The 121,896-nt window shown below is 55.6% G+C and overlaps 2 protein-coding genes across 5 annotated transcripts; one reads left to right on the forward strand and one right to left on the reverse strand.

The window, feature by feature from the left end:
* The first annotated feature begins 405 nt into the window (after positions 1-405).
* Positions 406-10,112, forward strand: CEBPG (CCAAT enhancer binding protein gamma). 2 transcript variants are annotated; one of them, XM_045987356.1, is made up of 2 exons: positions 406-560; positions 6,594-10,112. In XM_045987356.1, exon 2 carries the CDS (start codon positions 6,690-6,692, stop codon positions 7,128-7,130), a length of 441 nt encoding a protein of 146 aa, XP_045843312.1. In that variant the 5' UTR covers positions 406-560; positions 6,594-6,689; the 3' UTR covers positions 7,131-10,112. The 2 variants fall into 2 exon arrangements, with proteins under 2 accessions (XP_045843312.1, XP_045843313.1); XM_045987357.1 differs by lacking the exon at positions 406-560 and adding an exon at positions 589-2,472.
* A 2,896-nt stretch (positions 10,113-13,008) lies between these two features.
* PEPD (peptidase D) lies at positions 13,009-121,619 on the reverse strand. 3 transcript variants are annotated; one of them, XM_045987359.1, is made up of 16 exons: positions 121,502-121,533; positions 119,648-119,689; positions 114,949-115,132; positions 112,331-112,458; positions 103,542-103,605; positions 97,345-97,392; positions 95,620-95,681; positions 86,826-86,870; positions 78,034-78,109; positions 77,075-77,121; positions 36,133-36,201; positions 34,946-35,023; positions 24,900-25,048; positions 17,162-17,346; positions 14,131-14,322; positions 13,009-13,525 (listed from the first exon to the last, which is right to left on the reverse strand). In XM_045987359.1, the coding sequence occupies exons 1-16, from the start codon at positions 121,516-121,518 to the stop codon at positions 13,388-13,390; spliced, it is 1,524 nt and encodes a 507-aa protein (XP_045843315.1). In that variant the 5' UTR covers positions 121,519-121,533; the 3' UTR covers positions 13,009-13,387. The 3 variants fall into 3 exon arrangements, with proteins under 3 accessions (XP_045843315.1, XP_045843314.1, XP_045843317.1); XM_045987358.1 differs by lacking the exon at positions 121,502-121,533 and adding an exon at positions 120,761-120,870; XM_045987361.1 differs by lacking the exon at positions 119,648-119,689 and having other exon boundaries at positions 121,502-121,619.
* Between the last annotated feature and the right edge of the window lie 277 nt (positions 121,620-121,896).

A 121,896-nucleotide genomic window follows, 5' to 3' on the forward strand; every position in this document is an offset into this window, starting at 1 on the left:
TTCGGTGATTCAAAAAACCACCGCAGGAAGTTGGGCCTCCCAAAGACAAGTGCTGCCTTCGCAAGGCCTCAGCTCCCCAACGCCTCCAGCTCTCACCCGGCCCTTCTCGCTTTACGTCGCCCACGGTCCGTGGCCGCCGCCCCGCACGAACCGTGGAGGATGTGGGCGGCGCCAGGAGCCGCAGCCAACTCCCGCCACACCCGTCCGCCCCGGCGCGCGGAGCCGCGCCGCGGCCACCGCCTCCGCCACGTGCCCGCCTCCAGCAGCCAGGCCGCTCGCGATTGGCTGGCGGAGCCGCCCGTCGCGGGGGGCGGGAGCGTCGCCCGCAGGCCGGCGCTCCAATTGGTCGTGGCGGCAGCGGCGGCGGCGCGCGCGGCCCCGGCCAGGAGGGGAAGCCGGTGGCGGCGGCTACGGCGGCGGAACGGGCGGAGGCTGCCGGTTTCGTAACCGTCGCTCCTCCTCGGTGACTCGCGGGCTGCCAGGCCTGGGTCCGTCGGGCCGCGCCGTGCGGGGCCGCTCGGAGTGGAGGCCGCCTGGGGGCGGGCGGGCTGGAGACGCAGGTAAGGAGGCCGCGGGCGGGCGGGCTGAGGGAAGAGGAGGAGGCCGCGGCAGAGCCGGCCGCTCGCCTAGGTGCCGGCCGGGCTGGAGGAGACCCGGCCCGGCCTGAGGCGGCCGGCTGGCCGGGAAGGTCCCGCGCGGCCCGCGGCGCTGGCGGCGGCCCCGCGCGGCGTCTGATGCAACCTGCCGGCAACACCCGGCGAGGCCGCTGAGCTCATCCCTGGCCGCGGCCCAGCGCCGCGGCACCACCCGCCGACCCCCGCGCTCCCCCCGGGAGCCCCTCGCCGCCGGCCCGCGACGGGACGTGGTGGGGCGGGGCGGGGGACGAGGTGTGCCCCCTCCGGAACTCGGCGTCTGTTGGAGAAACGGGCAGTGGTGACAGGCCAGGCGCGTTATTGGCCCCCGGGGATACGGGGTGTTCCCCAGAGCAGCGGGAGGTGGACCGTCCCTCACTGTAGTGCCACATCGGGTCTTGCCCGCCCCTCCAAGACCGCTCGGTGCGGGGAGGAGACCCTTCGGTTCCGAAGTTCGTAGAGCGTTCAAGTGGGCAGGGAGAGCAGTGCATGGTGAAGTCCGTGACTTTCCAGAACTAATCTCGCCCTCGCTTGCGGAGCTGTAATGCGAATGTTCTGCACTTCACTGCCCAACGAGGTTAGACGAACGTGCGGCCAGTGGGCTAGGAAAGAGACGGGCCAGAAGCGGAGCGCTTCGTTAGCCGGTCGCAGCGAACACAGGCAAGAAAACAGCTAGCAGAGGTGTCCAGGTGAAGAGGATGGAAATGCATGTTTGAGGGGGAACGGTCCTCCGTCCTCCCGCGGGAGCTTGTATGTTTTTATCCTTCAGAAGGTTTGCTCGCTCCGTTGGCCTTGTGTTTGAGACTTGTGTTGTAATCTGGCACCTTAAAACGTGTCGGTTTCACAAGGGTTTTCAGGTGAGTGGGTTACACAAAAATCGGTAGTTTTCTCCCCGAGCCTACACTCAGCGAATCCTTATGTGAAGAGTTTGCCCTTAAATTCAGATAGGATAACGCAACTCCCAGATAAATTTTGGAAAGAAAATACTGTAAGGGCTCGCTCTACTAAGAAATTCTGCATCTTAAAGTTCCTGATACTGAAGAGTTTAAAAATCTGGTCAGCGATTACCACTTGATCAGTATTTGGGAAGAGCTGTTCTTAAAGCAGATTCTCTATTTCTGAAAAAACTTACTATAAATAAGGCTGAGTAATTACAGGATGCCAGTGAGCTGAAGAATTTTTCGATTTCTTGATTCCTGCTTCTGGTGGGTGCACTTGTCTGATTCAGTCGTTTTTAATACCTGCCTGAAAAACAGCAGGAAACACAATTTCATTTTTTCAAAATACCCGTTAAATTCTCCAGAGCACATCATGACCGGCAGCAGCTGTCTAATTTTGGAGAGGTGGTTTCACCTATAGGGATTTAAACAGCACCTGGTGAGTCCCTGGTAAAGACAAATAGGACCTCAGGGGATTGAATTTGGTCTTTTGGTCTAGGATTGCCTCACCTGATCACAGTAATGGTAAATGTGGGTAGCTGCAGTTCCGGGTCTGTTGTCTATTCTTGGGAGCGAGTGTTTCCACAGGGTTCTTGTAGGTTCATTGGTCTCCTACCTTTCTGGCTTTTTAGCCCTATGGGTTAAAAAATTTTTTTATTTGAGTAAGATTTCCTGTTAGAGGTGTATTTATAAACAATGTGTGTACCGTTTTTTTGTATGTTGTAAATCCTACCAAAAGTAGATTAAAAAGATGATGTTAAAAAAAAAAATGAACGTACATTTTCTCCATACTCCAGTGGACCATTCATGTACTCCCCGAAGGGATGTACCCTCCTTCATGGAGCCCCGTGTTGGGTCATAAAGCAAGCAGCGGCAGCTAAATAGAAATCCTGCTCATTTGGGTATGTATTGACTTTGCTTACCTTGACACCACATAAAGTACAGAGTTGTCAGACCTTGGCAACCTGTACCTAAGAACTTGAGATTATTCATTGGAACACATAACTGGCTAAATAGAAAATAAAGGTTCTTAACTGAGATGAAACAAAGACCAGATAAGAAATGTTCATTGTGTAGACTGGGCACTCGAAGTAGCAAGTGGACTTGTATTCTTATTTTCCTGTCCACCTTTAAGAAAGACCAAGAACTTAGGGTAGGAAGACTACTATCTTACTAACACTCTTGATTTAATTGTGGTGGTTTTAAGAGATTTCAGTGCTAGAGAATCTCATTTTTATATAGGACATTTATAAAAATAAATGTTTTCTCTTCACCTCTGAGCCAGTATTGGACGAATATTTCTCTAGCACCACCACTCTGTGGCTAGCCCTGCACCAGGTGCTGGGCATATGGATATGAGGACAGAGTCCTGCCTCTAGCTTGGTCTGCAGGGAGACACTATAGAGCTGGCACTGACAGAGGAACCAGGGGAACAGATTGGACAGCCACACAAAGAGAAGAGAAAGCGTGACCATTTAGGGGATCGGTAGTGGTTCAGTATTAGCGCGGTGTGAAACATAAGGAGCAAGGGCTGGGTCGAGAGTGAACACCTTCAATTTGATGCTGGACCCTGGAGCAGGTTTGAGTGCTCATTTGCTCTGGAGACCATGGTTGGAGGGTGCACTGCTAAACCAGAGGGGACGAGTGCCCCTGGGAGATGATGTCAGCCTGAGGTAATTCTGTGGTGTTAGGACAGAGAGGGATGGTACTTGGAAGTTCTTTTGGGAGGTGGATGGGTAGAATTGTCAGATACCGATGATTGTACAGATTGGGAGTAAGGGAGAAACATCTGTGAATATTTTGGAGTATAGGTGCTCATGAGGAAATTTGAGTTGAGAATTTATTTGGGGGAGCATGGGGAGGAATATCTGGTTGTCCATAACGTTGAAAAAGGAATGACAGGAGGATTAGGAAAAGTCTTGACAAGTTTACTTTCCCAAATGAAACTTGAGAGAAATTTGTTTTACTCATTCTAACCTTTCTGAGTTTTCAGTGTGTTACTGATTTGAATGAATACCACTTGAATTAAGAAATCTGAATTTTAAAAAAATTTGCACAGTCAGACCGTCTTTCTAAAGATCCATTGTTAATCTGCAGCATTGGCTCTCAAACCTCAGTGTAATGGAATCATTTGGAGGGCCCTTTGAAACAAGATTGCTCAGTCCTATTCCTAGAGCTCTGGATTCTTATGTGACGGTAGGGGGGCAGCCTGAGAATCTGCATTTCTGACAAGTTCCCAAATGCTGCTGCTGCTGGTCCAGGGACCACACTTTGAGAACTACTGCTCTTCAGTTTGTCTCCTGCTCCCTGCTTGAATGATTCACATGCTAGGAAACGAGGCACCACCCTACTTCCTGTAGAATGAACTTTGGAATAGTGTTTGTCCACATAGGAGCCAGACTTTGTTTATGATTGAATATCCAGATTTGAAATAAACTCATTTTTTCCCCCATTGTAGGTGCTCAGTAAATGTTTGTGGAAGGAACAAAAGCATAAGTGATAGTGGGAACTGAAATGTGTAACTTTGAAGGCAGCTATTTGGCTTATGTAAAAACAGAATCGATAATCTGGAGTTCACTTTCTTGGACCACTTGGCCCTTTGATCCCCTTTACTTGGTTTATTTTCCTTAATGGATATTTTTTCACTTAAAACTTACTTTGTTGGCTTTGGTTGAGGAACTTAAAAAAATCATTTTTGCGTTCTTTTTATTGTTTCCAAGCTTCCTTGTATTATTACCAATTTGATAGTTACTCTTTGTTTTTCAAGCAAAGGGCACATTTTCAAAGCCTCCCTCTCTGCCTTAGGCCTGCTGTGTTCAGCCTAGTACTAGTACCCTAGCTAGAGGAGTCAGGCTGAGGTAATAATAATAATAGCTCTTCCCCATTCCTGTATCTTTGGGTACAAAAACGGTCATGAATATCCCTGAATTTGGAGCCTGTATTAAAAGCTTTCAGTGACTTGGGAATAAAAAGCAGGGCATAAGGGCTCTTTTATAGTGACTGAAGTTCGTGGTATATTTTCAGAGTCAGAAGACATTCTTTGCCCCTGATTTGCAGTTGGGGAAATTGAGGCCCAAAGAGGGGAATGATAGGTCCAGAGCAAAACTGGGGGAGCCAGAGCCAAGACAAAAATTGACCTGGTTCCTGCTCTGTGTTTTTTGGATCATTGTTATCTTTGAGCTGTCTGTAGAGATTTGCTTTAAAGATTAAAAACATAATTGGTGTATGAAAAATAACAAAGTTAAATAAGACGACCATGATCATGATAGTTGAGACCATCCCAGGAGAAGTATTAAAAAAGTTTTAAAAGCCCCCTAAAATTCTTATGTTCACCTTACACCAAATAAATAAGCAATAATGTAGATGGCCACTAACAGTTAGAGGTAAGGTGGCCAGTTCAATACTGAACTGCCACTGTTCAACTGGAAGGAAAAATAGGCAACATCATAAATTATCCAGGAAAATTGTGAAATGTCCATTATTGAAGATAGACTTGGAGTAGATATCCATCTCTGGTTTGGAAAGAAGCTTTCTCTTTTGTCTTAGTTTGGAGTGAGAACAGGTGACCCACTAACTCAGGACTGCATGCATGGCTTATGAAAACAATTGGAAATAATGATAATATGGACTTTAAAAGGAAAGATTTTTAAAAGCAGACCAGTGAAGAGTGTTTATACAAGAAACGCCTGGCTAAAGGTTTGGGTGAAGCTACTGATGTTTACTAACTGAGCTTTTCCCAAGAACTGTGAGATGTACTCATTTGAGGCATTTCATAATTCCAGCTCCAGGTTTTTTCCATTGATGTAGGTTTAGCAGTTTTGTGAAAAGAGAACAGGATAGTTGTATGGTTCGTACCACTGCTGTCTGAATTTCCAAGAGTCCTGATTTCTGGTGGACAGGGCTCATCTGCTGAGTCAATTTGTCTTGAAGTGGCCTCTTGATCGTATATGGGCTCATGATAGGTCTGCTTTTGACACATCTTGAGGCAGTTGTAGTGACCTGGTTGGATTGATGGTGATCCAAGTATGACTAGTCTCTGAAAGTGTGGCTTCATTCCTAGGAGCAGCAGCGCAGGAGCACTGGAGAGTTGGTATTCCCTCCGCTCTGTCTGCCGTGTTCAGTGGGTGCCAGCTCAGGCTCTCTGCCGGGCTTCAGCCCCATGCTTGCTCTTTTGGGGTACATTATTAGGGCTTTTGTTTCTTTCCCTGTGGTTGCAGGTTACCCGTGTTGAGATGTGTTTATAAATTATGTCAAGAAGGGGAGGAAAAAACCCCATGGTTAGAAGCAGCATGATGGGATGGGGCTGCACACTGGAGGTCCCAGAACTCCTGGATCTCTGAACCAAGAAGCTAACTTCGGAAATCAGTGTAAACTACGATCTGTGAAGTCATTAAAAACGAAAAAACCCCCCAACCAACCCCCCCCTGCTCCCCCAGCAAAAAAAGTCTTTTCGTAATACTCCATAAAGATGTACTCCAGGAGAAAAGTCAAGTCCTTGGTGACTCAGTCTCTGCATATTGGTGTCAGGAACATGCAGTCATCCTGACAAGTTGTGGAGATCGGGCACAGTGCCGTAGGATTCTGTTTTGACGTGAGCCAACAATTGAAACTTTGTCCCCCTTTCTTTGCAGGTGTCTCTTCTATCCTAATTGAACTCAGGTTTTCCGTGTTTTACCTAAACATCTCAAATTTCTCTCTGGCAGATTGCCAAGTGCTATTAGTTCATCTGTGCTCCTAATTAGTGGTATTCTTTTGTTTTTCCTTCCATTTTTGATAATAATCACAGATGGGCAGTACCCTCAGGGATTCAGGTGGGCTGGATTTAGCTTTATGGTGCTCCTGTACTAACTTACCTTTCTAAATTAAATGATTTAGACTTCTGAAACATTGGAACAGTTGGCAGTTTCTGTATACTTTTCTCAGCATAATCAGTTAATGTTGGCCTGCTGTTAGGTACATGCAAGTTTAATCTCATTTGATCTTGTCATTTCAAACATTTTAATGCAATTTATTTTTTAACTAGGTACATGTGAAGATTTCTTGGCAGCTTAGTGTGGAAACCATTTATCACTTTATTCTCATTTCTGCCTGTTCTGTGTCCGCAAGAGAGAGAGCCCAAATGAGCAAGATAGCCCAGCAGAACAGTACTCCGGGAATAAGTGTTATTCATACTCAGGCTCATGCTAGCGGCTTACAGCAGGTTCCTCAGCTGGTGCCTGCTGGCCCGGGGGGAGGAGGCAAAGCCGTGCCTCCAAGCAAGCAAAGCAAGAAGAGTTCGCCCATGGATCGCAACAGCGATGAGTATCGTCAGCGCAGAGAGAGGAACAACATGGCTGTGAAAAAGAGCCGGTTGAAAAGCAAGCAGAAAGCCCAGGATACACTGCAGAGAGTGAATCAGCTCAAAGAAGAGAATGAACGGTTGGAAGCAAAAATTAAATTGCTGACTAAGGAATTAAGCGTACTGAAAGATTTGTTTCTTGAGCACGCACACAACCTTGCAGATAACGTGCAACCCACTAGCACTGAAAATACAACAGCTTCCGATAATGCAGGCCAGTAGACCTCACCTCTTCCAAACTTCACGACTCGTGGCGTGAACGTTAAAGCCGTGACTGCCTACACCATTCATATCAATGGCCGAACACTGTCTTGTTCCATTATTCAAAGATCCACTGAAGGTTGTTTTCCAGGATCAGCACTGAAGGGTTGATTAGCTTAAAAATGTTAGCCATGTAATTTGAATATCTAGTTTTAAATGATACGGATTTTTTTGTGTGGATAAAACACATTTTTAAGGTATATGGTTAAAAAAAAACAAAAAACGCACCCCTGGACCTTGATGTTCTTAATAAATCCTCACTTCCCAAGAAATGCTTCTTTTTGTAGGTTGATAAAAGGAATGGGGAACTGGCAGGTCCTGCAGAAAGGTCTTGGTTTTATTGGAGTTGATTGATTAGACTAAGGAAAGTTGAATGCCACCTATGTTACTTGTTTCTTGATTTGTTTTTCTAAATTATGTATTAAAAATCCTTAGGGCTATAGAAATCAATCACTTTGTAATTTGGAGTGATTTTATGTATAACATAAACCTTGTTTTAGCCTAATTAGTACTCTTTTCCCCCAACAAGTATAAGTTTTTGAGTATTGGTCCCAGGTTAAGTAAATTCCGTTGCGTTTTAAAGGCAGCATTCATCCAGTTGGCTTAAAAATACAAATAATTAGGCGAATAGGTTTCTTAAAAATAACAGTAAAGTATATTAGAATTATCCTTTTGGGATACCTTTGGGTTATTGGATTGGCATTATTTTGTTTTCTAACAAGAAAAAGCCCCCAAGAGTTGTATACCACAATTTTTGTTTCTGTAGATGCTAGTCAAGTAAGTAAATATTTTTTAAATACCATTTTGACAGTCAAGTTAGTAAACAAATGCCTTAACAGTTTACAGATTGGGATTTAGGTAGTTTCTCCTGTGTCTAAATATCTGAAATGGGGCCGTGATTTTTAAAGGCATCAATTTCTTGTGAAGGATCATTTGGCATTTGATCTTAACCAAGTGATTATTAGAAAAGTATGTCATCAACTCTATGCCATCTCCCAAAATAGTAGTCTAAGAAAACTTGAAAGTGTAAGGTTTAACCTTTAATTTATTTCACGTAAATACATCTTTTTGTATTGTTTTTGTGATGTTTCTTTTTCTAGTTAGTGGGCTCTTCTAGACTTTTTGTACCACTGCTTCTGTTTGTTCATTCATATGCTTTTGTGTCCCATAAATTATTTTAGAAAATACTGATAAAACTCAGGATATTGACATTTTTGTTGAAACTAAAAAATGGCCGTCGCTAAAGTCGGGGATTGTGCGGGTCTGGTTTATGTCAGTGTCGGTGGTTTTGATTGTCCTTGTCGATTTCTTTCTTTTCTTTTCCTTTTTTTTTTTAAAGCACAATCCTAGCTCAGATTTGTTGACTTTTCTGTATTACTGTGTGTATGTGTCTGAGCTGGTGACAACAGACAAAAGAGTCACATCTGATTAAAAAGTTTGTGTTACCAGGTATCTTATTTGGACATGGTCACTTCATTTTTGGCCATATTGTTTCTTACTAGGACCTGGAAGTTGTACCCTTGGGTTGGTGCAAGACTGATGTCTTTGCTCTTCTGGGCCGACGAAAATACCATCGTGACCTGCAACTCAGTAAAGCCATTATTAAGGCCATGAGCCTCTTCCACATATGACTGGAACCCAGTGTTGTTCATGAGAGCCACTGTCCCAGGAGGGTTAGCTCCCCAGAGGGCCAGAAGACAGGATTGAGGTTTCTGTTAGGGTCCAACACCAGTTTACTCTGGCTGGAGTATCAGTCTGGTTCTCAGTGACAGATGTTTTGACTAGGAGGTAACCCACAGAATCCTACTGAATCTTTAATGGCCGACCGATGTTATATAATTAACCTAAGTAGAGGTGCAGTTAGATCACTTCAATCTTTCAGTACTTGTGAAGGTATTAACAGACATTGTTACCTCTTGTTTACTAAAAAAAAAAAAAAGTCTTCCAGAAATTGATGTCCCTGTGGAATTTATGGTGACCAATTATATGAATTGACTTAACTATCTTGGAAAAGGAGCTTTAGGGAAATCATCAGTGGTGTGCATTCGATATTTCAAATCCAAACAGATTGAAACTTTAGGAAAAATTGATTCAGGCTTTCCTGTTACCTATGCAAACCAGAACTTTAGCACAAGCCGTCATGTGTGCATAGAACAAAAATGTTAACCATTGTCTTACTGAAGTGTTTGGGAATGAAAGTTTGCAGTTTGGTAGATTTCTCAGTATCAAATTGAGGGAAACCAAGTATGGGGAAGAAGTATATTTAGAGCTTTGGGAATTATAAGATGACTTGTAACTTCTATAGATTATATGTGAATCTTTAGGATTTGATCTGCCTTTGCTGGCAGGTCCAGTGATTTAGGAATTAGGCTTTAGTGTAAATGTCTAACTGCATCTGCGTCATCCGAGATGGGTGCTCTCTGGGTGGTATTGGCAGCAGGTGGTGAGATCAGAGCAGCTCTTCCGCTGTCTGGCCCCTTGCGGTGACTGGAATGTGAGCTCGGATACTTTGGACATTCTTACCAAGACGTAGTAAGATAGCAATTTTTTATGACCAGGTGTTTGAAATTTAGGTCACGAGTGTGAAATCCTGAAATTTACATTAAGAAAAAGTAGTATGTGCAGTTTAATATTTGGTATTAAAAGAAATCAGCTTTTGATGTTTCTCAGTCCCCATTAGAGGGCTTGAAACTTTGCACCTGAACAGCCCAGTTAGCACTCAGAGTGCTTTTTGATGCCTTAGAAATAGGAAGCAATTTTTTGTTTGACAGAAGATAGGGAGGAGAAAGTCCATTCTATAGCTGTTAGAGTTGCCTCTCAGGTAAAAGTCCTTTACCTTGTTCTTTGTGTTCCTGGCCTTCCTCAGTTTGTGAGATACTCTATTTTTTTAAATATAATTTTATTTCTTTCAATGAATTTGAAATAAAAAAAACTTTGGAATAATGACTGTATTTTCTTGTGGGTTTCTTTCTGTTCGTATACACCGAGGAAGTAGTCCAGATGTCCGGGAGCTCTGAAGAGCAGGCGGACTCAGCCGTCTTTCCTGCTCCCAGCCCAGGGCAGGGGTGAAGGTCACAGACAGGTGGAGGGGGGTGTGGGGGGGGAGCAGGGAGTAAGAGGTTCTTTTGTCCAAGCCTAGATTTCCCTGATTGGATAGGAACAGCATTTCCTCCGAATATAGAGTGCCTCTTCAGGGCTGTTCTTTGTCCAGTGGTCTCTAACCCGGAAGCCTGGACTAGGGTAGAGAAGGCAGTGGCTGGCACGCCTGCTCGGATGCCTCGTGTCTCGGTGTGTGGTCTGCGTTCACACAGTGGCAGGAGAAATGAGTTCTTGAGGCTTTGAAGTAGATGGCAATGTCGAAGTAAGGCCTTTCTCCTAGCAGCACAATTTATAGCGTGTACCTCATCTTCATTTACGTGGTGCTGTAGAGTGTCTCTACAAATGAACGAGTCAATACTGAATCCATACTGATTTGAGTGTTTCAAGGGAAGATGTCATTTAGAGACTCTTCTGTGATCCTTCAGCCATTTTCGTGTCTTGGGAAATAGGTTTCTACTACTGCATCTAAATGGCAATTGTAGTGCAGTAATTATTTCTGCGGGTAGTACGTCCTATTTTGTTTTTACAAAGTAGGTGTAATTTGGAAGCCCATACACAGTTTGTCTTGGGAAATTTTCTGTAGAGATGGTTTGTGAAGGTGACAGCTCTTTTTCAGCAAAAGCACTTTCGGACCTGCTAGGTCACTGCCCGGGAGTATCTAGAGCCCGTGGGTACCGTGCGTGTACTCAGAGGAGACCGCCAGCCCCGGGTCGTCGCCTACTGCCCCACACACTCCTCCCGCAGCTCTAGGCCTGGAGGCTCTGCAGCAGTGCCTGGAGGGCCCGGGGTGCAGAACTGGGCTTGGAAGCCAAGGGGCACCTGGCCAGGCCTTCCCACTCCGCCACCTTTCCCTTCTACTCCCGAAAGGTGCTCCCCTCCCTCCCCCACCGCACAGAACCATCATCTGTTCTTGCCCGGACTTGGTCTCCTTGGACCACTGCCTGCTCTCTGGAACCTTCTGTCATTCCCCACTGCACCCAGAGGGAAACCCAGTCTCCTTGTGACGTGGCTCCATTGATCTGTGGACTTGCTTTCCCTCTGTCCTCCGTCCCCTATTACTTTGCGTTGGCCGCAGGGCTCTTCCAGGCTCGTTTTACTCCAGGCCACCTTGGAACAGTTCACGTTGGGATGCCTCATCTAGTCTCGCTTTTCCTGTCGCAGCCCAGCCCCCTGACTTTCAAGACAAGGCCAGCCCTGTTACTTTCCTTCACGGCACTTTTCCGTGAAGAGATTTGTGCTTGTTCAGGGTGAAGCCTCTCGGGAACCCACAAGCTCAGAGAGCAGGGACGCGGTGGGTTTAAACTACGCTGGCCCAGAGGAGATGCTTAGTTATTGAGTGAATGAATATGCAGATCCAGGGTTTCAGAAAGGCTTTTTGAGTGCTGTTCAGCTTTCTGGAAGGGTCTCTGAGGTGTTTCTGAAGCTGTATGCATTTCTGCAGAGGTTTGGAGGTGTGAGGAGTTGGGTGCAGAACAGGGGATAGAGTGGGCTCTGCTGGCCACCTGCGCCCCACACCACCAGAGGGGTTCCTGACTCCCTGACCCCGGCAAGACCAGTCAGACCTGTGCTCCCAGCATCCTTCTGCAACAAAGAACATGTAGTTACTGGGAATTGCCCCTTACTCGTTTGACCTTCTTGCTTGGCAGTCACAGAAAACGTATGTGAAACAGGCAGTTTTGGTCTGAGGTGTCTGAAGGAAAGGAAGGGAGAGATGTGACGCAGCTGGCTCTGTTTCTCCCCACAAACGAAACTGCCCATTTAGCGTGCTGGCCTCGCTTTAACCGGGTTTCTCTGGGGTGCGGCAGCTGAAACCCCGGATGGCAGAACGTGTCCCCCGCAGGTGCAGCTGGGGCAGAGAAGCCTTGGTGAATGGAGAGTCCTGATACTCAAGACCGTCACTGCCAACCACTCAAGGTCACAGATAACTTAGGGACTGCCTGTGCACCGCAGGAAACCTAAAAACGTGGCTGTGATCAATGGTGATTTGGAACCGAGGTGGTCTCATTTTAATGTGGTCACTTTGCAAGCACTTTTGTGTTAGAGCCACAGGAAGAAATTTGTTTGTACTCAACGCTTCTGTGACATCTCAAAAGGCCTGGCTTGGGCTACAGAGTTTACCACCTGTCGGGGTTTCATCTCTGGTGTCCCTTCACCTTGGCTCGGAAACTCCTGGATGAGAGCGCTGTGGAGAGACAGGCCCGGAACGGTTTGGCAACAGAGCTTCCCGGCTTCCGGCCTGGGCAGGGCTGTGAGACGGGGGACTGGGCCAGCAGAGGTGAGGATAGGCATTGTGCCATCGGCGGGGACTGGGCTTAGCTGGCCCCAGAACGCTCCCTGCCTGAGTGGAGTTTGGTCCATGGGGTTGTACTTAGGCAGACAAAAGGTCTCAGCAATCATGGAAGACACGAGAAGGCTCACCTCTGCCGCGGAGCTGCCGTAGGTGGCCGTATCGTTCGGGTGGATGCCGGCTTTGCTAGCACGTCCCCATGGAAAGGGCACCAAGGACAAGGCATCCCTGCTAGTCTCAGGTTTTACAGAACTGTGCCTTAAGTGCCACTAAAATTCTGCCCCCTTCCGAAATCGAGCTTTGAGGCAGTAGCCACGTGGAAAAGGCTTCTTCCTCCACAGGTTCGCCGTGTAGGGTGGCGCCAGCCCTGGGCCCCAGCAGCTTCTAGGTCCGCGCATGCCAGGCTCTGCTACCGGGCGAGAAAGAACAGAGAGGAAGTCGTGTACAAAGGACCATTTTTGGAAAGTTTTTATTGCAGATTCTACTCTGTGCACTGATTTTTGAGAGAAAACACTGGAAATGGATCTTCCCTGAGCAGAATACAAATGACAGCAAGACACATCTTAGCTGCTGCTGAAGAGCAGAATTATTTTCCATTAGCACTTTAAAAGCCACCGTCATTCAAGCAAAGTAGTAGCAGGTTCAGGTGCGATCTTGCAGAGGATTAAGAAAGAGTCCCCCTCCCAGGAAGCAGCACGCTCAAACACGGACGCAGCCATGGGATTTCTGAGCACCCCTCTCTCGCCGCTCGAAGCGCCAGGCAGGAAGCTGCCCGTTGTGAAGACAGGTGGCAGGCTGGGTCCCTGGTCCCACTGGGCACTCCCAGCTGGCTCTACTTGGGGCCAGAGAAGGGAGTGAAGGCCTTGTCACTGCCTGCCATGCACGCTTCAATCTCCTCCACCGTGCGGGGCACACAGGTCAGCAGTTCCATGCCGCTGGCGGTCACCACGACATCCTCCTCGATCCGGACCTGCGTCACAATGACAGAAACTCACGGGGGTGCCTGGGGGGCTCAGTGGGTTGAGCGCCTGACTCTTGGGTGTCGGCTCAGGTCATGATCTCATGGGTCCTGGGACAGAGCCCTGTGTGGGGCTCCGTGCTCAACAGGAAGTCTGCTTGAGAGTCTCTCACCCCCTCTGACCCTGCCCCTACTCAGACGCATCTAAAAAGAAAAACTCAAAAAAAAAAAAAAAAAAGAACAGACACTCTCATTCCTTCTGAGCTCTGGCCTCAGCTGCTGGTTAGAGGCACCCTTCTGAGGAGCGGTCTGTCCTGCCCGGGATGAAAGGGGCTGGCCCCTAGGCCTCTGCGGGAGGCCGTTGAGAAGCAGGCTCCTCCCCCGGGGCCATCTGTTTGCCCCGTGGGCTGGTTCCCGGCCTGGGCAGGGGTTTTGTAGAATCTGCATCTGTCTTGTTGACAGACCGCGGGAAGGCACAGGCCGGATCCTTTTCAAGAGGGGAAGTGAAGTGTCTGCCCTCCCACCAGGGCTCTTGTCTCGAAACGATGGGGTGACGCACCGCAGTGTGCGTGTGTGGGTGTCCTGGGAGCCGGGACTCGGGGCCTGTGGGCACTCACCCCGCCGAATCCCCGGAAGCGCTGCAGGACCTCGCGGTTGAAGAAGCAGGCGCGGGCTGGGTCGGCCAGGGCCTCGTCCAGGAGGTGGTCGATGAAGTAAATGCCCGGCTCCACGGTGAGCACCATACCCGGCTCCAGGTGCCGTGTGGTTCGCAGGCTCCGCAGGCCAGGCTCATCGATGCGGTCCACACCCTGTGGGGAGAGGAAGGACTCAGAGCACCGAAGCGTGGATGGAGGGCTGCGTGCTGCAGCGGCAGCCGGATGGTCACAGGCCCCCCCGGGCGAGCCCTCCCTGCATCCAGGAGTGCTGGCGCTGGCTCCGGGGGCTGCGGAGACCCTCCCCTCTCACAGATAACCCTGGGCTTGGCCGATTCCTGCCCCTTGTTACCCCCAGCATGACTGCGGAGCCCCGTGGACCCCCATGTGCACAGACCCGGGGCGAGATGCCCGAGCCGGCCGGCCTCCCGGCTCCGTCCCCACTAGACGGACGGCAGAACCAAAAAGCTCTTAAGGAAGCTTCGAGGCTTCCCACGCCGCATCATTTCTGCCAGGCAGCTTGAGTGGAAACCAGCCCTAGGAGTGCTGGGCCCTGCTCGCCCAGGCTGAGACCCGGGTTTTCCATGGGGCCTTCCAGGAGGAGGGACAGGTGCTGTCCCCAGGGCGGGCCTGCCAGTGCCAGCGGTTGTGGACATGCATGGATGCGTGCGGAGCCCGTGTGCTTGGCCCCGGGGCTGAGGCTCCGACGAGGCTCCGACCCGGCCCTCCACCCAGGCCCCTGAGCTAGTGGGCAGCGAGCAGACTTCCTGGTCGGGCTGGGAGCCTGCCCTGCCCCACTCGCAGCTCTCCCCTGGAAGCCCAGCTGCTGGAGACAGAGCTGTCATTTCTGACTGTTTGGGGGCCAAGAACATCAGACTTCAATTAGCGGTTCATGTAAGGTAACCAGAAACAGGCTGGCTCGGCCTCCGCAGCTGGGTACAGCAGGGAAGCCTGTGACCGGGATTCCGTGAGGGTGGGGATGGCGGGACACGCAGGGGAACTCGTGTACAACCACCCTGACCTGGTGTGAGCTGGGCTGGGGCGGAGGAGAGGAGGGGACACCAAGGCACCGTGACCCCTGATGCCTCGTGCTTCAGGCACAGATGCCCGTGTGGAGTAGCACCCGACCCCCTGACATTTTCTGCCCACAGGGGCGAGGCCGGAGGGCGGGGGACGCATCCCTGGGCTCAGAGGGGAGATGCTGTGGGGCCGGCCAGCGGTCTTCGGCCATCTCAAGTCTGTGCCTGTCCCCTTCCCTCCGTCCCAAGGTCGTCGGAGCCGGGGGCCCGGCAGAAGCAGCAAACTGGTAGGCTCAGGTCTCCCCGCTCCCCCTTAGCCACTGTGGGCCCAGGCCGGGCCACTCTGTGGGCGTGCCCGTGGGAGGGCGGTCTGCTCAGGCTTGGACAGAAACGAGTCCTCCGGAAATTTCAGGACCAGCCCTCCAATTGTGGGTGAGCGGAGAGAAGGAGGGGCTTCTGCCACAGCCCACCAACCCTTATCCCTTCAGAGCATTAGCTCCCAGGAGCCTCCTGCCACGGAGGCCACCCGAGCAGGCCCTAGCAAAGTGTCGGGGGCTGCACAGTGGAGAGCAGCACCCCCCCAAGGGGGAGGGGCCGAGCTCTCTTCCCTTCAGCTCCAGGCCCTAAGCCCTGGTGGTAGTGGGGGGTGCCTGCCTGTGCCGCGTCCACACCAGCTTCCGCCAGGGCAGCGGGCTGGACGAGGCCTCTGCCTTTACAGGGCGGAGGAGACCCAGATGTGTCTGAAGGCCTGAAATAAAACAAATGACTTTTATAGGAAAAGCCATATTTTTTCTACAATGTTTATCTGTCAAAAGAATAGACTCTGTGAGCACAAAGGGCTGCTTACTGGAAAAGATAAAACAGTTTGCTGCCAATTTTCTCTGGTGGAAAAAAAGCGCTCTGGCGACTAATGAATAACGAATCTCAGTTAACAATGTCTGGAAGGCCCTGCTCTTGGCTCCCTGTACACAATGTGATGGATAGAAATTAGGAAATTAAAACTGATTTTGTTTCTCCAAATTTAACTGTTTACACTTGAGGAAAAAAATAATTGAATAATAATGCTTTTCTTGAGCAATCCCCCCCCTCCCCCCCCCCCCCCCCCCCGCCCCAAAATCATCCTTCGTGCTTTCAAAATACCCTGTAGCCAACAGGCCCGGCCTAGTCTTGGCTAACTGGCTGGTGGGCCCCAGGGCGTGCACCGATTGCATAATCAGCCCCCTGTACCTTGGGCTCCAGGCCAGGAGGCAGGGCCGGGCTCACCCCCACCCACCCGGGGCCCGGAAAGGCTGCAGCCACCTGCCGGGCAGGGCCTCCCCAAGGCTGGCTGAAAGCACCCTCTGGGTGGTCCTTTCAAGAATCAGCGGGTAGGAAGGGGAGGGGAAAGCCTTGTCTGGAAATGCCTACAGAAGCCTCCTTCCCCTGCTAAGGGGGCCTGGAGGGCCCGCAGACCAGGAGGCCACGGAACCGTGCTGGGCCGGGGCTGCTGCCAAGCCCGTGAGGGGCGCTGGGCTCTGCTTGTCCCAGGAGGGACCTGAGTCAGCTGCCTCATGGCAGTGCCTCACCGCCCTGGCCTGTGTGAAGCCAGAGGCAGGACATGATGGCTGCGGTGTCACGAAGACCCAGCTCTGGGGTTCCCACTGCTCTGTGGGAACCAGAGATCTACCACCCCGTAGGGCAGGGGCTCCCCACCCTGTGCATAGCCCGGGGCTCACCAGGCAGAGCACACGTATCTGCTACCAGGCCCCGAGGCGGGGGCCACCAGAGGCAGCATGCTGGCACACTCTTGGGAACGCCCCCCACCCCCGCTGGTGCCCACAGCAGCCCAGGGCCAGCACAAAGCAATGGGTGCAGGGAGAGGAGGGGCAGGGGGTGCTCTGGGACGCCATTTCTCTTTCTCTGACCTGTCTTACTCCACCGCAGCTGGCTCCCAGAGCCCTGGGGAGGGCCACTCGGACTCACGTGTCCACACTTACCTCAGGGTAGCCTCCCACATCGTGCACATCAATGCCCAGGAAGTGGCCGAGCCCGTGAGGCATGAACACGGCTCCCAGGTGGGCCTGGACCATGGCGTCAATGCTGCCGCTCAGGAGGCCGATGCGCGCCAGCTCCTCCAGGTGGATGCGGTCGGCCAGGCGGTGCATGTCAGGCCACCAGACCCCTGTGGCTCCAAAGGAGGCTGTGATGAGCTGTGGAGACTGGCCACCTGGCCGAGGCTCCCCAAGGGAAGGTTTGTGGGACCCACGAAGCCCCTGGGCGAGCTGAGGCGGGAGGGCTGGAAGTAGGTGGCGCAGGTGCCGCTCCCGGGCCAGCTCTAAGGCCAGGCTTTCCCTGCAGCAACTGGGGATCTCAAGACCTTCCTCTTTCTCCATCGCACCCTCAGGGGTAGGCTCCTGTTGCCCACGGCCAGGTGCCCAGCTTAGGTCTAATCCCTAGCCCACGCCACGTCTGCCCTCGGCCAGTGCGGGCTTCCAGGACCAGGGGAGCCCAAGAAGATCCCTGAGCAGCAGCAGGACAAAAGCATCTGTCCCCAGCAAATGGGGGGCAGCCTCACGGAGCCCCACACCAAGCTCAGACCGTCAGGCTGTCAGGGGGCATCCCTGCACACCCCAAGGTGGGGCTGATTCACCCCTGGAGCCACTGTGGGGAAAACGGTTTCCGGGGTGAAGGTGCAGCAGGCACGGCCTGGCTGGCGGGGGTCTGCGGCCCTGCCCGCTACGAGGAGGGTTGGACCATCTCCGTGGCAGCCCAGACACCCAGTCCCCAGACTCCTGATCAAACTCATCTTTGTCCCATGTTTCTGAGGCAAAGCACCGTGGAGAGCACGTCCCCAGGCACTGAGTTTCGGGGTGAGCAACCTCCAGGGGCCCTGCCCAGGGCTCTCAGACAGCCGCCCGCAAAGAGCCTCAGCTGTTGCCAGGGCACGATGGCCCTGCCCATGGGGCTGGGGAGTCCCCACCTTCGGCCTCACTCCGAGGCACTGGGCACTCGCCCTAAGCACCCCACAAGGATGGAGGCCAGCGAAGCTCCCTGCCTCACCCCGCCGGGCTGAGTTTGGGGCAGCCACGTGCCGGCTGAGGCCAATGCGCCAGGCAGACAAGGCGGGGGCAACACCCCTGTGCAGTACTCCAGCCAGAAGGGTGGCCAGGGCTGGCCCTCGTGGCCCCCTCCATGAGGGGGGGCGAGCCTGGCTCCCAGGAGTCATCCCCACGATGCCCTGCCCTCCACACGCCTCATGACAGATGAAGGCTGCTGCCAAGGAGCACCCTGGCATTCCACACCACCGGGGGCCTGGCCGGGCCCTGTGCTGGCAAGGGCTGGGCCTGCAGGGCTGGGCTCAGGACTCTGAAACTGTGGCTGGCAGGGGGTAGCCCAAGGGCTCTATCCAGGAGGAGAGAGAGATGACAGCCCACTTCGGGACATGGGGCATGGCCCCTCAGACACGCACTGCGTTCCAGGCCTCCAGGTGGGCCCCGTCCACACAGAGCAAAAGCCCCACAGTCGGGGTCTTGGGCTGGACAGAGGCACAGAGCTGACCCAGTCTCCCCAGGGTCTGCGCGGGAGGCCCACTTCTAGGGCAGTGGCCAGCTCCTGACCACACAGGGAGGCTGAGAGGAGAAGACCCATCTCTAGAGAGAGCTTCCTTGGAGACCAGCTCCTGAGTCCTGTTCTGTTCTACCTGCCAAGGGCCACAGGGAGCCATGGAGGAGGTGGCATCCGGGCTCTGGCGCTACCCGCATGCACAGTGGGGGGCTCGGTTCCGAGCCCTAGAGGCAGAGCCAGGTGTGTGGCTCTGGGATGGCCGGGCATCCTCAGATGGAAAGCTGGGCACTGGATCCCAGCTCAGCAGCTCGCCCGCCTCCGTGAGCCTCGGATGCCTCTCTTTGTCACAAAGAGCTGCGACGCTGGCCCTAGAAAGCCAGCTGCAGAGGCTCTGGCCTGTACCAGGGGTCAGTAGCCCTCCGAGACTGTCACCAGCCCACCCAGATGCCAGTTCAACCCTTGATGTTGGCCGTGCTCCTGGGGCACCAGCCCGAGCCTCATGTCCTCGCTCCTCCCTGAGGCTGACCGGGTCTACCTCGCCGTTGCCAGGCCAGGCCACCTGTCACAGAAGTGCACGGAGGCCTGAGTCAGCCCCCCTGCCTGCGACTCAACCCCTGGGGCTCGGCCAGCACTCCCTCCCCACAGTCCTGGTTACGCCCCTCCTTGCACCCTGTCCCCCAGCCAGGCCTGCCGGCTTGCTTCTCTTGTCTCTGGACCAGAGGGCCGCTGCCTTCCCTGGGCACCCCAGGCCCGGCCTAGCAAACGCTAGTTCAAGGGAGAATACAGCAGGCTCATCCCGAAGTTCTGCTCCTGCCCTGGGGGCTCTAGGCGGAAAAGCGCCCCGGGCAGTTCTGCAGACTCTCGCTCCTGGCTGGCCTGGCCCCTGGGGCAGAGGAAGGGCATCCTGGGCGGCGGCTGACACCCCGGCTCCACAGCAACTCCGCTTCTCTTGGGCGGGGGCCTTTTCGGGTGGCTAGAGGGGAGCCCCAGGAAGTGGCCTGATGTTGAGCCCGGCCGACTTCCAAGTGGGCTGCGGCCTTGGCAGAGCGGGGAGTCAGGTATAAATCACACTCCGTGCCGGCAGCTCGGCTCCTCTCCTGTCCTCCTGGGGCTGGACGCGAGGGCCCCAGGCGGTCCCCACGGCGCCTCCTGTCTTCCTGGCCTGCGCTCCTTGGGGCTGGTCTTGCACACGCGCTCGTGGCTGGCAGGGGGCTGCTGCCTGTGTGTGGTTAGGGTTGTGACAGTGATTCAACCTCCAGCAACTTGGCCCCAGCGTCTGGCCCGGATGCTGGTTACGACACCCTGGGCCAGGGCAGGGGCCCCGAAGTGTGTGAAGGTTGCTGTCCTTGGGCTACGCTGGAGGAGTGGATGCGCCCCCTCCCTGGAGCCCTCCGTCAGCAGCCAGCAGGCACCTCGGGGCCCACGTGGCCAGCCAGCCAGAAGGCCCAGTGGTCCCCTCAGGCCGCTCGTACTGGGGATGGACGCCACACTGGGAAGCACACTGCAGACTGGGTGTCACCAGCCCTGCCCGCCCTCCTGCCTCCAGCAAGCACCGAAGCTTGTTGCCTTTGCCCTGGACATCTCCTGAATCTGACTCCTGACATCCGTGGGCCTCCTGCTGCTTTCCTGCGATTCCTCGTTCCCCCTGCGCATTCTGCACGAAGCTGGGCCCTGCCCTGAGGACAGAACCCCAAGTTCCTCAGCCTGGCCTCCCTCTCACCTGCCCCTGCGCCCCCAGCCCCGGTGGTGCTGGCATTGCCCTGTGCCTTCCACCTAATGGCCCCTTAGCTGGGACCACCTCGCCAAAGCCCCTACCTGCCATGCTCACTCCCATTCTTCTTGGGGGCCTCTGTTAAGGCTTTCTCCAGGAAGCCCTCCCTGACTGCCCCTTCCTGTGCTGTCAGAGCTCTTCCCGCCAGAGGACAGCATATAGGCCCCGCTGTGGCCTGGTCAAAGCCTGCGCACTCAGAGAGGAGTGACCCTGTCCATGAGGTAGAGGTCCTGCTCCGTGCCTGACCAATGGAGGCCTGAGGAGGAGCCCTGGCTGCAGCAGCCGGTGCTGTGACCTCACGGGCCCAGGATCTGTGTATGCCCACCCCTCTGCACACTCAGACCCCAGGGTGCCACCCTAGCAGCTGGGTTTGTGCCCCTCCCCCCCAATCTGGCTGTGGGCTCCGAAGGACCAGAGCCTGGTGCCCAGGCCTCAGTGTGCGTCCAGAACAGCCCTGGGTCATAACTGGTCTTCTGTGCCCCCAATGCCCCTCAGGCGACACCTTCACCCGACAGGGCCCAGGCCCGGGCCCAGGCTGGCTCCTTGGAGCCTTGGCAGCTGAGGCCTCCTGCCCAGAGTACGGCAGCCTCAGGGGCTCAGGCCCGAGCTCGGCCAGGAAAGCCCGCAGAGCTGAAGCCTCACAATCCAGACAAAGAGCTCACTTCATCCAAAGACAACGGCCCTCAGGAGACCCTGTGTGCGCCAGGCTCTGGGGCTGCCGCAAGCAAGGCGCGGGGCCGGGTCCCAGGGCAGGCCTGTGGGCTGCAGGGAGCTGTCTGGTAGGCCAAGCTGGCGTGAGGCTGAGGGCCTCCAGCCACCAACCCCCCCAGACCCATCTGCTGCCAGGACCTCCGGGGACCCGTTCACACTGCAGGAAGGGCAGGGGGCAGTGTGTGCCCCGTACTGCAGGCGCCTCGGTGCTAAGCGGAGGGTGGCCGGCTCCTGAAGCCTCTGTGTGCGCCACCCCCACCCCTCTCGCCTGCAAAGAGCCCGAGGGAGTAAAGGCGGCCAGGGAGGGTGAGAACTTGCCCACCACCCTACAGCCAGCAGGGGGCTCTCAGGGTAGCAGGGCCACACGGGGGCCCTCACCAGTCAGCCCTCCCTGCCCTGACTCCTGCCACAGAGGAAGCCCGTGGTCCACGTGGCGCTGTCCCTGCACCTCCGTTTGCCGCACCCCTGCATGCTTCGCCATCTCTAAGGAGAGGCCCCAGGAGAGTGTGGCCACTCCAGCCCGTCGGGAGGCAAAGCGGGCAAAGGCACCCCGACCACAGGCCATGGCAGACATGTGCTGGGCCACAGGGGCACCTCCTTCTCTCCTCACATTGGCTGCACCTCCCCACCATGCAGGTGACAGGGACCCTAACCGCTGCAGAGCAGGGAGTGGGGGAGCTGTGCACACCTGCTCACTGGAGTGATGGGGGGGTTGTTTGCATAGACAGAGACTCCCCCACCACTTTCACAGCTCAGGAGCGGTGGGGCCCTAGGCCCAAGGGTGCACTCCACACCCCCTCTGCAGGGCCCTGGTGGGCGTGTGGGGTCAGGAGTGGGGTTTGGGGGGGCCTGCAGCCTAAGCACGGGAGGCCAGGGTGGGCAGGTGAGCCCAGAGAGAGAGGAGTGTCTGGCAAGTGGGAGGCAAAGCTGGGGGGAGGGCCTGGGGACTTCAGTCGTCCCCACTGCTCTGCGGGGGCTGGAGGCACAGAGGCTACAGAATGGCCCCGGCGGCCCACGGGCACCCCTCTCTGAGGTGCTCCTGCTGGGATCACCCAGGCCTCCCTCTCAGGGGCTGAGGGGTCCCCGTGGCATACCCACTGGTCTGTCCCGGGTGGGCCACTGGGCCTGACACGGAACCCAGGGAGAGCTCGATTCCAGAAAGCAGCACAAGGCCCCTCCTGCGGGGCGGGCAGGCATCGCCGTGGCGTTCTCCCGGGTGCCGCACCCTCAAACCCTGTGCGGCCCCTCTCTGTGAGCTCGGCCGCCCTTCCCTGGCTGTCTGGGGGACAGGGAGGAGCACCCCCTGCCCCCGATCACGGGTTCCGTGTGTGCTGCAGTCGTGCCGTGCGGCTCCTCTGGGCACTAGCTGCGCCCGGCTGTCCCCTCACCATTCCCTGCGAGGCCGCAAGAAGCAGTCGTGCAGTCTCGTGTGTGTGTGTCTTGGCCCAGCAGCTGAACCCACAAACCAGGGGCATTTCCGCTAGCACAGGACATGGGGCTGACCTAGCCACGGCCTCCTTGCAGCTCTGGGGAGGTGACCTGTCCCCACTGGAGCAGCCCTGCTTGACCGGTGCCACATGGGACCCGACAGGGTCAGCCTTGGGGAACTGCCAGTGGGGTGGTCGGCGCGTCTCGATCCCCAGCCCTGGTAGGAGAGGAAGCTAAGGCCCCAGCACAGGCCCGGCCTGCGCCCCACTGTGTGCTGGGGGAGGCCCTCCTCACGCGGTGTGTGGAGATGGGCTCAGCTGAGCCCAGCCTGGTCCGGCCTGAGGCCTTCTGCCTGCCCCGAGAGTGACATGGCCAGGCAGCTTCATGGGACAGAGGTGCCCGCGGGAGTGTGGGGTCAGAGCACCAAGCCCTTCCCAGGCAACCGGGGCCCTGTGGACTAGCCTGTGGGCTGGCCACTCTCTGGGCAGGATCGGGGCTGCCCTGTCAGTTGGCCAGGACAGCAGCTGGGGAAGTGCCACCCATGTCCCAGCAGACTTTCCTGCGGATGGGTAGGCAGGTGGGGGTAGGCCAGCCTGGGCCCTCACCCCCCATCTCAACCTCCGGCAGAAGCTAAGCACGGCCAGGGGCCTGAACCCTGGAGCTCCGAGCTGAACAAAGAGACCGCCTTTCCGAAGCTCCGCCTGCCGACCCTCCAACCCTTGCCCTCCCTCCCCAGCACCAGGCTCGGGTTGGCCTGACTTTGCCTGCCTGGCTCTCTGGTGTGGACCTGGTCACCCGCCAGCCTCCCTCGCTGAGCTGCAGCCCACCCCCACCACCTCCTCGAGGGACCCAGCATGGGGGGTCGGGCCACAGGGCCCCCCACGGACTCACAGACAGCAGATCCTGGCTCCGACCTCAGAGGGCGGGGGCGCCAGGCCTTCCAGCCCTTGGCCTGGACTCCAGAACATCTATCTAAACTCACAACTGCTCCTGCTGCCGGCCACGGGGTGGAGGGAGACACTAGGGAGCGCCCCACGGCACTGCGCTGGTGGCGTAGAGAGAGGGAGTGAGGACAGCAGGGAGGGTCATGGCCCCCAGTGACTGCAGATGGTATCCCCAGGCAGAACAGAGGATGCCTCCCAGGTTTAAAGGTCAGACCCTCTCTCCCCCTGCCCATGGGGGGGCCCCCAGCCCACTCCTTCCAGCGCCCTTCCTGCACCTCCCCCACAGGGGAACCGGCCACCCCATCCCATGCTCTTTTGCCTCCATGCAGCAAGCGTCCAGAAGGTTCCCTGTATTTGTGCTCCCAGGCTGACTAGGCTTCTTAAACAAGTGATGAACACAAGATCTCCTTTCCTTCTGCAGTCACCAAACCCCACAAGTCCTGTCACCTTGTCACCCCAGCAGAGACTTAACTTGCAGGTTTTCCATTCTTGTCTTCCCTTGGGGGCCGAGTTCCCCAGCTTGGGACTCCCCTGACTGCCAAGCTCTGCCTGGACCAGTGAGGGTGCCAGGAGGGGCCTGGGTCCACCAGTATCTCTCCATGGCTCCCCAGCCTCGGCTGGGGGCCCGGTGGCCAGACGGGGGCCATCTGGAAAGGCTGCTCAGGGTGCCTCTCAAACTGACACCTTCTCAAACCCGGCCTCCTGACTGAGGCTGTGACTCCTCCCAACACCTGGCCTGGGGGCCCCGGGGTTCTTTAGCCAACACACAACCCCCAGGCTCGAGAGGCCACAGTCTGGGGACCTTCCTTTCCTAAGGAAGGGCTCTACGAAGGGATACCAGGCCGACTGCACAGTCCCTCTGATTTCAGAACGAGCTCGGATCCCAGCCTTCGAGGATATCATGGCCAGGCCCCCGGAGGGCCCTGCGGCAGCCACCCACCATTTCCTGAGCACCGCGAGGCCAGAGGCAGCCCGAACCAACAGGCGCCCCAACACCCAGCCAAATGCTGGTGTTGGCATCTGCCGGTCAAGCTCTCTCTGGAGGGGGCCCTGCTCTGGGACAGGAGGGGGGACGCGCTGACACCCCAGGGGCCCCTGCTCGCAGGGGTTCTTGCTGGTGGAGGGCGTCCGATGGGGTGCAGGGTGACTTCAGGCCAAGCTCCCCAATTCCCAGCCTTGTCCCTCCTTGGTGGTCAACCCCTTTCCCAGTGCTGCTCCTGGGGCTCCGACACCATAGGCGTCTCAGCCAGTTTAGCCCGTGAAGGGGGATGGATTCAGGCTGTGGAGGGCCCCCCCAACGGCCACAAGCGTCCTCACCTGGCTTCATGGCGCTCATGACGGCTCGGCAGCTCCGCAGCACCGCCTCATAGATGGCCTTCTGGTCTGCAGTGAACTTGCCATTGGCCGGGAAGGAGCACGTGATGTCAGAGGAGAAGCAGTAATACTCTCCACCCATGTCGAACAGGCTGCAGGGAGAGGCGGCTGTGAGGCTGGGAAGCCCCCTGCCCCAGACCCTTGCCCACAGGGCTCAGGGGCAGCCTGCTGGGCCCCACGGGTGTCAGGGTGCTGAGCTCCAGCCACCTTGCCACATCGCTGGGGCACCAGCAGTACAGGGCCTCCCCTGCTGCTGTGTCCTCACGATGCTTGCTCAGGAGACCTCTGACCGCAGAGCAGGGAAGCCCGAAGGGACCCGCACACACTCCCCTGTCCTCCTGGGCTTGTGCTGGCCAGCATCTAGACGCCCAGCGGGGGGCCTGACCTGGAGAATGGGGGAGGGGCAGAGATGTCCCCAGGCCCTGACTCACCACCTGGCCTCTACCTGAGCATCCCCACAGACCCTCCTGGGACTTCTCGGCCCCAGCGCTGCTCACGGGAGCCGGGCAGGGGCCTTGGGATGGAGGCACCCACCCGGGGGGCAAGGTGGGCCAAGCCACACCACCCAGCTCTCCTGGGCCCCAGGGTGTGAGTGAAAACTCCGCCACTGACTCTGTTCCAGCACCATGGGACCCCTGAGCAGAGGGCGGTGTCCTTCTCCCTGCTGGGATGGGCCAGATGTGCTCTACCACGGCCGGAGGTCAGGCCCGGGACAACAGAGCAGATGGCAGTCCCCATGTCCTACAGGGCACCCCCCGCAACCCCCGGGGTGGAGAGGAGGAAGGCTAGGAGGCCCCAAGCTGGGGTCTGAGAGCCAGCAGAGGTAGGCTGCCAAGTCACGAGGGTGGCACAGAGCACCTGGCCGCCAGACCGCCTGTGCCAGCGCCCAGTGTGGTGGCGCTAGAAGGGAGAGGGGCGGGTCTCTCCGCCGCCTTTGCTGCCTGCCCGTGTACAGAGGCCCAGGAGCCAGGGCCTCAGCATCCTCAGTGGTCAAGGGCAGGAAAGAATCCCCACCCCCGCACTCTGCGTGCTGGAATGCGACAGGATCCATGAATGGCTGCTGGGTCACCATGCTGACAGGACCCCAAATGAGAGCAGAAGAGTGTACAGACGGAGAAGCCCCCCATCCTGTCCCCCGTCCCCCCGAGCATCTCGGCAGGCCGCTCGCCAGCGGGCATACGGAGGGGGCCCTCCAGCACCCTCGGCCCCTTCATCAGCCAAGCACAACGCCGATGGAGACAAAGCCAACTGAGGGACAGCGGTCCAGCCCTGGCCCGGGATTCTGCTGCGTCCCCAGTGCCAGGTGACCAGAGCTGGGTGGAGCCGAAGGGTGGGGCTGCCCTCTGCCACTGTGCCCGGCTCTGTCCTCCGTCTGCAGCTGCACAGATCCTGGCAAACCTGAGCCCGGGGCAGGGCTGTGCTCTCCCCCAAACGCAAATCCTTGTGGTGAGCTCAGCGGCTCGACCAACATCCCAGGGGCTGCCTGAGCACCTGCCTTTGGGGCTCTGACCCTGGACGACAGAAGAGGGGGTCCCGGTCCCCACCTGTGGAGGAGTCGGGCCTGAGAGGCAGCACGCGCTACTCCAAAGAGACAAGAATCTTAAAGGAAAAACTTGAAGAATGCTCAGGACCCCCAGACACTTCGCTGGAATCCAAAGTCCCCTGCCAAGCGAGCGCTTTTTAATCTCCTGTCTTTTTCCGGTTGCAAAACACCATAAACAGTGTCAACAGAGCAAAAAGCACTAGATAACACCTCAGGTGATTCTCAGGGGGTGGGGGGAGGGCCCCAACCAGTATGGCACGAGAACTCCAGGCCGGGTCAAAGTCACAGACTCTAGGGGACCCCGCCTGGGGCAGGCTCGTGGAGTGACCCGAAGACAAGACAGAGAGGCCTTGAACAGACACGCCTGGGAGGCTCCACACACAACAGGGAGTTCGGGCCAATAGCCTGCAGACTGACGGCTGTGGGGAGCACTCTCGCCCCCCAGAGCGGCCAGGAGGGTGGCGCACGTCTCAGAGAGCGCCACCTGCAGAGAGCGTGAGGCTCTGAACACGGGCCCGCAAAGCCCCGTGTCAGGGGGGTCAGCAGCTCAGAGCCCAGCGACGGGCCCTCCTGTCCTGACTCCAGCACCGGGCCCCCTGGGCCTTAGCACTTTTCCCTTCAAGCAAGGGACGCTACTGCCGCCGTGTCCTCTCGGGGCTGGCGTGTAGGCAGGCGTGAGGAGTGGATCTGTATGGGGCCACCGCCCAGTTCCACACTGGGAGTAGAGCATTCCCATTCGCAAGGCAACAAAGGAACCTGGCTTGTGGTTTGTTGATTCAGAACGTCCGAGAATGGCCTGAGCACACAGGACGCAGCTGGGGGCTTGGGCGACACAGACTTGTGGGGGCCACCCCACCGGGGGGCAACCTGCAGCAGCACCCCTGCGGCAGACGGCCGGACGGTGCTGATCTCAGAGAAAAACAGAACTGCAACTATTTAAGAAACGAGGAAGCCCACGAACACACTGAAGGCTGGTCACGGAGAGCAGCGGAGACGGGATGCTTCTCTGGGGCAGACGAGACTCAGGCCCGAGTGCTCCACACACGCTTCTCAAAAACACAGCAAGAATGTGGAACGGGGTGCCGGGGGCCCCTCAGCCAGCCCGGCCAGACTCAAGAAGACCTCGCTTGGCTCTGTTGGGTGAGGCCCGCCCGCTCGTAGCAGAGGGAAGTGAGCGCCCAGGCGGCCAGTTCCATCCTGCCCAGCGCCGCTCGGGCACGGGGCTGGAGTCTATTTTCGTGATCTCAGTTCCCTATCTTTTTCTGCTTAAAAAAAAAAAAAAAAAAAAGTTCCCCTCAGAGTTCCTACACGCATAGGTTACTCAGATTCAAGGCACTCCGGAAGCCAGGGACGAAAGCCGCGTCTTCCATAAATCATCTCCCTCCAGCTCTCCTGTGCCCGCTTCACCCGTCCTCCAGCACAAAGCGACAGTGGGGAACTGGGTCATCCTTTGGCCCCCCTGAGCACTCAGGATCCCCCTCCCCCGCTGCCTGGGGACACCCACCGGGCTGCTACCATCTTTGGCAGAGCGACACTATGTGATAATCTAAGACATCTGGGAGCCGTTACGCATCTCCAAGCAATACGCTGGCGTGCCTCTGCGCACATGTGTTTATCTGGTTCTATTTCTGGCCGGGATGAGAAGTTCTGTCTGCCCTTGGCTCCTCCTGGGCAGCTTCATGCCCGGGCTGCCCGCCACACTTGGCTCAGCCTGGCCCTCTCCAAACCCCACTCAGCTCCCCGGGCCCCACCGTGGGGACCGGCCTGCCCCGGGGCAGAAGGCCTCTGAGATGGTCAGGCCAGTGATGCAGGCTTGGGCAGTATCCCGGGGAAACGCTGCTGTGCACGTACAAGGCTCTCAGTGCTCAGTGTCTAGTCTGACTCTTTACTGTTCTGAGCTGCAGCCTCGCCCCCGTCCGCCTGTCACCCAAACCTGGCGCTGGGCCTGTCCGCCATGGCAGGAGCATTTCAGACCTCCACTCGCCGCCGCCCCAGCCTGCGTTCCAGGGGATTTCTGAGAAGCAGGAAACTCCTGCTTCCCTTCAGACCTCAGCATGAGAGAGGAAGACGTGCTGCTCGCTTTCCTGATCATGTCCTACAGCGGGTAGCCCCTCCGGACGAGGCATGTGGCCCACCTACCCGCCCCCCAACCTGCCCTTCCGTGGGATGCCCAGGCCCCATGGTGACCGGTGGGGCTGAGGCCATCACTTGGAGGCCATGGGCTGACTCATCAAGCAGACCTCTCCCCAGTACCTTCTAGGCATCCCTGTCCCCCCCCCCCCCGCAGCCCCGGGGACAGCTGTTCCTCTGGGGCTCAGGCGAACAGGAAAGTTGCCCAAGTGACCAGCCCCCAGAGCCCCAGAGCCCGCGAGGCCCAGGGTATAGGCTCGGGCTGGGGGCATCCTGTGTGTCTGGAGAGAACTGTGTTTCCCATTCTACAGATGGTGTGGGGAGAAGTGGAGAGCCTGTGTGGGGCCATGTCCCCAGGAAGGCCGTATATGACACAGTGACTATCCACTCAAGCGCTCGTGCCCCTGTGGCACAGCAGACGAGGGCTGGGCATCAGGGCAGTGGCCTCTGCCAGGGAGGGCCGGAGTCGTGTCACGAGCCCGGCACATGCTTCGTTTCACTTTTTTGGTCAGCAGTGTCCCGTGATGTCTGTGAGCACCCAGGCTGGACCAGCGCTTTTCAAGCCGGGGGCGGTGAAGTCAGAGCGGGGACAGGTTCTAGTCTGGTAGGTCATCCCCTACACGCGTGGGATGGGGCCCGAATGTGAGGGCGCTTTTCACTGGGACGGAAAGTGAGGGCTACGGCCACGGGTCTGGCTGTCCAGGCTAGCAGGGTCTGGCCCCCCCCACCGATGTCCAGGCTAGCAGGGTCTGCCCCCCCCGATGTCCAGGCTAGCAGGGTCTGGCCCCCCCCCGATGTCCAGGCTAGCAGGGTCTGGCACCCCCCCCCGATGTCCAGCCTAGCAGGGTCTGCCCCCCTCCTCCCCCCGGAGCGTGTTCTCTTACCCTGAGGCCTGGGCATGTGTTTAAGATCACTGAATCCTTGGTATGGGGCTGCTGAGTGGAAGTCAAGTGTTCCTTCGAGAACAAGGGAATAGGGGTCTGGGCTGGGCCTGGCACCAAGGCTCAGGCTCTGGAAGGGACACTGGTTCTCTGAAGTCAACCAGGACATCAGGCTCCAGGACAAGGGAGGCCTGGAGGCTCCCTCACCTTGGCCCCGCCACCAGCTGGGGGGAGCCCCCCTCAGTCCAGCCCTGCCACCCAGACTCGCCCCTCCCTGGGGCAGCAGGGGACAGAAAGACAGAGCAAGAGGCTCCTGGGAACAGGCAGGACCGTCCCATCACAGCCTGCGGGATACCAAGGAAGCTGCTGGGGCCCTGGGGTGAGCGGTGCCCGCCCCTCACAGCCTGCAGGCCTGGTGCATGGTGGCCCGGGATGGAGTGGGTGAGGTAGGGTGGCACCCCCCAGGCAGTTAAATATCTAGTCCGTGTCAAACCTGTGGAACTAACTGAGAATGAGACAAGGGCAGGAAGGAGCCGGGGATAATGGCACCGGTGGCAGGAAGGGTGGCCAGCTAGGGAAAGAGCCTGCGTTGGCCACGACCCCTCATAGGCCTGTCCCCTCCTCTGTGGAAGGAAAGGATGGGTCAGCTTGGGGGGTGTGACGTGGCCAGCAGGGGCCACTGACGCCAGCAACAGGTCAGGTGTCTCCAGGGGCTTCCCTGGGAGGAAAGCCCATTTTTCTCCGGGCAGAGAGAAGCAGGGCTGCGGTCACTGTGCGCTGCGTCCCCACTTCTGCCAGTCAGCGGGGCAAGGCAAGCGAGACAGGGCATCAGGCTGTTAACAGGGCAAGGAGAAATAGAGGCCCCCGAGCCCTGACAGGAGAGGAGAGGAGATGGGGAGAGGACATAGCATGGGGCTGGGACAGGCGTCTCCGCTAACTGAGCGGGCTGCCCCCTCCACGCCCCAGGGGCAGCAGGACAGAGCCTCCAGCAGGGAGGAGGCCCTCCCACACATCCTGGGACAACGCTGCCCTCTTCTGGCCAGTGCTGGGATGGCCGGCTCCCACCCACCGGCCGCATCCTGCCTGCAGCTGGGCAACCCAGGCCTGGGCATCCTTAAACAGGTGCTCCAGAAGGTTCTGAGGATGACCACAGGGCATTCTACCTCAGGAACCCCACTCCCTGATCAGATGGCGGGAGTGGGAGGCAGCAGTGGTGCGGGAGGGGTGTCCCTGCTGTCCTCCAAATCAGAACCCACAGGAGGCACACCCTGGACCCCTTCTGACTCTGCCCCTGGGGTGATGCTGCTGAGGGTCCCTGGGGACACAGGAGCGCTGCAAAGGCCAGCCTCAGACCAAGTGGAGCACAAGGGAGGATCCGATTCTGGGTACCCCGCTTCCCAGTGGATTTGAACATGGACAGTGGCGCTCCCTGGTGGCCACAGGTGGCATACCAGCCCCCTGGCACTTCCATCTGCCTTGGGCACTCTGGTTTTCAAAACCCTGGCTGGCAGTGCGAAGCCAGGGCAGCCCAAGGGCGCCACATCTGTTTTCACAACATCCGTGCTCACAGCCACCTGGCTGGAGCTGATATGGTCGGGAGGGGTCTTCCCGGGCTCCCACCCAGAAAGGGAGTCCAGGGCCAGAGCCCCACCATCCTTTGGGCGAGCATGTGAAGAGCATGTGTGAGCAGGAGTTCCAGGCTCCTGCGGCCCTGTCCGACGAGGTCTACCACTGCCTCAAACGCCAGAACAAAAAGCAGCTAATGGCTTCTCTAGGACTGTGGCTGGGAGACAGTTCCTGGAGAAGCTGTGAAAGGGCTCTGAGAGTCAGGGGAAAAGGTCCAAGGGGCCCCCCAAGAGGCCTCATGGCTCTGAGGGAGCTGAGTGCGAGACCCCCAGGGATCTGAAGCCACATCAAAGTCCGGGTCCCTACCTGTCCTTCATGCGGAGCAAGTGGGGCTGATCCGACAGAGAGACATGGGAAGGGGGCCCTGGAGCGGGCGTGGTGGACCAAGTGGTCCTCGCTGCCCAGCCCCGGGTGACAAGGCGGATGTGGAGGGCAAACCAGCCTGCCTAACCCACGAGGCCTGTTCCCAGGCCATGACTGGGGCCGACAGCAGCCTCGGCCCAGCTCCTGGGAAGGGGCTGGTCCCAGAGGAACAGGGCATGGCAGGGTGGGCTGGCCTCATGCCCCACCAGGCACTCACCCAGAGGACAGCGCGGCGCTGGAAACACAGAACAGGCTCGAGAGCTACCTGCCTCAGGCTCTGCGGAGCCTCTCCCCACCAGTCTGTCATGGAACCCGCTGCTGGAAGGTGGGCCTCGTGGTCCCGGAGCACTGGCAGAAGGCCAGCCTGCTGGCGCCGAGGACGGTCACCACTGCCACTCTCACCCGCCAAGGCCACGCTGCGCCGGGCTCCCCACTCAAAACCGCTTATTCTTGCCGACTCCTCCCAGGGCTGGGTGTGGATGGAGAAGCTGAGCCTCGGGGCACGGGCCACTCGGCCAGGGAGGGGGAGGGCAGGGGCAGGAACTAGGGACCTTCTGCGCTCATCATCACACGTCACACGACCTGGGTTCTCTGAGGCTCCGTGTGGGGGGCTGGGACACGTCTGGGACTGGAGACAGAGGGACAGGAATGCTGGCTGCCTCTCAGCCCCCACCCCCACCTTCTCCAGCAGACCCTGACTGTCCCGGACCCTCTCCGGCCCCAAGCAGCCCCTTCCTCAACATTCAAATGTCTCTGGGGCATTTTCACCTGACTTCAAGAGACTGCGACCCAGGGCCTACCAGCAGGCGGGCGCCTGGAACAGTGGTGCTCTGGGAGACACTCAGCTCCAGGAAAAACTCCACACTATGCTCCGTTTTGGTTTCATACCTGATGATGAAGTATCGTGGCTTTTATGTTAGGATAACAGAGTGATCTATTATTTACTGAACACCGTAGGCGCGGCAGATCAATTTCAATAAAACAATGGATTATAAACGCTGCCAGCAATCTGGCAATGGCAGTAATCAACAAAACATGTTGTTCTAAATGCTGCATAATAAATTGACTATAATAAACTCATAATTATTCTACTGGCTACATTTCAAAGTTAGCACTAGAAAAATAAAATCACCCATTTGGACTTGGCATTCACACCCACGGGATTCCTGGATCACTCCTGTCTTAGCTGCAAGCAGGAGACGTAGGTGCCGTGCCCCCAGGAGGGCCGGGGCCACATCTGGGCCCGGTGAAAAGCTGATGTACCCCGCGCCTTGGTCAGGCCAGCCCCAGCCCAGCAGCGGGCAGCCTCGGGACATAGCTGTGACCAGCCTCTCAGGGAGTGAGGACCGTAGTGGGGGCAGATAAAGAGGAGCGTGGAGAAGCAGCCACGTCCTCTGGGGTGTGCCAAGCTCAGAGAGGAGAAAAATCATGGCCACATGGCAATGCCACAGGGCCCTCCAGGAGGCCAGAGCTGGCCCTAGGACAGCTGAACCTCTCTGGTACGGCCAGGTTGCTGTTTCTGCCCAGGGACTAGAGTTCCACATCCTGGACTCCTGGCCCAGCCAGAATGAGCAGCACAAAGGGCACTGGAAAGGCTCCAGGACACAAAAGTCTGTGGAGACGCCAGGTGGTCTCTCTTTGGGGCCACCTGTGGCTCAGCCATGGTCCAGAGGGCACAGCCCTCCCCTCTCTGGCCTTGGCCTCCAGCTGAGCCAAGTTTAAGGTAGCCACCTCCCTCCCTAAATTCCTCTGGCTCTGTACCTGGGCCCTCCCTGTGTCTCAGTGACCTCACCTACACGTTGGGGGTGGGGGGTCCATGGGTGAGGACAGGGTAGATATCCCTGGGGCCAGGTACTGGGGAAGGTCCTGTCAGGGTTTCCACACACCCCTTGGCCCCTGTACCAAGAAGGACCTGCGCCACTCTGGGAGGGGTTCAGTCGCTTCAGGTGTCCACCTGTGTATGTTCCCACCCCTGCTCTGCTGGTCCAGGCCCGGGAAAGGGCACATGAGCTCGTCCCTGCCTTTCTGACACATTACTTCTGCCCCTTCCTGCTGTTCTGAGAGTCATGTGCTGGCTCCACTGATAGAAAAGTAAACTGAGGCTCCGAGAGGGAACTCCGTGGCTTTGTGTCCTCCCAGGAAGCTGAGCAGGCTCTGGCAGACAGCAGTCCCAGCCAGAACAGCCCGTCCCGCTACTGACCCGGGGTGAGTGCAGAGCCCGCAGCCAGCCACGGAGGCCGGTGTGCCCTGTGGCAGGGACAGAACCCCTGGGATTGGGTAGATGTCTGAAAACACTTCGTAGGGATAGCCCAGAACACGGCTCACACCCCCCAGTGGATGTGGGCCAGGGCCTCCTGTGTGCAGGCTCCCCCAAACCACCACAAGGCTGGGCTGCAGGTGCGGGAGGAGGTCAGGATCTGGCCGCCGTAGCTCCAGCCAGGGACAGAGCCTAGCGGGGCGACACCCACAACGTGACGCGAGGCACGATGCTGCCAGGGAGCAGGCCAGTGGGACTCTTGCTCAGGTGCCCCTGCAACCAGGAGCCTCGAGTCCCAAAGAACTGGGTGGGACCGACCGTGAGTGTCTCCCTCCCCGTGTGTTGATGACCATGGCAAGATGCCTGATGACCAAGACAGGGGGGCCTGTGGGTGGCTCTCAGTGGTCCTGTGGCCGCCTGGGCTCCCCCTGCCCGACATCTGGGTGGTGGAGAGGAGAAGTGGGGAGTGCCCAGTGCCTGTTAGTCCAAGAGAGAGCTGGTCCCGGTCAGCAAAACACCCACAGATCCCTGCCAAGGCCCGGGGCAGCTGCCCAGACAGGTGCGGACCATGAGTGGGACTGCAATCCTGCCAACGGGAGAGTCCGTCGGGGGTGCTGGGGGCCACAGACCCTGCCCATGTCTGCTTGGTCAGGGCTCAAGCAGATGCTCCGAGCACCTAAGTTGTGCTCAGGAAAGCCCTGCAAATAGTCTTGAAGGTCAAGTGCCCCTGTGACCTTGTGAACTCATGGCCATTTATGGATGGCTGAGGCTGGCAGGACTCCCAGGGCAGCAGGCTCCTCAGGGGTCCTCCCTGCTCCAGACTAGGGCCCGCCCTCCTGGTACCGAGATGGAGGTGTGAGTGTGGGGCAAGTGCCAGTGGCTGGCTCAGTCCCCCTCTGAGGCTGGGTGTCAACCCCTCTGTGCTCCCCCTGCCATGCACAGAGTCCCCTGCACCCACTCGTGGGGCTTCTCTGGCCTTGCAGAGAAGGCGCCGTGCAGGCAGGCAGCCCTGGCAAAGAAGTCTGGGCCAGAACAGACAGGGCCTCCCAGGGCTCAGCCCTCTCAGGGTGGGACCAAGAGGACCCCCCAAGTCGGTCCTCCGGGTGGCGGAGACCCCCCCACCCCATCGCGGCCCCGTGGGTCAGAGGCAGAGCCAGGGCAGGGGCGGCTCGGGGCTGGCCTCACTCACCACATGTCTCCATCCTGGATGGTCCGGTCGTTGGGGGCCCCGGCATGTCCGTAGTGCAGCACTGCCGAATTCTCACCACTGCAGAGCACCGGGGGAGGTCAACACCCGTCCTCCCCCAGCAGGTCCTGGGCCATGAGCAGGACCACCCCCACTCCGGCAGAGGCCCGGGGGCGCGGGTGGGGCAGGTGGGGCCCTGCGGCCGGCGGCCAGCCTCATGGCTTGTGGCTCCCGTGCTGACACTTGCAGGGCTCCCCCAGACGAGCGCCATGCGGGCAGGTGCCCTTGGGGCTGGGGATGTTGGAATGGTGGGGGAACAGGGTCTGAAGCCTGGGGAAGGGACCCCGGGGAACCCCTCCCTTCCTGGTGGAGGCAGGGGGGAGGCCCAGGGGGAAGGGCCCGGACCCCGCAAGGGGCCGCCGTGCTGCCAGCCTCGCTCCTCTACTCAAGCTTGCTTCCCTAATGAGCGACGCCTTTAAGAAAAAAAGGACTTCTAAGTCTGTCCAAAGGAAAAAAAAAAAACCCACCTGGGTGTAATATTTATGGCCCTGTTCGGGAGTCTCAGGAATCATAAAAGTAGAAATAATGATTTTTCTCTCTATCCACCAGAGAAGAACATTTCCAAAGACTGAGATGCTCGTATGTATTATTCATGCGCTGAGGACGTGCACGTCGGCAGAGCTGCGGCCCCATCCTGGCTGGGCGGAGGCCAGACCCTCTGACCCGGGGCCGGGGCTGGGCCAGGAGAGCCCAGTGTGCCAGGGAGTGGAGGGGGCCACCCCCAGCCAGGATGTGCCCCTCGAAGACACCCACAGTTGACACACGCGACACGCACACAGCCGTGCACACCCACAGCCACGGGCTGCCCCGTTCTCCGGGTCGTTTGAACCCCGTGGCCTCCAAGCACACTCAGCCTCGTGCAGCTGACACACACAGACACACGTGGAGCCCCCCGCCCCAGCCACAAAGGGCCACATGTGGGGGGACATGGTGGCTGTGTGCCCCCGCGGGGCGGTGAGGGAGAGCACGGCAGCAACCGCCCCACACAGGCCGGGAGCCTTAGGAGGGGAGAAGGACTTGGCTTCCGTGGTGCTGCAGTGGGCATGGCAGCGAGCAGGTGTGTCTAAGCTCGGGAGGTGGGTGGGGGGGTCACCTTCCCACAGCCCTCTCCCTCCGTCACCCCCACTTACCTGCCGCAGATGCAGGTGTAGGAGCTGTGGCGCATGCCGCCCCGGGAGTAGCAGTAGTGCTCGAAGAGGCTACGAGGGAAGGAGGGACATCAGGACAGAGCACGCGCGCCCCCCGCCCCCTGCAAGCCTTGGCCCAGGCCTTCCTCGGCCAGGACTTCTCCTGGCTCCAAGCTAGCCTCAGATGGCCCTGGGCCTGACCCTGGGGAAGGGCACGGGGAAAGGAGAGCAGAGCCGCTGGGCATTGGCCTGGAGGACAGGGTCAAGGCACAGGCCCTCACGGAGACAAAGCAGGGCAGAGCAGTCTCTGATTGGGGGCAGACAGGGAGAGAGAGGCAGAGTCTGAGGACAGGCCCTTCTTCTCCTTCCTCACGCCAAGCAGCAAATGGCCCCCTGGACAAGCTCCCCCTCTCTGGGCAGGGAAGGCCAAGATGAGATCCTGGAGGGGGTCACCAACTCCCAGGCTGAGCCCAGAGCCAGAGCCTGGGGAGGCCTCCAGCTGTACAGGGTATCAGCAGAGCCGGGACAGAGCCAAGGTCAGAGGGTGAGCCACCCTTGGCAAAGGCCTGGGTCCTGCCCCGTGCCCTCCCGGGGCAGATTCTGCAGATGACTACCAGGGCTGATGGACCAGACCGGCCTCACGAACACCACCTCAGTAGTGCTGAACCCTTGGGGGGCCATGCTACCAAGAGCTCTGGGGAGGTTGTGGCCCAGCCCATCCTCCTGCCCCCCATAAGCTCCAGCACCTGGGGGCTCTGTACTCAAAGAGCTCAGCCTCTCCAGCCCTCACCCCCTCCCTGATGTCTAGGCAACAGCTCAGGCCCAGCACCCCAGGAGCCCTGGCTGAGAAGCAGGTCCAGTGGACCCCGGTCCACCCACAGACACCAGGGCAGGGGCCCATGCACAGGGCTGTGCCGCTGCTCCCGTCCTCAGAACACCAAGGCTGCCTGTGGGCATGCTGAGTGGCCATCCTCCCCTGCACGCTCGAGGCTGGTTTCGGGGAACGTCTGTATGGAGGAGTCTAATCATTCAGGCGCTGTAAACACCAATTACGTGTAATTGTTATGATTGGGTATTAAGTAGTTGTCATGCAGGAACGGATCTGCTACGTTCAGTCGGCTTCCAGACTTGCTTCCCAAGCCTCCCAGGATAATTGTGTATCTGTGAGTGAATGACTTCCTCAACAGAAAGGATTTCAGGAACTGCCACAGAGGCAAGGAAGGGCACACACTGGCCCCTTATCAGTGCCCTGTATTCACAGCAAGGGCACACCGGGGGCGGCCACCAACTTCCACCTCTGTCCCGGAGACCGTGGACCAAGCCACAGCCCTGTGTGCGGCTACAGCCAAGCCCGTGCTTTCCCGGGGCCAGCCTTCCCTGCGCCCCGACCCATAGGCAGCCTCTGCTGCCAGACTAGACACAGGGGCCTCGGACATGGGGACCCTTGCACAGCGAGCCCACAGTGAGGGGAGGACGCCGGACGTGCCACGGAGCTGCGGTGCTCCCTTATAAGGAAGACCCAAGCCTGTGGGGATAGGAGCAGATCTCGGGGACTGCATGGTTCTCTGGGGGCTGGGGACAGTGGGCCTCTCCTGGGGTGGGGACAGGCAGACAACGGCAGGCTGTGGGAACAGCCAGGAAGGCCAGGCCCAGGGACAGCTGGGCTGCCTGTGCGGGCAGATGAATAAGCGGGCACATTCTGCAGCGGCCTGACCACGCGGGGCGCGTGGGAGGCTTCCCTCCCCCGCACCCAGTCTCAGTGGCCTGCGTTTCCCTGCCGCGTCCTCTGCTCAGGAGAAACAGCCTTCACGACACGCTCTGGCTTCCACTTAAGAGAAAAGCACTTTCGGGTAACAGGCATAGCTTGCAGAAGCGCTCGGCGGAGCGGGGGCTGGCCCAGTTTTCACCTGCGGACTGCAGCCCGGCGCTGGGGCAGCTTCTAGCCACAGGAAGACGAGAAACACCAGAAGCTGAAAAAAGTCACTCGAGCTGAAAATGACTTGAGGTTCTTCAAAATTGGACTTTGGCACCTAATGTTGGTTTAAATGAACTTTTCTGCCGCGACGTGAGGACCAGCTGGGGCTTTGATGGCAGTGACAGGTAAATGCAACAGGCCCCCTGTTTTCTGCTCACACGCCTTCGAGGGCCCTTCTCTGGGCTCTCGGGCCTGGCTGCAGACACAGGCAACGGTCAAGGGGGCTGTGGAAAGATGCGAGTCCCACAAGGGACAGGGGTGCTTCCACGCTGCAAACTGGGGGCACGGAGGTGACGTGGAGCTCCTGTGGGGCCTGGCTGGGGCTGGCTGGGGCTGCACCTGTTCCCGCTACACAGCTCACAGACCAAGGCGGCGACAGGAGGGCAGTTCGTAAAGATCCCTCTGGAACTTTATGGAAAATACGTCAACCTGTGGACCCGATGAGAATCAGGTGGCCCGCGATCAGAGGGGACTAACTCCTGACAGACACAAGTCTACAGCCCAATTCAGCTGGAAGCCACCCATCTGTCCCTGGGGAACCACAGGGAGACCACGGCAGAGCCAACTGAAAACCGGAACTGGAACTGCCCTGCCTCCCACACTTGGAAGGACTCCGTGAAAGACAGTACACACAGAACCACGCTCGTGGGACGGGAAGGAAGACGGAGCTGCCAGGCTTGGGAAACTGGAGGCCTTGGCTTTTGCTGCCATGTGGGGACAGGGACGAGGCCTCAGGGGCATGAGAAGTAGCAGAAGAGGACAGAGACCCCACCCCCACATGCCTGGGCTGGGATGTACCCTCAGCAGAAGAGCAAGAGGAAATTCACCAGCATCGAAACAGGCCATTGGAAAGCCTGCCTGGGCTCTAGGGAAAAAATAAAATACCGGCCCTCCCTCAGAGCTCCTAGCGTGGGTCTGCCCTCCGGGGGGTTCAGCATCCAGCGTGAACCACCTGCGTGGTTTGGAAACTTGTACACCAAGAAAGTAGCAGAAGCTATGTTGCTGAATGGAGCCCCCAGCAGGAGTGACACAAAGCCAACTGGGCAGCCACAGCCTCAGCCCAGTCTAGGGTCTATGTGCACGCTTATGTATACAGACACACACACAGGTGTATATACACACCGCCACACCCTGAAGATGAACGTTAGTCTACAAGAGTTGTCAGACACAGCCAGCAGCAGGCTGAGACCCCCAAGGACTTCTGAAAACAGAACTGTTGGGCACTATACGTACCTACGAACTAACTGACACCTAACCACAGAGCATGAAAACACAACACAGCAAAACTTCTGGAGGTGACCATGTATCCACCAGCAGATGGGGGCGGAAGCCAGGCAGCAGGGCCCGCAGCCCAGAGATCACTTCCACCTGCTCTTTCCATCTGCGACTCCCTCCCATGTGCCCGTGTCCTGCGGGGCCCACCCGCCCCACTCCCTCCTGCTCGCCTGCGTGGGGCATGGGGTGGGGAGCACATGACCGGGCACCAGGCACACGGCCTGGCAGCAGGGCTTGGTGTCCTGACGTGCAAAGGCAAGCAGGGGTCTCACGCACACCTGCCACAGTGTGGTCCCTGAAGGTCCCCCGGGGCATGGCCGTGCCTCTATCAATTTACCCTCCTTGCCCATAAATTTCTCCCAAGCAAGACACGAGTGGAAAATGCTTTGTCTCCAGGCATCAACGAGAACCTTTCAGTAACCTGGGCGCGTCTGTGCTGTGAATAACGAGGTGGAGGGAACGACCCCAGCGACAGAGGGGCAGGCCCATTTGTCAGTGCCTGGAGATGACGAATGGGGCAGGGAGAGCAGATGCCGTGGCCTCGATCTGCTGGAGTAGGGTCTCCAGGGACAGCACTGCGGGCCTCCCCCAGGGCCCGCACATCCAGCCCATGGAGCCTTCCTGGGCTCAGAGCCCAGCTCCTGCCCTCTGAGGTTTATCGCCTGATGAGCAGATAGCCATGGTCCTATAAAAATGCATTAGCTGCCTAAGATGATGGCAGAAGGGCTGCCCCGCCGGTGTCAGCGAGCCATCAGCATAAGCATGAGGGCCGGCAGCCGGGCCAGCGGGGGAGGGGAGCCGGGGCTGCATCACCCCCCCACCCCAACCCGGGCGGATCCCGGGAGGCCGAGCCGGGAACAGGAGCGTGGAAGGGCAGATGGGCAGGCTGCGCCCCACACGCTCAGGCCTGTGGCTTCTCCACCTGGTGCGTGTCCCATCGTCCCTGCTCTGGGCCACATGCCGAGCCTCGTGGGGCCCCGCTCAGTACCGATGCTGAAGCCAGATCCTAGCTCTGCCACGTACCAACTGTAAGGCCCATCTATGCCTCAGTTTCCTCATCTGTAAGACGGAATAACAGCAGCTCCCACAGAGCTGCTGTATCACTTACATGATAAGACACACGGAGGGTATAACGGTCTTCCAGGACACAGTGGCTGTCACCGCTGTCCACGTTCAGGGCCTTCAAAGGAACTGCACACAGCAAGGACCCCTCGAAGGAGGCCGGGCTTACCCATAGAGTCTCTTGTCCTTTAAAGCCAAACAGAATCCCCCCGTGGCCCAGACCCCTGTGCCCACATGATGCATCCCCAGGACAGACACGCACATGGGCGTCCTCTGACACGGGGCATCCAGCTGCCTCTGTCCCGCTCACGCCTCCGGAAGTCTCGCCTCCTCAGGGAAGTGCCAGGGTCTCAAGGGGTGAGAAAGGAGGGAGTGGGCGTGTCTCGGGCTGTTCTGGGGCTGACGACTATGACGTTACCACGGCACTGGGTGACTCTGGACTCACATTTGCTCTGTTTAATCAACTACCCTCACGTCGGGGGTATAAATGACAGCTACGTAATGGATGTGATAGGCCTTTTGGAGACCTGAGTACTTACTAAAAGAAAATTCTTGATAGTGAGAAAACCACAGTCCCAAAGACAAGAGCCCTGGGGTTCACAGTGAGGCGAGTGGAGTGTGTTCCTGTTTTCCTGCTTTCCCCGACGGGGAGGCAGCCGCAAGACAGGACTCGGATCTAGACCCCCCAGGAGGGGTCCCTGCTACGGGACAGCAGGAGAACAGCTTTTCCAGGGAACCAGAAGCATAGACCACAGTATTTTTTGAATTTCCAGGGAAGAAGGGTGGATACTGTTTCACTGGCTTCTTCTGGGCTCATCAGAAAGCACCCACGGGGCAGAACAGCCCCCATCCCACTCTGGTCATCACTGGCCACCCATCCTGGCCAGGCTCTGCCCAAATTCCAGGAAGAGCCACAGCTCTTGTAACCAAGTTCTCCGTGGGCCTCCTGAACGGCAGGTTGAGGACTGGGTGGGGGTGAACTGGGAGGCTGCCTGTCCCTCTCCTTCCCCGGGCCCTCCCTTGAGGAAAGACACAGAGCACGCTAGGGAGCCAAGACTGAGGCTCAAGGGTGTTTGAACAGAGCAAGTAACATTCACAGAATTTGTCACCAAGAAGGGACTGAGCTGGACTAAACCCAGACATGCAGTACTAATAAAACCACAGCTCACAGCACAGCCTACAAGACTTGGCACCCACAGGGACACAGACCATATGCAGTGGCTCTGTGGCTGTCTCCACCAGCAGGAGCTCCTTCTGCCTGAGCCGCCCCCCCCAAGTCCCCTCCCACTGCCCCACCTGAGTCCCGGACTAGGGAAAATGACACCTTCTCACCCAGGACCTCCCACAAGACCCCACCATTAAGAGAAACCGAATGCCCCCCCCCCGCCCCCCGCAGCCTCTGGTGTTAACAACAGTCCTTTAGGGGAAGGAGTGATTTTCCTACTTTGTGGGAAAAAGGCCCGGCAAGGGCAGCAGCAGAGACAGGGTCACGGCAGGAAGGTGAGGAGCGCTGGAGAGAAGTCACTCCCTCGCTCCCCACGAGCAGCAGCAAGCCGCACTACCACAGTATGAGATAATTAGCATTTTAATTGGATAATTGGGAATTCTAAATCGCCTATCTTGTATTAAGCATAACTGAGGACATAACATGACATTCAATTAACAAATATTCCTCTTTATTCTTGACATGCTTGATTAGGCTGGATTTCCGAGTTCTTTGGTATCAGCGACAGGAGAAAGCCCCGGCCGCATCAGACTGCTAATAATTGCAAATCACAAATATATAGAGATTTTAGAAACTCTCTACACAAAGGGGGAAAGAAAAAACTCACCCATCATCTTATCCCCCAGAGAGAACCTCTAGTCAAGTATGTCGTTGAACATCCTTCCAGGCATTTTTTTTTTAGAGGCATAAACACAGATTTCTAAAAATAATAATGAGCTGTATATTAAAATAATGAAATCTTTCTTGAAGCCACTTTTTGACTGAAGTCTGCCGTGCACACATAAGAGGACTACGATCGCAAGGACCCAGCACAGTGACCCAGCACGTGGTGCCCTGCCCAGCCCGGCCTCCCTCCCTCCCGCCGGCACCTGACTTCCAACACTGCTCCTGACTCCTGCCTCCCCAGGACCTTTACGTCAAGTCCTCTCTGTGCAGCTTCTCCTGCCACTGCCCTTGATGCCGGCAAGACTCGCCCAGGTGGCAGGTGGCTGTCACTGCTCCTGCTCCTTGTTGGTAGCATTCTACCTGCTCCATTCATGCTGCTGCTGAACATTCTGGAGGTTTCCAGACTGCGGCTCTCATGAATGGGGCTGCCGTGGACACTCATCCTGCTTCACACCTATGCGTGGGGCCCAACTGAGCTCAAAAGGTGCCCTGCCGCCAGCCCTGGGACATGTCAGGGAAGGGTCTTGCTAAAGCAACACCATGTTCCCTTGCCCATAGATACGTATCTGTACTATATTTATTTTTCAGGGTCACTCTGTCCAGAATCTGACCACTGCTCCCCGCTGACGCTGGTGCAGGCCACCTTCTTCTCTCGCAGGTTGATGGTGACAGTGATGGAACCGATCTCCTGCTTCTGACCCGCTTCTGACTCATCCCCTATGGGGGGCTCCTTTGATGACGATCTAAGTAGGACCACAGAGTCCTGACTTCCTGGGAGCAGCCCGCACCCCTCTCATTTCCCCGTCTCCTCTCATCTTCTCCGTTTGCCTCCCCACTGCTGCTCTTGGGACCGCCAGGCAAGCTGTTCCCACCACAGGGCCACCAGAGGAGCCCCATTCTCTCTGCCTGGAATGTGTGTCTCAGAGATCCGTGGCTTGCTCTCCCCTTGAGGATTGTCCCAATGTCCCCTTCTCAGGGACGCCTGTCCCCAGTTCCCTGGATAAAGGACTCCCTCGCCCTTTGCCCTCACCGTACGACTTCCATCCATCCAGGCATCCATCCATCCACCCAACCTTTCTCAGTTCCACTAGGCTGGAGTCTTGTCCCTTTTGCTCACTCAAGTGTCCCCAGAGCCCAGAATTGTGCCTGGCACACCGACGCCTCCCCATACATTTATGTCGAGTGACTGAAGAGTACACAGTTGTGTAGGCGGCACCACACCCTGTAATTTACGTCCCCAATTTCACGCTGCTGGGTATCTAGGTTGTCTCCACCTCCGTGTTACGATGGACACCCGTGGCCATATGCCTTTCTCTGCCTCTGGACTAAATTCCTAGAAGGAGAATTACCCGGGCACATTTTGAGTCTCAGGGCCTGTTCTGCCCAACAGACCCCAAACAAGTTCACAAGGATTTTCAGGGTCCTGAGCAGTGCACCACGGGGACTGGCTGCCCACTGAGCTGCGAATCTGGCAGGCAAAACAAAAAAGTATTTTGTTGTTTCATTGATTAACTGGCCTGTTTACATGCTTATGTCCTCGTATTTCTTCCTTTCTGAGTGGCCTGTATTTTTTTTTTTTTTTTAGAAAAATGAATGTTCTTATCTTTACCCTATTCATCCCTAAGGGAAAATTATACACGAAGGACACTAGCCAGTGATGTTGACCATGGTCTCGGTGGCAAGCAGCTGGCCCGTTCTGACCCTCTGGAGGACCATCTTTGCCGATTCCCTGAAAGAGGGGCGGGGCGGTGGGGGCAGGAGCTGCAGTCAGGAAGCGCAGGACTGACTGGTACCCGGAAGGGTGACGATATACAGGGAGACAAAACCTGGAGCCTGCAGCACGCAGCTCCGGGGAACATTCTAGATCTGTGAATCCAGACCCCTTTGGGGCTGACGCTCTTGAACGAGTGGGAGGGCCCCAGCTTTGGGAGGCCCGGGGAAAGCTGTGCCCAATGTGCCTTCATCCGGGATCAACACCTGCTCGCATCTGACCCGATCACACCAACCCTGGCCGACATCAGCAATCACAGCCTTCTTGGTCCCAAAGCAAAACCATCGCCCCCCACCCCCACTTTAAAAAATGCTCCGGGCCACCCAAAGTATCACCCGCGGAGGAGCAATGTATAACGAGGAAGGGACAGAGGGAGCTAGTTCTTGCTTGACACAGTCCAGAAGCTACTTCCCTCCCAAGGATGACTGCACCCCTGCCTGCCCTCCCCAGGAAGGTGCAGGGGAAGGAAACCCGTACATGGGGAGCCTTCTGGAAGAGCAATAGCTAGAATTTCCCCAAGCACGACAGAAGTCCATGCAATGGCATCACACGTTCTGCGCGTCAGGTGTTTAAAGTGTTCCACTCCACTTATGGCAGATCATACTGAGTTTCACTCATGACAGGGATATAAAGCTTTCTTTTAAAGGACATGTAAAGAAAAAAAAAATAAAGAAAACATTAAGCAAACAATACTGCAAGCGGGACAGGGACTCGGCAGACGGTGTGAGGGTGTCACGTGACTGATGCTGGGGGATCCTGCTCTAACAAGGCTTTTCTGCAGAAAAAAAAAGCTCCAGGCGGGAGTACCTTGGTCCAGAAGCTCCCTGCTCCCAGAGAGGGGAACCTGCCTGTCCTCAGAACACAGCTGGTGGGAGAGACTCTAACAGAACCCAGATTCTCTCCTGTACTCCCCTCCCTTGCTCCTGTCCCCAACTCAGGGGCCTCAGATACCCAGCCAGTGTGGACCCTCAGGGCAAATGCCAAATGGGCCCCTCTGTCCTTAGCACCTGGAATGCTGGGGGGTCTTGGGGGACGATGCCACCTCTGGCAAATCCGGCTGCTAAGGACCTCGGACAAGCAGATGCCAAGTTCTTACCATGGCCCTCGGCTCTGCCACCGAGTGAAGACACGGAAGCCTTCCCTTCAGCCTGAATCCTGGCTGGAGCCTTACTTGGCAATGTTTCCGTCATCCTTTGTTTCATGGCCCGCCATAAAGCTAGGTCATTAGACAGATCCTGCTCAGGGCAAGGATCCTCACAAATGCCCACATGGGTCCACAGTTAGACAGCACCATGGGTGTCTGGTGGCCACCACGCCCCGCATGCACCATCCTTGGAGCCATCACTGGCCACGAGGCCCCACTCCACAAATTCCTGCCACCGCTCGTGGAAGAAGCAACACCTGGAATCCTTCTCCACAAAGGTGCTTCCTACACACCAATCCTGCAGCGCCTGAGGTCCTGGCTTCCACTCGGTGTGGCCGGGACAGGATCCCTTCATCATCCCTCTATAGGAAGAGAGGGCTGTGCTTTCTGAACCCCTCCAGGGTGTCTGGCTTATTTCTACAGAGCCCACTACTACCTTATTTCCAAACATCAAATTTCCTTGTCAGCCTCATCATCTTAAAGTATGTCACAAATCTGCCCTCTCAGATAGAATGTTCTCTGGAAAGCACTGTTTTATGTCAATGCCTCTCTAAAGCAGCGGGCCCAAAGCGTCTGCTGGCTCATCGCAGCCCAGCTCCAGCTCCGTCCAGGCCACAGGGGCTCTCCTCTTCGGACTGAGTCACCTCCTGGGTCCCATTTTTCCTCCCAACAGCCCTCCGCTCAAGGCTGTTGACACCAGCCAGGCCCAGAGCACACATGCAAACCATTCTAGGTGTTCTAGGCCCGGGACATGAAATACACGGAACTCGTCCCCTGTGGTGTCAGGGTGCTAGGGCCACCTCTAGGCTGGAGGACCCAGGAGAGCTGTGTCGCTGCAGCCTGGGATCCCGGCCACCTGCAAGAAGGGGGAACCATGGCCGCCTCACCAGGTGAGTGGTACCCCAAGAACCTAAGACACAGTGTGTCCTCTTTGAGAACATTCTCCTGAGCTCTGGGGAGACACAAAGCCCAAGTTGAAGGCAAACTGTCAATGGAAGGAGGCCCAGAGACTGTCTGGCAGGCCTGGGCGGGCTCTTGGTGGCAGTGGCCCTCTCTGCCCTGCACGCACCTGCATTTCCCAGCAGCATCCTGGCTATTCAGTGCACACTGCCTGGGACCCTCTCCTAACGAGCCTTCGCGTCCGGCTCACAACTCCAAACGTTAGTTGAGACACACTTGGCTGGATGAGCGACATCAGTGCTATTTATCACTTTCAAAGTCTTTATCCACTTAAGATGATGAATGGGGAGAGCACCCAGGCTGCCCCTGTGGAAAGATCAGCCCTGAAGAGAGGAGGCACCACCAGTGGGGGGCGCTCTCCAAGCACGGGGCGGGGCGGGGTGACAACGGGGCAGTGGGCTCCCCTCGCCAGGCCCCCAGGGTCTCAGCACCAGCTCGCGCCACATGGGTAGCTCCCCACCTGTCCCCAGCGTGCTGCAGGATGTCCGTGCTGGGTCAGCAGGGAACAGGTGAGGTGATTTAAGAAACTCGCTCTCGTACTCAGAGCCTTTCCCCTGCTGCCTTTCCCCTGCTAGCTTCCTGCAGACAGAGGGCAGGTCCCTAAAAGTATTCCTCCAACCTCCATGAGTTAAAGAATTTTGGTAACTTAAACGTATTTATCAATAGCAAATTAATAAGGTCTAAGTCCTATGATGACAGGGTGATTAAACGGTTTTTTAAATAATCCATTTTTAATTAAAATGCTACCCTCTCTTGGTTTCTGGATAGATTCAAAAGAAAGTCTTAACAGATGTCTTGTTTTTAAATACACATTATATAAAGCCAATAATTAGAAGAATTCATGCTTTTAATTATACTTTAATTATTCTTTGCCTATTGATGCGAAGTTAAATATTCTCTCTTTCTGGTACTACCGCTGCTAACCGAAGCCAGCAGACGGCCAGCAGGAACTGTTCCGTGTGTGAAGCCCTGTTTCAGAGAGCTGTATAGAGAAGGTTCTCTGGAACTCTTTGTCCTCCTCCTGGCAGATGGCATCTATTTCTAGTGAACTGCCTGGTCTGGAGGTGCTCTCCTGGCTCCTGGCCAGGAAGAGTCATGCTCCAAAGCCAAAGCTACATGATGAGGGTCTGCGTGTCCCCTCCTCTCGTCTGGCCACAAGGCCAGGAAGGTCCTGTGGCTGCTCCATCCCCTCCCTGCACACACTGCGAACCGTCTTCACCAGCATGACCCACACAAGCAATCAAATCGCCCACCCAACTTCAGCAAGCTTACAGAACGCCACGCGACCTTGAGGAGGGGGCAGCGGGAGTCAGGCTGTGAAGTGGAGCTTCCTGTCTCCTCTCCAGGGAGCGTCCATACTGCCCGGTGGGCCTGGAGCACTGTTTCACCCTCCGTCCCCAGCCCCAGCCCCAGCCCCGCCCCCGCTGCCAGCACATGGGGGCTACCCTCGCACCAGGACTGCTCTCGCCCCTCTGCCCTGCTCCCTTGAGCCCACCTCGTTGCCCGGCTAGCCTTTAACCAGGCCCCCCCCATGGCCCACCTGCCGGCCCCACAGGTGGTAACTGGAGAAGGCCATCAGGGGCCTCTCCCCTCTCCTACCATCTGAAGCCCTTCCTAGGTGAGCCCTCTCCTCTCTCCTACCCCCTACCCCACCCCACAGACACACACGCCTTTCATGGCTTTCACCTCTTGCACGTGGCTGTGCCCCTTTTTCCTACCGGTCTCGAAGGGAAGTCATAGATACAGGCCCAAGGCACCCTACGCCCAAGGCTGGGTACAATGACGAGCACACAGTAGGTCCTCAGTAAACAACTGAGGAAAGGGTAACGGATGGCAGGGATGGTGGGCAGAACATGCCCGATGGTCCAAACAGAACACGAACACATGTGCACACCCCCAAACAGGGGGTCTTAAACCCTGGCTGCTCCAGAGGCGCCTGGGTGGAGACCTGGCCATGTGCTCACCTGTCTCCCTTTAGTCTGTGGGACCGGTTCTCGCCAAAAGGAGCATGAGTGGAAGTAATGTGGGCCACTTGGAGGCAAGGGTTTTAGTATATGTGTTGCCGAAGCGAGCACAGGCAAGGCTTTTAAGAGCGGGTATAAGCTTGCCATGCTTTCTCTCTCCCCTCTCAACAGGGGGCAGAGGAGTCGGGGAACAGAAGCAACTTCGACCCTGGGGGAGGACAGTCCTGGGGTCTGCCTCAGACTGCAATGTGAGCCAGGAATAAACACTCACTGTGCCCGGCCACTGAGATCTGTGTTTTTGTTGTTAATGCAGCAAAGGCCATGCTATGCCAACGAACACACATAGGAATTCAGAATATGGTAAGGTGGAATTTTTAGGTCACGGAGGTAAAGACATTATTCCAAGACGGCGGACTGACGGGCCATTTCACGGGGGGCAAAAATGCCCCACATCCTTGCTTACTTATCACTCTCTTTTTTTTTTTAAAGATTTTACTTATTTATTTGACAGAGAGAGATCACAAGCAGACAGAGAGGCAGGCAGAGAGAGAGAGAGGGAAGCAGGCTCCCTGCCGAGCAGAGAGCCCAATGCGGGACTCGATCTCAGGACCCCGAGATCATGACCTGAGCCGAAGGCAGTGGCTTAACCCACTGAGCCACCCAGGTGCCCCTACTTATCACTCTTAAATGCATTTTAGGTAGACCAAAGAGTTACACATAAAATAAACATGGGGATGCATGGACTTGTCACACCATCCATACCAGCATGGAAATATGTTGTAACTGCACAGAAAGTTTTTTAAAGAAAATCGTAAAACCATAAAGCTAGAAGACAGATGTGAGCAGCTGAATTGTATTGAGGCAGAAGAGGAGGCTGATGTGGGGACGTAAAAGGCATCAACTACGCAGGAAAGGAGGAATTTGACAATCTATGTTTAAATGGTGCGTCACACTGGGAAAAAATATTTTGACAAGTAGAAGGTAACATGAAAGGCCCTAATGTGACGTGCTCTCACCAGTAAGTAGTACCCTGAATGCCCCAACAGCAGCTTGTGCCAAGGACAGACAAGCCACAAAGACAAATGGGAGAGAAGCACCTGCAAGAGAAGATTCACCTCCCAGTAATCAAAGAAGTGCAACAAAGGTCAGTATTACTTTTCCCTTATTAGTTGGTAGAGATGAAAAGTGATAAAAGGAACACAGTTGACTCAGGGGCCCGATGGGTACAGGCATTCATGGGTGGGTGTGTGTGTGTACATATGTGTGTACACTCAGCTCAGTGGGAGACAGTATGGGTTCTAGAGGCTGCCTGGCTCTGCCAAGACCCATCTGTCTGCTGTGGGCCAGTTTCTTAAAGCTTCTATGTGTCCTATAAAGTGCAAGACGGTGCCACTTGTCACAGATCATGGTATTAAATGAGAAAATTTCTAGGAAGCACATAGTATGTGCTCACCAGACATTAATGTCACGGGCAGGTATGAGGGACCGTAAGTTCTGGAGGACAGATTGGCTTTTTGTGCATCAAAATTTCCCCTAGCAATTCCATTCGCGGGAATCTACCCCAAAGAGATGGACCAGTTAAACACTTGAGAGAGAGAGATGAGGTTGGTCGCTGCAATGTTGTTCACACTGGAAAGTCCAAAGCCACTGAGCCATTCCCAGGGGAGGACTGGTGTGAGCGGATCATGGCAGGGCCCCACATGTGCCGTATGCCTGAGCTCAGAGACGGAAGAGCTATCCCCTCCACACAGGAGGAGGAACAGTGTGGCCCCAGCGGATCAAAGTCTGTCCGTCTGTGCCCCTGGAGAGACCCAGAAGCACGTCTGCTAAAGCCACAGGGTTGACCAACCTCTCTATCACGGGGTTTTTTCATACCTTATTTATAAGGTTCTGTACTGCCTGAATTTCCTACTGGGACATGCGATATCTTTTTACCAGAGAAAAAGCTGTTTCATTTTGAAAATATTTTTTGGAAGAAATGAAATCATCTTGTTGAAGACCAGCTGCCCTGTACCAGTCTTGCCCCACTCACTGCCCATTGCCCTCCCCAGGCCTCTCAAGATGTGCTGGGCCCAGGGGGCCCGACCCACAGCCAGGATCCGGGACCACTCCCCGAAGCTGCCACAAGGGGTCGCAAATGCACACCGCCTGCCAGCCGCACCCGGCAACTTGAGAAAGCTTTGGCTTGCTTGGCTTTGGGGACCGCAGTTCAGAAACTCAGCAGGCAAGGCTCTCTGGTTTGGGGTATGGAGAATCCAAACCACGAGAATGTCTGCTCAGCCCTGCTTCCAAAGCCCACTTAATTTCCTTCTCTGGACTCAGATTCTGTGGCAAACCCCCTGTCTGCACAAAGAGATAGGCCTCCTGCAGCGGGAGTGGGGGTTGTCAGAGTCGGGTTGGAGAAGAGCCCTTCCTGCTTCCTCTGTCTGCCCACACCATGGTCAGGGCTGCCCTCCGTGGGCCGCCCGCCCCTCGGGGAAACACGGATGGCTTGGGCTCCCACTGGAGTGGAGGGAGCAAGAGACAGGATGGAGCCCAACAGGCAGCTTGCGAGGACGGAATTAAGGATCAGATCCCCTTCCGGGGATCTCTCTGTCTCCCTTGGGAACAGAAGGAAGGGAACAGAAGGAAGTGTCTGCCCAGGGTGACCATGCTGCTCCGCAGAAGTAAGCCTGCCGCTATAAACAGATTCAGCACATCCATACAGGGTAAGTCACCTAGAATGTATCTGATATGACATTCACCAAATGCCCGGGAAAGAACTCGAATTCAGCATAACAGCTCCGATTGGAGGGGCCTACCAATCGCTGCTTCCACATCCCCCAGGGAAAATGCCCCCCCCCCCCCCCCCGCCCCGCCGTGCATGGCAGCGGTGGGAAGCCGGGGCTCCCTGCACTGGCCTCCTGGAGACACTGGTCTGGGCACACATCTTCCAATACCACCCCCCCCACCCCCATACTGGCCTGCAGAGCTGTGCCCCATGCGTGGTGTCAGCCCCGCAGCCCCTGCAGTCTGATGTGCTGGGGGCCAACACTTGAAGGGAGTTGTTTCTACCCACCTCATTCTGGGACTACTAGGGGGGGTCCCCGGGAGCCACACAAACAATTCTAACCCGTGGGAACCGGCTGCCTTTCCTGGCCTTCCTCGCCTCGGGCAGAAACAATCTCAGTGATGCCCCAAAGCGCCAGGCAGCCCAGAAACTTCAGTAACTAGGGAAGGAGAGTGCTTTGTGAGATTTTCGTAGTCTGGTTGCCAGTTCTCACCTCTTTCAGTGCGAGCAGGTGTTTTGTCCTTGAACTGCAGAGCCAGAGCTCTCTGCTCCCTGCTTGGGGGGCATTCCCGCTGAACAAACACAGGGCACACCAAGGCCCCGAGACTGTCTTAGAATAATGACGCCCCTTCGGTACCTCTGGGGGACTTGACTCATTTATGAGGCAATTTTAATAATAACTACATATTAATTCTACATTCCCTTTTTACCTATTTCACGGACTCCGAACCGTTAAGGATTAGGTAATATATTACAATAGGCTTCTAGGGACTTTTTATTAACTAATGCCCCATATTTAAAAACCTTCCCGTCAAATGAGAAACATTAAGAAATGTGGTCCCTTTTATAATTGCTTCTAATCGACTTGATATGCAGGTCCCGGCCTTAACAGACAGCCCGGGCAGTGCTTCCCTAAATTGCATTTAACTTTTCATTTTCTTTCTGTCACTGGCCAACGGAAGAATTCTGAAAGCACACAAATGGTCATTTGACCATGTCAGCCTGTCGCTCTCCAGAGGCCTATACATTTGGAAAGCGCAAGGAACGCTCCTGTTCAGGGACAGACAGCAGCTTCCTGCCCAGGCTGTCACTGTGAGAGCTCTGATTTCCATGTCCGCTCTTTGCTTTTCGTTTTTTGGGTGAGCCCATTACAGTAAAGGACACACATCTTCGGTGTCCAGACTGATGACGTTTCATGACAAGATCCCTGCGATCCCGATCTGGAACGTTTCCCATCCGGCAGATGCCATGCCCGTCTCTCCTGCGGCCCTCTGCTCCCCCATCACTATGGTTTTGCCTGTTGCAGGGCTTCCAGGGAACAGGATGAGACCACACAGGCCTGAGTCCGACATCTTTTGCCTGACGCTGCCCGCCTGGCAAAAAGTGGTCTGTCCGCGTTCTCGTGCACAGCAACAGCTCGTTCGCCCTCCCCCTCAACGGTAACCGTCCGATTATCCATCTCTACAGTAGGCTTTGGGTTCCCGCAGTTTCAGAGTACTCCCGGTCCACGCACAGAATGTTCTGGCACGTCTCCTGCAGTGTCTGCTGTGCGGCCAGGGACAGAGCGCTCAGCCAGTCGTCCTGCAGGGATCGCTCAGTGTCTGCTTTTTTTTTTTTTTTTTTTTTTTGCAGTATCAAACATTTTTATTCAGAATTTTTATCTTGGTGGCATTTTTTAAAGATTTTATTTATTTGTCAGAGAGAGCGAGTGCACAAGCAGACAGAGGCGGAGAGAGAAGCAGGCTCCCTGCCAAGTGAGCCAGATGTGGGACTCAATCCCAGGACCCTGGGATCATGACCTGAGCCAAAGGCAGTGGCTTAACCAACTGAGTCACCCAGGCGTCCCTCAGTGTCTGCTTTTAATGTTTGTTATTTTTTTGCCTAACAGGGAAGAGAGTTTCAAGCCCATGCCTTTAGGAAGCAGAGGCATGAACTGGGCGGGAGACATCACAGTGCCTGGCCGGGCCTGGGAGCTGCCCAGGGCCGCAACAGTCTTCTCCGCAAGTCCCTGTGGGACCACGGCGCATGTGGCCCTGGCTTGGCCCCAGGGCAGGATCACACATCTTGAGGACACAGAGCGAGGACACAGAGAGCTGCAGACGGCCTCTGATGCCCCCTCAGATGTAGCTGTCTTTCTGCAAGTAGACTCCTCAGCAGAAATGAAAAGGTGGTCAGAAATGCGGAAGGAGTGACAAACACAAACCGGCTCAACTAGGAAGAAAGCTGCCGGCTGGGGGCGCCCGGAAGTAGCTGGGAAAGGTCCTGCCCTTCAGGGCTGCCTGAGCTGGGCCTCGGGAATGGGGTCAGGAAGGCGCCAGGAAGTCCAGCCAGTGACAAGTGAGACCCAGGCCCCCTCCCTGAGCTTCCAGCGATGTCCTGAGATGGGGCTGGGGTCGGGGGTTGCACAAACACGGGGCAGTTACAAACATCTGAGGACAGTGGAGAGAAGGGGCCAAGACGAACACCGGGTCCCACGGGGCAGGAGCCCCAGGGCACAGAGGCCTGGCACTCGGGGCAGCCAAGTGCGGGCAGTTGAGGTGACAGCCGTCTTGTCCATCCGGCACGTCCAGGCACAGAGAAAAGGCCCTGCCTCCCAGGACTGTCCCAGTAAAGCCACGAAGCTGAGGATCCTTTGTTTTCATTTCCAAATTCAAAGGGCCCTTGGCTAAGCCAGCGTCTGATCCCAACTCAAAGCCATACGGCACCCCTGGGGAGCCCGACACAGAGGAGCCTCAGCTGTGACAGCCCAGGGGGCTTGGAAAATTGAGGGCCTAGAAGCCAGTTTTAGAAGTGTATGAATAATAAATGCAATTAATGTGATGGAAAACAGAATCTGGAAGCTAAGCTGAGGCCCCAGGGCGGGTGACTCACTGGGTCATCCTCCCTTGTCATTTCCTTCTGCCCGAGCCCCTCAGAACAGACAGGTGGTCCGGAGGCGGGGGCGCCGATCCCCCATCTGGCCACAGCCCGGAACAAAGAACAACTGGTGTGTGGGTTTGGCAGAAGGACAAAGGCCTCCAGAATCCACTCCCTTTCTTTAGCTCTGGTCACAGCGTGCCCTGGTGGTAGGGTTCCTGGCCCCTGAGCGTGGGCCCCCACGAAATGGGAATGCCAACCACACTATGCCTGGATGGCATCCTGTAAGTGCGGACCCCAGCACCCTGGGGGTCAGCATCTCCAAGGGCTGCAAGCAGTGGACTGCCTTAGGCTCCTCATACCACACTGCCTTGGTGGCTCCCACTTGGGCTCTGACACCAGCCCCACGTGAAGGTGCTCGTGGTCCTCTCCCGGCTCTGCCTGCCCAGTGCCCGGCACTGACTATCCCTTCAGCAAACATGAGGCAGGTGTGGACACAGGGGCTGGCCTCCCGGACACAGTGAGGAAGAGGAAAGGCAGATGGACCAGGGGGAGGAGAGGAAGAGCCTGAGCTTAAACCGGCCCAGAGCTCCCCCTGGCTTCCCGGCCCCGGCTTGGTTTCAGGGTGCTGCTCTGGCCTAAGGGAGGTGGGGGAGAAGGCGCAGGGCAGAATGAAGGGTCCCTGCGGGGGGTGGGGGGAATGGGCTCTCAGCACCTCGCTTGGAGGTTGACACAAGCCTTTTTCTGTCTCCCACTGGCCCAGGGTGGGATGTTCCTGTTTGACGAGCTGGACACAACCACGGGCTCCAATGGGCCCAAGGCTGAGGAGACCCCTGCCCCTCCTGTGGGCCCAGGAGGCGCTGGGGGCTGCTGGAGACCCTCCTCATTGTCCTCTCCCCGCCCGCCCCTCCCCCCGCCCCACTGCAGGGCCATCCGTGAAGATGGCTGAGGTGTTACCAGGAAGGCTCTCACTTACTACAAATTGTGCCTTTATGGGAAAATCAATGACACTGCCTCCTCGGTCTCCCACACTTGTTGCTGCTCTGAAGTAATTACTCCGCAGGGCGACAGGCTGGAACTGGGCCAGTGCTCCCGGGAGTGCCTGCCTACCCCCAGTCCAGCATCTCGGGGAGACCCAGAAAGGTGAGCTGTCTGGAGAGACCCGTCCATCACACCCGGATCTCCGTGCTTGTCCCTTGGGTCTGCCTGGCAACGCCATCACGCGCCTCCTATGCGCCAGCCATGACGTGCTATCATCGCGGGGTGAGCAAGGCAGACCCAGGCCCTCAGTCCACAGGGACATTTCCTGAGTGAAGTTGGACACGGCAGAAGCCATGTGCCCCAAGAGCACAGCCACGGGGACGGGACTCACTGGAAGCCTCCCCGGAGGAAGGGGTATGCAGCGGAGGACAGAGCAAGTGGGAAATCCCGAGGCAGAGAGAAGCAGGGCATGTGAGAGGAAAGGCAACCAGGCCTGAGGAGGCAGCCAGAGCGTGGGGAGCAGCAGCGCAAGCTCAGTAAGCCAAGCGGGGTGGGGGTGGGGGGCCGGATCCCAAGGATGTGGCCCCGGGAGGCTGGGGAAGAAAAACGCCCTCCCACCTCTGACCCTCAGGACGGCTGCATCGCCTGCTCCTGGCGCAGCCACTCTGAACGCTAACTTCTCAATGCAGTCTAGTTCTTTCTTTCGAGATTCCTTTAAATGATAGCTTGTTTAAGTACCAACATCAATTGGCCAGCAATTCCACGAACAAATGCTTCTCTGCTTGTCTCCAAGTTCAGCCACTTTTATTTGTCCCCAAGTATTTGGCAGGAACCAGTTACATCAATAAAGAAACGTCAATTTTTAACAGCCACATGAGATGCAAAAGCTTCAGATGGATTTTTTTTTTTTTTTTTTGTCAGCAAACAGGATGCCTGGAGGAGCGTCATTAAGAGCCATTGGAGACACATGGGCAGGCCTGGGAGATGGGGCTCCAGATTTAGCCTGGATTGAGAAGGCACCGCAGGCGCCGGGCCTCTCTGCATCATAAATAACACTGAAATTTTACACCGTGGTTGAACTCTTTGTTGTCACAACCGTTTAGGTCACAGAGCGTGTGAGGCTGTAGAGCAAAATGACAAATCTCTTTCCCAATCGCTAAGTGCATGGAGCCCATCAGAATAAATCCAACCACACTGGCTGCTACCGGGCAGCGGGCAGTGACACGAGGGGGAGACCATGAAGGGGGCGCTGGCATCGGAAACACCCTGGACGGTGATTTCTGGAGGTGTGTGGACTATGAGGAGAGGGGCCTGTCTTCTGGGTCCCCCTTGTCACTTCCTGCCACGTCACCTCATGGTTGGAAGAGGTGGGGCTCCAAACCCTTGGTAACGTGAGGAGTCCGATACCCAGACTCTCCCCCCAAATGGCCAAGTCACAGCTGAGCTGACCAAAGGGCCAGAGAAAAGAGAGGCAGGAAGGATGGTCTCTCGCCATGAAATACAGGGATGGAAGTGTATTAATGCCGTGGGTGATTCTCCTGGAGAGCCAGAAGTAACCCTCCAAGGCCTACTAGCTGGACCCCTGCCCAGATGTAAGCCCCAAGGACATCACCGGCCAACAAGACTTTAGGAAGCATCAGGGAACTGGGCCAGGATCGAAGAGGGTGGCCGCTGGGCACTAGGTTTCTGGCACAGACACTCAGCTGAGCATGGGGAAAACAGACCCATCTGCTCCCTAGCCTTGGGGAGTCATCCCAGAGGCAGGGATGCTGCACCCCAACAACCCCCAGGCCCACGCTGTGCATGTTCAGCAAGAGAAACAGTGCCCGTCTTATGATCCTGCCCCAGCCCAGAGCCCCAACCCACACAGGGGCTGCCTCCTCTCCTGGGCCAGACTGGCCTGACTCTGCGGTTATCAGAAGATGGAACCTGCGGGGCCCTTCAGCCTCTAACGTGCAAGGGCAAGGCCACTCCGAGAGCTCGGCCCCAGTGGTCTTCCTGCACTGGTTGCTGTCCTAGGAGCAGAACCGTGGAGCCTCAGGTAATGGCAACTCTTTGGGACGGAGGGGAGGTCTCTCCCTGTCCTTTAACAGGAACACAGCAACAAGCAGAATGCTTCCTAGCAAAAAGGGATCTGTTCTCCAGGACAAGCCAGGGGCATGGTTCTCCTCCCTGAAGTGCAAAAATGTCGGCTCTTGTAGGGGACCTCGAGGGGTGGTTTGTAGGGCTGCTCCAGTCTGGCCATGGCCCGAGGACGAAAAAGCATGGATGGACGGGGCCCGCATAACCTGGCATGTCTCACATGCATCCATGGCCCCTAGAGGATCCGGGCCATGCCCGGGTCCTGTACTTCAGGCCCACAACCTCCCCTGGGCTGGGCTCCTAAGCTGCCGGGGCCACGACCTCTGCCAGGATTGGCGCAGCACTAGACCCTCCAAATCCCCTCCCGGAAGGGCCAAACCTCAGGCAAAACTGGGTCAGCACAAAGGCCCTGGGGTCGGACATGGGCAGGCTGGCCCCTATGTGGCTGGCTGGGATGCCCACTGAACCTCCCTGAGCAGCGGGGTCTGCTGGAGGTCCCAAGCCGTTGGCTTCCTCTTCCTGAGAGCTCTCTGCAAAGGAGAGGCCCAGGGTAAAAGGGACCTGGCCAGACGTGACCCCAGAGCTGGTTCCCCAGCTGTCCGCAGTCATGGAGCCCAGCAGCGTCCTCGGGAAGGGTGGCTGGCACCCCCAACTGTCGGCCTGCCTGGGACTAAACCAGATCCCGTCCTCTGAGGGGCTGCCACCCTCGGGCCTTGATAAACGCCTTCCATACACTCCCCAGAGCAGATGCCAAACTCTGACCCGGGGCCGGTGCCCTGTCACCTGGTGCCCCCACCTTACCTCCTCATTGGCACCCCTGCAGCCAGCTCCCACTACCCCGGGATCAGGTCCCTCCTCTGCTCGACCCCCAGCCCCAGCCCCTCTTCTCTGCCACTCAGGCCTCTCCGAGGTTCTTCTCCTGACAGCCGAGGGCCCCCCAGCACCCAGGTCTCATTTAACCTCTGTGCCAGACCATCAAAGCCACTGTCTTCAAAACAGCAAATCACTCCCAGGACTTTCTCTGTTATCTTTCCCTGGTTTTATTTTTTCCCGAGTATTTGCTACCACCCAAAATGCTGCACCTTTTACTTATTTTTGTTTATCTCCCCTCGAGCTTCACAGACAGGTTTTCCTCTGTCCTGTCTATCTGTTCCTAGGACAGTGCCTGGCACCTGTTGTCACCCCATAAATGTTTATAATCCAACAAACTGGCAGAAATGATCTGGGAGCAAGCCAACACTCGCTGGCCCACGGGTGGCCTGCTTGCCAAGGCCAGGCCGTGCGTGGGGGGCAGGTCGGCCTGCTCGGCCAAGAGCTGGGAGGGGGTCAAGAGAGCTTCTGCTGCACTCTGGGCAAGCGCTCCGAATGGTCAAATCAGAGCTCCCTGAAACAGACAATCCCAAGTATAATTCCTAGCAAGTTCTGGCCCTACCTACTACAGCCAGAAATGATTTCAGAAACTCCCGGTCTTTTACGGACAGTGAACCTGGTTCACACAGATTCCCTCAAGCCCAGAGAGATCAGCTCTGGCTCTCTTGGGCCTCCTGAGATGGCCTCGAAGTCTGCCTGCAGGAACGCCCTGCCATTTAACAGCTTTCTGGTAAGGCTGGGCCTGGTCTGGCCCTGCGACCACCTGCGGATGATTGCCACACACACCACATTGCAACACCAAGCACGCCCCTTATCTGCCAGTGCAGGGACTCGAATCTGACTCCTTGATAACCACTGGGCTGTCGGGTTCCCCAGGGCCAGTGACCACATCCACAGGAAGGGAGGCCGCCTCAAGGACGAACCACCCAGGGGGAGGTGGGGGGTGGGTCGTGACCTTGCTCTGACACGCACGACTTCGGCCCCAGTCAGGTGGATGCTCCTCGGACCCTGAACCTCCGAGGGTTGAGTGAGGAGCCGTCCCTCCCCACAGCCTGAGGAACCAGCCCTGTTCCTTCTCTTCCTCAGGAATACCTGCTCTGTGCCAGGCGGCCCTCGGCCCTGGGACAGGGCTGGTTCTCCCTGGGTCCTGCCTACAGCCTTGAACCTGCTGGGGCTGGGCCCCGGGGATACCTGGGACACCGTCCATCCCTGCTGGTGACCTCTGCCCACCCCTCCACACTCTCTCCCATCTCTACCCCACCTCTGCCCTGTGCCCAGCCTGTCCCTTTGCTCCAGACCTGTTATCTCTGAAGGGCCCCAGGGGAACAGTTCTAGATGCTGCAGGAACCTCTGAAGACCACAGCCTGCTCTCAGGTGCCGACTGCTGGGCTCTCCGGCTGGGGCTGACCCTGACCGGGGGTGGGCAAGGTGGGGACTGAGCCTCCAGCCCCTTCTTAGGCAGTCTCTTTTCACTTCAGGTGACCAAAGCTTCTTCTTCACATAGAGTCGGCCAGATTCTGCCCTGATTCTGGCATTGGCTTATAAATCATCATAATTCATGACATCAACATATTTGTCCTTTTCAATTTTTATAGGGACTTTAAAAACCAGAACTCCCCACAGGACCATCAGGCCTTTCTGGTACCCCACACTGTACAATGGTAACTGCTAGGGTTCGAACGCCCGTTCCTCCACCTGCCAAAAGTACGACCTTGTCAAGTTACTCAGTCTCCTGGTTCCTCACTTTCCTGCCTACAGAGGGAACCAAAGAGTAGTCCCTACACTCAGAAGGTGGCCATGAGGATAAAATGGGCCATACCCTCATTTGGTCACAGAAGGGCAAAGGGCCCACACTGCGCTGGCGTGCGGTCAACCTTCAGGGAATGCCCACGGTGCTGCTGCCGCCGCCACGGCCACTCTCCCCTAGAACCCTGCTCCATGGGAGCATGGCCATCCTGGCACGTTGCATCCCAGGGCTCAGGACAGTGTCTGGCAAAATGCTTGCTGCAGGGGCTCCTGGGTGGCTCAGTGGGTGAAGCCTCTGCCTTTGGCTCAGGTCATGATCTCAGGGTCCTGGGATCGAGCCCTGCATGGGGCTCTCTGCTTGGCGGGGAGCCTGCTTCCCTCCCCCCGCCCCCCCGCCTGCCTCTCTGCCTACTTGTGATCTCTCTCTGTGTCAAACAAACAAATAAAATCTTAAAAAAAAAAAAAAAGTGCTTGCTGCAAGAGGAGTGGTCTGACTCAGGGAGCTTGCCCTGGCCTCATGGGCTTTAAGTCTTACCTCCTGGCCAAGGCACTTCTCACCCCCCACTTGACCCTCCTGGAAACCATCACCTTCCTGTCCCCACATGTCACTAAGCTCTCATTTCTAAGACCCCAGAACTACTGCCTCTGGGTCCTCCCCACTCCTCCATGGTGGACCATGTGACCACCAGGTTTGTACCCTGTTCCTGGGAGACCTGTCCCAGTGTTGACATAAGACCCACCCACCTCCTGCCCAGGGCATAAGGGGACCTACGAGGGCCAGGCCTGCATGTACATGTTCACACACACACACATGCACACCTAGGCACACACACACTGGAGGCTAGGGCTTGAAATACAGCCAGGCTCTGGCTCCAAATACAGCACCACGGCCCTGGGGATCTCTCTTCCATCCAAATTCATGGGCCTCATAAAAGCACAGTCCGAGCGCACAGCCTCTACCATTTTCAGCAGGAAATACACTGACTGGGAGGCAGGAGGCAGCACAGAAATCAGACAACGGACAGACCTCAGCGGGAACAAAGCTCGGTCAGTGCAGCACGGCCTGCCACTACCAAGGCAGCCAAGTGAGATGTGGGGGACTCACTGCCGTCCTTCCCTTCCCCTCACCGCGATGTCTGACCCACCACTGGATCAGTGTCAATGTCAAGGACACTATCAGCGTCAGCTCCAGCTCCAAACTCATCCTCCCCCCACCCCTGCCGCCCAGCCTGGCCCACAGCGGCCTCCCTGCTGCCCTCCTGCTGCCACCTCGGTCTGCTCACCACCCAAAGCCACGGCCTCATCTCCCAGCTCCCTCCCCAGCCACAGAAACCTCGAGGTTTCTCACTGAGACCCAGCCCTGCCACCAACTCTTCTCTTACGTGCCGGGTCCCACTGACTGTGCCCTCTCACCATGTGGCAAGTACCAGTTGGCTCCTCGCTGCCCTTAGCCTCAGCTCAAGGGCCACGACAGGGCCTGTTCTTTCCTGGACTCCAACGTATCACCATGTGTCATTCTCCTGCTTGTCTGGCTTCCCCTCTGAAGTATCATCTGTGACTCCGGCCAGCTCCCTCAGGCCCAAGCCCTTCTGAACGTGGAGTCACCTAGGGAGCCAGCAGAATGGAAACCAGGCCTGATCTCTCCCGGGAGCAAAGGCAGTTACCAGCTGAGTTGTGTCCCTGCCCCCCGAATTCATACGTTCAAGTCCTCACCCCGGTATGGTAGAATGTGACTGTATTGGGGGATGGGGTCTTTGAAGAGGTGATTAAGTTAAACCTAGGTCTTTCATGGGGACCTCATCCCATCTGACTGGCGTCCCTACAGGAAGAGAGAATTAAGACACACAGAGGCATAAGGATGGATGCCGGTAGCGGGGAAGGCCACGTGAAGATATAAGAAGGCAGCCAAGGAAAGAGGCCTCCGAAGAAATCAAACCTGCTGACACCTTAATCTTGGACTTCCAGCCTCTGGGACTGTGTTGTTTGAGCTCCTCCATCTATGGGACTTGGTTAGGGCAGTCCCAGCAAACTAGACACCTCCGGGCCGGAGGGATGAGAGAGGTCCCCAGAGGGAGGGAGGCAGTAGCCACAAACCACCGGGGTTTGAATCACCTACAACCTGAAAGCTGAACTAAGAGTCCCACCAGGGTCAAAGCCAAGACCTCAGAAGAGGAGCCAGGCAGAGGACGGATGTCAGGAGCCTCTCCCTCGAGCCTGCTCCAGCCGCAGCGTCACGGCCGGCCAGGAGGGGCCAGGATCTCTGCGGCAGAGAAGTGAAGGAGACCCCCAAGCAGCCCACCCCTGGCTGGGGTTCTGGCTCCCTATCTCCACAAGGAAGGGCTGCCAGTCTGAACCATAATAGACGGCAGCCTCTTAGAGATTCATTTCTTGCCTCTTCAAAGCATTATGGATTGATTGCCAAGTCTCGCCATAAATCAAAAGAAAGTCACTACTCATTACCTACTTAGAATTCCCTGAGTTCTTCCTGGGAAACCATTTCTCAGCTGTTTGATCTCTGAGCCACCAGCACTATCTCTAGGCATGCCACCCATCACGGCAGCCACAAGACACTTTTTTCTTCCAGGCTCCTTTCTCAGCACCTAGATGAATTTCCACCTTTCTCTAGTTTCAAGAAGAGCTGCCAAGATAAATGATTCAAAGACTCCAGCTCACGCTGAAAATATATGGACTGTGTACAGCTGGTTCTGAATAACCCCATGCTGGAGGGGCCACTCTGGCAGCCAAGCCCCAGACTCACAGGACACGAGGACGCTCTCCTGTGTCTTTTCACCCCTGGGATAGTGACACTTGTCCAGCTTCAGGCAGCGCCAGCTGCCCATTCCTCAGTTAAGCCCCTCCCACCCGAGTAGAATGTCACCCAGCACCCCAGGGCTTTGCCAGCTGGCTGTGGCTAGTAGGAGCAAGGAGGTGCCCCACTTCCAAACTGGACATCCAGGAGGAACCTCTTTCCCAGTTCCACTGCTAGCACCACTTGCCTAAGGAACGCCTGCCCCCAAAAGGGCTCCTTTACCCCCGCAAGGCAGCAGGGCCCGACCCATATCTGCTTCCCCCACCCAGGGTGCCCATCTCCATCGACACCAGCCTGGCTCCAGGAAGAGCAGTGAAACCCCACTTCTCCTGCTGGGGTGAACAGTAAGACAAAGTAAAACAGCAAAAACAAAGTCCAGCTATCTGCTGGGGGTGGCGCAGGGGGTGGGACGGACAGGGCCCTCCACCAGGGAGCCCCGGTCACCCCTGGCTGGAAGGCTGGGTACCATGCACCTGGCCCCTGCCCTTGCCAGGACCCCTGGAAGACCCGGCTCGGTGGTCCACGGCACTGTTCCTGCAGGTCACGAAGTGGGAACAGCCCCAGCCCAGGCCCAGACACAGAAGGTCGGCAACTGCCACTCGAAAACAAGGGCATCCAAAGTGCTGTCACAAGTGCACCTGTGCAGCTGGCGGGCATGTGTGGCGTCCTCACAGAGGGCAGCCCCAGAGAAAGGCAGCAGCACGCAGGAGCGGAGGGGGCAGGGAGGGGCCACTCCACCCCAGCGCTGGCTTTTCTAACAGCACAGCAGAATAAACCGAACGCGGCTGGCCAAGTGGGCGAGCAGTGGCGCCGGAGCTGGGAGAAGCCAGCCTGTGTGGCCAGGGTCTTACTCCAGGGCCATGGCGGTCATCTCATTGCACTCAGAGAAGCAGGGCACAGGAGGAAACCTCGGAGCATGGCACCACCAGAGGCCCAGGAGGAACGGGGGATGCTCCGCAGGGACGCCGTGCTAGCCCAGACCCCTGGCCTGAGGCCTGTTGCTGCCCCCTGGCCCTGGGCAGCCTGGCTCACAGACAGCCTCCCCACTCCTGCACCGCCAGCGCCAGGTGCGGAGAGTCCCGCATTGGTGAGAGCTGCAGGTGAGCAGCAGCAAAGCAGGGCAGAGCTGCCCCAGCCCATCTGCCCAGCCACCCTGACCCCACGCTCGTCCTCGCTCTGTGCTGGGGCAGCCGCGGGGGCAGGTGGCCTGCCCTCTGACAGCTGCTGCAGGAAGCTCAAACGCTCACACTGACTGCCCACACCCAGGCTGCGTGCAAGACAGCAAGGGTGGTCAGGCGCAGGGCTGAGGGGCTCGGGGGGACTTGTGCGGGACACAGACTCCGCAGAGGCCCCAGCACCCAGAGCCTGTGGTTGCACCCTCTAAGCGGAAAACCCCTTTCTGTGGTTTCATCAAAAAACTACCACCATGTTTCAAGAGCAGACATGCCTGCTGGCAGATCTGGAAACGGGCTTTCTGAGTTCCTGGATTAAACCCTTCATGACATCTACAGAATTCTGAGTTAGGAGGGGAAAACCCCCAGCCCAAAATAATTGCTCCCACAGGGAGCATCTTTCTGCACCAGCAAGTAATAGGTCTGGATGAGAATTTTCTAAAGACCGGTACCAAATCTCGCCATAAAATTACAACTATCTGCCTGCTCCAGGCACCAAACCCGGACCACGGCTCCAACGGGACAGTCGTGCGCTGGGTGCTCCTGGGACTCGGATCGGTGCTCTTGGTCGGAACCCAGCCAGACTGCCTGCCCTCCCAGATGGACACTGGCCCCCAGGCTGCACCCCCACCCCTTCTGTCAGCCCTGCAGCTCCTTCATAGGGTGCAGGAAAGGGAAAGGCTCTCCCACAGCGGGGGTGCGGCCCGGGGGCCCCCAGAAGGTAAACTGCAAACTGGCGAGGCCGACCAGAAATCTACACACGAACCCTAGCAGCCTTTCTCCTTCCCCACAGCTCTCCCATTTTTCTTACAATACACGACCCTTTGACTATCTTATTTTTCTTTCATTTGATAGAGACGTTGGTATGAGAAATCCTTCTCGACTCGGAAAGCAGCTGCAGCCTGAGAACAAACAATGACTGCACAGGGTGACAGAGGAAAGGGGATGCCGGGTACTGGGGGCGGTGACAGGGAGTGGTGGGGGGGGCCTGTGGTGTGGGTCCTTAGCCGCTAAGCCCCCCTGGGTTGCTGTTCCCTGGGAATTCCAGGCCAAGCTAACCAATTATTTCAATTTCTAGGAAAAGCCAGAGAGGTCTCCTGATTTTGCATTATTAACTCAAAACAACCAAAACAAACCAAAAATACCCGATTGTGTGAGCCAAAGGAAAGCTGCCTGTGTGCTGGGGATCCAGCCCAGAGCCTACCAGTCTACAAACTCTGGCCTTTGTCTTGCTAGAAAATTCCTCCTGGGGAGTGAGAAGTGGGAGACACTTGGAGGTCCACTCACCAAGACCCTAATCTGAGAGAAGCTTCTGGAAGCCCACAGGAGAGTCAGGCAAGTCTCAAAGGGGCCCCAGCAGGAAGGCAGGCCAGCTAACAGGGTGCAGCAAAAGCCGACTCAGGCCATGGCCCACCACAAGGAAGATGTCTCCTACTGCCACCAGGAGAAGGCTTGGCACCGCCACACCCCCCAATTTGGCTCACACCCTTGCTTAGCAACTCTGGTGGCTCACCCTGCAAACCAACCTTTCCTGCCCCTTTTGTCTGGGCCTGAGCGATTTCAACAGCACCTCATGTCTGGGGCCAGACAGCTCTCCGTCAGCCGTGTGGAAGGAGCCAGAACAAGCCTCCCTGTGGGAAACGGGAGGACGGAGTCTGCAGCCCGTGTTTTTACGGGATCCACGAGACAGCACATCCGATGAGCAAGAGCAGACAGTCACGGATGGAGAACGGGTCAGAACGGGAAGGGGCTCCCCAGATGAAACCACAGCATCCAGGTCATAAAAGTGTAATGAGTGTGCGGCACAGCCGGTGTGCAAGGGTTACCGTAAGTGAGTGGGAAGAGAGATCCGAGAACTTTCCACTGGTGCAGAAATGGGAATTATGACAGAAAAGAGAAAGGCCAGAGGAGGCATCCAGGGGACCTGATACATGCAGAACAGGAATTTAAAAGCAAGATCCTAAAGGTTTCATTGTTCAGATTAAAGGACCGGATCCTAGTCCATCATGGGAGCTCATAGGGACGCCTCCAGGCCTGTCTGCCCAGCTTCTGGCCCCCTGTAGGTCACCCCATTAGCTTCTGTAACTGAGAAGGAAGCCACAGAGAGACTGGGGAGTGACATGATAAATAAAAATATCCCAGGTCTTGGATAACATGACCCAGGAGGATACATGCTTGCCTCTGGGGAGCAACCAGTGAGGTAACAGCAGACACAGGGGTGTGGCACTCCCACTTGGGTGTGCAAGCCACTGCTGCCGGCCTGTCCTCCACACACAGACCAGCCCCGCTCGGGGCCAAGCCGCTCCTGACCCCACAGACTGTTGCTGACATCACTGGACCTGTCCCCTGGATCAAAGTCGACAGGCTATGTCCTCCTCCACCTCCTGTGATCTGTGTGGGAAGTATGACAGCTTCTTTGCTCTACGCTTCATTGGCCTAAGTCAGAAGACTCCCGATCAAAGTCTCACCACTTGAACCGTGCGGTCCTCTGTACCCCCAACCCCTACACTGACTACCGACTGAAGAACTATATATACATGGCCACGGAGAGCTCACACCTCTTCTCGAGGGGCCCCCTTCACCCGGGCCCCCAACCCAGCTGCCAAGGCTGGTGTGATTCGCACTCCCTCGGTACGGCTAAAGCCCGGGTCAGCACCAAGGAATGCCACCAGTCCTCGGGAAATACTGTCACTCTCGAGAATAAAGACAGACCCCTATATGCATCAAAGTAAGATAATTCAAAAGTTCCTTAGGAAGGAGAAAGAAGATGATTTGCCTAAGATCTCTGGCAGCCACGGAGGGAACAGTTTCATGGAACCAAGATCTAACACTGGTTAAACCACCCCTTGCAGAAGAGGCAACAGAAACACTCTCCAGTGTGCAAGGTTGAAGTACAAGCGTTCGAGGAAAGGAAACACAGGCCACAACACAGGGGTCCACACTAGATTCAGTAGGACAGTGCTTGTTTGGAAAAAGTGTGATGAAAACAACTACCAAATAACACAAATATTGAAAGTAACAGATGGAAGGAGAAGTGAGACAGTAAGAAACTGGAAGGATGGGGGCAGGGGGAAGATGAAGAGTAACACCATGCTGAACTTCTCATTTTTCCAAGTGAGGAATTGATATTATTTGACTTGTTCACAGAGGTAGAGACCATAGAGAAATGCAGATCCTTCCTTCTTGAAAGTAATTCTAAACCAGAAGTGGGATGCATAGAACAAAGGAAACTTCACCAACTTTCCAGAATGACAGAAAACCATTTAAAAGCCAGCAAGATGGTACAGACACCAGGAAGCACCAAATGAGGCAGCACACCAGAGAGCAAACATTCTGATCATCGTGACAGATGCAAATGGCTTTCCTAACATGCAGGAGCCCTGTGTTCGGAACTGCAGCCAATGAACGGAATTAAAAGCAAGGAGTAAGCAGAGATACGCTGGGAAAATGCAAAGTAAGAAAACATTTAACAGCAAAACCAGGAGCAGATAAAGTCAGATTCAAGACAGAAAGGATTAGTTGGGTCAAAAGGGGTTCCTGCAAGCTGTGAACAGGTAATTTAATTACAATTAAAAAACGTAACAATCCTCAACCTGTAAGCCTCAAACAACGTGGTACGGAAATGAGGAAAACAAAAATCTACTAAGAACCACAAGGAGGACTTCATAAAACGACCTCTCTTCATCCTAGAGAAAATGTCCAAAAATGAGGGACGAGGCAGAAGACTGGAGTAAGAAGAGAAACCTGATTTAAGGTATGTCCAAGTATGTATTCTAAAAATAAAAAATTAAAATTTTCCAATAAAAGTTTAATGTTTTACTTTATTCCATAAAATACTGACAAAAATATTTCTGAAGAGGCCACAAACAAAAATCTCAAAACTACGAAAAATAAAATTTACACATTCTTTAACTACAGTGGAAACTAATAACCAAAAGTTAACCAAGACAATTAACCAACCACATCTGTCTGGAAATTAGAAGAATTTCCAGAAATTAGTTCATTTCTTAGGTCAAATATCAAATCAACCAGAACTTCTTAGGACATGGTAAAGGCAGCATATATATATGAGCCGCTTGACGATTCACAGACCTGTACCCCTGGGGCAAATATTATACGTTTATAAAAATAACTAACAAGGGGCACCTGGGTGGCTCAGTGGGTTAAGCCTCTGCCTTCAGCTCAGGTCATGATCTCAGGGTCCTGAGATCGAGCCCCGCATCGGGGTTTCTGCTCCGCGGGGAGCCTGCTTCCTCCTCTCTCTCTGCCTCCCTCTCTGCCTGCTTGTGATTTCTCTGTCAAATAAATAAATAAAATCTTTAAATAATAATAATAATAATTAATAAAAAATAAAAAGAATATATGAGCCAAAATTCATTTATGACTTCACAAGAAAGGATGAAAAAAAAAGCTAAGTTTCAACAGAACAAGTTAAAAGATGGCTGTTCAAAACAAGATCAGGAAGGAAGGAGAAAGGAATGAGTAATAAAACTGGGGATCTAGGAGTTAGATCAGCATGAAGCAGGTGATTACATTTGGAAGCTGACCATATGAAAAGACCAACAAAATAGCTATGATTCTGGCAAAGCTCCTCCATATAGAAAGAGCAGGAATGAGAAAGGAAGCACAACTACAGACACAGAGGAAATGGTTCAAATTTAAAAGAAAACGACACAGTTCTACTAAGTCCAAAATTCTTGATGAAAAGAAAAGCCTTCCGAGAACCAAATTTATATTCTATGTCAACTATGCTTCAATTTTTAAAAATAAAGAAAAGAAAATGATTAAAAAAGGAAAAAAAGAAAAAAAAAACCTTCAGGAAAACATACTATATTGACTCTAAGAGGGATAAAGGAGAAAGTCAGGCTGAAACAATCCCTTAGGAAAACCTGAAAAGTTCTCTGAGAAATTCTCCCCCCAAGAAACAGTGAGTTCTGACAGTATCATAGGACTTCTTTCAACATTCATGGAACAGACAAGGGCCTCTGCATTCCTTTTTTTAATTGAGTTTTTTATTTTAGTTCCAGCATAGCTAACATCTGATGTTATATTAGTTTCAGTTTTCATTCAACAATCCCATGATGACAGTGCTCATCACAAGCGCCCTCCTTAATCCTCATCCCCTAGCTCTCCTGTCACCCCCCCCCACCCTGTCCCCTCTGGTAACCATCCACTTCTTCTCTGTAGTTAAGAGTCTGTCTCTCTCTCTCTTTTTTCCCTTTGCTTGTTTGTTTTGTGTCTTAAATTCCACTCGGGATTGAGATCATATGGTGTTTATATTTCTCTGGCTGACTTATTTTGCTTAGCATTATACTCTCTAGACCCACCATGTTGTTGCAAAGTCCCTCTGCTTTCTAAACTGTTCTAGAAAACAGAAATGTGGAGAACTTCTCAAATCGCAGTCTCAAAAACGCTGATCTCAAAATATGGCAGAGAGTTAAAAAAAATGCATAGCTCAAGCCCCTGTTTTGAATCTTTATAAAATCCTAGTAAAAGCGTAATCACAAAACCATCGTGATGCTGCTGCCTGGTCCAGACGCTGTCCTCCTAACCACGCTACGAAGGGCTCTTATCATCCTTCTCCCAGATGGGGAAACGGAGGCACAGGAAGTGGCAGGACTGGAACTCAGACGCAGGACACACCAGTCTCTAGAGCCCACATGCTAATCGCCGCTGTACACTGCCTCCCCTTTCCAGTCCTGCGGCACGTCGTGGCAGAGATCCATCACAATGGAGTACCATATGTGCCAGGGATGCCACACCAGCTCCACAACAGGAAGTCTCTGCGTCAAATTCACCTAAGATGCTCCTAGGGCCCAATCTTGGTATCTGATGTCACACTCTGGTGAAAGGAAACAGGGCTCCCTGCAGGAACAGCTCATTCTGGGGCTGCCGTGGGGAACACACAAACTGAGCCAGGAATGACTTGCTGTGCCATAAAGCAGGACGGCGCTCAAGAAGCAAAATGATCAGGTGTGTGTGTGTGTGTGTGTGTGTGTGTGTGTGTGTGTGACCAAGGGACACAGGAGCCAAATGATGGAGCCTCCGATGCCCAAAGTAAGAATGACATGAGCAAGAAAATAAATTATACTGGACTATAACTCAAAGTATAAAGTAAGCATCTACAGGTCCGTGCAAGTGTAAGTAAATAAGTGATTGAAGAAATACATGAATGGGGAAGAAGAGATAAATCCCCAAAACAGCAGAATTATAGTGTATAAAAATACTCCCCCACCAAGGAGACAGAACGTAACTCCCTGCTCCTTAGGCGTGGGCTGGTCCTTGACCTCCTTCAGAGAGTACAGCTTGGGAAGTTGGGAAAGAGCAACTTTCCAGTGGAGAAACTTGACAAACTGCTTCAGGGAGGTGGATCAAGGTCAACACCAGTGGTGAGGTTCACAGCACGTAGCCCTGATATGATGGGGTGCGAGCGACGTGCTCCCTCTGTGGTCTTCCTCCTATTGACCCATGACCCCCATCTAAACTCTGAGAAAAAGATCAGAAAAACTAAAACAGAAGGACCTTGTACAAAATATCTGACCAGTCTGCCTCCAAACTGTTAAGGTCATCAAAAGTAAGGAAGTCTGAGAAACTGTCACAGCCCAGAGCAGCCTAAGGACACAGGACAGTTAAACACAGTGGGGGGTCCTGGGTGGGATCCTGGAACAGAAGGAGCTTATCAGGTAAAAGGTAAGGAAACTGGAATAAAGCGTGGACTTCGGATAATAATAATAATAATAATGTGTCAATATTGCTCCTGAGCTGTGACAAACGTGCCACAGGCATGTTAACGATGGGAGTCCGGGCTGGGGTAAGTGTCAAGTGTAAGTGTAAGATTCCTGGAACTTTTCTGTGATCCAGAATGGTTACAAAATTAGAAGTTGATCAATTGCCTAAAATACATCCGCACAAAAGGCCAAGGGAGATGCCAAAAAAGTACCTGACAGTATTCAACATCCTTTCCTGATAAAATCTCCCGGTAAGCCAAGGAGAAAACACTACTTCCTGAAATTGATGATACATATTTATCAGAAGTCAACAGTCAGAATCGGGTTCAATGGTCAAATACTGCAGGAAAATCCATAAAGATGCCCGCTGTCATCCCTGGTTCTTAATGGGATTCTCAAGGGGCAATTCCCCAGCATTTGAAAAGGAACTGCCTATGTCCCTTGGCTTTGTCCCCAAACGCCTTGATTAGGACTGCATCGACCAGACTGTATATTTCCAGGAAGCCTTTGCCTCTGGTTCTTTGTCCACCCTTCTGGCTGGATACCAGGCTGCTCTGTGCCTTAAATGTACCCATTTTCCAGTTATTCTTATAGGCAAAATGAGCCACCCTGGCTTTAAACCTCAGAGCCCTACACCCCTTTCAGACATGGACTCTGCTGAACCGCACAGAGAGAGCTACTCCCCTCTGTCATGTCAGGTCGTGTGCACAGAGCAGGCTGGGGGGGTGCACGGGATCTGCCCTGCCGAGTAAGGGGTAGTCCAGGAGGAGGTACAGCCGGCTCTTGAACACTGAGGAATCATCTTTCCCAGGTGGCCCTGGCTCTCGGAAAGGGCTCGGCTCACTGAGGTGCGGCCGGCTGGATGTGGTGTTTGTGGGCTGCCCTCCTGAGGGGGAGCCAACAGAAGGGGGTTTCCTGACCCCTCTCGTGGTAGGCCGTGTGTGGCCGGCCTCTGACAGCCGAGGAAGCGCTGGCAGGAAACCCGCATCAGTCTCACAACGCAAGGCAAAGAGCAGGTTCCGCCACACCCGGACCTGGGGTCGCAGTGGGCCCTTTTCGAACAAGCCACGTTGTGGCTTCATCTCTCAAGGTGGCCAACAGACAGAGGATGTCTGCAGAGGGGAAAGGACACTGCCCATGACAGTGACCAGGCCCAAGGAGAAGGCCCATCACGTCCATTCTTACCCGTGGAGCTCAGGGTCAGAGGCTGTCTGGACCCACCTCTGCCCCAAAGCCCCCAAGCAAAATTCCAGTGCCTTCATTGGGTAAGGTAAACTGAGGGTGGCCTCACTGATGCCCAGGCTTGCCTAGGCTGAAGGCACACTAGGTCAGACCACTCCCAGGTGACTGAAAGCCACACATCTTCAGAACCTCCTGGAAGGACGAAAATATGGGCCTTTTGATGACATTCATCACCATCCTCTGCATGCCCCATGAGGGGCACGGCCAGAGCCATACAGGGTCATGTCTCACCACAACGCCCAGCATGCCAGGCAGGGAGAGCCCTGGGCAAGACCCAGAGCCAGAGAGGGGCAAGCCAGCCCAGGCTCCTGAGGGATGGGCCATCGGTGATTACAGCGCACCAGGGGGGATGGACAAAGGGAGTGAATCTAAGGTCTTGGGTGGTCTCCCAAGACCTGGCAATGCAGCCCCCGTAGATGTGTGGGGAAGTCAGTCCCATCATCTGGGGGCGGGGGGCCTGGGGGCACTGTGGGGGAGCTGGGAGCAAGGGATGAGCTCAGGGGTCAACTGTGTCAGGTGAGGCTGAGGGCTTGGGTTGGGGACAGGACAGGAAAAAGCAGCTCGTCTGTGTCAGTGGCCTGTGCTTTCTAAAGCCATAATCTCCACAAATTAGTAGGCTTGTGTTGTGGGGTTTCCTATAAACTCTCCCATCTTCCAGTTCTCCTCACTGGACTGAAATGTTTTAATCCTCAAAAAAGATTTTAAAATGGTTTTAACAACACAGCAAGGGTTTTGCAACTTCCTCCCTGGAGTGGAAAGATCATCTACCTGACCCCATAGCCCACAGCTTACATGGTGTGTGGGGGGGGGTGTGAGTGTGTATATGGTATGTGAGTGCTGTGTGTGTAGGTGTGGTGTGTACGGGAGTGGCATATAGCTCTATGGTATGTGAGTGTGGTACGTGGTGAGTGTGTCTCCGAGTGTGTGATGTGTGTGTACAGTACCTGTGGGGTATATGGTGGTGTATATGGTGGTGTATATATACACACAGTGTATGATGTGTGTGGTGTGTGCATGGTATTGTGTGTCCATGTGGTGTGTGAGTGTCATGGGGTGTGCATTTAAGTGGTATATGTGTATGTGTGGTATGTGTGTTATGTCAGTGGGCAGTGTCTGTGGTGTGTGAAGCATCAGTGAAAGGTGTCTCTGTGGTGTGTGTGGGTATTTGTGTGTAGTATGTGGTATGTCTATACGGGGTGTGTGTGTGTGTGTGTGTGTGGTAAGTCTTCAGGCTATCTGTGCATATGTCTATGGTGTGTCTGTGGGAGCATATGTCTGTGGGGGTGGGGGTGTGTGTATGTGTGCAGTGTCTGTGGTATCTGTGTGTGTCTGTGGTGTGTGTGGGTATGTGGTTTCAGTGGGTGGTGTCTGTGTGTGTACATGTGTGGTGTCATTGGATAGCATGTGTGTGTGTGCAGTGTCAGTGGTTGGTGTGTGTGTGTGTGTGCAGTGTCTCTGTGTGTATGTACCTGTCTGGTGTCAGTGGACAGCGTGTGTGTGTTTGGGTGTGCAGTGTCAGGGGTATCTGTGTGTGTCTGTGGTGTGTGTACGTGTGTGGTGTCAGTGGACAATGTGTGCATGCAATCATGTGTGGGCACTCAGGTCAGGGGAGGAGACCCCTCCCCTGGGCCCTCGAGCTGCCTCCCACCCCCAGCCCTGACTCAGTGGGCACACCATACACCCAGGAGGTGTGTCGCTCCGTCCGGCCAGAGGGCAGGAAAGGCAACAGGCCCTGAGCACAGTACAGCTGGGCGAGCGCTTTGCTCACGCAGCACTGGAAAAGAACGGGAGGCCACCAGTGTAGGCCAGTGTGGGCTGCTGCCTGGGACAGAGCAGCACAGCAGAGAGAGAGGGGGAAGCAGGCTCCCCATTGAGCAGAGAGCCTGATGCGGGGCTCGATCCCAGGACCCTGAGATCATGACCTGAGCCAAAGGCAGAGGCTTAACCCACTGAGCCACCCAGGAGCCCCTCTTTTTTCTTTTAACATGCCCTCAAGAGTGTACAACAAGCCTTTGATAATAAAACAACAAAAAACCCCGAGGCTTAGGACCAGAGTCTGAGTACTGCTGCCTTGATGTTGTGCCCTTTTTTGAGAAAAATCAGCCCCATCTCGGCTTCCCGTCCCCTGCTCCCACCCTGCCTCATCCTGACACACAGGAGTCCCTTCTCTCCTTGCCCTGTGTCCCCCTGGGGGGCTGGTGCCAGCCGTGCTCCTGGCAGAACACCCAGCAGGTTCTAGAGATGCTCTTTTGACCCCCCTGGGTCAGCAGCCTGCAGAGGAGTCTGGCCGCCCTGGGCCTTCCCGGGCATCGGTCCAGCCTGTATGACAAGGGCCACAGCCTGCGGGAAACAACACCGGCCCTAGAGGAGATTTTTATACTCTCCACCTAGTTAAGAAAAGAATTCTAAAAGTTCACGGCAGCATAGAGGACAGCAAAAAATAGCTCAGGACACTTTCCTCTGTCTCCCATCCATCCAGCCAACCCACAAACACATACTGCTTGACTCCAACCGTGGGCCAGACACTGTACATAAAGGAGAAGGGACTTCAAGAAGCCTCCAGCCTCCCAAGGACGCAGATCACAGAACTGTGTCACAGAGCCACCCGGGCAGTGACAGAGAAACTCGCCCGTGGGGAAGAAAGCTCAGGATAGAGAAGTCAGCCCCCTGCTCACCACTGCAAAGTTTCCCGTGGGCTTCAGCTGACCCCGGTCATAGGGAGCGCCCTCGTCAAATGTGGCCAGGTACATCCCAAGATGTCCCAGAACAACCATCTTTCCACTGCCTTTGGAGGTGACACTGTCTGCTTCCACAGGTCACCCTGTTCACCTGTCCTTCAGGAACAGACTCCGTCTTTGTTCTCATCTTCTCTGCCTCAGCTTTTCCTCAGCGCCATCCACAACCTCCAAGCCTGCCCCCCAGGAAGGTTCCTGCTTTTCTTGCGTACCTCTTACAGCCAGCCATGGGGAGCAGGGCATACAGTAGGAGCACAACAGTGCACACACCCTTCGAGCCAAAGTAACGCCCCTCGGCACCCTCAGGGCAGCCCTGGAGTGAGATTCAGTCTCGATTCTCCTGATCCACAGAGGAGGCAGCCATGGGACCAGGGGATGGAGGGCGGGGGGTGCCGAGCGGTTTGAGGATTAAGGGATGATGTCCCCACAGCTCAGCTAAATAAAGGCCCCTTCGTGCAAAAGCACAGCTCAATGTCAAACCCCGGTGAGGACTTCGAGGTACATTATCCTGTCCTTTTTTCTTTTTGTGGGGGGTGGTGGATATTTGAAATTTCTCATTAAAAGAGAAAAACGACCCCCATGCCCTGGATGGGGGAGTAGGGGGCTGGCGGTAGGGCTCCGAGAGCCCCTGGTCAGAGCTCACACGCAGGCCCAGCTGGGCGACAGCGGTGGTGGGCTCAGGCTCTGGACCCCGGGGTGGGAGGGCAGCTCCTGCCCCTCCCAGGAGCTGGCTTTAGAGCCAGGCTGCTGGCAGCTGAGGACACAAGGCCACCGGCGCACAGGGGACGGCAGGGCTCCACTCTGGGGCAAGCTAGCCCTGCTCTAATTTCTGGGTTATTTTTGTTTGAGGCACCTGCTATGGGCCAGTTCAGCTGGGAAGAGATTTGTGGGGCAGTGCCTATCTGGGGGTCTGCTGCCTGGCCCACCTCCCAGGTAGCCCCCGCATAACTCCCTCTGTCCCAGATCCTGGTGGGGGACAAGGACCCTGGGACTAGCAGAGCAGCAAACAGTGTGAAGGCAGAGGCTAGGACAGCTCTGTGTGCCCGTCCCCATCCTCCTCCAGAGGGACAGAGCTGGGTCCCTGACAAAGCTCTTGTTCCATGCCCCCTCCCGGGACACCACATAATAAGGGCCCTCGAGGCCATGTTAACCTCTTTCTACGCAGGGTAAGAGGACAGAAAGACAGAGGCCCTCTGTTCCGGACTCCTTTCAGGGTTAGACTTTGAAAGAGATGCTCTCCCCAAGCCACACGATGGTGAACATTATGCCCACTGTGCCCATGGCTGACTCTGACCCTGCACCTTGCCCTCACCCCACACTCACACTGTGGGCAGGCCAGAAAGGCTGGGAGGGGCCCGTGGGGCAGAACGGCCCCTCAGGGCACCCAGGTGGGCTCTGCAAAGTGGGGAAGCGGGGGCAGCACCAAGCTCCTACAAGGCCAGGTAGGAAGGGGCAGCCCAGAACAGGGGTGGCGGTGAAGGGAAAAGTCTTTTTTTCTGTACACACGACACTCTGACACCAAGCGTGTGGGTTTTCCACACCAAGGAATGTTCCAATCCTCTGTGGTCACCAACCGGATGTCCTACAATTTAATTCTGACGCTAACTGCCCAAGTTAGCACAGACCTCAAGGTTAAGGGCTCCATACTTAAGAATGACTGACTATAAATTTGGGGTTTCAATGACCCCTTCCTTGGGTTTATAATCTGCTTGAGTGGCTCACAGAACTCAGGAAAGTGCTTTACTTACTATTACCACTTCATCAGAAAGGACACAACTCAAGAAAAGCCAAACGGAAGAGAAATAAGATGTGCAGGGCAAGGTACAGGGGAAGGGACAGAAAGCCTCTAGGCCCTGCCCCCGGGCCTACCACCCTCCCAGCACTCCCACTGCTTATGGTTTCTATGGAGGTTCCCTTCTGCAGGCACAACTAAGCAAGTCACTGCTCAGAACCCCCACTCTGTCCTCTCTCCCCTCCCCCTGGAGTTCGAGGGCAGGGCTGAGAGTCCCAACCCCCAGTGTCGGGATTGTTTCCTCTAGCAACCAGCCCCAACCTTCTAAGAGTCACTCAGGTGTGAGTGAAAGGGGCTTGCTGTGAAAAAAGACACTTTCACTGAAGGAATTCCAAGGGTTCTAGAAGCTCTGTGCCAGGAACTGGGGGCAGAGACCAAATATGCATTTCTTAGTACTGGCAGCCTCTCCTGCGTGGTCTCCTCCGCAGAGCTTCCAGATGGTGTGGTCACTGTGGGGAGATGTTGTACTGGGGATCTCCTGCCCCAGGACCTGGGCGGGAGGTGAGCCACTGGGGCTGTTTGGGTATGACCCCAGGGCTTCCTCAGGCCACGGGCAGCACGTGTGGAGCCCTGGGCCCCGGAGTCGAGTGGGGCCGAGGAGCTGACCGGGCCCCACCCATTGTGGCTTGGCCGCCCCGGGAAGTGCTGGGGGTGGCAGGCGGGCAGTGGCTCGCTGCGAGCCTGATTGGAGCCAGAGGCCAATGGAGTTCTCCAGAACGCTTTATGAGCCACTTAACCATTCCTCGACCTGTCCGTCCAACACAGCCGACCTAACGGCGATGTCCACACATAAAAATGGCACGCTGCACCACCAGCGGCCTTCGGAGTCCCAACAGGAGCTATTCGGTAACGTTTCCCGCAAATTGCAGAAACGAAGTCCAAGCGTGGAATGATGGGGCACTAAACCATCCCGACAAGTCATCAGAGGCCATTACTGTCAAACACTCTGCCCAGAGCCAGGGAGGTGGCCACCGTCTGGTGACAGACGCCCCCGCCCCCGCGCCGAGCCCTGCTCGCAGTCCCAGCTCTGCCCCATGGAGTTCATCTAGTCCCCGCTCAGGGGACGTCGATGACTATTTTTTACATTTTAATCATTACCCAGAGAAACATAGCAGCTTACCTCTCCATCTCATATTCCTTCATTCCCACTTTTACGGCCTTCATTACCTGGAGGATGGATATTAAGCAAAGACATTTGTATTAAGGAGATAAGTAACACTGCCTTATAAATAATGTATAGCAGGTTTTCAAAAGAAACTCTTCTTTTAAAAAAAAAAAAAGAATGGTCTGGCCATGCGGAGGTGCAGACACGGGACAAATTTGAACTGTTTTAAAGCTCCAGGAGCCACACGGTTCATTTAAACCATGCCGGAGCGCTTCCACTTGTGGGCCCATGAGCACCCGGCACCAAGCCGCACGATTGACTCAGGCGGTGGCCAAGATTTCACCAAGATGTCTGGTGAATCCTTAATGCTTGGGAAGCGATGCCTAGCCTAAAAGGTTTCCTTTGTTTGGCTGTCACAGAGCACGCAGAAGATGAATTCATGCAAGAAGACTGTGGCCCACACATGACCCTTGTCTGTCTCCCTGCGACTGTCACTTATGCTGGCACCAGGCTGTCCCAGTCACCCTAGGCGTCCTGCAGGAATACACTTCCTTGTCTGCTCTTCCCCTCAGGGGAAGTGGGGCGGTTTGGGGAAGAGCTGCCTGAGAGAGGCTGTTTTCGGAAAACGGAGGGTAGTAATCACTGTGCTTGAATCACGGGTAAGGACGGGAGATCGTTTAAAAGGAGCTGGAACCACCTGAGTGCCAGGAAGGAGAACCCCACACTCTGGGAAGCGGGGACTGCTTGCTGGGGAATGTCCCGAGTGTGGGTGCCTTTGGGGGAGGGGCTAGGGCAGAGCCTCTGCTGTCCCTGTCCTGCCCCCACTGGGGAAGAGAAAAGAGCCACCACCTGCTGCCTGTTCACATGGCACTCGGGACTGGAGCCGCGAGGGACCGTCCATCTCAAAGAGGCCCTCCCGCCCCACTCAGAGCCCCACTGCCTGCCCAGCCCAGCTACGACAGTGCCCAGCTTACCTCCCGGTGGGCCTCGCTGGAGATTCTATTGGTGTAACGCAAAACTTCCAGCTCCATGTCCGTCTTAAAGACCCGGCTTTAGAGAGAAGAACAAAGTGGCAAGTCAGTGATGGGGGCTGGCCAGACCCCTCCCACCCACGGAGACCTCGGGGTCCACCCTACTCGGCGTGGGCTGGGAAGCAGCACGGGGCCGGCTTGGGCCCAGACAGGCCACTGGGACATGGGGGTGTGCAGTGGGATGCTGGAAGACACCCAGATTCTGCAGCCAGACTTGTCTCGCCTCACCAAGACTCAGTTTCCACATCCATAAAATGGGGATAAAATCTACCTGGCGAGGCTGTTGGACCCGAATCTAGTGTGCCGACTCTCAGGGCTCTGCCTGGTAGGCTGAAAGGTCTACTCCTCCCCAGCCCACCCACCTGCTCTTGGGGCAGCCCAGAACCCTCCCCCACCCCAGTCAGGCCCCCTGCAGGATCCAGGGATGGAGGCGGCAACAGTGGGTGGTGCAGCCGCTTCCAGCCGTGAGTGCAGGAAAGAATGTGGAAAACAGCCAGTCTGCAGAGAGGAGACTAGGAACAGGCAAGAGGAGAGGGGGGCTGTGTGGGGGAGGCAGGCGCAACCCAGACGCCCTGCTCTCCTTTGAGACTCCGCTGTGCCTCCTGTAGCTGGATTGTGATGGGTCCTGGGGGCCCCCATAATGAATTCATGTTAATTTGCCCAAATGTGGTTAGGTCTCTGGTCTTGGCGATCAACCTCATTGCCAAGTACAACTCAGCTAGAGAAGCTACATAAATATTCATTTTCAACCTCCACTTCAGATAAGCAACTCCAGGCCATGGGCATTTCAGGGCAGCCGTGACCGGTCATTAAGAGTCCAGTGTCCCTGGTGCATGCCCTGTGGCCAGCTCTGCTTCCCTTACACAAGACGACATGCCTTCGCCAACGCTTCCACACGGCCACCTCTCCCTCTCGCGAAGGGAACACACTCGTGCACCCTGCAGATCCACAAAGCCAGAGCGTCTGACGATGGCGGACCAGCGCGCCCCCCACCCCCGTTCACTGTCTCCTCTAGTTGCCATCTGCATCCTGAAGCCTGACCAAGGCCAAGGATGGCAGCGAACCTCTGGGGACTTCACAGAAGCAGCCTGAGCCAGCCGCTGACTCACGCCGTCTCCATGGTACCATCCAGCTGGGACAGCCAGCCATCTGTCACAGGGAAGTGACGGAGGCATCTTACAGTACCGTGACGCCCTTCTAAGACCGTAAAACCTTCTGGGGAATGTGGAAAAGATAAACCCGTCAGCCCAGGGAGACTTTTTCCACATGAACAGCCTTTCTTTCCGGAGGAAGCAGACCCTGAAGCCTGACACTGGGCTCTCTGTCATCAGAAGATATCTCTGATTCCCCACCAGGGGGCTGGGAGCAGTCTCACCAGGGGAACAGGAAGCTGCTTCTCGAGCTCTGGAGGGGAGGGTGCAAAGCCTGGGTAGGATTGGGATGAGCAGCTCAGCTCCTGAGGTCCAAATCCACTCACAGGATAACCAAGCAGCCCCTGGGGCTTCACTCCCCACTGCCACCTGCTCAGCCCGGCCCGAGCCTCTGGTAAGCAGGGAGTGGGTCGCTGTTCTCAAGTGCAGTGATGACCAGAGTAACAACATGGGGGAGCCAGGCCCAGGCTGTGCCCACCCCCAGCCCTCTGCCCCCCTATTTCACTCAGATCCCTGGCTCGTCCTGCCAACATTTCAGACCTCCAGGCCCTTTGCCACCCAGCCACACGGGCTGGGCCAAACCCCAAGAGGATGAGCCAGAACCTGTGCCTGATGCAAGCAGGATCCAGGGCCACAAGGGCCGCAGGCAAATCTGCGACTGGGCGGATGGCACAGCAAGTTCCCAGTCACCAGCCCCACTGGCCTCGGCACCATCCCAGTTCTGCCATGAACTGCCAGGGGACACGCAGGGCTGGAGGGCTCCTCTCAGCTTTATCTCCCTAAGCTCTCTCCCCTCCCTAGGCCTCCTCCCCTTCTCAGCAGACGAATGAGCTCATCTCTATCCCCTCCTCTCCGAACTCCCAAGACTTCCCCTCCACAAGGAAGGGGCTCGGCACCCCAGCATACACACCTGGGCTTGAACTCCACGTGGCCCCTATTACTGGGAGCTCCGTGACCACCCACTTACCTCCTCCTCCTCCACCAGGCAAGCTCTACCTCCCACTACTCTGCCACGTTTCTGGAAGGCAAACCATTACCATCTCTGCTTTGCGAGGAGAGCAAGGGCTGCTTTTGTGTTTTATCTCAAACCTCTCGTCCATCTCCTCCCCCACCCCTTCTCCCTCGGCCTACCACTGTCCCCCAGCCTGCCAGCCCCCCCCTCACCAACGTGTGGGAGCAGGACCCCCAGCTGCCAAGTCCAGAGGCATTCCAGGACTGCCAAGAAGCAGCACGGGGAGCCCTGCCTCGTCTGGCCACATCTCCCTTTCCTGCCCCTCTTTCTTGCTCCTGAACCCCAGTCACTGGCACAGGCTGCTCTGCTGTACCTGCACCTGCACGCCCCCCAGGCTCTCCAGCTCAGCGTGACCCCAACTCCCCCATCTCACCCCAGAACTCCGCCGCACCCATGCTGCTTCAGACAGACACCTGCGCACCCTCCCAGACACCTCCATCCGTCATCCATCCGTTGCTCCCACATCCGAGTGAGGACCAAGGGCTCCAATTCTACCTCTACAACCTCTCTCAGACCCTCGGTTTCTCTCCATCTGGCCCCCACTGCCTCCAGCCTGGACAGCTCTCCGGCCTCTTCTTGCCTGTAGGACTCTGTGCTCACTGGCAGAGGCTGGGGATCTTTAGGAAATGCAAATGCGACCATGCTTTTCCTTGCTTAAAAGCTTTAGGGGCCTCTAAATGTCCTCCAGATGGAGTTAAAACTACTCACGAGCCTTTCCATGCCTGTCTTCACCACCTACCTCTTTTGCTCACCCCCTTTCACCACCAGCTCCCACCTGGACCACACCTTTCTCAAGGTGGGGGAGGAGCTCCCCAAAACCCCTTCCCTAGGTTTCCAGGGCAATCTATAGGAATCCTTGGGGAGCTACCATACGCAGGACTCTTACACTTAAGTCTCTTCCTAAAAAGGCTGTGGTCCTGGGGGGCAGTGTTGCTTCACCCCAAGGGCTTGGCCCAAAACAGACACGCAGGAACCAGGGTTAGAAATAGTACCTGGTCGTTGCACCAAAGCTGGAAAACGCCTTACTTCCAGAAATGAGAGCTCCTGGCTCTTTTCAAAGAAGAAAAAGAGGCCTCCTCCACCCCACCCCAGGGGAGTTTGGCAGATAGCGAGGGTTGTCGCTCAGCCAGGCCTGCCCTGCACAGGACAGGGGCACAGCCTGCCCAGGCTCCAGCAGCACAGACTGCCACAGCCACTGCCTCGCCCTGAGCCACATGGCTAGGAAGAGGCAGCCCCAGGAGCTGAACCCCAGGAGCCCACGGCACAGGCTCTCCCCATGGCCTCTCCCGGCAGTGGGAGCACCCAGGTCTGTAGAGGGGCCCAGTACATCAGGCCATTGGCTTCTCCTCCAAGGAGACTTGGTGTGCAAACCACACTCTCTCCCCATCAGAGACACCAGCACGTCCAACCAATGATGCTGAGGCCTGCTTTCCTTCCCAGTCTGAATTTGTGGGAGATGACAAACCAGGCCTTTACCTGGGTTTACTCAGGACTTATTTTTAAGTCATGTTAAAAAAAAAAAAAATCAACCCAAACCAGGACAAAGTATGCCACAAAGGCAGTTCTCCAACAAAACCGGCCTGGCCCAACTGAATAGGCCCTGAGAACAGGCTCACCTGATTATCCACAGGGCCCTTGGGGTCTAATCCTTGCCCAGGTCCCAGGAGTCCAGCCTGGCCCAGTTCTCTCCAGGACACAAGCACCAGAAACGGTTTTTACGATGACTGTAAAAAATAACAAGACTTCCCAGCATTCTGCAGTTTCTCCCTATCTTCAGGAAGGATTGACTGCCCCGACTCTGATGCAGCTATTTCTATGACTCCCAGACATGAAAAGATAAAGAAAAAGAGGATTCCACCACAGTCCAGCCTGTGCTGTCCCGGGCCCTCCAGAGTGAGGGCTACCTAGTATCCCACTCAGCCAGAATGGGTTTGGCCCCAGAATGTGTGGGGATGGGGTAAGAAATACGATCTGCAAGTCTTCTGTCGCCAGGACCAGACCAAGGCCGCCTCCTCCAAGAGGCACCAGAGGACCCAGGCTCGGGACAGGACAACACAGGTGCAGTTAACAGGTTGGGCTGAGAACAGCTCAGGCTCTTTGACGAGCACGAGGAGGTGGCTGACATGTGCAGGCAATGCAGGCTGTCGTGCGGAGTCCCCAGGCCGGTGGCCCTGCCCGTGAGCAGGATGGGGGAGAAGGCTCCTCCACCATGCCAGGCCCAGAGTCCCCTGCAAAAGGCCAGAAATGACAAAAACTGGACCCGGCTGAGATTTATTTATGCAAGCTGGTTTTTTCCCCTTCGATATGCATAGGTCACGAAACTGCCTCTGGGCATTAAACCCAGAATTAAGACATTAATTAGCTGAGGTTTGAATGCTCCACTGATTAAAATAGTAGCAAGACAGGATGAAGTATATCCAATATCAGTCTCTAAGCATCCCAAGTGCCACCGTGGTGACCAACAACCATTTGAAGGGAGAGGAATTCCATCTCTCCCGGAGATGAATGTGCAGAGGGGCTGGTTGTGTGGGAGCCAGAGGGCAGGAAGTCAAGGCCACAGGACCCCACGTCCATTCCTTCCACACCCCATGACCTGGTGCCGCAAAGGATAAAATCCTGGCAGAACAGGAGGGAGAGAAAGGAAAGAGCTACTTGGAATTACGTATCCTCAGGAGGCTCAATCAGTAAGTCCTCTCAAAGAAATCGGAGCCATGAAGACAATGGTGGCTTCTCTCAGCAGTGAGCTAAGTGTGCTTGAGACTTGACGTGGGCCAAATGGACATGGACTGCCATGGGGGGGGGGGCACTTCAGTGTGCCGACCCGGGGCCCAGCACGCCTTCCTCTCTGCCTGATGCCCCACAGCCCATCTCCCGCCTTCCAGCGCGTGGTCCTTCGAGGCCTTGCTTTGCCCTAGGACCCCCACTGTCTACTCGGCTTTCTTGTTAACGTAGGATTAAATGCCTATTCCTGAGGAGACAAAAAGCAACCTGACTGGAATACTTTTCACACACCCTCCGAGAATCTAGGTCATCATCTACGTATCTTTTCTAATTCGGGACGTGTTACCCGGGACGCAGGATGCTACCGTGTTTCTGCCCCGGAACCAGCCACACCTCGCCATCTCCCGGGCACAGAAAAGGCAGGGAAGTAGAAACAGATATGCTACTGCGCTGCCTGATTAATACACGCACGACACCTTCACTCTGTAATTAACAGCTCTAAAATCGGCGTGTGACTCAATTTAACACCGTCTCACTTAAGGCCCCAGAAGGCGCGCGGCGACCGGGGATGTGCTTCTGGGGCACTTCCCGACGTACTTCCCCAGGATCCGAGGCACGGAGTTATGAATACGGCACAGAAGTATCTCCCTTTATTTCCTAACCCAACTCCAGATCGATTTAATCACCTGCGGAACGGGAGAGAGGAACCACAGCCTAAATTATGGAAGTGAGACGCCCGCTCTCCAGTCTCAACTTTTGACCTCCACATTCGAACTGCGATACCCGGCACGAGGAGAGAAATGATCAGTTATGATCTCATGTTTCTGGGGAGCAGTATGATTATAGAGGAATTTACAGGAAATCAAAAAGGCACTGCTCGAGCGAATGGGAAACAATAAAGCAGTCACAGAGAGGAAATGAATGACATCCAAAGAAACAATGAGGCAGGAAGCATCCTCTGTGCTGGGAGAGGCTGCTCCTTGCTTCTATCAGACAGGCCCCAGGAGAAATCGCACACCCCCACCCCCAGCCCAGTGGCTAACGGGGAGGTGGGGTACATGAGTCAGGGGGACATGGAGGGGGACGAAGCTCAGTTGCACAGCCTCAGGCCCCTGCCCTCACTACACCCTGGCCTCACACAGAGCCAAGCCGGGCCCTCTGAGCACCCCGCACATCCGTGGTCAAGAGAGGACCGAGAGCACGGCAGAAGGTCAAGCAAACCCACCACTCCCGCCCTTCCAGGGTGCCCCTGAGATACACAAGAGGCAGCTCAAGATCCTGGGATCACCCGCCTGGGCTCAGCTCAGCTCCTGGCTTTTTCTCAGGCAAATCCCCTCCTGTGCCTCAAGCTTCCTCATCTGTAGAATGGGGATAATCAGAACACCTAGCTTAGAGCATAAACAAAATACCTCTTTGAAGAAGGGGACAAGCTTCAAGTGCTTAGCACAGTGCCTTACACACAAGCAGTCTCAAAAGGTGACAGACGGGGTGCCTGAGTGGCTCAGGCCTTGACCTCAGGTCATGATCTCTGGGTCCTGAGACTGAGCCCCGCATTGGCTCTGCACTCAGCAGGAGTCTGAGGGGATTCTCTCTCCCTCTCCCCCTCCCCCCACTCACGCACACACTCTGTCTCTCTCTCTCCTCAAATCAATAAATCTTTTTTTAAAACAAGCAACAGACATTGTATTAAGCTGAGTTAGCACTTGACTTCTGCTTTCATTCAAGCCTTGAGCCATCACCTATCAAAGGACAGCACTTCTGCTTCGCCTGTGAGGAAACCAAGGCTCAGCGCTATAGGCTGAAATGGGTCTCCCTCCAAAACGGACACACTGGAGCCAAGCCTCCGATGTGCTGGTACTCAGAGGTGGGGCCTTGGGAGGCGAACAGGTCATGCGGGCAGAGCTCTCGTGAATGGGACTGGCAAGACTTATAAAAGAGACCCCAGAGAGCGCCTGCCTCTTCTGTCCTGTGAGGATACTGTGGGAACACGGCCGTCTAGGGACCAGGAAGTGGGTTATCACCAGACACTGAGTCTGCCACCACCTCGGTCTTGGATTTCCCAGGTTCTAGAACTGTAGAAGCACATTTCTGTTGTTCAGGAGCCACCCGCCGTGGTAACTGTTATGGCGGCCTGAAGGGTCAAGGACACTTGGTGAAACTTCACAAACTAGGTATCACCTCATCACCACTAGCAGAGAGAACAGGCTCCGAACACTTAAGTGACTTGCCGAGGGGTACAGCCTGGGGTTAGAGTATGATGTGCCTGAGTGGCTGGTACTTCCGTCACCTCAGGCAGCCCTTCTCCATGGGGCCTAGATGGAGGGGGTAATGAAAGCATACAGGACACAGGCGCCCAAAGATGTGTCAGCCAATCATAACTTGACATCACAGAAACCCCACTCTCCCGGAAGCGAGGGCCCAGCCTGCCATTCCACCCAGAACCCTTCCTTTCCTTCTTCCAAGAGGGCAGAAAGCACCATGGATCTCACTTGAGAATGACTACGGTCACTACAGAGGCCAGAACCCACGCTATTAAAACACACCTTTGAGGCAGTAAAGACAATGTGACATTTCTAAAATAGTTCTACTGCCATCAAATGTCAAATTTGTTCGCTGCCGGCTTTGAAAAAGCTGGGAGGTATTCTTATGAATGCGGAATCCACCTCAGAGCCTTGGAAATGTCGCTAGAATGAAAGCAAAGTTCCAAAGTAACAAACTAATGACTTCTCCCTCAGGAGATGCTGGAGCGTACAACCCAGCATGGTCTCCGAAGCACCCGAACTGTAAGTGGCCAGGAGGGAGTGTCACACATGGGGTGTTAAGTGGGTGCAGGCCCATTCCTGAGTATCCAGGATTTATTCTTCTCTCAGCTGGGAGCTGCAGAGGGCAAACAAGAAACAAGAAGAGGCGGCTGTGTACCGAAAGGACAAAGGCCCCGTCCTCAGAGCGTGTGTGGCTGCCAAGAAAGTTCCCACGGTCAGTACTGATGCCTATGACGGCGCTCTGATTTCCACCTCTGGCCCAGCCTCGCTCCCATTGGAACCTGCATCCCTGTCCTAGTGACACACTACCCAGCTGTTCAGGACAAAAAAACTGGAGTTAGCTTCAACTTCAGCCTTCACTCACATCACAGCCAGCACCTACCAGGGGCGCTCCCCTTGCCCACCACTCTGCTCCCAACTCTGTCACAGTACCCTTCCATGACCACCTGAATCCTGCAGCAGCCTCCTAACTAGCAACCTGTTACCTCTCTTGCCCTAAAACTGAGTCTATAGTCTGAGGCCAAAATGACTGCTTGGGTGGGAAGGCCACTTCCAAGGCCCACAGAGGTGATGCCCAACCTGAGAAAGTGTACCTTGCTGTGACCCAGCAGAAACCAGGTGTGCTGCAGGTACGGACGGGCTGCCGGTATCAGCAAGGAAGGTACAGAGGCAACAGAAGAACATGTACAACAGGATGCCAACTTGTCAGGACACAGAAGCAACATGAGGAAAACATGTTTACCTTTCTGGTAATAGGATTATGTGTGATGTTTATTTTCACTCTTTTCATTATCTACTCTAACTGACCATATGAGCATGGCTCACTCATGGCAGGAGTTTTTAAAAGTCTCCTAAATAAAAGGTGAGAAAAATTTAACTGACATTCAAGTGACTCAGGCCCTTTTGGAAAATCAGACCAACTCTCTCTCTCTCTCTCTCTCTCTCTCTCACACACACACACACACACACACACACACACAGAATAGAGTTGTTCTTGGGACCATCTTGTCTGAGGTGGCAGCAGCAGGGTCTCTCAGCTTCCTGAGCAGAGCACAACAAACAGCTAAAGTAGCCACAGGCAATACTCACCACTCCACAATTTCCGGATGAAGAATGGTATTATTGACGTTAAACCTGTAGAGGAAAAACAAATCAAGCCTATTAGTTCAATGGTCTATCATCTCCCTGCAAGAAATACTTCTTTCAAAGCATACCAAGAAAGGGCGTGACCCAGAGAGGGCCCCAAGCTTTAACTACATGACCATCTGTCCCACAGAAGGCCTGCTGCTCACTTCCTGAAGCAGACTTGCAGCCAGGCCAAGTGCTCTAAATGCAGTTAGAGAACCAGCTGCTCGGCTGCAGAATATCACCCTCCACTCTCGCTAGGCTAGGAGGCACCAACATACACATAACAGGAGTCCCAGGAGAAAAGGAGAAAGATAAAGGAGAAGAATTTTGGCCAGTGGGGGTGGGGGGCCCACACTTCACCAATTTAATGAAAAACATGAATCTATACATCCACAAAGCCCAATAAACTCCATATAGGATAAATCCCAAGAGACCCACACTCAGACATATAATCTAACTGTCAAAAGACAAAGATAAAATCCTGAAAGCAGTAAAAGGAAAAAAAAATGTGTGACATATGAGGAATTCTCAGTAAGATTAATGGCTGATTCCTCATCAGAAACTATAAAGGCCAAAAGGCACTAGGATGAAAGGAAAAAAAAATGTGTCAACCAGCATTCTATATCCAGCAAAGCTATGATTCAAAAATGAAAGAAAAATTAAAACAGTTCCAGATAGACAAAAATACAGAATTCATCGCTAGAAGACTTATCCTACCAGAAATGCTAAAGGGAATCTTTCAGACTGTAGTGAAGAACACAAGAGTAACTTGAATCCACATAAGAAAAAAAAGGGCATTGATAAAAGTAATTACATAGGCAAGTAGAGAGATGGGGTAAATGTATTTTTTTGGAACTCCTTTCTCCACCTCTCTGACTTAAAAGACAACCATATAAAGCACTAATCGTAAATCTGTGTTGACCAACGGAACAGGTGAAGATGCAATCTGTACTCAACAACAGCACAAGGGAGGGGACAACATGGAGCTCTACGGAAGCAAAGCTGTTGTACGCTACTGAAATGAAGTTGACATTGATGCAAACTAGACTGTCACAAGTTTAAGAGGTCATTTGTAATCTCCCAGGTAACAATTAAGAAAATAATTAAGACATACAGAAAAGGAGATGAGAAAGGAAATGTACTGCAAAAAAATCAATTAAGTACAAAAGAAAGTGGTAATAGAGAAGCTGAGGAACAAAAATGACATATGACAATACAGAAACTAATAACAAAATGGCAGAAGGAAGTCATTCCTTATCAGTAATTACCTTAGATGTAAACAGACCTGATTTTCCAACTTAAAGGCAAGGACTGGCAGAAGGAATTAAAAGACATATGATACAAGTAAACACTCTAAAAAGACATACTTCAGAGTCAAAGACGCAAATAGGTTGAAAATGAAGGATGAGAAAAGGTGTATATACATAAACAGAAACCAAAAGGGAGCTGGAACAGCTCTATTCACATCAGACAAAATAAGGCTTAAGACAAAAAAAAAAAAATTTACTAAAGATAAGGACATTTTATACAAATTAAAAGATCAATTCATGAAGAAGTGATAATAATTATGAGGCTATACACACCTAACAACACAGTCCCAAGATATAGGAATCAGAAACTGACAGAACTGAAGGGAAAATAATTAACCCCACAATATCTGGAGACTTCAGTACTCCGCTTGCAGTAATAGGCAGAACAACTAGATGGAAGACTGACAAGGAAACAGGAGACATTAGCAACACTGTAAACCAACTAGACCTAACAGACATCTCTAGACTATGCCACCCTACGGGGGAATACCCATTTTCTCAAGTGCACATGGAACATTCTCTAGAACAGATCATATGCTAGGCCATAAACAACTCCCAACAAACTTAAAAGGACCGAAATCATATTGAGTGTGTCCTCCAAGCACACTGGAATGAGATTAGAAATCAATAACAGAAGAAAGATTCACTCATCTGTGGAAATTACATTTTACACTCTTAAATAACCAATAGGTCAATGAAGAAATCACAAGGGAAACTGAAAATATACTGAGACGAATGGAAATGAGAGCACAAGATCTACAGAATGCAGCGAAAGTAGTGCTTACAAGGAAGTTAATAGCCAAAAAACACGATGTTAAAAAGGAAGAAAATTATCTCAAACCAATAACCTACTCTTCCACCTTAGGAAACTAGAAAAAGAAGCACTTGGGTAGCTTGGTTGGTCAAGCATCAGACTCCTGAGTTCAGCTCAGGTCATGATCTCAGGGTCATGAGATCAAGCCCTACATCAGGTTCTGCCCTGAGCATAGAGCCTGCCTGGGATTCTCTCTGTATCTCTCTCCTTCTGCCCCTCTCCCCCAACACATGTGTGCACTCACTTTCTCTCTCCCTCTCACAAATATAAATCAAAATCTTTTAAAAAGAAACTAGAAAAAAGAGGAAATTCAACCCAAAGGCAAGCAGAAAGAATAGAATAATAAAGATTTGAGCAGAAATAAGGGAAATAGAAAATAGAAAAACAGTAGAGAAAAATCAATGAAATAAAAATTGGTTCTATGAAAAGATCAACAAAATTGACACTTTTAGACTGGCCAAGAGATAAAGAGAAGGCTCAAATTACTGACCAGAGATTTTAAAAAAAAAGGGGGGGGCCTTATTACTGATTTAACAAAATTAAAAGGATTAAAGGATTATAAGATGTCTTTTCTATATGGCAATAACTGGATAACTGAGATGAAGAAGACAAATTCCAGGGTGCCGCAGTTAAGCGTCTGCCTTCAGCTCAGGTCATGATCCCAGGGTCCTGGGATAGAGCCCCATGTCTGACTCCCTGCTCAGCGGGGACTCCGTTTCTCCTTCTTCCTCTGCCTCTGCCCCTGCTTGTACTCTCTTTCTCTCTCTCAAAAAAAAAAAAAATAATAAATAAATCTTTTAAAAAGAAAAAGAAGAAAAATTCCTAAGGACACAAACTACCAAAACTATATAAGAAAAAAAAAATCCAAATAGACCCATGACAAGTAAAGAGACTGAATTAGAAATCAAAACCTTCTCACAAAGAAAAGCCCTGGGTCCAACGCCTGCATCATGAATACCAAATGCTTAAAAACGAATTGACAACAATCCTTCTTTAACTCTCACTAAGACTAGAAGAGGAAGGAACACTTTTCAACTCATTCTACAAGCTCGGAATTATCCTGATACCAAAACCAGACATCACAAGAAAACTACAGGTGGAAATCTCTCATGAACATTGGCACCAAAAAACCTTCAACAAAATACTAACAAACAAAATCTATCAAACATACACCATGACCAGGTCAGATTTAACTCAGGAATGTGGTTACTTCAACAGACAAAAAGAATCAATATAATACACCATATTAACAAAATTTAGAACAAAACCACACAGATGTAGAAAAAGGATCTTATAAAATCTAACAACGTTTTGCGATAAAAAACACTCAATGAACTAGGAAGAGAAGGGTACTTCCTCAACCTGATAAAGCTGGGGAAGCCTGGCATGGCCCAGCACAAAATGCAGGCCTCGGCAGAGAAGCCGGGGCAAGCCTTCAACCCCCTGGATTCTGAACCCTGTTCCATCTCGGGTCAGGATATCATACACAGGGCATGTTGGCTCATGACCAAGCAGAGACTCTCCTTGGCCCCCGTTACTGATGTTTGAAAACACCTCTCTAATGCCGTGGTTATGCAGCTGACACCCCCTCCGCTGGCTGAGCCCACTGAAGAAGGCAGGACAGAGGAGAGAAGTGGGAAGGGGGCATTAGCAGGCTGGGAGGATTCCAGATCTCCAAAGCTTTGGGGACTCCTAAGTACACAAATAAGACCAACTCAAAGTCACCTGAAATGCTGTACAATCAAAGCCCTACTTGTGAAATATCAAAGAGACCACAGGCAGCCAACATGGTTCAGAGTCAAGAACAGAGCAGCAGATGACATAAATCAAGATGACCACACGAACTCTGCCTCCCATTTCCCCAAATGTCACTTTGACGTTAGGAAAAGCAATGGCCTGTCTACTCAGCAGGCAAACACAGCAGTAAAATTTCACTTTACAAAATGTCCGTACACATACCAACATGCTCCTGCGGACACATGAGCAGCAAAGTGACCCACCACACAAACACAGCTGCGAACACAACAGATACGATGAACACACACCTAGGCAGGCACGTACTTCAGAAGAGGCGCGGGCAGACACACACAGTCGTATATGGAACACACACACACACACACACACACACACCCCCACCCAGACAGGCATACGCTTAGACTAATACACAAAGATCCCCCCCAACTATAAACGCATGCAGAAACACACGGACTCATGCAAAAGGGTTCTCAGATACAAAAATAGAGAAACATTCAAGACACACACGAGAGAGTCCAAAAGGCATTCCCCAGAGTGTTGACAGGGTCTAACTTGGGGTGATAAAATTTGGATATTCCTTGCTTTTGCCTCTGTCCTAGTCAGCATTTTCTCTAATGAGCATGTATTCATTTGGGTAAAAACAGCAACAAACACACGGATGCCTATGAGGGTCGGTTCAGCCTGAGGGACGGGTGACAAAGGGTGAGTGGGATGGGCCCAAACGCCTCTGCCCTTGGCCTTCCCCCTGCAGTTTCTAACCCCAGAAAGAAGGTGAGGCCCGCTGGAGAACATGCCCCACAAGGCTGCTCCACTGCCCTCCCCTGCTAGGGGCTGGGCTGAGTTCCTGTGTCCTCCTGGAGATCCCATGGGCCATAATGAGAAGCTCAAGTTAACCAACACCACCTTGATACACAAGTTAACAGAAACCACAAAGCCAAGTCCCCCCGGCCCACCACACACAGACCAGAATTTTGTTGTGATCACCAGGTTTTAACAAAGTCCCTCTCTTTCTTGGGTTTAAAAATTCCCATCTTTGAATATTTATATCCCTACATCAGCAACCCCCAAATTCAGCAATTTCATATTTAACTGCTTATTGAAATGGAATTAATTTGTAAGCAATTGTCTTCAAATATGCAAAGCAATTTAAGTAAATGCCAAAAGATAAGAAATATGCTTATCCTGAATAACCAGCTGATGTAAAATATTGACCGTATTTCTCTCTCAGACAACGATGCAAAACTGAGCCCTCTGCAGCTCACTGCCCTGGCCCAGGGGTCCCCTGCAGGCTGCGGGCTTCGGAGGGAACTGTCTCCTGCCAAGAAGGCACCCCCGGGGGCACCTGGCCCTGCAGATTGTCTTCTCTTCCATGGTCAGCCTCTCTCTCTCTCTCTCAGGACAACCTGCTCCAAAGCTTCAGATGCTAGCCCTCAGATGCTAGCGAAGATTTATTGTGTCTGCCTTTGCTCCCAGGCTATAGGAACCAACTGCTCCAGGCAGCCATGGGAGGCAGCCCACAGAGAAAGGCCCCATGCCCTCCTTACACACACCCCTACCCTCTTTACCTCAGCTCCGGCTAGTCCCGGCCACAGAATAGCCCTGGCCCTGTCCTCAGCAGGACCTGGCAAGGAACACCTGACCCCAATCTCCAGTGAGAGCCCATGGGGTGTCTGATCCTTCTATGCCTCCTGTGGGAGCTCTCCCTGCTCCAGTGTGACCACACATGGAGCCGTGGCCTGGGCTAGAGCCCAAACTCAGCACAAAGCCCAGCTGACTATCCCCGCCTGATTCTGTCACCCCAGGGAGAACAGAGACACCCTTCTTGGTGACCCCAGGGGCTGCATGCCACAAGGAGATCCTGGTGCATGTCAACCGCCCCACCCCCACTCCTCTCCTCTGGTTCCCTCTGCTCCTGGTTCTCCACCATCCTCACCAGCGTGAGCCCGGGCACACTCCCTGCCATGGGCATCAAGTGGCCTGCCCCTGATCTGAGGAGCCTGAGAGAGTTCTGAGGTCTCCTAGGACCAAACCCATAGCCTCACCAAGGTCACAGACCCAGAGGCAGCCAATGCTGAGGAGTCAACTTGGAGACAAGGTCACAGGCGACTGCATACCTGGACGAGCGCCCAGAAGGTCTGGACTGGGCGGACAGGTGAGGCCACTGTTCTACGAGAAGCTCCTTTCTCCCCCGGGACCAAGGGACAAAGGTGGCCTGGGATGGCCCAACAGCATAAACCTAGAGCCCGAACTTCTGCCACAGCAGGTCAATCAAAAATCCAAGATATGAGGTGTTTCAGAGATGTTCAGAAGGGTCAAAATCCAAATTTCCAGGAGTAAGATGCTTTGCTAGGGCAGTAAGAAGTAACCGGTGATAGACACCAACGGAAAGTAGGACAATAGCGAGCCTCATCTTGCTTAGGAAACAGGCTATTATTACCCACAGCAAACAGCTGGAGACGCGGCAGGCAGGCGAACGTGGCTGAGCAGACGCAGCCCTCAAGGACAATGGCAGAAGCCACGAGGGGACCGAGTCGAGGCGCTGGCAGCCAGGTGAGTGGGAGGTGGGGGACTGAGCAGCACCCAAGAGCCCGCGAGTACAGACAGGACCTTCCAACAGGCAGCTGGAGGCAGAGACCGGGGTCCGAAGGCGTATCTGTGGCATGCAGGGTAGGGCACCCAGCACAGGTTCCTACCCCACAGGGAACCCGAGGGCCGAGCTACTCGAAGTGGGCCCCAGAGGGAAGGGAGGAGGACCACAGGCAGGCCAGGTACTCTGAAGCAGAGACACGTGGAAAGGCTCTCACCAGCAGTGTGTCAGCGACGCCAGGAACCAAGCCCCCAGCACTGGCCTGCGGGGGCAGGCTCTCGGCCCAGCGAGGAGGGGCTGGGGAGTACCCCAGAGTCCGCCCCATCTGGACTGGACTACAGATCAGAGAGGCACCAGCCAGGGCCTGGGGAGCACAAGCAGCAAGGTTAAGGCAGTGCCTGGCTTTCCAAAACAGCTTCCACCACAGCCGGGTGGGGTGGGGGCTGGGCAGCACACAGGCTCCTCCGGGCTCCTGGTGGAAGCTGAGGGGTCCCATGGAGCAACAGGGGCCAGAGGCTGAAGTCTGCATACTTTCACGGCAGGACCCCTTCTAGGGAAGAGTCCTCAGCTTCCATGGCCCACTGACCGTGAGGTCCCTGTATCTTCCCATGCCTCCTCTCTGGGAAAACCTGGGGAACGGCCAGCAGAGCTCTGCTCTCGGGGGCCACATCCAGAGCTCCCTCTCATACGTGCCACACCACCTGCCAGACCTGTTCCCAGGGTGCTGGGGAGGCGGTCTCGGCACCAGAAGCCTCTGGAGGGGGCAGGTGAAGAACCCGTAACTCACTGCCACTGGGAATCTTCTGATCAGTGATCCCGAAGTCCACCCGGCCCACTGCACAGATGCAGAGACCAAGGCTCGGGGAGCAACAGGGCTGCATGGGGATGTGCTTGTGAATGACTGAACACCTGTTTCTTGAGCACCAGCTCCATGCCAGGCTCTGGGGGAGGGCAGGGTCCCGTTTCCCACCCATGGCAAGCCCCAGCAACACCATTACGCGTGGGGGGTGCTGAGACTCAGAGGGCAAGCTCTGTTAAGGTCAAAGCACTGGTCTGCGAGGTGACCATGAGGGCTCCCTCCTCCCACTCAGGGCTCTCCCCACGAGGCAGAGACCTAGGGAGGCTGGTGGAGCCAGCCCATGGGAACACAGATGTTGGTGCTGGTTGAGGCAGGCCATGCTGGGGGACCAGGGGAGGCTGGGCCCAGGCCTTGTGTTCTGCTCTGGGGCCGGGCGGGGTTGGGGGGGTGTTGGCGGGGGGCGGGCAGGAGGCGTGTAGAATGGCAGCTCCACGGCCAACATTTCAAGGAGCGAGCATGTGGCTACTCTGGGGAAATTCCCAAGAGGATGCAGGGATTCGAGCAATGAGAAGCAAACGGGATACTCGCTCCCATCCCATCATTCTTATCATTGGGGGAGTGATCCATATTTATGAGCTCATAATCCTTCCTAATCACCCCTACATCACACAGACGCACCAACTCCCTGTGGCTCAGGCTCATACATAATTATAAGGCTCTTCCTTTGTCACGGCCTTGGTCCACCAAAGGACGACAGGACGTAGTGGCGCAGATTGAGGGTGGTGGGGGAGGAGCTGGGGACGGAGGCCCAGGATCGAGGCTGGGGGTCGGTCCACATTCAGCAGCCTGGGGGAGCAGGCGCCTCCCCAAGGGCTCCTCTGCCACCGCCTGGGGCCCCACAGAGCCCCCCAGGGCCAGTCCCCAACTGGCTTGGGGACATAGCCCAGCTGGCAGGAAGCACTCTCCAAGGGCCTTGGTGTAAGGGAGACAAGGAGGGCAAGGTGCCCTACTTTGGCCCCACATCTGCCTTCCTGCCTGGAGAGGGCCAGGCCAGGGAGTGGGGTTTGGAAGACCGGCCTGGAGCTAAACGAGGGAGCGAGGGCAATTAAGGGGGTCCCTAGCTGAGGCTGGGGCAACAGAGGACTCAGGCTGGGAGGAGTCAGTGCCAGGACTGAGGGGAGGGGCTGAGAAGAGCAAAGACCACAGAGCTGAGAGGAGGTCTCTAGAGAGAGAGAGCAGGCCCCCTCGCCCCGCACACGCTCCCCAAGCCCGGGCCAGTCGGCACTCGCCCTGCAGAGCTCAACAGAGAAGCAGAAGTTGAAGTGATATTAGGCAAATTATTTTTAACCATTTCCTCAGAATACATGATCCGACCCCTTAGCATCCTCCTGTTCATGCATTTTGTGTCTAGCTTGCAGACAGGGCAAGGCCTGCTGGTGAAGAGGTGAACGGGGGAGGAGGGAGACCATTCCAGGGGCCCCGGGACTCACTTGCTGATGCCCTCGAAGGAGGCTTCCCGGCACACGCTGCCGCTGTCCGTGTTGATGCCACGCTGCAGAGACACGGGGAGCATGAAAGGCAGACTCAGCACATGGGGCCACACCACAGGGTCCCCACCACCTGCAGGGGAGGGCCTGCCTCCTCCATCCAGCCTCAGGAGCCCCCACTCCAGCCTGGCAAACTCATCCCTTCCTGCCGTTCAGATAACTCCCAGCCAAGCCTGCCCTCCCACCCCTGCACAAAGGCAAGCTGTCCATTCTCTGCCGTAGCTTGAACATGGAGGAAAGGAAAGGGATGCACAAACAGCATCCCAGGGGAATGAAAGCCTCCTCCATCAGACCAGTTTGCTGAAACCGGCTCAGACTGTGCAGGCACAGGTGGGGCTACGAGACTGCTCTCCCCGCCACCCCATCTACTCTCCCAGGCTGCCCCCATCTCCCTCAATGCACACGAGTATGCACACACTCCCCACTGACAGGGCCCAAAAAGCTCGGTCAAACCCAGCCCTCCCGGAGACATGGGAAGGACCCAGCTCTGGCGTGATGGGCACTTCTCAGTGACACCATGGAGCTGTGGTACCTCCCTGTCCTTTCCCTGACTGGGAGGAGACCCCAAGTGGAACTCAGACAGGAGAGGAGACAAAAGGGGACTCAGAGAAAAGCATGTCATCCCCGGAGAGGCAAGGCATTCTAAACTGCCCTTCCTCCTCAAGAACGACAGGCCAACATTGAATAATGCTCCCTAAAGAAAGCACACCAGGCCATCTCCGACCACAAGCATCTCACATAATCTTCCTGCTCGGCTATCAAAACAGCAGAGCGGAAGAGAGACACCGTGTGAAGTGCTTTAAAAAATATATATTTTAAAAATAAATAAATAAAAGAATCAAGAAGAACTATTTCTGAAAAAGAATCGATAAATGAGGAAGAGAAGGGTCACTTTGGGAGGGAAGAACGGTTGTACACGCTCCATATTTGAAACTCCCCAAGGTCGAGAAAGTGCAAGAAAGCAGGCTTCTTCTCTGAGCCATTTCACAGCCCGAGGACCCCCACAGCCCTATGTAAGTCACCAAGGGCCCCCTATACACCCTAACCCACCCCCAGGCCGTGGCAGACCCTCGGTCTAAATTCTAAATCTGATGCCCAACAACAACCTTGTGGACACACACCACGGGTGTGTCTTTTAAAATCCTATTAACAGGGGCGCCTGGGTGGCTCAGTGGGTTAAAGCCTCTGCCTTCGGCTCAGGTCATGATCCCAGGGTCCTGGGATCGAGCCCCGCATCAGGCTCTCTGCTTAGGAGGGAGCCTGCTACCTCCTCTCTCTCTCTCTACCCGCCTCTCTGCCTACTTGTGATCTCTGTCAAATAAATAAATAAAATCTTAAAAAAAAAATTCTATTAACAATGGAGAAGACAGGCAGTGGAAGCATACTATTATCCTTATCCACAAACTCCACAATCAGCCTGACACAAATACACGCTCCACCTGCGTCTTAACCTTTGGAGTAGGCATGGTGTCTTCTGGCAGGACCCGGCCCCTCCCAGGGACACTGGAGGATGGAGGATGTGGTCCCGGTTGTATTCAGCCACCCTGAATGACGTGTCACTACCTGTTACTGATGACCATTCCTCCTGTTTCCCAATCCTCTGCAGGGGCAGGCAGCTCCCTAAAACCCTTCTCCATGGTGCCCGGTCCCTGGACACCAGCCACTTACCAAAGTGAGGAGGACAGAGGGGTTCTGTGATGTCAGGACGCTGGCAATCTGAAAGGTCAGAAAAAAAATTCCACTTTAGAATAACCACAAAGACATCTGATAGAGATGACAATGCCACCATGGCTTAATGATGGCAGCTCATGTTTACGGAGCTGGTTGTAAAAACAGGCGGTGATACTGTTGTCCCCATCCTGCAGATGAGAAGACTGAGGCTCACGGATGCCGGAGGTCTTCTGAAAGCCACATGGCTTTCAAGTGGCAGACAGGGATAGACACCTACACGAGGCACAGCTTCCCACACGCCTCTGGGTCCCACACACATCCCAGGCTTCATACAGCTGGACCCGCCCAACTGACCCTCACCCCTGCTGGGAGGCCAGCACCTCTGTCCATATGTTCCCTCCTCTTTTTTTTTTTTTTTCATCTGCTCCCTCCTGAAAGACCTGTTCCTACTACATCTCAGGCACCAATCCCAACAGCCTCTGTCCCCAGGGCAGACACCTTCCTCCCTGCCCCCCCATGCAACTTCTAGACTTCATGGAGGAAGCTTCCCCTGATCCCACCCTCTGTCCCCGATCCCGCATCCCCACTCTCCATCCCTGCTCCACCTTGACCCACGCAGGCCTTGCATCCCTGCATTCTGGCTGCTTCCTATCCCAGCCCCATGAATGAGTGTGCCATGCAACCTTGTCTCTCCGTGCCTCTGCTCGGACTCTGACCCCTGCCTGGAATGCCTCCTCCCTGCTCATCAACCAGTGAGGCCCTTTGTTCCCCAGACAGGTTCTTCACTCCCTCATCTCCTGCACTATTCCCTTGGCAAAGTGCCCACCACGCTGCTTTAGCTGTGACATTTGTACCCGAGAGCAGCAAGCACCCTGGCGGGAGCACTTTCTTCCTCTCCAGGCCCTCCACACCACAGTCTGCCCTGCAGCTTGGTTACCGAGGCCCCTGCTATAGCTGAGCCCCCCGTTCCCACCCGAAACTCATTTGAGCCCTGACACGGGCGAGTGCGAGAAGGATTTGTTGTTTGTTGTTTTAACAGCTTTCCTGAGCTATCACTGACATGCTCTACAATGCACATATTGAAAGTGCACATTTTGATAAGTTTTGACATATGTATATATATGTTTTTTAATACTGAGAGGCTCCTAGAGAAAACCTAGAATATACTAAAAACTGAACGATGGTAAAATACACCTACAATCTCATCCCCGGAGACTTTTTATCTCTGCACATGAAAACAGAGATCTGTAATGACATCTGGATCCTATGAAGTTACACACTTCACTTGCTTCCTGAGATGAAGTATTCTCCAACCGCGTGATTTTTACCAGTCACTACCAGCCGGGGAGGGGAAATGCCCAGCGAGCTGCTGATCATGGCCGTGGCCTGGGCTGGTCACTCCAGGCATTATCTCATCTCACCACCCGGGCAGCTGGGGTTACTCATGTCCAGATTTCACAAATGAGAAAACAGACGGGTTTGATCATTTGCCCAGGTTCGCAGTTACAAATAAGCAGAGGCCAAAGCTGAACGTACGGCTGTATGGCTCTCTTCGTGGACACGGCACAGTTCATTCATGCCTCTGCTGGACACTTTAATAACTTCCAATGATTAACTAGCAAAAGCGATGCCTCGACGAACACTCTTCTAGACAAGTTTATTTCCTTAACACAAATCCCTTTAAACATGTATTTCCTTAAAAAAAAGAAGAAAAGAAAAAAAGGAGACTCGGTGACACCTCCGGGTGAAAAGCCTCATGCTTCCTTGAGATGTTTGATGCTGGTGCCCGGACAATTCTCCAGATGTGCACCAACCACCCTCCCCCAACGGTGCACAAGGCCCCGCATCCCCAGACCCGCCTCTCTGACTCTGGAACTGCAGACCCCCAATCCCACCTCCCACCCCAGCCTCTGTGCTGCACACATCAACAGCTCAGCTGAATCCCTGCCACTCCCGAAGGCCGTCCTGGAAGAGGAGGGACTCATTAGAAGGAATAAGCCGTGCGTGTCGGGCCTCTGGGTGTGTTGTCACGTTGACATGAAGGGTCTCCATTCATGGGCACAGAACGGCTCTATCAATGACAGCAGCGATCGGGCAGGCGGGGACGCAGAGGAAGGCCAGATCCCAAATGTGTGGTCTGATTGTTTTTCTCCCAGCGCGGACTGGGGACGCGCTGGTTAGGAATGATGGAGAAAGCAGGCTGCCAGATGCAAGGCCGGCCAGAGGGCCGACACAGCGGGCAGGCTGGGCATCTGCAGGCTCCAGTAGCGTGGCATCTGATCGACCACGACTGCCTGCATGGACCCTGGTTACCTCTGTGGTTGAAATACCTCTCCCCATCTGGCAGCTCGGTCTGCCCTCCTGCACAGAGACCCACTAGCGCTACGCTCTCAGCAGCCTCAGAGAGAAAGGAGACAGGGTTGTCCCTGTGCATCAGCCGCTCAAAATGCAGCTCCAGCACACAGGATGGGCCGGCTCTGTCAACACTGGGCCTCATGTCCTCAGAGCGGTGGCCACCGGGGAACCACGAGCTCTCACAGACCAGAGCTGTTTAACGCCCCGGATGTGCTACGTCCCGCGGCCAGCGTCAGTGTCCTGGGCAGCCACGCCTCTCTGGCAGGTTGAGGGAGATGGCACGGGCAGAATTGATCAGAGCCTTGGGCACAGGGACCCTCCCCTAGGGATGATCAGAGGCTGCCTGCAGGCCCCTCAGGCGCCCTCACGCTCGGGGCCCCAGCCAGGCCTGCAGGCTACCCTTCCAGGGTGATGCGCCAGAGAAGCGGGCAGGGCAGTCTGTAACCAGTGCTGCCAAGAAAGCCTGCGCTGCTCGAGGGAGCCGGGCTTCACGCCGCAGGCACCCAAGCTTGTGAACTGCGCTGAGAAGCCTGGCTGGGGCAGGCCGTTAAGCATCTGACTCCTGGTTTCAGCTCAGGTCATGATCTCAGGGTCATGACACGGAATCCCACGTTAGGGTCTGCACTCAGTATGGAGTCTGCTTAAGGCACTCTCTCCCTAGTGCACACACACACTCTCTCTCTCTCCAAAGTGAATAAATCAACTTTTTTAAAAAATGAACTGTTTTTCATAGCCGTCTGAAACAAAGGTGCAACTTGGTGGCTGGCAATGTGTCTAGAAATCTGAACTTGCTTCTCAAATGTAAATGTCAGAAAAACTCCCAAGTGCACAATGGGTCCCCCAGCCAGCCAGCTCCTGGCGCTGCACCCACGTGAAATGCCTTGAAGCGCCTCCCGAGGCCCTCCTGAGCTCCCCTTTCTTGGGGGAACCTTCGTTTGCTCCGCCTTCTCAATGATTAGAAGCAGGGTCATCTCCGGGGATGACAGCCACTCTAGCAGACATCTGCATTTCATACACGACAGCAAGTGACCAGCTGTGGCCTGGGGCATGGGCCTTCCTGCCTTCTTTCAGGAAAGACAGGTGTGAAAGGCTTCCCAAATGTGATTTGTCACAGACGGCCAAGGCTGCCCGATGTTAGTTGGGGGCCGGCACCTTAGAATTGGCCTGGGGAGCCCTTCCCCAATCCAACCAGCTTCCTGTCACCTTCCATGAAGGAGCAGGCCCCAGGCATCTCAAAGGCCTCCCAGCACAGGTATCTCCACACAGAAGTTTAGTGTCAGGCTCCATTTCTAGCCCCAGAAAACGAAAGACATCTGGGAGCCTGGGTCATCCCCTATGTCTGATGGGACAAAAGCAGAAGTGGAGGCCCTCTGGGGTCCAAAGGTCCCAGGGTTGCCTTCTAATTCTGCTGCGCCCCAGCTAAGGGAGCTGTAGGTGAAGCCCATCACCTTGGCCTTGGCCTCCTCCTCTGCAAGCTGTAGACCCACCAAGGGACTGGGTGCAAGGGATGAGATCTGTCTCGATGTTACTGGAAGCTGCAGGGACCACCCCAGAGTAAAGCACCCAACCAGCTGTCAAGAGTGAGCCCCTGTCTCTAGTAAGAACCAGGGCAGCCACAGGACAGAACTGCTGAACCCTGACAGGGACGACAATGGGACATAGCAGACAGCTCCTGGACCCAGAGCCTGTCCTCCGAACTCCTCTGAAGCCTTTGTTTCAGATTCTGCTTCGTAAATACAGACTCAGGGTAGCCACTCTCACTCTGTGGGGCTGTGATTCCGCATGATTGCCACAGGTTTTCCCATCCCAATGCTCCAGACCTGTGTCCCTGCATCTGGAGGCCAGCTCTCCCCCTTCTCCCCAGAAATCACAGGAGGAATGGAGCTGAGGCTCCCCCAGACATGTAAGCAACAGTAGCTGGGGAAGCTGCAGCACAGAGACGCTCTGACTCGGTGGGCTGAGATCCGGGCCACCCCGTCCAAGCTTCTAGGAAGGTCAAGGTCCCCAAGGGCAATAATGTTAACATGCAGTTTACAGAGGCAGGAGGGATACACCTGCCAAAGGAGAGGGTCAGGAACAAAATCAAAATGAAGGTTGGAGCAGGTCACTGCTCCCTAATACCTAGTACGCACTCCTAGTACTTTGAGATACAGGTAAGAGGCAAATGATTTCATCGCGGCATGCAAATAAATGTTCAGACTATTTGAGATCCTGTACCCAGAGAGATCAACACAACAGGTCACATGTGTATCAACGGATGCTTTAGATGCTGTGAGTCACCCTCAGTAACTCAGTACTGAAATTCCAGGACAGAAAAGAAAGATCCATCAAAAGCCCCCTCTCTAAAACCCAATCAGGCAGCAGGTACTGTAGACACAGATGCCCATGGCCTTGTGGATGCAAGCCGCACTCCTTCCCCAAGGCCCTCCTGACCAGGCACTGCCCTGCTAGTCACCTTTGCCGCACACGGTGTCCTGGCTGCTGAGTTCAGCCCTGGGTCTCAACCAGCTCTGACGCCCACACACCCCTGGAACCCAGCAGGCAGGATGTGACAGTAACGTCTGGGGGAAGGGCCTTAGAGACAAATATAAAGCAGCAAAAGGCAGAGTACAGAGCAGAACACAGCCAGTATCCAGCATGTCCCCTGCAGGTCCTAAGAGCCGGGGTGGGAGGGGCGCCCGTGTGGACCAGAGTTGGCAGGGGGTGCAGCGGGCTGGCACAGGCCTCCAAGCACAGCGAGATGGGGTGAGCACGGCATTCTAGGGCAGCAGAACTGGAGCAGGACGGTGTCTCTGTGTGGGACAGTACTAATGCAGGCCTGCCTGAGACACGCTGCTTCCCACGCTGCTCTGTGAGCAGTTAGGATCCCTGCGAACCTGCCTCCCACCCAGTGTCATCATTCCCCAACACAGCCTGCATCCTACCCAGGGGAAGGGGCAGCTGCTTGGTCTCCAGCTGGCGGGCTCCTCAGCTGCTTCTACACAGACCCCCAGCTCTTAGGTATGTCCATGTGTGATCTGGACCTGGCTGGGGAAATGTGGCATAGGAGGGCCCCACCTCCCACCCAGCTGATCCTGCCAAGTTGGGGGTGGGGCTCGAGCAGCAGGCAGCAGTAGGCACGGACCTTTCGGTGCTTATGTTCTACCCAGCACTGACCTGCACGTGGCGTGGGGGTTTTAACAGCACCCAGGGATGAAGCAGTGTTGGGGGCCTTGGGCCCCCAAGGAGACCATGGGGGCACAGAGCTGTGCTCTCCCCTCTGCCCCTGCCCCGTCCCATCAGCCATGGATGTCAGGGGCTGGGGCAGGTGCAAAGCCCCAGAAGGACAGTCATTCGGCTACCCAGGCCACATGACACCGCTGGGCATCCATGCTGGGAAACAGATTAAAGCCAGGGGCCCTCCAAATGCACCCCACCCCACAGGCCTCTCAAAGTCTGGGGCCTCTCTGGTGGTGGCATCTGTAGCCAGCAAGGGCTGCGGAGGGGACCTCCCCAACACGCGAAGGTCCAGGCTGAGCGGGGGGCTGGGAGGGCACTGAGATAAAAGCTGTCCTCCCTCTGGGAAGCTAAGCAGCCACAACCCAGGTACCAGAGGCCTCCAGCCACTGAGTGAGGGACACTGGTCAGGCAAAGGGGAGGGGAGGCTCTTCAGGGAAGTCTGAGGTTCACAGTCCTGTTGGTGCTATCCAAACGAGGGCGCAGCTGAGGCGGCTGGCAGCGAGGTGGCGACTTCCCACGACAGGCAGCCAGGAGCTATGGCCATGGGAGGAAGGGGGTGCTGGCGTGCCGAGGGGTGAGGGAGGCCTCAGCGGCTCAGAGAGGAGTCGGCTGCTACTGACCTCATCTGTATACTGGACGTCGTCCACAGCATACTTGTCCTTGAAGAATTCCTTGGAGTGGATCCTCAAAGGAAAGCACAAGGAACGCCAGGGTCAGGGTTTGACACACTTGGCACAGGCTGCCATCCCACCCCCATGCCCAGACCCTAAAGCCCTGGGCCCATCCCTGTCCTGGCACAGAGCAGGTGGGCCCAACACAGACTTGGAAGCAATGGGCACTGGGCCACAGAGTGAACGCTGAACCACACCTGCTTCCCCTGAGCTCCCCCAAATGACCTCCGCCCGTCCTCGGAGCCCATGACCCTGGCCACCTGACCTCCCCCAGCTGACCTCTGCCCATCCTCAGAGCTCATGACCCTGGCCACCTGACCTCCTCCAGCTGACCTCTGCCCGTCCTCAGAGCCCACGACCCTGGCCATGCGACCTCCTCCAGCTGACCTCTGCCCGTCCTCAGAGCCCACGACCCTGGCCATGCGACCTCCTCCAGCTGACCTCTGCCCATCCTCAGAGCTCATGACCCTGGCCACCTGACCTCCTCCAGCTGACCTCTGCCCGTCCTCAGAGCCCATGACCCTAGCCACCCACAGCATCTGCAGACCACACCTCCCCCTCCACCACTGGTGAGAGCCCACCGGGCTGCCAGCCAGCTTACCCTTTGGGGCATGAAATAAGCTGCCGCCTGGGAGCTCTCCCATGGAGCCTCTTTAGAAGAAAGTTTTAAAATTAACATTTTAAAGAAGTCAATATCAGTATTACTCACTGTGATGAGAAACATTCAAGCTTACTCATCATCCCTGGAAAATCAGCCATGAGAAGACAGAGACAAAGGGAGGAGGAGGCTGGGCCCCCTCCCAAAGGGCCCCCGGTCACAGTCAGGGTCACAGTCGCAGTCCGGCAAGCACGGCCCCACCCCCCAGCCTCCTGGTCAGTGGCTGAGCTGATGTCACTGCTGGCGACAGAGCTCACCCGAGGTGGAGCACAAGCCACACAAGGGGAGGGTGTCCCCAGCCAAGTCTAATGACGCACACACGCCATCCTGCGCCATCCCACGCCTGGGCACCACATCAGCATGGGGGGATATGCCCCCAGCCTGCCTGTGATCACATGGTATTCTAGTCACCAAGTGTTAGATCCGAAAGAGGCCTCAGGGGAAAACAGCAGATGGTTTTCAGCCTGTGCTTCCTGGACTCTCAAGGGTGAGCAGCTGACAGGGGGCTGAGGGTGCCAAGGACAGGGTGCCTGGGGAGGCCCAGAGGGGCAGGGGAGGGAGCACACTTCCAGACTTCGACAGGACCACCTCCGAGAGCGAGCTCCCTGTGCCTCCGAGACACCAGTGACCAGCATCACTGGCCAGGAAAGAGAAGCCCTCTGCCCTCTCTGAGCCCTGCACCATCCCCTGTCCACTTAGGCATGCACCAGACAGATCATGGTGAAAAAGACAGCATGGACCAGGGCAGAGATGCGTGGGGCCTGGGGACCAGCAGGGAGATCACAGCCCCATGCAGCGAGCACCCCTTCATCGTCTCTGAAGTGGACACTGGGTGTCAAGCTCTTGCTGCTAATTACATTTGCACAAGGCAGTCACATTGGCTTCCACGTCTGAGACAGGACTCAAAAATTAAACGGCCAAAGTCTGGCATGGCCATTAGCATGGCCTGGAGTACCGATCACATCAGCAGGGATGATAAGCCCCTTACCTGGACGCCGGAGGCCCTGGTTCTCCGTCTACCATGGACAGCTCACTAACCCTCAGTCACTAAGTGGTGACACTCTCCACCATGCACAAAGGCACGTGCCAGAGGGTGAGGTGGGACCATCAGCATCCTTGCCATGTCCACCCTTGACTGTGGTCCCAGCTCCAGGACAGGCGCCCTGCATCCCCAGTGGGTTCCCAACCCTCCTCTGGTCCCTCATCCCGTCATCGCTCACAGCTGTGATGACAGGTGTCCACAGCAAACTCCCAGAAGATTTGAGAAGTGCCAAGGACCTGCTTTCAAGGCATGCTTCCTACCGGGGGTGGGGGGATGACATCTCAGCCCCCACCCCAGAGCACGTGTGCCTGCCTGCCCTGCCTGGGAGTCTCGGTGGGTGGGCCTCCATGCAGACCTAGACTTGAGACCCGGGAACGTCTCCGTGTACTCAGCCTGAGGTCTTCACAACGTGGCACCAGAGGAGATGGGAGGAGAAGAGGTAAAGGGGAGACCAACGCGAGGTGGCTGTGACCTGTGGGTGGTCCCGGGGCTGCGCACCCACCTGTCCACCCCTGGCCTGCCAGCCACAAGCCATCCACTTGCCATAGTAGCTAAGGAGCAGCCAGTGCCAGCCAACTCACAGGAGAGCCTGCCGCTGCCACCCAGATTATCTGGGAGGAAGTGAGGGCAGGTGCCGGCCCCATCATGTGCCCCGTGGCCAAAGAGATCGATGGACACAGTCCAGAGCACCTGCTGGGCCACGAGGGCCAAAACCACCCAACTACCACAGGCCTGGTTCTCAACAGAATGACTGCTTGGCAGATACAATCTGAAGAGCTGCAAGCATCTTTTCTGACACTTTGCGTGCCGTTCTTTCCTTGAGAGCAAAGATAATTCAGTTTGAATACTGCTTATTTTTCATGTTTGGGGGCTAATTATAGTAAAAATAATTTACATGTCACCCGAAGGGCTAACTAAGCCAGCCACTGGCAGCTCAGCAGCCATGATCTGGCAGGGTTGATCCAAGGAAGGGGCGACACGCCCACAAGAGCCGTACAGAACCAGCAGGAGAGGTCAGAGGGCACAGACAGACCATCCAGAGAAAGACTCACTGGTGGCAGCCATGTGGAGGGCCTGCACCCCATCCTGCCTGGAGTCTGGGGTCCAGCAGGGGAGCTCATGCTAGATCCCACCATACGGGAGACCCAGACAAAGCCACTGGACTGGGGAAGAGCAGGTCAGAGGGGAAGCCGGCCCCAGCCCAGAAATCCTCCCTTCAGGGGCGCCTAGGTGGCTCAGTGGATTAAAGCCTCTGCCTTTGGCTCAGGTCATGATCTCAGGGTCCTGGGATCGAGTCCCGCATCGGGCTCTCTGCTCAGCAGGGAGCCTGCTTCCTCCTCTCTCTCTCTCTGCCTGCCTCTCTGCCTACTTGTAAAATAAATAAAATATTAAAAAAAAAAAAGAAAAAGAAATCTTCCCTTCAAAGGGAAGAGACAGCTCTGGCAGGAGAGAGGAGAACGCGCCCCACTCAAAGGTGTCTGTGCCTTCAACATGAGCAGCTAGGCCCGGCACGACTTAGAGGAGGCCTTTCCCAGAACTCAGGGTCAGGGTCAACACAGTGAGTAGCGGCCCCTGTGCGGGGCCTCCTGTGGGAAGGAGACGTTAAAGGAATGCACGTGGTACGCACACCGCGGAGCCCTCGAGAATATGAAATCGCTGAGCACAGGTCCTGCCGGCCAGCTGCCCACCTGTGTGTGGTTAATGAGTAAATAAGAGGACCAAATTACAGCAGTCACCATCAATTTCCAGCGGCCAGAGTCCGCCTTCAGCTACACACAGCGCCGCTGCCTCTCATTCTGCTCCCGGCACAACGCTGCGCTGGCGTCTGAACAGAGGTTGGCAACCACTTCAGGAAACAAGGGCCTGGTTAGAGCAACACAGATCTTTCCAAAGCAACGCAGGTGACTGACCCTGACGATCACGCCCATAAGGGAGGGGCCGTGGGGGGCAGGGGATGAGCACCAGGGCTCAGAAGGCCAGCGGAAGGAGGCCTGTGGTCAGCAGAGCCAGAGCCCCGGGAGCAGGGCTGAGGACACCAGCACCTGTCCCGCTAGGGAGGCGAGGATCCTCCAGAACCTCCGGTAGGAGGACCCAAAGGGACTCCCTCGGCTCTCCTCAGGAAGGCCTGGCCCTTCCTCGGTGCCCCACCAGCCCTCCCTGCAGACAGAGGGAAGCAGGGCGAGGCCACAGGGCAGCTGAGGCAGCCTGGATCTGGGGTACCTGGACACATGCACACGTGCACACCGCGTGCCAGACCATACACAGCACCGCATCCCACTCTGCGCCCCACGTACCCACTCTACACACACACCCCACGCCACGTGCACACCCTACCCCCAACACACACACACCACATATGTACCCACACTACACCCGGGGTGCGTGCGATGCACGTGCGTGCACACACACACACACACACCCCAGCTCAGGGCCTCAGCCCCGGAGAAACTCACTCCTGGGCAGTGCCCTCATTAGGATAAGCACGCTCCTCCCGGCAAAACCCACCACATCAGGCATCCTGTCTACATTTCGAGCCCACAGTCTCAGTCAGGGACAAGGGCAGAACACAGTCAAGCTGCAGAGTTCTAGGACGGTCTCCCAGCTTGGCCCAAAGTCACTCACCCTCTATGGGCTCTGAAGCTGCCCCATACTGAGACTCAGAGACAATTCCCTGCCCACTCCCAGGAGCCCAGGCACCCCAGCAGCCAAAGCCACCATCAGCTGAGCCTGATTCTAACAAAAAGTGACGGGAAACACTCACATCCAAATCTTTGCAAGCAAAGATTCCAAATGAAAGCCAATTAGGAGCTACCACACTCCTGCCCCAAAAAAGGCCCCGGGTGAGGAACAGGCCCCCCCAGCGTCTGCTGCCCTGACAACAGGAGCCTGCCCTTCACGCCAGAAGTGGCAGATCTAGTGATGGGAGTGCTGTTTCCCCAGACGACTTTGGATTGCGGTATCTGCCGGATGGATTTTCAAAAGCCATCAGATAGAGACTCAAAAGGAAACTGAGGAGCTGAAGGTCAAATGTTCAGTCTGGTGGGTTTTGATTGCAAAGGCCAGGTAATCCCACCAGCCTCGCTCCTAGCCCTATTGATCACGAGAATGTCTGGAAACAGCCACACGAAATCAGATCTGGCCACTCCCCAACTTCAGCCTCAGACAACCAACCCCTTCGCCACTGCCCCTCTGTAACCGAGCCTTCTCTCCTAAAGGCTCGGGACACGAGGACCAGGAGAAGGACACACCAGAGCAGAGGAAGGGAAAGGCCTGCCCAGGTGGCCACAGTGGGGAGCCAGGTCTGCAGGAGGCCAGGGTCTAGCTCTCTGCTGTGCAGCTGGAAGGGACCCATCTGCTCATTCTGGCCTGCCCAGCCCGGAGCCTCTCCAAAGGGGAGACTCACCCTGCAGACCCATCTCTACACTCAAAGGTCACGCGAGCCTTTAGGTCCGCACTTACACAATCAGCTGGCTCAGCAAAGCAGGGCCAGACTAAAGGAGAACTTTTTTTGGTGGAGATTTATTTATTTATTTGAGAGAGAGAGAGAGAGAGAGAGAGAGAGAGAGAGAGTGTGTGTGTGTGTGTGTGTGTGTGTGTGTGTGTGTGCATGAGCAGGGGGAGGGGCAGAGGGAGAGAGAGAATCTCAAGCGGACTGCCCACTGAGCACAAAGCCTGACGCAGGGCTCCATCTTATGACCCTGGGATCATGACCTGAGCCGAAACCAGGAGTCAGACGCTCAACAGACTGAGCCGCCCAGGTGCCCCTGGAGGAAAACTTGTAAGAACGGTCCTGAAAACCAGCCATTGTCAAAGCACAGAATAGTATTCCTGTATCACTGAGGATTGCATTTCGGAAGAGCCAACTGCTAACAGCTGTTCCCTGACCAATCAGGTCCTGGGTTTTAAACACTCCAGTCAAGTGCCATTTGGCTCCCCAGATGGTGGCTGTGGGGAAACATGGTGAGATTTGCTCAGATTTTCCCACTGGATGGTGGAGTCCCCAAGGCAGGGACAGGCCTCTCCGCCCACAGCCCTGGAGGACGTCTACTCTCCAGGACCGGCACTCCCGACCTGACACAAGAGAAAGCAGCAGACAGAAGGGGAGATGCGCTCAGAGCCTCCCCCCACCATCTGCAGACAGAAAGTCCAGTGAGGCCCTGCTCAGACTCTCCTCTAGCCCCCCACCCATGCCCACATCTCACCGTGGAGCCCCTCTGCCCGCAGGACTGGTACCCTCAGAGCCAGCAGGCAGGGCCACGGGGCAGCTCAGAGGGCAGCCAGGTCAAAACCACGGGTGCTGCCCGTGTACTGGGGCCCCAGATATTTCTGGAACGTGCCACTAGCAAGCAGAGCAAAGACCACAGCTCCGTGATTACCTCGTGTGCAGGAAGGGTTCTAGAAGAATCGTCTTATGGAGACCAGACCTATACTCTCACCAGGAAACTCCTCACTATAGCTGTACCAGTTAGCAGGGCTCTGGGACAAACCATACTGACATTTTTCACGTTCATGGACTCGGAAGGTCCGGGCTTGGGACAGAGCCCAGAGACAATAGCTGATCTCTCTCTGCTCTATGAGGTCTGGGACCTCAGCAAGAGGAATCAAAGGCTGGGGCTTGGAGTCACCCACTCTGGTGGGTGGTCTGGGTGTCAGCCGGGCCCCTGCTCCCATCCACGAGGTCCCCCTACATAGGCAAGTGTGGCCTTCCTCACAGTATGGCAGCTGGGCTCAGGGACAGGTGTCCCATGAGCAAGAATCAGGGGTCTAGGGGTGCCTGGGTGGCTCAGTGGGTTAAGCTTCTGCCTTCGGCTCAGGTCATGATCTCAGGATTCTGGGATCGAGCCCCACATCGGGCTCTCTGCTCAGCAGGGGGCCTGTCCCTCCCCCCCCCCCCACTGCCTGCTTCTCTGCCTACTTATGATCTCTCTCTCTGTGTCAAATAAATAAATAAAAACTTTTTTAAAAATTTTTAAAAAAGAATTGGGGATCCAGCCACAGGATGACCCTGCCACATTCATGCATCAAGGTAGTCACTAAGTCCCAAGCCGGGGGGAGCGGCGGGGGCTGGGGGGAGTCTACCTCTCCATCGGGAATGGCCACAAATATTCCTGGGGCCATTTGTGGACGTCCAAGTTGCCCGTCCCTGGAGTCTCTACCACCACCTTTCAGCGCCACAGAGTGAACCATCCCCGCGGTGCCCATCACTATGACGACAGCCCCAGCGGTGCCTCACAAGCAGTCTTGTCGCTGTCCCACAAATAAAGAACCAGAGGTCCCAACAGTGACAAGAGCTGCTCTGGGAAGAGGCCGTGCCCTGCCATCCAGCCAGCCTCCAGCAAGACTGACCCACACGACCTGCACAGGCCATGCCACCATCCGGAACCTGTGCCTCTTTAAAGCAGGGAAGTCGTTAAGGATTCGACCAGGAAGATGATAAAGGCTGACTGTCAGGGCTACCACAGGACGGGGGGCAAGGGCTGGGGGAGATAAAACCACCCTATGAGCACCCATATCTTCAGGCCTGCAGGAGGAGGGATCCCAGAAAAATGCACTGAGGAGGGCCTGCCCAGGCCAAGCCTGAGGCCAGTGTCTCTGCAGGTAAAAGACTCCACGGTAAAGTGGACAGGAAGGGCAAGAGGACAGAGCAGACACCTGCGGTGGCCAGCCTCCCATTCTGCACCCCCCTTCTCACCCCTACCCAGGGCTGGGTGGTATGGAGCCTCTGGGGGCTCTCACTGGGCTGGGCTCACCTTGTCCAACACACTGCGTCTCTCGGGAAGAAGGCAGCACAAGCTTCCAGCGTTCGCCCTCACCCAGGCATGGAGGCTGTGGGAACCTGCTCATTACAGCAGGGACCTATTTCACCAATCTACCCCAGGGCCTCTGAGAAGGCCAGAACCTAGGTGCCCAGCCATGCCCTCCAACGGCCAACTGGGTCGGGCATGCCCACTTCCCACCCTCCTTCCCCAGGGCCAAACAGGAAAACACACCCAGGGAAGCATGGCCCACTTCTCTTCTGCTGTCAGTTCTGCTTTAAGCTGTCTTCATGGTGAAGCCGATGGCCCATGGCCGGAAGACCTCAAAGCAGAACTGTTACCACCTTGTGAGCCTGAACCCTTTGCCCCAAGACGACAAAAGAGGTACCTCTCAGGCCAACAAAGGAGGCTCTGGAGTTTGCACTCAAGGGCTTGGGGGAGTAGGCCCTAGTCTGGCCCTCTGCACAGAACAGGTCCCTGTAGCAGCCACAGGCCCTGGTAACGGGGGGTGGGGGACACCAGGCAGCAAGGGCTACAATTTAGACATTAGCCCAGAAGAATCACTCTCCAGACGGAAATGACACGCCGGAGGTGAGGAACATTTAGCAGGATCCCAAGGGCCTTGAGCAGCCATGGTTAAGTGTGGCTTCTGCCTCGGCACGTCCCAGCAGGCAGGATGGCTCCCATGAGGGGCAGACAAGGGCCCTGTGGCTTGCAGGTGCCGTGGACGGTGAGGAGGATGCCTCCAAGCACCTCCCGGGCCCCCCATGCCACACTCCTCCCACAGCACAAGCCTAGGCTTCACAAGTCTAGAGCTCACAGGTGAGCTGAATGAGGCAGGACCTCCTGAGACAGAGCCAGAGACAGGCACACAGCAGGCATCCAGCAACGCCCCGTGAGAGATGGGCCTTGGAGGAGGGTCCCAGGCTGCCCTCTCTGACCCGAGCCAACCCCCATGACACCCAAGATGGGGCCACCTGCCGCTGATGCCACACAGGAGGGATGGCCCACTGGGACCAAAGCCTCTGGCATTTTGACAAAGCTGTGAATCCAAAATTTCAAGATTAATAAACAGTACCTCCACACAAACATGACCATAATCTGTGGCTGCGGCTCTGACGCTCTGCCCCTGAGCGGGCTGTCAATGGACCCCACCACGGACATGGCCCCACCTACCCCTACTCCTTCCCTCCTTGCCTCCACAAGCCACACCCCTCCTCCTCCCCCCCCCCCCACTCCCAGCGGTCAGCAGGCCCAGTTACAGGCCCGGATTGCTCCTTACTTTCCCATCCAGGTGGCATAGCTGGCAGGAAGCCTGGGCACAAAAAGGGTTGACTTCCCGGTGCTGACATCGATCGTGCCGTAGCAGCCTGGATCAGTGACGCCAAATGCCCAGTGAAAGAAAGACTCCTGGGATGGGAACAAGGACCTTGGTTACCGGGTCAGCAGGACAAAAATATGAGGCACAAGGAGAGAGGCTGGGTGTCAGACCAAGCACCCCAGAGTCAGCTCAGGCCCCCCAGCTCTCAAAGCCTGCCTCCCAGCCTCATCTAGTTCCCCACCTGTGCACTCTGCCTCCCCCACCCCATGCCAGCAGCGCGCTGCCCATCAACCCCTTCCAGGATTTGGCATGGGGCAGCCTGGCTGGCTCCTCCCACTCTGAGCCTCCTCTGAGGATGCCAGGTCCACGAGTGTGCCCAAGCCCCACCCACAACCCCCTCTCTGGCCACACCCCTTGGGCCCCTGGCTGGGCACTCCACGGCACACTAGGACACGGGTGCCCACGCGCACCACAGGCCCGGCACAGCCCTACCCGCGCCTCTCTGCTGCCCGCTTGCCCGAAGACAAGACAAGCCACCTTGACTTAGACACCCAGGCCAGACATCTGCACGGAAATGGATTCTTCCATTTAGATCTTCTTCCTTCCTTCTCCCACCCCTGGGGCAGCTGATGACTTCAGTGTTTAGCAATAAACACTGAGCTCAAATAATCTTATAAAGGTATGAAGCGGAGGAGGATCTCTTCTAAAATTAACCTTGCATAACAGCAGTAAGGGAGCCAAGGGCTGAATTTAGGAGATCGCTTTTTAAACCACAGAATACGTAAACTTCAGGAAGCATCAAGACTAGTCAGAAAAGACTTACTGAGACCTCCACGTCTGTAGCAACCAGGGGACTATAGGCTTGCAGCTGCAAGAATGTGACATAGGGAAACTTTCCAGGGGGGAGCCACTTTCGGCAAAATTCACTGCAATTGCTCTTAGCAGCTGACAGCCCATTTGTGTCCTATGGCGGGCGGGGGGGTGGGGGGGATGACAACACAGCCCTCTGCGGAGGCCACATCTGTCCCTCCACATTTGGGTCCCCTTCATGTTTCCCTGCCTCCTCCTGGCCTGGATGCCAGACAGCCATGTCCCCGAGGCTCTGCCTGCCCCCAAGGAGGTTAGAGAGTTCCCAGGGTGTCAGACACCAGCTCTGGGCATGGCAGGGAGCAGAGTCCTATCCCTAGAGTCCAGAGATGGGATTCTAAATAATGCCGGCTCCCCCTCTGGCAAGTCAGTTCCTCTCTGAGGCTCAGTTTCACCATCTGTAAAGTGGGTACAGAACTGGGATCAATGAGAGTGGGGCCAGCTCAGGGCCTCTCTGGTTTTCTAGGTGAGTCCCTCTGTTGAGGATCCTTGCTCCTGCTCCTGGAAATTGAGTGATGCCTACGATTCTCAGCCAAGGCCACCACATCCAGGCTGGCTTCTAGCAGCTAAGCCAGCCTCTACCATGCAGGGATGCAGAACCTCAAGGCATCCCTAGTCTACTTACCGGGCAAGGACACTGAAGCCCAGTGAGGGTCACAGAGTCAGCAATGGCCAAGCTGGGATCAACGTGAGGGCCTCCCAATCCTGCCCAGCACCCCATTCCCACACCTCCTTCCGGTCCGCTGCAGCCCGCGTCTTCCCTGCTACAGGCAGAATCTGGCCCCAGGAAGTCAGGCCTCCCCATCTGCACCTCTGCCCAGCCCATCCCCTTACCACTCACTCCTGTGGACACCACCCCCCAAGCCTGCAACACCCACTCTCAACCGCACTTGTGAGAATTCATCCTGGCCTTCAGAGCCCACTCCAAATACCGCCTCTTCCATGAAGACTTCCTGCCTGCTTGCTCCCCCAGGAATGTCATTTTTCTGTATTCTGACTAAGAGCTGAGACAGGCTGGTATCAGCTCCTCCCCCATCCACAGCTAGGAGGGCTCTATCCCTCCAGAGTCAGGGCTCCCCAGGTGCCCAGGCCTTGGCCCACCCTCTGAGAGCCTCTCCAGGATCCCCGTGGGGGTAAAGCTTCCCAAGGCCCACCAGGTCCGATGCTGGGGGAGGGTGGGCAGACCACCAGAGGCCTGGGGCACAGCTGAAGGCGCAGGAAGGCAGGAAGGCAGGAAGGCAGGAAGGCAGGAAGGCAGGACAGCAGGACGGCAAGAAGGCAGGACGGCAAGAAGGCAGGACGGCAGGACGGCAGGACGGCAGGATGGCAGGACGGCAGGACGGCAGGAAGGCAGGACGGCAGGAAGGCAGGAAGGCAGGAAGGCAGGAAGGCAGGATGGCAGGAAGGCAGGAAGGCAGGACGGCAGGAAAGCAGGATGGCAGGACGGCAGGAAGGCAGGAAGGCAGGACGGCAGGAAAGCAGGATGGCAGGATGGCAGGAAGGCAGGACGGCAGGAAAGCAGGATGGCAGGAAGGCAGGAAGGCAGGAAGGCAGGAAGGCAGGACGGCAAGAAGGCAGGATGGCAGGAAGGCAGGAAGGCAGGAAGGCAGGACGGCAGGACGGCAGGAAGGCAGGACGGCAGGACGGCAGGACGGCAGGACGGCAGGAAGGCAGGAAGGCAGGATGGCAGGAAGGCAGGAAGGCAGGCTCACCTGGCGGAAGAGGATGCCAGTGTCGGTGCAGTAGCGCTGGGCGTCCTCCCCGCCCTGCAGCAGCACGACGGCGCCCGCCTGCACGGCCGGGTTCTTGCGCAGCCGCTCACACAGGCGTTGCCTGTTCAGGGCAAAGAGTGCCAGGGGCACCTTCAGGGTCTCATTCCCCAGCCAGAAAGAGGGTCTGCAAAGACACAAGCACATGTCGCCACATGGGCTCCTGTCAGCGCCACCGAGCCCATCCACCACCTGCAGCCTGAGGTGACCGGGGGGCGGAACCTGCTGGGGGACCCCCCTCATCCAAGCTCAACCTGCTTGGCCCAGAAATAGCCCCTCCCTGGGCTGCCAGGGCCTCGAAGACCCTGCTCTCAACTGTCCCCAAGCCCTGGACCCAGAATGGGGATGACGGAAAGCCGCCTCTGCTTCACCAGCAGGCAGGTGAGGCCCCTGGAGGGAAAGCCTGCAATGGTGTCAAGGAGCTTACCACTCACGCGAGAAGGATCTGTGATCTGTGATCTGGCCCAGACAACATGGGATCCCTGCCCTCGTGCCTACGTGATGCTGTCTTCTCGGCAAGTCACAGACCCGGAAGCCCAAGCCAGGACACCCACCTGTCCCCAACACATACACACAGGATACTGAGTATCAGGACCTGAAGCGAATCTGTGCTAAGGGGACCATGGTGAGATGGACCGGGCAGCGGCAGCCCTAGGAGTGCCGTCCTGGAGGACAGATGTCACCGGAGAGCAGGTGGCATCTCTCCCCACCCCACTCTCCTTTATGCTGAGAAAACAGCTTACCCTCCAGGCACCCACTCCCCAAAGCCCGCCTGCTTCTGCGCCCTGCATCCCATGTCTATTCCCAGGTTGCTCCAGCATCACGGTTCCCTTCTAGGATCCCTCTTCACCTCCGACGGACAGGAACCTCACCCTCATAATAAATAAAAACGCTTTCCTTGACTGCCACACAATTCCTCACTCCCCTTTGAAGGAAGTAATCTCTGCAGAGTCGCTCAAGCCTGCCGTTCTGGTGCCCCAGCGGCCCATGCTCTCCTCAATCTCCACCTTGGGCTTCAGCCCACCCCTTCCCACACTCGAGCCCCTGCCAGGCCCCAGTGACTTCCACACTCCCAATCCACACAGGCTTCCCAGTCCTCACCCAGCCTCTGGGCACCCAGGACCCTGGGGACCACTCTTTCCACAGCCCCAACAATGCTCAGGCTCCCTCCCTCCTGAGCATCTCCTCCAGCTGGGGGACCCCCATCTCCGGCCTGGACAACCACAGGGAACCCTCCAGGATCTCTTTGGTCCTAGCTTCCCCCACAACCTCTTCTGTACCCACCCAGAAGGACCTATTACATTGCAGATCTGTGCAGACCCTCCCCTGCCTGCCGCCCTCAGCTGTCAAGTGCACTTGGAGGACAGCTACCGGGCACTGAGGGGATCTAACCCCCACTTTCCCTGCAGGGGCATCCCAGCTCTTTATCTACGCCTCTGCAGAAATGGCCGCTCTCCCCAGATGCTTACCAGTACTCTGTCCCAGCCTTATTCCCTGTTCTCTTCACTCCGCTCTAGAGCACACAGAACTGCATAACATCATTTATTATCTGCTCCTGGTTTCCCCAGGGAAAATGTAACCTCTAGGAGGGCAGGGACCTCACCTCCTGTCAAGCAGGCCCCCCAGCACTTCGATAAGGCTCCAGGTGATTTAGCCACTGGGAGGCAGGGCAGGAGACCAGAAGGTGGAGGAAGGACAGGGAATCCATTCCTTGCTCCCTCCCTGGTGGAACCTGGAACCTGACAGCTGGTGGACCCACCCCTCAGGGCCACAGCTCCCAGGCTCCCTTCTCCCAGCACCGCCTTCACTGGCTCCTGGGCAGCTTACTGCCTCTTCTCTCCCAGGTCCCCTGAACCTGCCCGCAGCACTGTAAACTGACCCTGCGGTAAATGCCCATCACCCCTTCAAGTGAGGCTCTGTCAGGTCCCTGGCCGAAGTGACACAAACACCTTCTAACGTAGACACAGCCTGTTTTCGCTGGTGCTCACTGCAGGGGCTGCATCCACACGCAAGAATGTCAAGCCCAGGGACACAGATCTGGGTCTGCTCTGGTCAGTGCTGCCCCAGTGCCTAGTGCTCTGCTCGGCACATGGCATGTACTGGATAAATACTTGCTGAGTGGACAACGGTCACAATGTGGGGTCACCCACACAGCTGTGCTGACCAGAAACTGCCACATCAGCTCCGTGCAGCAGGAAGCCGAACTCTGGGGCCCAGCCTGGCCAGAAAGGGTGGACGGCTCACGCACACCCTACATACATCCACAGGACCAGAACACCCAGGTCCCTGGGCATGGGCTGCCACTCACCCTCCCAGAGAGGCTGGACAGGGGCCAGCACTTTCTCGAGGCTAGGCCACTTTTCTGCTGCGCTCAGCCCCAAAGATCAAAGGGCAGAGGTGGCAGCTCATAAACATGCCTGCGTCCCAGCTGGCTGTGCAGGCAGGAACCGAAAGTGCAGCCCCCAGCATCCCCGCGGCTTTCCCCTCACTCAGCAAAGCGTGTGGAGGGGGTGGCCCGGGGGGAACCTTGTCACCGCACACTCCCCCGGGGCGGAGGGGCTGTTGCCAAGGCACCACAGTGCAACGGCCAAAGCTGCCAGACACCTGCAGACTCCGTAGCACAACTGGCTGCAAGGGCCTGATTCCAGCCCGCACCCACCCCGAGCCCTGCCCACCTTGTCCCCCACCACTCCTCACCCCTCTCCCTGGCCCTCTCTCCTTAAACACACCAGACACCAGCTCCCCCGGGCCTGCCACCATGCCTCCACCAGGAAGGCTCTCAGAAGGGCTGGGCTTCCACCTGTCCAGAACCTTCTGAGAGGCCTCCGTGTCTCAGGGCACCTAGACTGTGACCTTCTGGCCCACGGGCCAAGCAGCCCAGATCAAGACAGGAAACTTGCTAAGAATCCTCTCTGGGAGCGTCAGCCACTACCATGAAGAAAATCTGCAATACTGCCCAGGCCCCCATGGGCTCAGCTACAACACAGAAGAGCAGGGCAGGCAGTCCAATGAGCTGCAGTCACTCCTTATGGCAGGGCACCCCCAGAATCAAGGTTCATAGAGATGCACCCTTTGATTTCTCCTTGGTGTAAGCCAAATCCCGTGAGTAAAGATTGGGCCCAGCGCCAGTGCAAGTGACTTCCTGCAAGCTCAGCGAAAGCAGCACCAATAAAACATCCCCACCTGCTTTCCACTGGGCTCACCGACATCCAGAATGTAGAAGGCAAAAGCCAGGTCATCCCCAAGTGCCCGTGTAAATAAGCAATGGCCGAGGAAGACAGCAGGGGCTGGCAGACTGGCTCTGGGCACCAGGGAGACCCAGAGCTCAAGTTCCAGCCCCCCGCCCCCACCCCAAAGCCAGCCCAGCCCTACAAACCACCAGGGCCCAGGCAGCAGGTGGTAACCGGGAGAGAGGCTGGCCTCAGGGAAACTGTGATGCTGCTGCCCCTGCAATCCATTTCTGTCTCCCCCAAACCAGGGCTGAGCACCCCCTCCTCTCCTATGGCCACATACAGGGCTCGCACCCAAGGCCCGTGGGGATTCACACCTAGAACTGAGGGATTCCATCTACTTGGATGGGAAAAAATGATATTTTTATGGGCTCGAACCTCTCAACCCAATATGCATTTCCCAATTCACAGTATCAACAACGTATGAATCTGTCACCAAGAACAATCACAGGCATTTTCTTATCACGTTACTGATGTCACGGTAGCTCGAAATGTCACTCTTGTTCACCACTGCTTCAAAACAAAGGTGGTTATTAGGCCTGCTGCTTTTATAACTTAATGGGTTAATAAAGAACATCTATCACTATACTGTAAATTTACTAACATTTTGATAACTGTATTTTAATACAATCAGTTTTCCTTGTAATCCTCCGTGTTTTCTTTTATGCATTTAAAAGCATCATGTTGAGGGGCGCCTGGGTGGCTCAGTGGGTTAAAGCCTCTGACTTCAGCTCAGGTCATGATCCCAGGGTTCCGCATTGGGCTCTCTGCTCAGCAGGGAGCCTTCTTCCTCTTCTCTCTCTGCCTACTTGTGATTTCCGTCTGTCAAATAAGTAAAAAATCTTTAAAAAAAAAAAAAAAAAGCATCATGTTGAGACGGGGGCCCAGGCCTCCCCAATACACATGGAGTCCACAGCACAGGCAAGGACGAGGTCCCTGCACTGGAATGTGATGCCGCTTCTAGAGGGGCCCTGCTGCTAAGCTCCCAGCAAGAAAGGCCAGCCGAGCACCTCCTGCTTCCTCACCCTCAGCCTCCAGGTTGGGCCAGGCATCAAACCCACTAGCTGACTATCAGCAAGGGCAACCCACTCACTCTGGCTGGAGAGAGTAGGGCGGGGGGTGCTAGGCACACACAGAGACAGAGAGGAAGACAGCCATATGGAGACAACCAAGCCTGGAGAGGGGCCGGAGAGGGCAAAGGGGCACTCAGCGGCCAGCCTGACTCTAACAGACCCACCCTTACCCCTCCACCAGGGTCAGCCTGACACCTCTTCCCCAGGAGCACAAGGTTCACATCAGGGTGGGGACAGGCGCTGATCCTGAACTTGACTCTTCAGGTTACTTTCTCTCCCGAAAAACGCTGACTTTATTATGACCTATGACCCAACAGGTTCACACCCAGGGCAGCTCACCTGCATTTCCTTACTGGCAAAGGCCCTCTGCAGAGCAGCTCCCTGAGAGCCATTCAGTTAAAAAAAAAAAAAAAAAATTAAAAGAGTTTCTTCATCCTACGAAGAATTCCGTCCCCCTCCCCATCCACATCTCCAATAGTGTAGTGTACCTCTCCAAGAATTGTCACTCTCTGTCTTCTCCTCTTGCCTCCCCCCTTGGCTCCAGAGGGTCAGCTTTGCTGGAAGAACTCTCCTTCCAGGATTTGGCCAACTCCAGGCTCACCCTAATCCAAACAAGGAGCCTGGCTCCTCTGTGCCTTCAGGAGAGCAGGAGGCCAGTATGGAGCCCTGAACCCAAATGAAGTCCCTGGAACTCTCTGTGACCACCTGGCTGGTCCAGATATAAAGACAAAAGATCTTTCTCTGGGCACTAGCCTATACCTCTTGCTCTCTCTGCCCCTTTCCAGGCTTGGTCCTGACTCCATATGTCTGTCTTTATCTCTGTCTCTGCCTGAGGAGCACCCAAGGACTGGCACACATGTCATCCAGGGATTGAAGCCTACCCACACTCTCCCCTGGGCTCAGGACCCATGCCCTTCCATGGCGCACACCAAGACCAGAGGCAGACAGGTGGACGGCATGCGCCGTGTGTGCATCTGCCCCAGTGGCCTGTGAGCACCTAAGGGTAGGCCCAGTACTGACCCTGAAATACAGCAGGTGCCCGCTAAAGGTTTGATCTCTATGTCCTGAGCTCTCTCAACCCTATTCTGTTCCCATTCTCCCCACCTCCCCAAAGAGAAATGCAGTCAGCCCACTGGTTCCACTATTCTAATCTCAGTCCCCAGAGTGGCATCTGGGGCAGTGTCCCCTCTCTACCACTTCCCCTCCTAGCCCCCAGCACCACCATGCCCATAAATCATACCTATCACTGGGCCTCCCCTTGAACTCACACATGACCCAGGGAAGCAACTGTCTAAAGAGCACATCTGATTAGATTAACACCCGTGGATGGCTTCAGCCCCTCAGGACAAAGTCTGGACAAGCCAACTGGAACACCACACCCTCCAGCACAAGGATGCACCCCACTCTCCCCCATCCCCAGCACAGTCTTAACTCTCCACCTTTGTCACTCACTCTTTGCTCAGATGTTCCCTCCTCCAGGGCACTTTCCCCAACACTTCGGTGAACCCATCTGTCCACACTTCCTGCCACCAGGACCATTCACCCATTCTTTCATGCAGCAGGATTCTGGAAGCGCCTACTGTGTGCAAGGCACTTACCAGTGAGGCCCAGGAGCGAAGGAGAGAAAGGCCCTGACCTTACATTCCAAATAAGAAGACAAGAAACAAGTAAAGTAACAGCACTATATAGTTTATCAGGTGGTGATAAGGACTACAAAACGTAGGACAGGTACGGAGGGAAGGCTTCTCTGAGGTGACGTTTGGGCCCTGAAGGAAGTGGGGAAGCGCCCCGCTGGGGAAGGGATTCTGAGCCCTTCTCAGACACCGCCTCCTCCGGGGAGCGCTCCTTCCCGGGCAACCAGCAACGCCGTCTGCCCATCTGAGGGGCGTGGCCGTGAACGCGCCTGCAGGTCCGAGCCCCCATCTCGGCCACGCGCGCGGGTGGGGCCTGAGCGCCAGGGTGGCCCCGAGGACCACTGGGCAGCGGAGAGGGGAGCTCAGCTGCCCCTGACTCGGAGCGCGCGGCCAGCCGCCCGGCGCTTGGATGCCCGCCCCACGCTACGAAGCGCGCTGCCCGCAGCCACACAGCACGACCAGCCGGGCCACGGCCCGCCGGCAGGGGCTATCAGCCCGGAGACCCAGGCCCCCCTCTCCGCGCCGCCGGCCAACGGCCAGGGACGCGAACAGCACTCACCCGGTGGCCGCCGCCATGTTCGTCCAGAGCCAGCGTCACGTGAAGTGAGGCATCAGCTGAGCCCGGCCGGGTCCCCACTGCGGGGGGCGGGGGCGGGGCGGGGCCGGACGCCCATGCCCCGCCCCCTCTCGCGTCTAACTCCGCGAGGAGCCCAGCCCTACTCGCTGGGCCTAGAAGGGAAACGACATGAGCAAGGGCCAGGGCTATCAGAGTAACCAAAAAGTTCAGTGTCCAGGAGAGGGGTGTGGGAGTGAGAGGTAAGACCTCAGAGGTAAGCAAGCGTCAGATCCTGCAGGGCCTCCGGTATGTGGCTGGGAAGTTAAGTCTGGTAGGATCTTTCTAAGCTTCCTCAACTGCAGGATGGAAGAGGACCCGGAGGCAGGGGTGTCCCATGA

This window comes from Meles meles, chromosome 19 (genome assembly GCF_922984935.1).
Source record: "Meles meles chromosome 19, mMelMel3.1 paternal haplotype, whole genome shotgun sequence".
Lineage (NCBI taxonomy): Eukaryota > Metazoa > Chordata > Mammalia > Carnivora > Mustelidae > Meles > Meles meles.

What these genes read in the sequence shown, in the direction of transcription:
- PEPD (XM_045987358.1), bottom strand. Translation starts at nt 120,855, where the DNA reads ATGGGTGAATGGTCCTGGTGGCAGGAAGTGTGGACAGATGGGTTCACC. An exon ending in TATGCCACCTGGATGGGAAA is followed by an intron (nt 103,606 to 112,330) that starts GTAAGGAGCAAT and finishes CTTTCCTTTGAG; the next exon opens with GATCCACTCCAAGGAATTCT. An exon ending in CCAGCGAGGCCCACCGGGAG is followed by an intron (nt 77,122 to 78,033) that starts GTAAGCTGGGCA and finishes TCCATCCTCCAG; the next exon opens with GTAATGAAGGCCGTAAAAGT.
- CEBPG (XM_045987356.1), top strand. Translation starts at nt 6,690, where the DNA reads ATGAGCAAGATAGCCCAGCAGAACAGTACTCCGGGAATAAGTGTTATT.